Source organism: Argentina anserina, chromosome 7 (assembly GCF_933775445.1).
Source record: "Argentina anserina chromosome 7, drPotAnse1.1, whole genome shotgun sequence".
NCBI classification, from domain to species: domain Eukaryota; kingdom Viridiplantae; phylum Streptophyta; class Magnoliopsida; order Rosales; family Rosaceae; genus Argentina; species Argentina anserina.
The window spans coordinates 19,039,771-19,158,856 of NC_065878.1; the positions used below are offsets into that span (position 1 = coordinate 19,039,771).

At 39.7% G+C, this 119,086-nt stretch overlaps 14 protein-coding genes, 1 long non-coding RNA gene, 1 other non-coding gene and 3 pseudogenes across 23 annotated transcripts; 13 read left to right on the forward strand and 6 right to left on the reverse strand.

Annotated features, from left to right (window-relative positions):
• Positions 1-933: 933 nt before the first annotated feature.
• On the reverse strand, positions 934-3,459 carry LOC126802831 (DNA replication complex GINS protein PSF2). The gene is made up of 8 exons (XM_050530541.1): positions 3,393-3,459; positions 3,219-3,293; positions 3,018-3,132; positions 2,259-2,358; positions 2,149-2,179; positions 1,981-2,076; positions 1,623-1,775; positions 934-1,166 (listed from the first exon to the last, which is right to left on the reverse strand). Exons 1-8 carry the CDS (start codon positions 3,438-3,440, stop codon positions 1,146-1,148), a joined length of 639 nt encoding a protein of 212 aa, XP_050386498.1. The 5' UTR covers positions 3,441-3,459; the 3' UTR covers positions 934-1,145.
• A 3,027-nt stretch (positions 3,460-6,486) lies between these two features.
• LOC126801464 (triosephosphate isomerase, cytosolic) lies at positions 6,487-9,165 on the forward strand. The gene is made up of 9 exons (XM_050528822.1): positions 6,487-6,604; positions 6,799-6,874; positions 7,023-7,146; positions 7,440-7,524; positions 7,655-7,787; positions 7,878-7,972; positions 8,285-8,363; positions 8,729-8,811; positions 8,911-9,165. Exons 1-9 carry the CDS (start codon positions 6,566-6,568, stop codon positions 8,956-8,958), a joined length of 762 nt encoding a protein of 253 aa, XP_050384779.1. The 5' UTR covers positions 6,487-6,565; the 3' UTR covers positions 8,959-9,165.
• Positions 9,166-10,783: 1,618 nt separating this feature from the next.
• On the forward strand, positions 10,784-14,524 carry LOC126803143 (receptor-like cytoplasmic kinase 176). The gene is made up of 6 exons (XM_050530904.1): positions 10,784-11,044; positions 12,155-12,438; positions 12,717-12,852; positions 12,978-13,120; positions 13,218-13,341; positions 13,886-14,524. Exons 1-6 carry the CDS (start codon positions 10,993-10,995, stop codon positions 14,350-14,352), a joined length of 1,206 nt encoding a protein of 401 aa, XP_050386861.1. The 5' UTR covers positions 10,784-10,992; the 3' UTR covers positions 14,353-14,524.
• Positions 14,525-18,914: 4,390 nt separating this feature from the next.
• Positions 18,915-19,241, forward strand: LOC126803733 (putative disease resistance protein RGA3). Its single transcript, XM_050531482.1, has one exon. The coding sequence runs from the start codon at positions 18,915-18,917 to the stop codon at positions 19,239-19,241; it is 327 nt and encodes a 108-aa protein (XP_050387439.1).
• On the forward strand, positions 19,218-22,986 carry LOC126803144 (putative disease resistance RPP13-like protein 1). Its single transcript, XM_050530905.1, has 10 exons — positions 19,218-20,195; positions 20,275-20,356; positions 20,451-20,641; positions 20,719-20,805; positions 21,288-21,590; positions 21,697-21,768; positions 21,889-22,122; positions 22,215-22,304; positions 22,431-22,652; positions 22,738-22,986. Exon 1 carries the CDS (start codon positions 19,264-19,266, stop codon positions 20,185-20,187), a length of 924 nt encoding a protein of 307 aa, XP_050386862.1. The 5' UTR covers positions 19,218-19,263; the 3' UTR covers positions 20,188-20,195; positions 20,275-20,356; positions 20,451-20,641; positions 20,719-20,805; positions 21,288-21,590; positions 21,697-21,768; positions 21,889-22,122; positions 22,215-22,304; positions 22,431-22,652; positions 22,738-22,986.
• Positions 22,987-23,931: 945 nt separating this feature from the next.
• On the forward strand, positions 23,932-35,916 carry LOC126803142 (receptor-like cytoplasmic kinase 176). Of its 7 annotated transcripts, none has more exons than XR_007673063.1 (8): positions 23,932-24,075; positions 25,005-25,223; positions 25,349-25,587; positions 25,885-26,020; positions 26,185-26,327; positions 26,421-26,530; positions 26,866-26,953; positions 35,149-35,244. XR_007673063.1 is itself a non-coding variant. In XM_050530902.1 (8 exons), exons 2-8 carry the CDS (start codon positions 25,016-25,018, stop codon positions 35,315-35,317), a joined length of 1,107 nt encoding a protein of 368 aa, XP_050386859.1. In that variant the 5' UTR covers positions 23,932-24,075; positions 25,005-25,015; the 3' UTR covers positions 35,318-35,916. The 7 variants fall into 7 exon arrangements, 6 of the variants coding, with proteins under 6 accessions (XP_050386859.1, XP_050386855.1, XP_050386857.1 ...); XM_050530902.1 differs by having other exon boundaries at positions 26,421-26,544; positions 35,149-35,916; XM_050530898.1 differs by lacking the exon at positions 35,149-35,244 and having other exon boundaries at positions 26,421-26,544; positions 26,866-27,448.
• Positions 35,917-36,775: 859 nt separating this feature from the next.
• LOC126803734 (probable serine/threonine-protein kinase PBL10) lies at positions 36,776-39,239 on the forward strand (annotated as a pseudogene).
• Positions 39,240-40,552: 1,313 nt separating this feature from the next.
• On the forward strand, positions 40,553-43,935 carry LOC126802651 (uncharacterized). Its single transcript, XM_050530303.1, has 10 exons — positions 40,553-40,789; positions 40,902-40,977; positions 41,054-41,151; positions 41,286-41,387; positions 41,500-41,586; positions 41,714-41,830; positions 42,208-42,311; positions 42,857-42,996; positions 43,094-43,230; positions 43,340-43,935. The coding sequence occupies exons 1-10, from the start codon at positions 40,592-40,594 to the stop codon at positions 43,520-43,522; spliced, it is 1,242 nt and encodes a 413-aa protein (XP_050386260.1). The 5' UTR covers positions 40,553-40,591; the 3' UTR covers positions 43,523-43,935.
• A 664-nt stretch (positions 43,936-44,599) lies between these two features.
• Positions 44,600-47,435, forward strand: LOC126802048 (serine/arginine-rich SC35-like splicing factor SCL30). The gene is made up of 9 exons (XM_050529577.1): positions 44,600-44,669; positions 44,700-44,734; positions 44,949-45,104; positions 45,194-45,271; positions 46,139-46,303; positions 46,402-46,445; positions 46,581-46,647; positions 46,739-46,963; positions 47,092-47,435. Exons 3-9 carry the CDS (start codon positions 44,956-44,958, stop codon positions 47,213-47,215), a joined length of 852 nt encoding a protein of 283 aa, XP_050385534.1. The 5' UTR covers positions 44,600-44,669; positions 44,700-44,734; positions 44,949-44,955; the 3' UTR covers positions 47,216-47,435.
• Positions 47,436-48,776: 1,341 nt separating this feature from the next.
• LOC126802377 (16 kDa phloem protein 1) lies at positions 48,777-50,842 on the forward strand. Of its 2 annotated transcripts, none has more exons than XM_050529995.1 (5): positions 48,777-48,945; positions 49,458-49,523; positions 49,984-50,122; positions 50,323-50,458; positions 50,578-50,842. In XM_050529995.1, exons 1-5 carry the CDS (start codon positions 48,879-48,881, stop codon positions 50,653-50,655), a joined length of 486 nt encoding a protein of 161 aa, XP_050385952.1. In that variant the 5' UTR covers positions 48,777-48,878; the 3' UTR covers positions 50,656-50,842. The 2 variants fall into 2 exon arrangements, with proteins under 2 accessions (XP_050385952.1, XP_050385953.1); XM_050529996.1 differs by having other exon boundaries at positions 48,778-48,945; positions 50,574-50,842.
• A 138-nt stretch (positions 50,843-50,980) lies between these two features.
• On the reverse strand, positions 50,981-52,557 carry LOC126803735 (demethylepipodophyllotoxin synthase-like; annotated as a pseudogene).
• Positions 52,558-66,283: 13,726 nt separating this feature from the next.
• Positions 66,284-68,987, forward strand: LOC126802809 (cytochrome P450 736A117-like; annotated as a pseudogene).
• Positions 68,988-69,902: 915 nt separating this feature from the next.
• On the reverse strand, positions 69,903-71,045 carry LOC126803279 (uncharacterized). Its single transcript, XR_007673094.1, has 3 exons — positions 71,005-71,045; positions 70,593-70,881; positions 69,903-70,214 (listed from the first exon to the last, which is right to left on the reverse strand). It is a non-coding gene; the product is annotated as an uncharacterized LOC126803279 (long non-coding RNA).
• A 9,045-nt stretch (positions 71,046-80,090) lies between these two features.
• LOC126803736 (uncharacterized) lies at positions 80,091-80,720 on the reverse strand. The gene has a single exon (XM_050531483.1). The coding sequence runs from the start codon at positions 80,718-80,720 to the stop codon at positions 80,091-80,093; it is 630 nt and encodes a 209-aa protein (XP_050387440.1).
• Positions 80,721-84,533: 3,813 nt separating this feature from the next.
• TRNAK-UUU (transfer RNA lysine (anticodon UUU)) lies at positions 84,534-84,605 on the forward strand. The gene has a single exon. It is a non-coding gene; the product is annotated as a tRNA-Lys (tRNA).
• Positions 84,606-85,044: 439 nt separating this feature from the next.
• LOC126803141 (uncharacterized) lies at positions 85,045-87,484 on the forward strand. Its single transcript, XM_050530897.1, has 9 exons — positions 85,045-85,113; positions 85,237-85,353; positions 85,480-85,753; positions 85,872-86,313; positions 86,417-86,516; positions 86,608-86,667; positions 86,760-86,843; positions 86,931-87,038; positions 87,176-87,484. The coding sequence occupies exons 1-9, from the start codon at positions 85,045-85,047 to the stop codon at positions 87,482-87,484; spliced, it is 1,563 nt and encodes a 520-aa protein (XP_050386854.1).
• Positions 87,485-87,672: 188 nt separating this feature from the next.
• LOC126801564 (AP3-complex subunit beta-A) lies at positions 87,673-93,259 on the reverse strand. The gene is made up of 11 exons (XM_050528954.1): positions 93,009-93,259; positions 92,837-92,913; positions 92,501-92,750; positions 91,737-92,357; positions 91,463-91,636; positions 91,180-91,306; positions 90,916-91,025; positions 90,384-90,584; positions 89,186-90,165; positions 88,430-88,699; positions 87,673-88,313 (listed from the first exon to the last, which is right to left on the reverse strand). Exons 1-11 carry the CDS (start codon positions 93,222-93,224, stop codon positions 87,944-87,946), a joined length of 3,396 nt encoding a protein of 1,131 aa, XP_050384911.1. The 5' UTR covers positions 93,225-93,259; the 3' UTR covers positions 87,673-87,943.
• A 7,857-nt stretch (positions 93,260-101,116) lies between these two features.
• Positions 101,117-106,179, forward strand: LOC126801718 (protein INVOLVED IN DE NOVO 2). Its single transcript, XM_050529161.1, has 8 exons — positions 101,117-101,246; positions 101,841-102,794; positions 103,042-103,223; positions 103,794-103,883; positions 103,987-104,274; positions 104,903-105,124; positions 105,489-105,727; positions 105,803-106,179. Exons 2-7 carry the CDS (start codon positions 101,870-101,872, stop codon positions 105,723-105,725), a joined length of 1,944 nt encoding a protein of 647 aa, XP_050385118.1. The 5' UTR covers positions 101,117-101,246; positions 101,841-101,869; the 3' UTR covers positions 105,726-105,727; positions 105,803-106,179.
• Positions 106,180-107,979: 1,800 nt separating this feature from the next.
• LOC126804086 (expansin-A4-like) lies at positions 107,980-109,268 on the reverse strand. Its single transcript, XM_050531852.1, has 3 exons — positions 109,118-109,268; positions 108,597-108,912; positions 107,980-108,283 (listed from the first exon to the last, which is right to left on the reverse strand). The coding sequence occupies exons 1-3, from the start codon at positions 109,266-109,268 to the stop codon at positions 107,980-107,982; spliced, it is 771 nt and encodes a 256-aa protein (XP_050387809.1).
• Positions 109,269-119,086: the final 9,818 nt, after the last annotated feature.

Sequence of the window (119,086 nt, forward strand, 5' to 3'; positions counted from 1 at the left end):
GTAAAAGCACTTCTTACAGAAGCACAGGTAGACAGGCCCAGCATTTTCTGGGAGGGAATGAGGTTACTTGAGGGTTAGGCTTATGCAGCATCAGTCCCCTCTGTTTATGGGTTGTGTGTTGGCTAACAATGAACACCAAAACTAGACAAACCAAATGCATGTGGCAGAAAGACTATTTAAAACCTCTTTGATCCAGAGTGGAGACAGAGGGAACATGAGGCATGTTATGGCTCTATCTACTTGAGCCACCGAGGAATATCCAAATGTCCATCTTATATTTGTAAACAAATTCTCTATGATGACTCTGAAACTAAAAATAGGCTGCCAAGGAATAGTAATATAATGTGTATAGGCATTAAATAATTATATACAAACATAAAATAAAAAGAACGCAGATGCTGGGGGCATTTTCTTTTCTTTTCTCGTTCTTTGAATGTTCAGTTCTTGTGTATTATTAGTGAATGCATGATCAAAAACAGAATATTGTTGGTATTGCAGATTGTACCCACCTAAAGCTCTTTCCCAAGCAGAAGGGGATTGGCAAAAGAACTCTCATTCACATGCAACTTCATATTTTAGAAGAGCATCAATGATTTAGTTTCATGAAACAGATTTTAAGTTTGCAGTAGCAGAGCCAATTAAAGAAGATATTCTCATAATTTAATAGGAAAAAAAAAGGATAGAGAATAAGTGCTTCTCATGTGTTGGTAAGTCTGATACATAGATTAACTGAAAAAAGTAAGTCAAGCAATCACACAACTGGTATAGTAGATATGAGTCGAAGGTAGCTACTCAAAGATAGACACAGTACAAGAATGATTTGGACAAAATGATCATGGTAGATGTATAAATGCCTATAATCTGCATGTAGTCTCAAACAAGACAGACAGTATGACAAGCAAAAGGCTTCACATTAATGTTGCACCGTAAGAAGGAAAAGGGGAACTTTGGATAATTTACTATTATGCAAGAACATAAATCTTCTGGACTGTATTGTTAAGACTTTCAAGAACTTTAATAGAAAGCATGATTACGTACAACAAGATTATGCTTAAATTGTTGTCCAAAGTGCATCACTACTTGCCTGGGAGCTAAATTAGTGTTTCTGGCAGAAGTAAAGGGTACCTGTTGACACCACAAAGCTTCTACCGTTTCCGCAGAGGGCGCTGAAAAGGCAGAGAATATAGTCAAAGATTGTATAAACCATCTGTGGATGTTTGTGTCTCTATGTGTGTACGTGTATGCTTCAGCAGGCTGACAATTGTATTGTCAGATATGCATTGTAAAAAATATAGCAGGGTCACAGTTGCTAATGAAATCAAGTGATCACTACTACAGTTTCACATTCTATTAAGCAAGGAAACCAAAGTCTGGATCACAAAAAGGACATAGTTCCTTTCTGCGGGTGTGTTTCTGTCTGTTTATATACAGGACCTAGCACGTCTTTTGATAACCAACTCTGGAGTCTGGAATATGATTGGAAGAATGAATTAATCAAACGAATATGAGCTTTGCGAAAATTTAACACAGATATTACTAGCTAATATGGTAAATGGTCACTTCACCTCCCTCCGTTCTACTAACGAAAGAAAACAAAGAGTAAAGATCACATAAGCACTTACTCTCTGAATGTTATCAGTTGCTTGTGGTCTTCTGGGAGGAATTCTGTCCGGATTTGGAACCAGCTCTGGACTGCCGTGCTTATAAAATGCCTGTAAGGCTCTCCCAACAAATGGACGAACTAAATTCACTTCCATTGCGGATAGATTTTTAACCTGCAAGTGCAAATTAGAGATCAACTCTGGCACACAAATCAAAGATGACACTACACAGCTCATCATATTTGATTCACTCAACGCTCTCCTCTCATAAAGGGAGACAATGTCTTTGAACAACATTATACATGTCATTCAATTGTGTAATGAAGGATACACTTCTGTAGAGAAAATACCAACACATGCATGATAAGGAAAAACATACCTTCACTGCAGAAGAGCGAGCATCCTCAAATGATTCTAAGCTGGTCTCGACCTTATGAAACCTTACATCCCTGATGTCTTCAATAAGAGACCTCACCTATTACAGCCCTGAGGTTAGTGAAAATACCAATGAACAATTAAATAAAGGTTAGATAATTCTTCAACTCACCGTGTATACATCAGGAATGTCGCCACGCGCACTATATCAACAAAATTACACCCGACATTAGAACACTTGGAGAATACAAAATAGATTTTATACAATGTTTTTATACTTACTGATCAAAAAGAAGCCTTGAAATTTCCACGTAATGGAAAGGTAGGACTTGAAAAGATTCCTGAGAGTCACGCTCCACTTCCAAAGTCTGGGTCAAGTTTTCTGGTTCCAATACATAAATAAGATAGTTAACACCTCCCCCTTTTCTTCTCTGCGTATGACATTAATCTTGGTACATCTTATTCTTGATTACTCGAAAATATACAATCCAGAATGATTGTTTGTTAGATAAATGAAATTGCAACAAGTCAACTGAATGGTAGGGAAGACATCTTATTCTTAAGTCTTAACTGAACGCAACATGTAAAATAAATCATTATGTCCTGAAACTGTTACAGGTTGAATGAATTCTAAGTAGTACTGTAAATGCTGACCCTAATCTTCCCTGATTCCCAACAGATGATATGAATGAGCGTGTATGTGACACACATTATCAACAACTGAGGTTAAGTGACTTAGCCAGGACACACAAGATTCTAAGGTAAAGAATTCTAACTTCACCTGAACTTAGTTATCTTTATCCAAGATAATACACCCAAGAGTTCTATCAATGTACCGGGGGTAGCGAGACACCCTTAAACTATAGCAATCAATAGGAGACATATTTCAGAAATTCTCAATAAAACAGGCAGCTTGGCAATGTTAATCAGTTAACAATCACAAGTTCACAGCTGTGAACCAAACCAATCCGCATTTTCCATAGCATAACATTTGCATCAATTAAACTGGAATTCTCCCAACACTAAATAACCAAGACTCACCGACCGACATCCAATCTGGGAGTCGAATTGTACATTTTCCCCTCTTCTTCAACGCGATTGCGAGCCACAGCGGGACTTGGGCAGGCATTTGGGGGAAGAATGGACCAAAATCTCCCTGCAAGCAGTGAAAAGCAGTTACCAAAGTTCTGAAACTAACTGAAAACATGGTCTAGAAACATGTGAAAACTGAAGAACACATACACAGATAAGGGTGAGTTTATCCATTCGCATATTGGGGACAATCTCCAACAACTCATCCTCCGCCATAAACTCAACCTGGGCAGTTTAAATTCGGAATTAAATTCGCGGCAGGAATCGAAATAGACAACAAATTAAGCCAATTGAACAGATAGTAGGGGTGAGAGATTGAACAACCTCTTCGGCGGAAAAGATGGAAAGATTAGGGTCAGATTGGCCGGCCATCGTTTAGATTAGTATGGAGATGAAGATGTAAGACTGATTCGGGAGATTTGAGTTTAAAAGAGAGGCAAAGGAGGGTCAGAGATGCGAGGGATGAGAGGATTGAGAGCTCGAACTAGAGACTGTGGGGTGTATCGAATTGAGCATGATTGTGTGAAAAAGAATTTTTTCTTTTTCAATTTTAATTTTAATTTTAGTTTTGGTATTTATGAGCCCTAACTTCTGATGGCGGGAAATGAGTTTTCGGGCTTGAGGATTTAACGTCACATTGTTTTTTTTTTTTTAAGCATCACATTGTTTACTGTGGTGAAATAGTAAACTAGTGAGTAATCATAGGGTTTCTTAAATTTTTCTTACTTTACGATTTGAACAACAAGAAGAACAAAACGGTGTCCATATTGTCTCTCCACAGTCCAACTCTGTTTATCTTATAGATTACTAAATTATTGAAATATCAAACTATCTTGATATAAAATTAGCTTAAAAGATAATAAGTTGTTAAAAATTATAATTTATTTCTTTACACGATCTTTTATTTTGCATAAGATAAACTTAAACCTAAAAATTAAATTAGATTAGATATTTTGTAGCCGTTATAACTCCTCTATTTACGGTTCATTCATCTTCAACCATTCTCATTCTTCTCCATAATAATAATAATAATATCTTCTACCAGTATCACTAATAGAAAAGGTTTTAGTACCGGTGTATCATATATGCACTATATGTCTAATTAGCAGGTCTAACGTTAAGTTTAACTTATACATGTATGATGTGTCACATGCCTCTTTTTTGTTTTGAGATCTAGTTTGGAGTCTTAAATCATTTTGTTGTTCTATGGTTTAATTAAATGATTAACCGACAATGAATGGGTACTTCAATTTAACATAGTCGGGTTAGCTTCATTCGTCTGGCATAAGACACCAAGACCGTAGTCAATCATGATCTTTTCTTAGTAGTGATTATTAAAATAAATATGGAATAAAAAAGTGGTAAATAGGTGAACAAAGTAAGTTTAAAATTGAAAAAATCTATGTATGGTGAACAAAATATTATTGAAAATTTGTATTTTTGGTATTGAAATGGGGTGAACAAAATAAATCTGAAGAAAAATAAATGGGTAAATTCTTCCTATGTTATTTGATGTTTGGCTACTTGGACAATTTAGTATCTGATGTATGAAAACATACAATTTGGTACCTAAAGTTCACAAATTTAGGTCATTTTGGTACTTATGTCAATTTTAACCATATTTTCAGGGTTATTTTCGTCATCTTATCTCTACTTTACTTCATTTTTTCATAATACCTTCAAATTGCCTCTACATTATCACTAAAAATTTGATAACTCATCCACTTAGTATCTGTGATGATTTACGTATATAATTTTTCATAATGTAGATATCAATCTAAATTAATTAGTTATAAGTAATATAAAAAATTACAATTTCATAAAGGCAATTTATTTCATTTGCAAAAAATAATTAGGATACAATAAATATATTAAGAAAAAAATTATTTTTGATATATGCAAAGTAGATATATCAATTTAATTATCTCTAAATATACCATAATTATAAGAAAAAAATAAAGAAAACTGTGAATTTAATGAGTTTAAGGCTAGAATGACGAAAATAACCCTAAAAATATGATCAAAATTGATAGAGGTACCAAAATGGCTTACAGATGAGAACTGTAGGTATCAAATTGTCTGTTTTCATACATCAGGTACTAAATTGTCAAAGTAACCATACTTTAAATACCATAGGAGGAATAAACCTAAAATAAATTTTAGATGTAAATAGAACGTGAGGTGAACAAAGTAGAATGTAGTGTGACAATAGCCACACTCAAAACAAAATTATGACTTCAACGTCTATGAACAACCCCTTACAAGTTGAAAAGTATAAATATACATATATATATATATATATATATTGAGTAAGTATCAATACTCACTACCAGTACAGTAATTCGATACAGTTTGATAATGAAATCTCATATCGATATTTGATTAAAGGGCAAATTATAAAAAAATACTATCTCCTAACTTATATTAGAAAAAGTCACTATTTATGAATTAATTATAAAAAAATCATCACATTTAAGTGGAAATTATAAAAAGGTCAACAAAATTAGAAAAAAGTCACTTTAAAAATATTTTATGAACTATTTTGCCCATTCTTACTTTTTTTTTTTTTTCATTCGTTTTCTAATTTCGGCCATAACTTTCTCGTCCGGTGATAGATTTTGACGAAATTGGTACCGTTAGAAAAATCTCGCTCCCCTCTTTCATTTGATATACTACCCACTCCAAATCAACCAACCGTATAAGGCGCAACAACAATCGCAAAGGATTGCCGCCATCGATGGCGGTGCTTCAAGCAATTCCGGCAAACCGAAGCTCAAGGTTCCCTAAATCTAGTTATTCTCTACATTCTGAGCATACTTATACCAATCTCATTTGTATTTTAATATTTCCACATTTCCTCACAGCATGTCACACCTACTGTCACAACACCTGTCACAGGCACTGTCACATGCGCTGTCACAAAACCTGTCACACTATCTATTTACACTAACTGTCACACCCACTGTCACACCTACTGTCACAACCACTATCATACTACATATTACACTAACTGTCACACCCACTGTCACAACCATTGTTACACATATTGCCCCTGTCACAAATTACCTGATGCGACTATTACATCCGTAATCTGTTCTATAAATTACATCCTACGTGAGCCGTGAGAAGAAAAGGTTCGGTAAAATTCCGTGGACTCGGCTCCCCTCGGCTCCACCTAATCCGCTAATAGCCATCCACGTTTTGTGACGCAGGAAAGTTCTCCCGTGCGCCAGTAAAGTCCCTTTTTTAGTCATTTAAGACCAATATCTCAACAGACCAAACTACCCCTTATCCCTCCAGGAATATTCTAGATCCTCAGCCCCCCAACCGTCATTTCACACCACCGAATGGGCCCGCCGGCCCAATCCATCACTGCAAATATCGCCGCTTGCGCACCAAGAAAAAGTCGAAATATAAACAGAAGACTCCAACACTCATCCAGTGTTCTATTCCTTCATCCATTTCGTCGGTACCGAGAAATCTCATATTCAACAAAAATGGGCCGGAAGTTCTTCGTCGGCGGCAACTGGAAATGCGTAAGTCTCTGATCCGATCTCTGTTTCTCTCTCCTCTATTTTGAGCTGTGCGAATCTGATTCCGATCGCAAAACTGTAGTATTTAACCGATCAGCTTAGCCGATCTTTAGTTTTTGGTAGCTGATTTGTTATTAGGTTTGAGTTTGAGCAAATTAGGGTTGATGTGCTTATACGTGAGTTGAATCTGAGTGCAGAATGGAACACTCGATGAGGTGAAGAAGATCGTGAACTTGCTCAATGATGGAAAAGTGCCGTCATCAGATGTTGTGGGTGAGTATTGGCCGCTGATTAGTTAATTTGTACAAGTTGGATTAGATTTGTACATTTTTTTTACTGTTTTGATTTATCAGATTTACTGTGATCTGTATGAGTTACCTGATTGTTAATTTTTTTTACTGTGTTGGTGTTGCTGATGCAGAAGTTGTGGTGAGTCCTCCGTATGTGTTTCTTCCACTGGTGAAGAGCACGTTGAGGTCAGATTTCCATGTCGCGGCACAGAACTGCTGGGTGAAGAAGGGTGGTGCCTTCACTGGTGAAGTCAGGTGTGTATTCGTCACTTACTAGTGACTTTTATATTGTCATGATCTTGATGAAGCTATTGGCTAATGCTATAATCAGTTAGATTCCGTGTTCATAGTTTGGAACCTATAATACTGTAGTTAGAGAAGGATTTCTACTATTTAGTGTTATCAATATATGATTATTACTTATTAGTGTAGTGTATTCATAGTTGGATATTGTGATAGACTGATAGGTGTGAGATTGGTCAAATTATGTATATAATGTACTTGCATTCGTGTCAGTAACTTCAAGTTGATTTGTTGTGTGCGTTCAGTGCTGAGATGCTTAAAAACCTTGAGGTTCCATGGGTCATCCTTGGCCACTCTGAAAGAAGAGCTCTTTTGGGTGAAACCAATGAGGTAGTTTCTTCCCTGTGTAGAAACTTGCATTTATATGGTGTTGCCATTGGATTTATATCAACTAGTGCTGATCACTGAACAGTGGTTATCGTTTCCTGTTGCTAACAACATCATTCGAACGCTGTTTCAGTTTGTTGGGGATAAGGTTGCTTATGCACTTTCCCAAGGCTTGAAGGTGATCGCCTGTGTTGGTGAGACTCTTGAGCAGCGAGAAGCGGGATCAACTATGGAAGTTGTTGCTGCACAAACCAAGGCAATTGCTGGTACATATCAAATTCCATCTGAGGTTCATATTGCAGATGCTAAAAGATTTCTTTAGTCGCTTTAATTTTAAATTTTGTTTTGCCCTGCAGAGAAAGTGAAAGACTGGACCAACATTGTTTTGGCTTATGAGCCAGTGTGGGCTATTGGAACCGGGAAGGTTGCATCTCCAGCTCAGGCCCAGGAAGTGAGTTATGCCTTACTAAATTTTCTGGTTATAGTTTGGTTGATTAGATGTAGTCTTGTTTATTGCTTTTCATTGTAGAGCATGGTCAAGAATTTTACTGGTATATTTGTAAACCACAATTAGTGGAAATCTCTTTTGTTCATATGCTTGAGAAAACTAAACATTATTGAACTGAATTCAAGTGAACAGTTTTCGCTAAGCTGTTACCAGTCTCTTTTCTGGTAATTTCCTGGGTAATGTGTGCGTGTTATTAACATTTACTGCAGTACATTCTGCTATGTCATTTTATTCACAGAAATTCTCTTACGACAGGTGCATTGTGAATTGAGGAAATGGCTTCATGCAAACACAAGTCCTGAGGTTGCTGCAACAACCAGGATCATATATGGAGGTGATGTTATGAATTTCTTATGCATAAGCTTGTTGTTTATCTGTTTGTGTAGTCTATCTTTAGCTGAATTCGCTCTCTCACTCTCTCTCATATTTGAACCAACTGGAATAAATATTTGTTTGCTGATGATCTTTATTCAACTCGGGTTTTGCTCTCATATAATTTTCTTTCCTTGCCTTAATTATTATGTATTTTTTCTCGCCATGAATTCATGACCTTGTGGTTGAAACTGCATTGGGCATGCTTTTGATTCTGTATGTGGATGCTATTTTTTATTGATGGATGGTGATGGCGAGACTATACTAAGAGATAAACTCGTTTCCTGTTCCCTTTCTGATGCCTTTTTGAAAATTGTAATTCCTCAGGCTCCGTTAATGGTGCAAACTCTAAAGAGCTGGCAGGTCAGCCCGATCTTGATGGATTTTTGGTTGGTGGTGCCTCTTTGAAGGTAATGATTATGATGTTAATTGGAGCTCATGAATATTCTTGTTTCTTTGATCAAAGACTAGTTTTCTCTTATTTTCTTACATGTGTGTTTTTTCTGCAGCCCGAGTTTATTGACATCATCAACGCTGCTGTGGTGAAGATAGCCTAGAGGGTTGGCACCTGAGGAGTGTAGTGTGACTTGAAATCTCGTGTTCATGTCCGTACAATTTTACAAATAATATGCCTTTTTGTATTCCGATCAGCACCCTGTCCTGGGTTTTTCCTGTATGAACGCTACAGTTTCAGTGCCTTTAATGTTTTTGCGCTAGCTTTTGATGTGGGAAGAAAACAAAATGAAGTCAGTGAAGATTGATGATCTGATGTAGCAATATTCTCGCTTCTTAAGGAAAGTAAATCGCTCAGATAAAAAAGAAGAAGAGGAAAGTAAATCGCAATTGCTTGATAGAGCTGAGTCTCTTTTTGTAGAGTACCTGAGGCTTTTCTAGCTCTATGGTTCAATGGTGTACACCCAGTCATCGACGCTTACTTATCTTTTGATGTTCTATAAAGGTCATCTGCTGTGGCCTGTGAGTGCCTTCCACAGAGACACTATCCAGATCGCTCTGCGTCCGAAAATATCTTGATACAGATTTTCGTGTTGACTAACACCTCTACATCATTTCCGTACACTTGTAGTGGTTCTTTTTGACACTTTCTTGAGGACCCGTCTAGATAGCCAATATTCATAATCATAGATGCATGAAAATTGAAACCACAATAAGTGGAACAAAAGTCATTGATATAAGGGCCACAGGGGTCGGTATGTGGTCGTTGACTTGATCGTAGAACACCTTCTGTCCCTTTGAATCGCCGAAATTGAGATTAAAGATAACAACATTATTGAGAGCAGTTTCAACATTGGCTGAAAACTCAAAAACAAGGGAATATAAGATTGGCTTGATGGTCAAGGATTACCGAACATGAGATGATAACCGGCAATTATAGACTACCATGAATCTTATAATCATAATAACGTCACTGTGCTAATATTTACCATATCTTTTGCCCCCTTTGGATAGTCATAACTAATTGGGCTGGAAAAAGTCCAACATCGACTATCTTTCTTGTGTTGTTTTTCTTGTAAAACTTCGTCTTTTCACACTAATATGCGAGACTGCGGTGGCATTTGACGTCGTCGTACAATTTTGAAGTCATTAATGGTTGTGAGTTCTCAACTTCTCATCATCTATTCAATGCATAGAGCATGCAAGGATATAAAATGTAAAAGATTTGTCGCAAATAAGGAATATAAATCTTGAGTAAGACGATCAAAATCTTGAACTGAAAAGAAATCACTAGATGTTTCATTAGATCGCATGTACCGACCCCTATAACGACATGTATGGGATTTTGGTCGGTTTTCTCTTCGTAGAAATTTTAATAGTTTGTTTAGACAACTACATTTTTGCACAAATTAAAATTAATGGTCAATCTGTCGAGGTTGTTGTGCGATAATTTACTGATGTGATCTAGTGATCTATACTCCAAGATTCTATATATCTATTTTTTGACGGGTACTTATTATGCTCGTGTTTGAGTTTTCACACTGCCTTTACTGAACTCCAGGCTGAGAGCCAAGTAGTTAGCTCCCATTGATTTGATACATGAACAAAGTCTACATAGTGTTCACCTTCTCTTTTTTTCTTCTTCTATATTTGGTTCTATACTTGCTCTGTAAAACGAGCTATATATTTAGCAAATTTTCCAAGACAAGGTGTAAGGTTGCAGCCATGCAAGGCTGTCACATGAACTACGAACAACTCCCAACACTTATTACTACAAGTTGCAAATAAATAAACTTCAAATGGGAGGCCAAGTCAACCCTTCTACTCTTACTGTCCATCGCGAAGGCCCCTAGATTTGTAATCACAGAACATAACCTTTCCACACGGCTCCAAAGTTTCAAATCAACTCTTGTGGGATTTTGCTCACTCAATTGCGGGTTACGCATGTTGGTCACCGTTGGGTGGTTGTAGAGACGCCCCTAGCTTTCACACTGGGAAAGGGGAGAGGAGCGAGTTAGGACATCATCTTTGATTCACGGGTTTTGCTTGAACTTGTTTACACTAGTTTGGTTCTCCTCTCTATTTCTTCTCCTTCTTTTTGTTGCGTCTGACAGAAATAGAGCTTGAGGTCTGCTGTCATGGGTTCCTGCCTTAGTTCTAGGATCAAAGCTGACAGCCCGCTTCATAATGGTAAGTGGTTTTTGAATCATGAACTGGTTTCTATTCTACAGTTTTGATTTTTTTTTTCTTGGATTAAGGGTGTTAAAGTTGGTTGCTTTTGATTGATGAAACATGCACCAGAGTGTATATTAGCTCAAGAAACTTCATTTGGCAACTGCGTTTTTGGTTTCAATATCTTCTCTCTAACATTGAAGTTTGAGTTTTTGGTACTATGCTTGCGGGATGTTAAATTTTGTAGACTTGGATTTGACAAATTGGGCACTAGGAACTTCAAACTTCATTTGGCTATTGGGATTTTGGTTTCACTATCTGATTTTGATCATTGAAGTATTGGGATCATAAAGTCATTATCTTTCTGTATAGAGCTTGGGGGTATTACAGTTGTTAGCTTGGTTATGATAAATTGGGCTCTACATCTATGACAGCTATGAATTGGTCTTTTCATGTTTCGGTATCTGCTACGCAACACTATTGTTCTGTTGGGTCCTGCTCCTTTTGTTTATATGATTGTTAATTGTTACTTATCTGGTTACTCAGAAGTTAGAGAGATGAAGAGCGAAAAACTGGAATCTTTAGTTCTAGTTAGTGGTCATAACCAAGTTCAAAGAATGAACTTCTGAGTTCAAAGATTCGATCATTGTTCTGTTCAACTTTTGTCAAAAGGGAGTAGAGTACATCCCGTGTCTTTTGCTTTAAAGAGGAACATCAAGAGAATAAATCTTTATAGCTAAGGCACACTTTTTTTCTTGATTTCTATTCTAAAATATTCAATGAAGCTTGTATTCTTGATCTATTAAATATGAGATTCATAGATTGGGTGGGCAAGCTTTCTAATTGGTATGAACTACTACAATATAATAGATTTCTGATACATATTTTGACTGAACCTCTAATACCATGTTAGGTTTAGATTATCATCATAATACAGAACTAAAGTTCCAAGTTTGAGCCAATGTCGTATTATTATCAAACTAATCACATACTTCCAAAAGTCATGGAATACCTAAATTGAACTCAATATGGACTTATTACTGATTACACAGTGACATTGATGAAATTTGTTTAGAACCCTTACATCTGTCATGTACTCAAAGTTGATCTCTTATATTTCTTGTTTAGGAAACTCTAATAGCAAGGTGTCATCTATCTCGGTACCTTCAACCCCTCGAACAGAGGGTGAGATCTTGATGTCCTCCAACTTGAAGAACTTCTTCTTTAATGAACTGAAAACAGCCACCAGGAACTTTCGTCCTGACAGTATGGTGGGTGAAGGTGGTTTTGGCTGTGTTTTTAAGGGCTGGGTTGATGAGAATGCATTAACAGCTGCCAAGCCTGGTACTGGAATGGTTATTGCTGTGAAGAGGCTGAACCAAGAAGGTCTTCAGGGTCACAAGGAATGGTTGGTGAGTATAACTTTTTCCTTCATTGTGTGCGTTCACTTCCCTGATATCTCTTCTTCATTTTCTTTTCTGGTATCCCCAGAATTAGAGGTTGCTCATACTAATGGAGCATGCCAATAATAAATTTTGAGACTGTTACACATTGGTCAATTGATTATAGTTGAAGGCAAGGTATTATACAATCTTATTATTTATTGCTCCTAAATAGTTGCAACAAGTAGAATATTGCATGTAATATTTTCAGATGATTTGTTAACTTCGTGGTTCTTGTTGGCATACAGACGGAAATCAACTATCTAGGACAGCTTCGACACCCAAATCTTGTGAAGCTGATTGGTTACTGCTTGGAGGACGACCACCGGCTATTGGTGTATGAATTCATGCCTCGTGGAAGCTTGGACAATCATCTATTTAGAAGTGAGTTATGACCTTCCTTCACTTTTTGGACCTTTAATCTTCTATAGGAAACAATACCATCAACATTGGTGATCCAGCCTTTTGGTATGAAATAAAGATTTGGGGCTAACCTGTTGTTGGAACAGGGGCTTCCTACTTTCAACCGCTTTCATGGTCCCTTCGTATGAATATTGCCCTTGGTGCTGCTAAGGGTCTAGGATTTCTTCACAGTGATGAGGCAAAAGTGATCTATCGGGACTTTAAAACTTCTAATATCCTGTTGGATTCAGTAAGTGAAATGTTTAAATTTTGAACTTTATGGCATCTAGAAGACTTCTGATAGACTTGCTCACAATTTTTTTCCTCCTTTCATTGGAAAATAACAGGCCTACAATGCCAAGCTCTCTGATTTTGGCTTAGCCAAGGATGGACCAGCAGGTGATAGAAGCCACGTCTCAACAAGGGTCATGGGAACATATGGTTATGCGGCTCCTGAGTATATGGCTACAGGTACTTTAATTTAACAGAAAGGGGATATTTATGAATGCATCTATTTTGCACATGTCGTAAACTATGTTTGTCATTCTTCCACTTAGTAGTCCAATTTGACCAGTTATATAGTCCAATGTGATCAGTTATGTCATTCATCCATTTCGTAGTAGAATGTGACCAGTTGATATCATGACCAAAGATATAGTGTCCCTACCAAACCAGGCCTATGTCATCTTAAAAGAAGGGCAACTAGTGACATGGGCAGTGAAGTCCTACATCCTTGTGCAGAAAGAGTACGCAGAGGCGGCTGATTTCTCATATTCTTCACTTCTATAGTATTCTGGAAGAAATTGCTTCTCCAATCGCCAATTTTGACCAGCTTCTGGCATTGATTCCTTCTTCATTCTTTTTCAGATTTCTTTAGAATCAATTCTCCATCTTCGCCCTGAACCATTATGTTTCCAATTGTTTTACTCATTCATATAAACTGTTATTATGTTGTTAACAAGAAAGAAAGACATCCATGCTTCTTTCTGATCCTTATTTCGTTCTTTTTGTGAAGGTCATTTAACTGCCAAAAGTGATGTGTATAGTTTTGGAGTTGTAATGCTCGAAATGTTGTCTGGAAGACGAGCTGTTGACAAGAACCGGCCTACTGGGGAACACAGCTTAGTTGAATGGGCCAAGCCTTACCTTGCCAGCAAACGCAGAGTTCTCCAAATTTTTGATGCTCGTATTGACGGCCAGTACCCCGAAGCTTCAGCTCTCAAAGCTGTTAACCTTGCAATTCGATGCTTATCAACAGAACCCAAGTTTAGGCCAGTCATGAGTGAAGTGGTGAAATCATTGGAGCAGCTTCAGGAACCTGAAGACATGGAGGGTCCAGAATCCTCTCAAAATGAACCTCGCCAAAATCTCCATGCCAGTTCAAGTAATGGTCCCCAAAATCGAAGGAGAAGTATGAACAGAACAAGCAATGCAAAAAATGCTTATCTTCAAAGGCCAGCTGCTTCACGCGGAAATACATAAGAGATCCATGCACGGTTTATTATTCGTTTCATTTATTTAAAGCAAAATGGTGTTTCATACCATAGAGCGAGGGGACAGAGAAAGAGGGGGAGGAGAACTAGGAGGGCACATATATATTGGACACTGTAAACTTGTAATGAATATATTCTACGATGATGAACTATTGTAGAGAGCCTTTGTTTTGTGAATATCTTCATCATTATTGTTCTTTAAAGCATGTTATGAGTACGAGTTTCGAGTAACATGATGAGGTTAGCAGCATTGTATAAGGTTAAGTCCTCAGGAATTGTAGGTCCTCGTCACAGTTTGCAAATTTAAGGTTCAGTTTAGCAGCTGTAAGAGGCTTGTTTGGTTTTTCAGGTTCTGTAGTTTCAAGTTATTTGGCTGTTCCATGGATGCTTTCTGTTCCTCTTGTATTACTGTACTTGGCATCATGTCATTTTACAAGCATGGAACTTCCATATTAAGGGTTCTGTCATTTTACTTCCTATATATAGAGATGCTAAAATATATGAATTTCTGTGACTCGTGATTCATAATTGAACTGAATCGGTAACTCATCAACATGTCATCGACGTGTACAAATCAAATTCTTGTGTATCAACTGTGATAATCAATCTATCTTCAAGTACAAACAAATATATGACCCTGCATCGCTGAAATGGAAGCTAGGCGGGCTAGGTGGTCGAGACAAAAAAAGCTAGGCGGGAACCATGATACGAATTAGGCGAATAGCAAGGTGGAAGATCAAATGAAGTTACATGAAAAAAATGAACAAAGAAAGTTTAAACAGAACACGTTTTAAGTACTGGTGTAAGGTATTTATGTTGAGACTGCATTGGCTGCAGCACCAAGTTTCTCAATTGAGGAACTATCCGGAAAATAAAAGGGTTAAATGAGCTAAGCTAAGTGTGTCTTCATCCATTGTCAAACTGCTGGGGTAGATGATAAACTGACTAACTTTTCAGCATCAATTTTATGTTCGTTGTTTCTTTAGTTAAGTGGCTCACTATGAATCAATGTAATATAAGTTGAAATGTATATTGTATATATGCAGTAACTGTGTTATGTAACAATGTTTGTTAGTTAACATAAACGTATTTTGTTATTTTGTGTTATGATTGTTTTCATTTGTAGAATCATTAAGAAATTACATGATGTCACCTTAACACTAGTCGTCCCAGTCATACGTGGTGCCTAACAGTGAATCACAGTGAACGAATTAGTTTACTAATTGAAGATTTTTGTATGACAAATTGGTAGCCTACTGTGTAATTGTTATGCCATATTAAACTATAACCAAATTAAGAGGAATTCTTCTATAAGATCTTGCCATAATTTTCTGTGTCCGCCATAATTTTCCTTCTCTCTCCCACTTAAATTGTGTAAGTGGAACTGGTTGTATGTACATAACATGTCCATGATTGTATTCAAATAACAAGGTGTCATGTCATTTCGCTTAGTGCCTTCATCTCCTCAGAGGTTGAGATCTGGCAGTCCTTGAGAAGCTTCCACTTCCATGACCGAGTTTAAAGCAGCCACCACAAACTACTTTCCTGATAGTATTATGGTTCAATGTGGTCTTGGTTCTTCTATAGGGATGGATTTATGCGCATTTGTTCAGAGCTGCCAAGCCTGGTACCGGCTTAGCCAACAAAAGAACCTGCAGCATCATAATTAAGGACTTCGATTCGGCTGGTGAGAATCTCTTCTATCTTTTATGGTCAAATGTAATTTGTTTGGCATTCCTTTTGCTCAAGTTATTTGACTGTTGACAAGCAAATATATATTTGATCGATTGTTAATTATACACTGTCGACCTTGGAGGCTAATTGAACAAGTTGGCCATGATGTACATGCTATGTTTTTAAAAACCGAGGTCGATCTTCAGGTTGGAAAATTCTATCCTGGTAGGCTTGTTTTAGTCTAATTATTTCGAGTTAATATATATGCCAAGTAGCTGAGCATGATACTCACTTATACAGATCCAAATTACTAAAAAACACAGGTAGACTTTAAAAATTGAGTATATTTCTTATTAAAAATCAAGTAGAGGGATCTGTATATTTAAGTATCAAGAATGAAGATTTAGTTCACATTAGCTAGCCCCAAGGATTTATTTTTTGGCGAAGAGGCCACTTGTATTTGGAGCTCAGACAGAGCTCACCTGTCAGCAGAAAACTATTATTTAGTTTCGATACCATGAGACTTTTGCTATTAACGCTTTGATTTGTTTCTAAAACACAGGTTCGATCTCCGCTGTTAGCAGACTTCGTTGCCTCGCGATATATAAATTCTTATGCGGAAATCCATATCTAATGCAGCTTTTTCATGAAGTTCTAGAACGCACTAAGATGCTTAATGGACCACGGATGACAAAGATATTAGGGAAATGAGTGAATAAAGTTTAAGATTAAATTTAGACATTAATCCTTTGTGAACTAGGCATGGGAGTTTATTAGATAAGCCTCACTCATAAAGCAGTTATGCGACAAACTAGATGTAAATCTTATCATTTATATATTCGTCCAGAATCTATATCCTAATTTTGGCCATTTGCCTTTTGTCCTAATTCTATAAATTGATGCTAAAATGCTGAAAACGACACTGAGATTAAGACCAATTGGAAAACCATAATCACAAAACTCTCACATGGTTTTGTGATGATTTGTTAACTCTTCTAATGTAGTCACATAATTGAGCACATGAATGTGTTTTTGTCGTCAAATCAATCAAACTTTCATTGGCATTATTTTCCCAACTTTTTGAATCTAGGAAATTAATTAAGATGCTTCAACTTGACTATCTTCTCTTTTTTTTTTTCTCGGGAAAAAGTATAAAAAGAGTAGAGACGCCTTAATTTGTTGACATTGAACCAGAAAAGATGTATATAAGATTAAAGGGTTCCAGAAAATGTTGAAAACAAGGATTTGAAAATAGGGGACTTCTACTTATGCCTCACTTTGTTTTTTTATTGATATCATACATCACCAAAATTGTGTTAATCTCACTGCATTGCCAAGAGATGTAACTAACCAGTTTCAAGACCATATAAGTGTATGGTTCATACGTGTATGGTTCATACCAGAGAGAGATTTTTGATAGTGGGAAATAAACAGCTAGGAGTAAGGATTGCCTCTAACAATTGTAGAAATTGATCAACAACCAAGGAAATTCAATAATTATGAATTAGTTCCGTTGTTAAAATGTATTATTTCAGTAATTCCACATGTGCGACTGACGGATTAATTAATTTCGTAATTTAGCATACATGATTTTCTCCTCATCAATAAATCGTATCCTATATCCAAGAGGTTTGATGTAGTGATAATGAAGGCGAATGCTGATGTGATATTCCTGGTAATATGAGGTCACTAGTTCGATCATCCGCATGTGAAAAACACCAATTAATGATGGTTTGTACTGTATCTGCTCTCCAGATCAGAGTAGTAGACCCACCTCTCCACCATTTTCAGTATCAAATTATAAATTGTATCCTCAACTAGGGTTGGATTGGTTGGTATACCAGTCTTAATTTTCTAATACCATATACCAACCAATATATATTTGGTATGAAAAATCCACAATTTATACCAACCAATAACGTTGGTATACCAATTAAGTGATACGGTTGGTACGGTTGGTAATGGACTTGTACCAACATATTTAAGACTCAAAAATTTGAAGGCCTAATCCAAATAAGTAATAACAAATAAGTGAAATAACAATAGAATTCCAAAGTCTTATATAACTTCAACCAAATTATTAAATACAAAGTCATAAATAGAAAGCCAAAATCCAAATAGTCAGATTGTTAAAGTACTTATGAATTATCAAAACAATTGAAAAAAATAAATGATAGGTTTAAATGCGATATATGGTGACATGTTGTAAGCAGTGATGGTGCTACTAATAGGTCTAAGCATTTTGTACTTGAGAATTCGATTGAATCGATTCATTCATAATTAAATAAAGAAATTGAAGATGAGAAAAAAAGTGTACTTGAGAAAGAAACTCATAGAGATTAGATTAAGGTTAGTAGATTTATACGGTTTGGATTTATTTTTCAATAAATATACGGTTAAAATTTAAAAATATATATATATAAATTAAATAATATAATATAATATAAATAGGTAGGTACGATATACCATAATATAAGAAAAATCTATATCACATACCTATCGTATTTTAATATTAGTACGATATATAGTACCATATATAATGTACCGAGTATTTAATATAATAACGTATTTAATACGGTTAATATTTTTATACACCCTTATCCTCAACTATGCATATTGGCAAGGCCAAAATGCCAAAACGCAACTCTCCCAAAGAAAAACACATTCACGTGCTCAGACCCTTTTGAAGAGATCAAGATCGCTAAAGCTATCCTTGAAGGTCTAGGAAAAGATTCTAAGTCAAATGAGCTGGAAACTTTGATGAATAAAATTAATGAATCAATTGTGGGTATGAAGTTCCTCCTTGTTTTAGATGATGTTTGGAGCCCAAAATTGAGCCAATGGGAAGAATTAATCAAACCATTACGCAATGGTGCTATGGGTAGTAGGGTATTGGTGACCACTCGACAGGAGGAGGTTGTTGGTTTGATGAAAGCAACAGCCCAAATGATCCGTATGAAAGAGTTGGATGGATCGTTTTGCCTGTCATTGTTCTACCACAGTGCAGCCATGGACGAGGGTAGTGTGTCTAAAGAATTTTCTAACATTGGGTTAGAGATTGTGAAAAAGTGCAAGGGGTTGCCTCTTGCTGCAAAGTCTTTAGGAAGCCTGATGCAAAATAAGAAAACAGTTCATGAATGGCGAGCTATCTTAGATAGTAAAATATGGGAGTTGAAAGAAATTGATACACTTGAGGTATCTTGACTTATCTGGGCACAGGAGTTTAATGAAATTACCGAGGGCCATGAGTAGGTTATACAACCTGCAAACCTTGAGACTTGTTGGTTGCTTGGGTCTCCAGAAAATAGATGTGACAATGCTCATTAACTTGAGGCATCTTTATGTAGATGATTCCCTGGGTTTAATTAAAGGGATTGGGAATTTAACAGATCTGCAAACGCTTGATGGTTTTTATGTCCCATTTTGGGGTGATGAAGCAAACAAGTTGGAAGATCTGAAAGACTTGAACCAGCTTCGGAGTCTTTCTATTCTGATTTTGGGAAAATCAATCGTGGTAGAGAAGTCTTCAATCATGGTGAACAAGGCGCGCCTCCTACGATTGGAGCTACAGTTCTATTGTCCAGATCGGCCAAGAGAAGTTATGGATGGGTTAGAGCCGCCTCCAGGTTTGGAATCTTTAATCATCAGGTGGTATGGAGGAGGTGCTTTCTCCGATTGGTTGTGGTCTTTACATTGCTTGAGAGTCCTCACCCTTCGATTGTGCCACTGTGGGTTTTTGCCTCCTTTAGGGAAACTGGCGTCCCTTGAATCATTGAATATTGAGTGCCTGAGTAAAGTTGAGAAGGTTGGAGTTGAGTTTTTGGGAATAGAAGAAGCGCAAACCTCCTCCTCGTCTTCCATTTTCACATCATTCCCCAAGCTCAGAGAATTCACTATCTTTAGGATGGAGTCATTGCAAGAGTGGGAAGAGGAGAATTCTGTGAATATCACAATCATGCCATGCCTCTCTCACTTGACAATTACATGGTGCAAGGAGCTGAAAGCACTGCCGGAATTCCTGTGGAAGACACCTCTACAGAAATTGAACATCTGGGGATCTCCATTTCTCCAAGCCCTTTACAAACAAGGAGAAGGTGAGGAGTGGGCCAAGATTTCTCACATCCCTAGCATCCAGATAGAAGAAGACTAATCTTTAAGGTACAATCAATTCAATGTTTAATTACAGGGACATTTAGTTCATTTAATTGCAATTTCTCTATCATTTATCATATTCCAGGCTTCAGATAGCTCTCTAGAAACTAGCACATTTTCAGGAGGAATGAGGCATTTGTCCGATGGTTTATCATATTGTTAATCTGGTGAGCTTAATTTCTGCTGTGATTTTGTATCACATGGGGACTGTTTTATATGAATGATCATATATGGAATGAAATAATTTCGTTTTCCATGCAGCATTGTGTATTGGAGGGCAGAAGGACGAGTACATCAGGCTTAATTTGTATCCCTTCAGAAGGAGGACCGGCATATGAATGATTACTTGCGCATGTTCCGGAAGAGCTATTGCACTAAACCAACCTCGGTCGCTCAAATTTTTACCCATCTGAGCCATCTTATTTCTTCGGCTTGGATTTTTCAAGATACTGGTAATTTCACTGCTCTGATGATTTCTAACCCAAACCTCTGTAACTATTAGCTAGAGAACTAACCTACTGATATACAGCAAGTCAAGATTTAAGGCCAGTCCACTTGTTCTGCTCGAATCAAACCTTGATGCATTCAGAATGGCATCAGACTATATCAGCATTTGGTAAGCTGCATGCATTCCTTATTGTAGATTATATCACAACTTCAATTTAATGGTTTCAAGTTGGATTGGTTACCTATATCAGCAATATCACATTTAGTCAATTTGGTCAATCACATGCTATAAAGAATGGAGCCGAGTCGAGAGCATCTCTTCCAAGTGTCTGGACTTCATTAATAGTTATTGGGAAGGTATGCAATGTTGTACATGTAAGTTGTAACAATCACCTATCATAGGAGAAGTTTAACTCGAGATTTTTCCTTAATTTGGTCTGACAGTCCAACTAGGTCCTGCTAGTGCGTCCTGCAAATTCAACTTCATTGTTTATTTAGTTACAGAAGGCATGCGATAAAACTGAAAACTACTTGTGTATATTTTGTTATTATGGAAAGTGAATTATTATGCGTGGATTACGTCTAGTAATGAAAATGCATGATGCCTCAGGTGGAGTTTCTTGACAGTGGACACATTATTGTGTGATATAGGCAATCAAGACTGTCAGGAGCTTAGGAGGTCACAAAAGGCATCTGTTGGAGACATGATCTTACAGAATTGAAGAAGGCATGATGGTACTAAAGGAGGCGGGATCATAGACCTTGCTCGTTGGTTATGATATACTCTTTCCTCTTATGCTGAAGCATGAGTCCCTACCAGCCACATCCATCCTTGCGTTTGCACTTAAAGGCCATCTAAATTGCACAAGGCAAGCAATTGCTGTAGGGAAAATTTGGAGACTAGGCTTCAAGGCTCTGCTGGCTAGACTCCCCAAGAAAATCAAGATGAACATGGTATTTAAGTTGTTTGCGAATTTGTGGATACATAAATATTATGTTATGTAGAATTGATCGTTTTCTTTTAGTTATTGAATGTTGTCTAACTATGATTCTGTTGCAGAAGAACATAGCACCAACTCTACAACTCACACCAACACTAGGAAGCATTTAAAATGGCATCCGAGATGTAAAGGTGATGTGATTTTACCTTGTGAGCTCTTTATGGCATAACCTGAAGTTCCGGGGTCATATCGAATCAAGGATATTAGCATAGTTTATTTCTCTTAACCGTTTTTTTTTTGGTTGAACCTAGGCTGGACTGTTGGAGCAAAACATTTGAGGCACCCAATTCCACCTACATTGGAACAAGTTGTGGGGTGCCTATGAGAGATCAAAGAATGGTAATTGGATTGTAGAAACAAAGTCTGCTTCATTCACTTTTGTTTCCAGCCACTTGAACACTGGGAGATTTATTCCTTTTTTTTTCAGAGGACGGGGCAAGTATACTCATCATCCAATTCAATATTTAATTTCAACATCAGCCTAGGTCTCAGACTCTCCGTTCCCCACTTCCTTATAGTTAACTTTCTAAGTAGTGTTTATATAGATACTGATGCATGCTGATCTCTATCTGTGCAGAGAGAAAAACCACTGTATCTTCCTTCTGCGGCTAAATGGAACATTCAGAAGCTATAGGACGTAATGAGTTAGTGAAGAACTTTTGACTAGGTAGCTGTCACTTTTTTGTAAATTACTGTTGCATCACATGCTCTCATTTTTTTGGGCTGTCATTCAAATTGAGAAAGAGTTATCGAACTCATCAAGAGAAGCAATTACTGATGAATACCATTATAGACTTATAGTTCACTGAATGATAGTTATACTTCTACAAGGAGAAACCTTAAAACGCCAAGAGGCTCCTCAACAAGATGCATGCACGGTAGCATTTTGCATTCCAGATTTTTTTAACTTTGCTTTGGTGAAACTCTTGATTCTATATCCAAAATCGGTACAAAGAGATAAGACTATAAGAGGAACCTTGGTACAAAAGCTTCAACACAGTTCCATCTGCAAGAGGTATGTGTCTGCTATTGCTTTAGTTGGTCCTTCACTGTTTTTGCTTTTCTTTAGTTCCTCATTATATTTTGGAACCATTATGCAGATGAAATTGTCCAAAGTGATGAGTACACTTCTGGAACACTAAGCATATGTGATGATAGAAGCTAAATCTCCTGAAAAGAAGACCTGCAGGTCCTGCAACAGTGATGAATACTGCATTAGTGCTAATCATATTTTGTGGATTGGGGATTCTTTATTTTTGTTCTACTTCAGTTGGGTTCTGTGGTACTCTTTTTCCCTTCGCCCCGGTATTTTGTCCCACTGGGTTTTAACCGGGAAAGGTTTTGACGAGGCCACTAAGTTGTAATCCTTTCAAATCCTAATGACATCCATTTTGATCAAAGATGAAAGACTAAAGACTATTTCTGTGTCACTGCTGGAATTATTTCTCTTACAAACTTAAATCCAATTATGTATATTGCTTTTGCTGTTCTCCATTTTGATGAACAAGGAAACACAGCAGTTAGAAATGATGCAAAAAGAAACTTCAAAAGCTTTCTGTTCTGTTAAATTTCAGCCTGACAAGAAAGCTTTTGAACTTTTATGATAACAGTTGACAGTTTATGAAGTATAAACTTGGAACCTATGCACTCCTTGACAGTTGACAGTTACAACTTACAAGTATGATAGAAATTGTCATAATAACAAGTCGTATCATATTATCAAGTGCCAAACAAATCCTCTGATTTCTCATCTCCCTTCCTCTGCTTTACTGGTAGAACAATCGAACTTTACAAATCCACAAGCAGGAGAAAAATCCCATAACAGTCGGACATTCTTCTTCTTCATTTCAATAAAGGCCAACTAACAGCGCTTATTCATGGCAGCTAGAATTCCTCTGGCCACCGATTTTAGTCATGTAGATAATCATCTTTAGTTCCTGTGCTTTTGTTTGCTCAAGTGTGAAAGATCATTGTTGAAAAAATATACCAGTAGGTATCAGTTGCTGTCTTATGGGTCCATGGGGGAACTCGTGTCTCTTCATCTTCTACTCTCTCAATTTTTTACTACAGAATTGTTGTTATCATCAATTGTCACTTATTCTGGAGAACTTTTCAACAAACACAGTCAAAATAGTTTTTTAGTCAAATTCTCTTTACTCTTTTATCATCTCGTTTCCGGACTATCTCTTCCGATCTCCCTCCAAATTATTGGTAAACACTATGATCATCTATATTAATTGAAGTTACCTGGCTTTTCAATATGTTTTAATAGGAGAACTGGGATTTGTTAAATACATTCCAAGTTTCTTTCGTATCGTTATAACATCTCAGATTGGATGAAAAGTTCCATGATTGAAGAATTTGCTGTGTTTTCTTCAATTCCAGCTTGATTAATTGAAGAACAAAATCAGCCCTCTTGATCAAAAGCAGTAACCTTGGTAATTTTCTTTTCCTGTTTTGAACAACTTAACCGGTTAGTATAGATGGAAAGAATGGTCATGAATCTCATGATGTAATGGATTCGTATGTAGTTGCGTGATTCAATTGAGTCCATAGATGAGTCTTGAGTTTCAAACTTGTAGAATTCTTTTTTTTTTTTCATTTAAATTGAGTTTGAATTGTGCTACAAGAATACAACCTCATTGAGTTTAAATTGTTCACCATATAATTTCCTTGATCTAATCACCAACCCTTTTCTTTTCTTTCTAAACGTTTGTTCTTCATAGACATAAGAAAGAAGTATTGTATGCATGCTTGCCTCCTACTATTTCTTACAAGCAAGACGAACATATTCTCTTCAGATTTTAAACTAAACCTGGATTTTATATATAAAATGGATACTGTTGAAATCAACATACATTGAAATATATACTCAAGTCAATAATTATCTGAATTTAATGGTGTAATCTATTATGATAAAATCAAAACAAATCAATATTTTAGCATCATGTTTTAAATTCAAATGGATGATAACAAGGAAATAGTGAATTTCAATTATAGTCAACAACTATATTCATGGAAGATTTTTGTCTAATGTTAGAAGGGCAATATAGTCAATCAAAAGTACATATTGGGTGTAGATTAAATAAAATTAGAGGTATGAGTTTAGTTTAAAAAAGGTGCTCCATTATTAGGCTTATCTCTAATTTTCTCAACAACTTAACCGGTTAGTATAGATGGAAAGAATGGTCATGAATCTCATGATGTAATGGATTCGTACGTAGTTGCGTGATTCAATTGAGTCTATAGATGAGTCTTGAGTTTCAAACTTGTAGAATTTTTTTTTCTTTCATTTAAATTGAGTTTGAATTGTTCTACAAGAATACAACCTCATTGAGTTTAAATTGTTCACCATATAATTTCTCAGGGACATGTACTATGAGTGGTGGGATTCGTACAAGCGTGAAGGGGTTCCTTAATGCAAAACGCCTGGCTTTGTCTGAGGAAATAGATACAGTGAATGAGATTGATGAGAAAATCACTCACAATTTCACTGTACTCCAAGCTGTTGCTAATTCTCTAAATAAGAGGAAAGCACAAGAGAACAGCTTTGGTTCACCTTCATATGGGCTCAGTATCTGTGATGGTATGTTCAGCTCTGTTCCAAATCTTTTCACTTGTTTTTGTTCGTTTGACTCCTTTTGCTCTTACAGTATAATTCGTGTCATGTCTAGGTTTAAGTTCTAACAGCAAAGTTGTCATCTGTCACAGTGCCTTCAACTCCTGGGGCACATAATGATATGTTCCCAAGAAGATTCTTCTATAGTGAACTGAAAACAGCGACCTGGAACTTTCATCCTGAAAATAAGATCGGTGAAGGTAGTTTTGGTCAGGTTTTCAAAGGGTGGGTGGATGACAATACATCAACATCTGCCAATCCCGGAAATGGCATGTTAGTTGCTGTGAAGACCATTAACCGAGAAGGTTTACAAGGTCACCAAGAATGGTTGGTGAGTTTAATTAACTTGTACTTTGTCTGCTTACATGCACTTTCAAAGTTTCAATCCGTCCTGCTAATTCATTTTTGGTATAACAACTATAAATGACTGCGGCACGCATTTGAGAATCTAATACACATACATGTCCAATTTCCGAAAGAGGATTAAAATGGTTAATTACCAGTTGTCCAAGAAGACATTTTTGGTTTCATGAAAGAATCTGTAGTGTTATAGATGAGAAATTTATATCATTATATCATTTATATGTAATGTCTTCACAGAAATTTAATAGTTCCCATTGAACTTTAGTCAGAAATTTACTACCTAGGAAGGCTGCATCATCCAAATGTTGTGAAGTTGTTGGGATATTGCTTCGAGGATGACCACCGGCTTCTGGTTTATGAATTTATGGCTTATGGAAGCTTGGAGGTTCATCTATTTGGATGTAAGTTGCGAACTTTATCTAGTGATGAACGATACCTTGTTTATGACCTTTTAAACAGATGGGTGATCTGTACAGATCGATGCTATATTCATCAGTACAAAAGGTGATCAAATATTTCTTTTTGTAACATAGTTTCGGTACTTAAATTAATGTTCTTGCAACAGGGGCTTCTAACCTTCAACCACTTTCGTGGATCCTGCGTATGAAGATTGCTCTTGATGCTGCTAAGTCTCTTGCATTTATTCATAATAGTGAGAGAAAAGTGATCCATCGGGACTTCAAGAGCTCTAATATCCTACTGGATTCAGTAAGTGAAACATTTGCTAGCTAGTGAATCTCATGGCTTATAGAAGAATGCAGGTAAACTTGCTCACACTTTCATGTTCTACATTATTAACAGAACTACAATGCCAAACTCTCTGATTTTGGTTTTGCCAAGGATGGACCAGCAGGTGATGGTAGCCATGTCTCCACAAGGGTGATGGGGACTTATGGATATGCAGCTCCAGAGTATGTTGCTACAGGTGTATTAATTTTACAGGATTTTTCACTCCATTTTGTCCATGAAAATTATTGAATGCCACTTTTTATCTGTTTATAGCAGAAGAACGTGTATCATAAACTTCGTTCGATCAGTTTACTCCACTTTGAACACTTAATACAATATGCTAAATTCTCTAGACCCTCAAACCATTTGGATACTTGAGCCCCCTTTCAATATATTGAACCAAGAACATATAAACTTTTTAGTTATGCTAAAGTGCTATTTGCTTGTTTTATCAGAAAGTAATAAATTACTATGCCCCCTTCTGATATACTTTCATTTTCATTATTGTATACTGAAGGTCATTTAACCGGAAAAAATGATGTGTATGGTTTTGGAGTAGTTATGCTCGAGTTGTTGTCTGGAAGACAAGTTCTTGACAGTAGCCGGCCAACCAGGGAACAGTATCTAGTTGAATGGGCCAAACCATACCTTGCCAGCAAACGCAGAGTTCTCAAAATCTTTGATGCTCGTATTAAAGGCCAGTATTTCCCGGCAGCAGCTCGTAAAGCGGCTACCCTTGCGAATCAATGCTTATCAGCAGAACCTAAGATGAGGCCAGACATGAATGAGGTGGTGAAAGAATTGGAGCAGCTTCGTGAATTCAATGTTACTGCGGGTTCAGGATCCTCCCATAATGAGCCTTGCCAATCTCATCATTCCAATTCAAGTAGTGCCAAATCAAGCTGGAGGAGTTGGATCAGCTTCAAGTCATCTGCTTCTTGCAGCTACATAAGATAGTCATGGATACTTGCAACATTATATTCTTTGATTCAAAGGAAAATGGGTGGGGGGAGACCAGACGGTTCCCTTCAAGATATTGTACCAGTATATGTTGGAAACAATTTGCAAAAATGTTATATTCACATAGTACACACACTTAAAAAATATCCTGAGAAGTTGAATCGGAAGATCACATCGACATTTCACTTACTTGAATCTCCTGCCTGCTTAAATATGCTGCATATCGTCTTAATCCCTTCATAGGCATTGTAATAACCCGAATTTTTAGAAACTAAATGTCGAGTATTTTCAAAGTGTTAAACTTGTGAAATTAATTCAAGACGAAAATTAGAGGTTTGCGACATTTCGAAACGAAAACGGAAACGTTCTCGGATCGTTTAATTAGAAAACGTAACGTTACCGCAACGTATAGATCGACTTTTATTTCGTCGCTCGGTTGCGAAAACTTCCTTCACGAAAGTCGTAGAGCTCATCGATATTAGTCGATTCTCTGGTGAATTGTTTGTGAGTAATTCTTAATCCAAAGTGGTGTTCTGTGGTGGTGGTGAACTCAATGAGTTAAGATTTCTTTATCGTGTTGCCGATACAAATATGGTACTTGAGTGGGTATCATGCACGACAACTTTTTATGGTTATAATAAGATGATCATGAAAGGGGATTATTTTGTTGATTGGAAGGAATGGTAGGTTCGTTATTCTAACGATGATTGTGGTGAAGTCATGAAGGTATTCTCGTGATAAAGCACGTTTATTTGAAAACCACTATGTGTGATGTAAGTAGTAGGCATGTGTTAATCATTGATTTGACTCATGTTAGATGTTGGGTTCCGCTATCGATGGTTGGGTTCCATTACAAGCATGCTCACTTGGGTGGCTTACATGTGGCTATTAATGTTAGAACATGTGACAGATTGTCTGTTTGGAAGAAGTTTGAGGTATGTGGTGTTTGAAAACTCTAATGGTCCGAGAGACTTGGAAATGTTGGTTTCTAAGACTTGAAAGCGACACAGTGTAAAGAGAGATTATATAGTGTCGATGTGGTAGACCACTCAACTTCGAAATCTCATTCTTAATAGCGTAGTGAGATCTGTCAGAGAAGAGAAGTCACCTGTAAGATTCGTTGAACAAGTTGGTGACATTCAAGACGACGATGTCTAGCATGTCTCCTAATGCCCTACCGTGCAATATGTACATTTGAACTTATCCTGCCCTTAAGAGAAGACTATTAGATGGCGCCGTGTGACCATCTAGTTGAAGGGCGCACCTATAGTGGGGTGGTGAGAGTGGACAAGAAGAAAAGTTGACATCGAGGGTACGTTGGACTCTGCGGGAGCAAGGTCATCTAGCAGGTTCAGGTACATATGGTATGCTATGTGCCGCCTACGCTAAGGTTGTACATATGCACTCAATGTGTGTTATATAAGTAAATGCAATTATGACCTATTGGAATTTGGTTGAATAGTGAAGTTCGTTCTAAATTCGCCTTATACCTTAAAGGTCTTGTATTGCAGAACATCTTGTTTTTGCATTTGATTAGGGATGTTCGAGTCGTGGTTTTTCCTGGATGGGTGTTATCATGCTCATTGTTAGAATTCTTTGCAGACACAATGAAGTTATATAACACCATAATAGAAGAAAAGTGAGCGGTGATCGCCTCGTGGAGACATCATAGAGAGGAAAATTATTGGGGAAGGAATTGTGGAGTCACCATGTTGAGGGCTGGGTACCTTTAGGTGTTGTTGAGTATGGTGTATGAATTTCGGGACGAAATTCCTTTAAGGGGGGTAAAATGTAATAACCCGAATTTTTAGAAACTAAATGTCGAGTATTTTCAAAGTGTTAAACTTGTGAAATTAATTCAAGACGACAATTGGAGGTTTGCGACATTTTGAAACGAAAACGGAAACGTTCTCAGATCGTTTAATTAGAAAACGTAACGTTACCGCAACGTATAGATCGACTTTTATTCCGTCGCTCGGTTGTGAAAACTTCCTTCACGAAAGTCGTAGAGCTCATCGATACGAGTTCGTGGACACGTCACCCGTTCGAATTGGACGTCGGACGCGAAAGTTATTAACATCGGAAGTTTGTTTCCGATTTTGGAAATAGTATAAAAGGAAGGAGATGAGATTAAAAATCAGAAAATCAACTCGGGTACTGTTCACCCGACCCAAAAACCTTCTCCGGCCGATTTCTCCACCATCCGACGTTGCCTCGTGTCGTGCCACCTATCAAACTAACAGGCTCGACTATCTCCATCTTTTGGGCTACACCTTGCACTCCCGCGACAACCACACACGGTGTAGCAACCGCCGGAAGTTACTACTGTGTCGGCGCCGCCTCCTCCGGCCACCATAGCTCGAGATTCTTGGGGGGTTTTGCTTGTCTCAGTCCCAGTAACATTCCTACAAAAAGAATCGAGCCAAATCGAAGTGTAAGTACCTGAATCAAAATTTCAATTTCTAGGGTTTGTGAATAAGGCCGAATTTATGTTCTTCGTTGTTTGGACTGTTTAGGCTCGGATTTAGATGTCAACTAGAAAGTTGTTGGAAATGTTGTTTAGGTTGTGGTGGTGAAATTTGGTGATGATTAGTGGCGGTCGGTGAACAGTAACGCCGCATAAATAGTAACTGTGAATAGTGTTCTGTAACAGTAACTGTGAATAGTGAACTATAACAGTAAATGTGAACAGTGCCATGGTAAAACAGTAACTGTGAACAGTGTTTTGGCAAAACTGTAAACTGTGAACAGTGGTTTAGTAAAAACAGTGATTAGTAAACATGAATAATGTTTTATGAACAACATTTAGTTGTGCTGAACTCGTCACCTGATATTTTAAGTATCATTTTCTAAACATTTATCGTGCTATTAGGTGATTGAGGAAACGAGTGAGGAAATTACTTTCAGGGTCGTGGAAGTTGCACGCAGGAAAGAAGGTGAGTAAAATCTCACATATTTACGAATCTACCCTTGCAGAGATTCAAGATTTTACAAGAGTTTTTAATATTGAATTACGACATGTATACGACATAGTGGATTACATATATATTATATAAATGGTAATAAGTACATATATATATATATATATAGTTTGCTATATTATATACTATTATAAATTCATTGGAATTGGTCATTTCGATGACGAGAATTACATATTGAGCATGTGATTTAATTTGTACAATATGAGGTGTGATTATTGTACGTGGTTTTAACATGATGTTTGTTAAAACGTTTTGTCTTCGGACGAGTTTTGTTTTCGAATGAGTTTTATCTTCGGACGAGTTTTGTCTTCGGACGAGTTTTTGTCTTCGGACGTGTTTATGAAATATGACATGTATATGATATAATGGATTATATATATATTGTATAAATGGTAAATATGTATATATATATATATATATAGTTTGCTATATAATATATTGTTATGATTTTATCGTGATTATGTCATTTTGATGACGAGATTTATATATCGAGCATGTGATTTTGATTTGTACAATATGATGTGAGATTATTGTACGTGATTTTAACATGGAGATTGTTAAAATGTTGATTTGTCTTTGGACTTGATTTTTGGTACAATATGATGTGAGATTATTGTACGTGATTTTAACATTGAGATTGTTAAAATGTTGATTTGTCTTCGGACTTGATTTGGTACAATATGATGTGAGATTATTGTACGTGTTTGGCAAGTCGGAACCTAGCCTTTGGTCGGGCGAAAGTTACGATACAGTTAGAGCTCTAGTCTGTCTGCCAGAGTCCTGCATGTGAGGTAACGGGTGGTTATCTGCTCATGAGTACTCATATTTTTGGATATTGAGTAGCGGGTGGTTGCCCAATATCGGCGGTGTATTACGAGAGGGGTAACAGATGTGTACCAGCGTTCTTGGTACCCGTATTATAAATGCATTTGGGTAACCAGAAGGGTTACTTAATTTCTCATGAGCGTTTCATTTAATATTTCTTTGGAACAACCAGATGGGCCGTCCATTCACTCATGAGTGCATTTATATTTGTTTGATTTCTGGATTTTCGAATATATTGTTATGCGAGTTATATTTTCATTTTACTCATACGAGCTGTAAATGTAATGACCCAAAAATTTCGAGCTTAAAAACTCAAAATTTCAAAGTCGTTAAACACCAAACAATCTCAACGAATCGAAATCATTTAAAATGCCACAGCGGATCATCTCTGAGTTCAAAATACAACTCAGTTAAATCAATTATTACAACCCAAATTATAATTCAATATTATAACAAATGGAATTGCGTAATCCTCACAACAAACTCATAAGATAGTCACACAAAATCTTCACACCAGCTGGAGATAAATAACTTCAAGTCCACTGATCGGTACGTCAATTCCCACTAATCCACACCTGCGGAGTTATCCACTACACCATCGAATTGGTGCACCGGGATTGTAAACACAAACCCGGTAAGCTTTACAGCTCGTATGAGTAAAATGAAAATATAACTCGCATAGTAATATATATACGAAAATCCACAAATCAAACAAATATAAATGCACTCATGAGTCAATGGACGACCAATCTGGTTGTCCCAAAGAAATATGAAAATAAGCGCTCATGAGAAATTAAGTAACCATTCTGATTACCCAAATGCATTTATAATACGGGTACCAAGAACGCTGGTACACATCTGTTACCCCTCTCGTAATACACCGCCGATATTGGGCAACCACCCGCTACCCAATATCCAAAAATATGAGTACTCATGAGCAGATAACCACCCGTTACCTCACATGCAGGACTCTGGCAGACAGACTAGAGCTCTAACTGTATCGTAACTTTCGCCCGGCCAAAGACTATGTTCCGACTTGCCAAACACGTACAATAATCTCACATCATATTGTACCAAATCAAGTCCGAAGACAAATCAACATTTTAACAATCTCAATGTTAAAATCACGTACAATAATCTCACATCATATTGTACCAAAAATCAAGTCCGAAGACAAATCAACATTTTAACAATATGCATGTTAAAATCACGTACAATAATCTCATATCATATTGTACAAATCAAAATCACATGCTCGATATTTAAATCTCGTCATCAAAATGACATAATCACGATAAAATCATAACAGTATATTATATAGCAACTATATATATATATATGTACATATTTACCATTTATACAATATATATATAATCCATTATATCATATACATGTCATATTTCATAAACACGTCCGAAGACAAAAACTCGTCCGAAGACAAAACTCATTTGAAAACAAAACTCGTCCGAAGACAAAACGTTTTAACAAACACCATGTTAAAACCACGTACAATAATCACACCTCATATTGTACAAATTAAATCTCATGCTAAATATTTAATTCTCGTCATCGAAATAACCAATTCCAATGAATTTATAACAGTATATAATATAGCAAACTATATATATATATATATATACTTATTACCATTTATACAATATATATGTAATCCACTATATCGTATACATGTCGTAATTCAATATTGAAAACTCTTGTAAAATCTTGAATATCCGCAAAGGTAGATTCGTAAATATGTAAGATTTTACTCACATTCTTTCATGCGTGCAACTTCCACGACCCTAAAAGTAATTTCCTCACTCGTTTCGTCAGTCACCTAATAGCACAATAAATTCTTAGAAAATGATACTTAAAATATTAGGTGGCGAGTTCAGCACAGCTAAATGTTGTTCATAAAACATTGTTCACGGAACACTGTTCATGTTTACTAATCACTGTTTGTTTACTAAATCACTGTTCACAGTTACTGTGTCTGCCAAAACACTGTTTACATTTGACTGTTTTTACCGTGCATTGTTTACATTTACTGTTACATATCACTATTCACAGTACTATTCATGCGGTGTTACTATTCACGGTTAGTATTTATGCGTCGTTACTGTTCACCGACCACCACCAATCTTCACCAAATTTCACCACCACAACCTAAACAACATTTCTAACAACTTCCTAGTTGACACCAAGGTCTAAATCCGAGCCTAAACAGTTCAAACAATGAAGAACATAAATTCGGCACTATTCACAAACCCTAGAAAATTGAAATTTTGATTCGGGTACTTACACTTCGATTTGGCTCGATTCCTTTTGTGGGAATGTTGCTGGGACTGAGACAAGCAAAACCCGCCAAGAATCTCGAGCCATGGTGGCCGGAGGAGGCGGCGCCGCCACAGCAGTAACTTCCGGCGGTTGCTACACCGTGTGTGGTTGTCGCCGGAGTGCAAGGCGTAGCCTAAAAGATGGAGCTCGTCGAGCCCGTCAGTTTGATAGGTGGCACGACACGAGGCAACGTCGGATGGTGGAGAAATCGGCCGGAGAAGGTTTTTGGGTCGGGTGAACAGTACCGAGCTCGGGTGAACAGTACCCGAGCGGATTTTTGGAAAAAAACTGATTTTCTGATTTTTAATCTCCTCTCCTTCTTTTTATAGTATTTCCAAAATCGGAAACGTACTTTCGACGTTAATAACTTTTGCGTCCGACGTCTGATTCGAACGCGTGACGTGTCCACGAACTCGTATCGATGAGCTCTACGACTTTCGTGAAGGAAGTTTTCGCAACCAAGCGACGGAATAAAAGTCGATCTATACGTTGCGGTAACGTTACGTTTTCTAATTAAACTATCCGAGAACGTTTCCGTTTTCGTTTCGAAATGTCGCAAACCTCCAATTGTCGTCTTGAATTAATTTCACAAGTTTAACACTTTGAAAATACTCGACATTTAGTTTCTAAAAATTAGGGTTATTACAGTAAAGCTTACCGGGTTTGTGTTTACAATCCCGGTGCACCAATTCGATGGTGTAGTGGATAACTTAGCAGGTGTGGATTAGTGGGAATTGACGTACCGCTCAGTGGACTTGAAGTTATTTATCTCCAGCTAGTGTGAGGATTTTGTGTAACTATCTTGTGAGTTTGTTGTGAGGATTACGCAATTCCATTTGTTATAATATTGAATTATAATTTGGGTTGTAATAATCGGTTTGACTGAGTTGTATTTTGAACTCAGAGATGATCCGTTGTGGCATTTTAAATTATTTCGATTTCATTAAAATTGTTTAGTGTTTAACGACTTTGAAATTTTGAGTTTTTTAGCTCAAAATTTTAGGGTCGTTATAGGCATGTTGATAGTACCTAAGACACAAGCCAATCCAGACCTTGGCTCAAGCAAAGGTGTGTTGTATATTCATCATGAGAATTTATCCGTCATTTAATCCCCTGCACGCCTCTTTTCCAATGGGATCAAGGAGTTGGATTTAACGCATTGATTACATGTATTAGGAAGGTGAAACTCCAAAAAGATACAAACCAAGATCTAAAAGTAAATGAACAAAGTCAAAATGAATGTGATACAGTAGAACCTGAAATCATACGTATAGTGCCTGGGAACAGTACACTTCCTAATTGGCATCTGATCACCGTTAGACAATTATATATGTTCCAATAACATACACCATATTCCATAAAATAATCACTCGTACAGTACCAGATCGGAGTGCAATGTTCCAACAGCAGTCACCCTATTCCATAAGAGATGCCTGAAGCAATTTCTCGTACCGTGCAGAGTTAAACGGACTAGTTCATAAGAGATACCCTATTCCAGAGAGTAGCAGGTCAGATTACCAGAAACATACTTAATTACTTAAATGGACTCCCATTAACACTATATGTGACTACTACCATAATTAACAAGCATTTTACTTTAATACTTGAACAAAAAGCGCTGATTAAACTGGGACCAAGGTTTGCCTTAGTATTTGGGTCATCAGCGAGGCTGCTTTTCTTGAAAGTCCTCCTAGTGCAGAGTCAACCTCAGACTGCCAGCTGTACTGCAAACCAACAATGTCTTCTGTTGATTTGCGAAGTATAGAGTTTGTACCAGAAGCAAGTGGCTCCGGCTCCTGGAAACACATGCCTTATGTTGATGGTGCCTCTTCGAATGCATTTTCTTTGTATTATGAGCAAGTGTGCTAACCATTCTAAAATTTTACCCGCTGCCACCTTCTGCTTTGCTGCAACATCTTGAAGTACTGATGAGGTCATGCTCTTGATGGAGGGCAGCCTTTCACTTAGCTCAGCTCTCACATTTTCTGGCAACATACTATACAGGGGTTTTCTGGATTCTGAATAAGTGGTTAGACACGGAAGTCTTGATAAACGTTCAATTTCGATGACAATATTTGCATAGTGCAGTTCTGAGGCAGAAGCACCGAGTGTGCAGGGTGGAGCATCCAACAGCTTGTACTTGCTGAGATTTGATGGACTAGGACTTGTGTGATAATAATCTTTTGCTTCTGCATCTACCATCAGTTGAGGAGGTCCAAAAACAGACTTGAAAAGACTGAAAATTGTGAAGAAAGCAGATCTTGCCAAAAGGATACCTACATAATCGAAAGTCACGTTCCACAAGGACCCCTCTTTCAAATTCTCGACCTCCAGCCTCTTTAGCTCTACCTTGTTCTGAAACTCGAGCAAACTTGGACCATCCAAGGTGGCAGCGGTTTCTTTTAAAGTATGTTCGAGATCCGTAAGAACTTTCATCTTGTCATGCAAACTTTCATTTATTGAAATGAATTTTTTCATCACCTTGGCCTCCCTTTCCATATCCTCGGATGGAAGTTGCCATCCAAAATGGCAAAATGGTCAGCACCATTGGTGATCCAATCATTAAGAGCATGCTCAAAATCCTTTAACCTAGGATCAGAACATGTGATTGTTCCCAAGTCTGGCCACGTATTTTGTTAAAGAAATCATATCCTCAAACAATTATCCGCCTATTAAACCTCGAATGAAATCATCATCCTGTGACACAAGGCGAACCTGAGATATATTTCATGAGCCTATCAACTCGTTTAGGACTGGGGGATTCCCACAGACGGACCAGCTTAAGACATCACCCTTACAACTTCAAAGGCAAAAATTCCAACCACTGCATCCTGCTTACTCGTTTTAGTCCTGAACACTTCCACCATCTCTGACACACCCACCCAGAAAGTAACATTAAATTCTCCCTAAAAATCAAAGCAGTGAATCACCCGAAGAAAATATCCCTCATTAGTTTTTCTCCTAGGCTTCTAACTGGTGCACGGTAGAACAGATCACCAATACAGTTTTATGTTTCCAGCTTCTCAATATATGAAGAAAAATGCATGAGAGGCAACGTGTTCTTATAGAATACTGGGGTTGTTCAAATGACCAATATTGTTGACGAACAAGCGAACATTAACTCCGGCCAAACCCTAGCCTAGTGTAATACATAATGAGATATATGCAACAGAGATCAGAACCTGGAAATCTGATATTGGCCAATAAGACTTGCGTTTCTGGCCTCGATTCTGCTACTGGTTTAAGACGTGTGTATCAGCAATGCAATGATTTGCAAAGGCAGCTCGTTGAGAATTTGAGAGTGAGAGTGAGAGATAAGAGATTATGATGGAGGCCAGAGATATGGGGTTTGAGAACGCGTTGATGTTTTGGGTCGTCCACTCTTTGCACTGCTTTTATGATTCCGGTTTGGAAATTCGGTTCGGGTCAGGACAACAACAAATTTTCCATTGTGATTAGACAATTCGGCCATCCACATTTGGGCTCGAGAGATGTTGGGCCTCAGCCCACAAAAAGATTGAACTAAGTCCACTGCACATCATCTTGTTCCATTCTTTATTGGGAGAGAAGCGCCAAAACCAATGATCATGATGACGCCGCCGGCTAGCTTTTCGCAGCCGACAACTTTTCAGGTAAAGAATTTGAAAGATGGATGCCAATCAGATTTCACTACAGCCCTTATGCCTTTATCACAACCTAATTAACTCAGCTGTGAGAACACGAGCTTCTTCTTCTAAGCAATATATGTCATTATTTGAGGTGGGAGACTCGTGGGAGGTAGAGGGTTCGATCTCAGCAAGGATCCGTCTCATCTCCCGCAGCATTCAAATTAGACAGCTCCGGCGAGTGGCACGTCGTTGCTTACTTGTTCGATCTCTCAATTCCGGCGCTGGAAAATTAAGTTCAATATCATACGCCTGTTACAACTTTTTACTAGAACTATGTCTATGCGCTTCGTTTTAGACATGCTGATATGTACAAGTTAGAATTTGCGTTAAATGTCTAGGAGTGAATTTGAAAACAAACATACCGTTTGTTTCAGTGCCTTCATCTCCTCAGGCAGAGGGTGAGATCTTGCGGTCGTTCAACTTAAAGAGCATTCACTTTAATGAACTGGAAGCAGCCACCAGGTTCTTTCGTGCTTCTGGATGAACGTGGTTTTGGTACTGTCTTTAAGGGGTGGATCGATGAGCATTCATTCACAGCTACGAAGCCTGGTGCCGGCATGGCCATTGCAATAAGATGCCTTCACCAACAAAGGTCGACCCTGCACCAACAAAGGACCCTGCAGTGTCACGAGGAATGGATGGTGAGTATCATTTCCGTTGTTTGCTCAGATTAACTTCATTTAGTTCTAGCATTTGTTCAGCTTAGTTGAGTACTGCACAATCAAGCAGTTGAGAAGTTGAGGCATATTTATGTTTCAAAGAGCTCCTCGAGGAATTGATAATGAAAGTTGAAAGGGCCTAAATCTTGTTAGTAAATACCTTGAGTGGATCTTCTTCAATTGTTTCAGATGGTATTTTTTTTTTCAGAAATATAGAGTTCATTGGTGTTTACTGTAATGATTTTCAGAAAGAAGCTAACTGCCTTGGACAGCTGAGTCACCCGAATCTTGTAAAGCTAATTGGTTACTGCCTAGATGGTGATACACGGTTTCTGGTGTATGAATATATGCCTAAAGGTAGCCTGGAAGTCTTCTTTTTGGAAGTGAGCTGTGAAACCCCCCTTGCTCTGTTACCAGACTACCTTTTAATTGAATCAATTTCATTTAGTGCTCCTTAGTCCTTACAGACTTTTTCCTTTCTTCGGCAACATGCGCATCTCAGTTTCAAGTACTGTCATGGAACCTCCGTATAAAGATTGCACTTGGTGCTGCCAAGGCTCTAGCATTTCTGCATAATGAGGCAAAATGCATATATGTGGATTTCGAGGCATCTAAGATTCTTCTTGATTCAATATGTGAAACATTTCAATTGAAATTTGCTTACTTCCAGCAGAGGGGTTATGTTACAGTTGCTCACATCGTATCTTCATTTTAAAATAACAGAACTATGATGTCAAAATATACGGTTATGGTTTAGCCCGGGAAGGGCCTGGAGGTTATAGAATGCGTCTCATGGATGTTGAACTTCCAGACTATGAGGATAAGTGGGTTACTTACACTGGAGGGCCGTATACAGCTCCTGAGTATGCACTTCCGGGGAAAGGTAGTCTTCTATCACAACCTTGAACTTGAGCAACTATTTGACAAAGTATACATAAGAGCCTCTTAGCACTAATCTCAAGAATGAAGCCTCCATTCAATTTAGTGGAACTTTTTATCTAAATTTATCTGCCATACAACGTTGTCTATCCAAAACAATTTGAAGTATCATGATCCTCAACTGTCAAATACACTAGGTAACTGCACCATACATGTCTATCCGGGGCGTGTATAGCCTCTATGTAGCCACCATTATCTTCACCAATATCATTACATTATGCCAGTATCCATGTTGTGCTGTTTTCATGCACGCTCTAATCACACTGTTTAACCTCAGTCATCTTTTCTTACGAAGATCGCTTGACCCCGAGAAGCGATGTGTACAGTTTTGGGGTTGTTCTGCTTGAAATCTTAACAGGCAAACGGGCAATTGACAGAAACCGGCCAGTAGGAGAACAAGATTTAGTTAAGATGGGAACATTCAAGGATAAAAAGAAACAAGAGGTTCACCAAATGATAGACATTCGCATGGAAGGCCAGTACTCCAAGTCTGGAGCTGTCAAGGCACTTAAACTTGCAATTTAATGCGTGTCAATGGGCCTAAGGCATAGGCCAGACATGCATCAGGTGATAGAAATATTGGAGAGCATTCAGTACTCTGGTATAGGAGAGCCAAAATCCAAGATCCTTAGCAGCATGCTTGTTTTATAGCACTCAAACACTAAAATTATGTGTATGGTTTTGGATTTTGATACTTGATTTATTTGGTACCCTATATTAGAATGCTGAGTAACTCACAAGTAGGTTTATAGAAGCTAACTTTAGGTTTCATTTTTATTTATTGCATCTGTGATGAATGTCCTAGTTCCTAGATCATCTGACTTATCTATACTCTAATAATCAAAATAAGGTTTGCTAATCAATTCTAAAAAAATAGACCATTTTAACCTTGAAAGATTAAAAAAATAGTAGTACTCATAAAATATGGAGGGATATAATAATAACTTACAAATAAATTGATAATTTAAAATAAGAAATAATTAAACAGTTTCCACTTATATCTCCAAATAACTACTCATATCTCTAAGAGCAACTCTATTCGACTAGCTATTGTTGACAAATCAGCCACAACGGTAATATTTGACTTAAAGTATTAGTTCCAACCGAATATGCATTCCCAATTAGAATTTGGCTAAACTCATATGTAGTCAAATTTAACTCAAGGGCATGAATTAGTCAAAAATATTTTATTCATATTTCATTTATACTCTCTCTCCTCTCACAACCTTGCTCCCTCATCTTCCTCTTCACCCATACCCATCAGAAAAAAACCCATAATTCGCATAACCTCTTCAACAAAATGACTCAATTTTCTTTTCTTATCAAATACATGAATCTTCAATTCTTACTTAACATGGACATAAAGGAGTTGTGTAAGAATATGAAAACATTTTACCAAGAGGAAATTGAGAGAACATATAATTATATATTAAAAATTCATTCAAATTAGACATTTTCATTGAAGTAAGGATTAGTCAAAGTATGAATATGTTATGGTTGCCATCTCATAAGTCAAATTTTGAATTTGAGAATGCAAAATAACTAATGGATTGGAGATGCTCTAAATAACCACCATATGCAGTTATGCAACTACACCCAACGGGTGTGTTTGTGTCTAGTATATGATATGTTGATTCGTGTTACTATGTTGACATGAATATCAATCGCTAAAATTTGATTATTATTAGTAACGGTATTCTAAACATTTAAGACATTACCGTACCCGCATTGGGCTCTTATCCTAGTTGGGCCTAGAGACCACCAACAACCCGATATCCCAAAACCACAAACTGAGGTTTTAGCACCATCTTCCTGCTCCATCATCATCATCTTTGTAACTCTTCACTTGGCACAGAGCCATAAAACCCCTCCCCACAATGATGACAGCCACATCCACCGCGCTATTCCAGCGCGTGTGCTCCCTCCCCCTCGCGCGTGCCGCCCGCACTCGCTCCTTAGCCACCGCCGCGAGCCTCTCCACCACTCTCACTCCACGCGCCTCCCCTTCCGACTCCCGCGTCCTGCTCGGCTTATCCGAAGCCGAGCTTCAGCAGCTCGCTCTCGACTTCAGCCAGGTAAACAACACTTAACTTCCTCAATTCACTATCTCAAATTCAAAACCACTTCTTCAAACTCCACGCGCTTGTTATTATAATCTCTCGCTGTATTTTCGCAATGTGCGTGTAGCAAGGCTACAGAGGCAAGCAGCTTCATCAGCTTATTTACAAAAGAAGGATTAAAGACATTCGGGATTTCAATCAAGGTATACTTGATTTTGATTTTTTAATTTTTTTATATACTTTGGATAGTGGAATATGTTAGAGTTGTTTATGTTGCAGTGCCTCTGGCATTCAGGAATGAGCTTGAGGAAGCTGGATGGAAGGTTGGCAGGTCACCTATCTACAATACTGTTACTGCTGCTGATGGCACTGTTAAGGTTAATTTCATTTTTTTGTCTTGTGTATGAGTCTATTTGATTCTTAACGTTTCGGGGAATTTACGCGCCGTAATGATATTAAGATGAAAAATGGGGCAGTTTTGTTCAAGTAAATTTGTTGCTTGATCGTGCAGTTATTGATAAAGCTGGAGGACAACCGATTGATTGAGACTGTTGGCATACCAGTTCAAGATGAGAAAGGATTGTCGCGCCTTACAGCGTGTGTGTCATCACAGGTGATTTTCTGAGTAGAGATTCAGACATTGAGAGAAGTTTTATTGCAATTTTTGCTTTAGTGTTGGTATTTTCAAGCTTGGCGTATTTTGAATTGGTGAGACCTTGAAATAGGTTGGATGCGCACTGCGTTGCTCCTTTTGTGCCACAGGAAAAGGAGGGTTTTCAAGGAACCTTAAGAGGCATGAAATTGTTGAGCAGGTGTGGATTGTCCTTTGCGTGCTCAGTCTTCAAAAGCATTTTGAGTTCCCTTGCTTGCCTAATTTTTGAAGGTGCTCGGCTTGAGTTTGTTAGTATAAACTTCATGGCAGTACCTTTTTATTCACAGGTTTTGGCAATTGAGGAGATATTCAAGCATAGGGTGACTAATGTTGTGTTCATGGGAATGGGTGAACCAATGATGAACCTTAAGTCTGTACTTGAAGCACACCAGTGCTTAAATAAGGTGCATTCCAACTATTTGGGCAGTAAACACTAGTTTCTCTATATACGTGTCATAGAAACAAACACTCCACTTCATTGCGTCATGCTCTAATCAATCTCCATAAGTTTGTGAAGCAACAGATTAGGGTTGGTTGAATTTGGAGAACTAGTGCTGAATAGAAGCTTTCGGGGAATAAATTATGTATTGTGCATTATTTCGATTCCAGAAGTTCTCAAATAACCTTCCAATATGTCCATTGATTGTAACCTTAAAGTATGAAACTACTTTATGCCAAAGGACTCTTTAATATGATTGACCGATAATGTTTATGGTTTTCTAACGATGTTGGTATGGGAGTCTAAATGAAAACTCATCTCTGATTTCTTTGGATTGTTAAGGATGTGCAAATTGGGCAAAGGATGATGACAATTTCTACAGTGGGGGTTCCAAATACAATTAGAAAGCTGGCAGCTCACAAGCTTCAGTCTACATTGGCCGTCAGGTATAATATAATCTATAAGAAAGATTGGAAAGTAGTTGGTTTGAGATGTTGTATATGATGTAATGGTGTTTTATATTTATATTGGGCCACTTTGATTGAACTGCTCATATGTTAGTTATTGAATCAGCTCAACGTAAATATTTATATTGCCAGAATTACTATAGGTGTTGTGTATGCATTGTCTTTCTTTTGTATATGTCATGACTCTTGATAAAGCACTAAAATCAATGTAAAAGCTATCATGTCAGCTAGAAACATTTGAGCATTGCCTATGGACATTATTGCAATCCTGAATTTTAAAATTTTAGACTGGTGCCAGTACCACAACCTTGCCTCATATGGTGGAATTTTGGTAACCTCACAATCATCAATTATTATATTTGAGAGATTTTTCTTGTGCATCAGTGATGTTGTCCTTGGCCATCAAATATGTTCTCTCCTTGGTCTCTGCTATCTCTGTGGATTTACTTTTGGCTTATCCTTTGATCTTTTAAAATGTAAAGTGTATAATTTTTCCTGATACAATCTCATGTTCTTGTGGTCAGCCTGCATGCTCCAAACCAGAAACTCAGGGAAACAATTGTACCGAGTGCGAAAGCATATCCGCTAAGTGCACTTATGAAAGATTGCAGCGACTATTTCAATGAAACAAACAGACGAGTTTCCTTTGAGTATGCACTTTTAGGTAACTGAAGTTAAATATTTCTGTTTGTTTGCTTTCACATCCATTGTGTGCTTTAACACATAGACTGATGCTACGCCATCTCTGGTTCTTCGAGCAGCTGGAGTCAATGATGCAGTAGAGCATGCACGTGAACTTGCAGAGCTACTTCATCAGTGGGGAAAGGGTTATCATGTGAACCTGATACCTTTTAATCCAATAGAAGATTCTGAGTATAAGCGTCCATCCAAGAGAGCTGTATGTCTTTATTCGTCTCATTCCACCTTCTCTTTGGTTTCAGACCTACTGTGCCCCTATTTCTTTATTTATGCTTTTGTTTACATCTGCTTGCTGTTGTTCATTACAGGTGCAGGCGTTTGCTGCTGCTCTGGAGTCCGGTAAAATAACTGTAAGCACACGTCAAACAAGGGGCCTTGATGCAGATGCCGCTTGTGGTCAGCTAAGAAACAAGTTCCAGAAGAGTCCTTTGGTCTCCGAGTCTGACAACTTACAACTTGAACCCGAAGCAGATGTTGCAGTTGCATGTTAGTGACACAGTTCTTCTGGAGTCTCTGCTCCCCCTATACAGGCAGTTGTACACCACAAGTTTCCAAGTTCTTGTACCTTCCACCTGTGAGAAGGTCAGCGAGAGTGGTGTTCGAAGTTGAAGATGACCTGCACATTATGTGCACTGTTATATATGATATTGTGTTGGCTGCAGAAAGTAAGTTTCTCCAGTACGTGATTGAGCTCTGGAAAGAGCATGCTGATAATCGAGGGCTTGGAAGAGGCAGGGGACACTTCCTATCATGAGCCTCTTCACCACTTAGTTGTGAAGTACACTGTAATCTAGTTGTCTTCTAAACTTGTTAGTCTATATTAACATAGGTGCGAGATGAACAATTCTTAATCTAGTGATTTGACTGACTGAAAATTTTGCTATTTTTGCGATGTTTTTTTGGTTTGTTTTCTGAACATGTAATCTTATTATCTTTTCCCTTATCAAAGTATGAAATGTGCAGCATAAGAGTACGGCTTGTTTATGCTGGTTTGCTAATTGCTGGAAATCGTCTAGTAGCTTCGAACTAGATTTCATAGATCAAAAAACAAAAACAAAAAGATTTCACCCGTTCTGACTTCTGATGTGCATATACAAAGAGATGACTCCGCCGGGGAACACTTGGTAATAACCTATATGTTGCTTAAGAGGCCAAGAATATGAAATTCTATGACTCATGATTCATCAATTAACATTCTGTGTAAAAAATACAAACTAAACTGTATCATCTATGATAATCAGTCTATCTTCAAATACTAACGAATGCCATATAGTAAACTAAAACTCTCGAAGCATCGAAAAAGCGATTGTGTGGTCAACACTAAGAAACAATCTGAATCTAGCCAACCCTGAAATGGAAGTCAGGGCGGACCTAGGCGGACGGTAGGCGGGTCTGCCGTGAAACAGAAGCTACGAGGGTTAGGCGGGAACTAGGCGGGGTATTAGGCGGGTTCAAATTTCACATAGGAAATTAAATTAAGAAAAAAACGTAAATTCCAGTTAAATATTGGGGCGAAGAAGACCTTGACTTGGAAACCCGAAAGAACTGGTATAAAAGCTTCTTTAAAATCGAGGCTTGGCATTCGTGTGTCGTTTACCATCGTCTCTCTTCACAAATTCAGATCTGAGAAGCACAGACCTCTCTCTCTCTCTCTCTCTCTCTCTCTCTCTCTCTCTCTCTCTCTTAGGGTTTCGCAAAACCAGGTACTCCAATTTTCACCTCCGCCGCATCTCCGCTTCTCTTCACTCTTCAACACTACTACTCCGATTTTCAAAATCTCCAAACCCTAATTTCAAAGACGCCTTGCTAATAATCGCACCTCTGATTTTCTTGTGATCTCTCTTTCTTCTTACGATTTGATCTTTTGATGAAAAATAATCTCATGTTCTTGTTCTTTTCCTTTTCGTGTTGCAACAGTGTGGAGATGAGGAGGTACAGCCCAGAGTACTACAGTCCTCCGAGGAGATCCTACGGCGGCGGCGGCGGCGGTGACCGGGGGAGGAGCCCGCCGAGGAAGCGCAGGGAGCAGAATAGCGGGAGCCTTTTGGTCCGGAACATTCCTCTGGATTGCAGGTACTCTAAAGAATTGAATCGAGATTCGATTTTCAGCTTTTTTCGTGTTTGTTAGGTTTAAACTGAGCTGAATTTGTGTGGTTTCGCAGGCCGGAGGAGCTGAGGAATCCCTTTGAGAGATTTGGACTGGTTCGGGATGTCTACATTCCCAAGGATTACTACACTGGGTGAGCTTTACTTTTGCTAGTGCTGATTTTGCTTCTAGATTGGTCGAAACTTGATGTAATCGATAAAATTGTGATTAAATGTGTGCATGCTTCTTTTGTTTATTGTGCTAATGGTTGGTGTGATTTAATATTGATCAAATAAGGATTTCATGTTAATATATCTAGTTGTTTCAGATCGCATGGTACACACTTTGCTTGCATACTTCGTTAGAGTATGTGAGCAGGGATTAAAGTACAATTATTTCAAAGCGTAAACTATTGTTAAGGTTATTTTTTTTCCTTTTCATAGTGAATTTTTTAACTGGTTTGTTCAGGGGGTGTGTTGGTTTGAACTTTGAAGTTAAAACAAGACCAAGCCCCACTTTTGATGAAGGCCTACTGTTTATCATTGCGTAACATAGTGGTTTTGCGAGCGTGTTAAAGAGTAATGTTTGAAGACAAGACAAAATTATATAATTACATCAATGAATAGAAGTTGGGTGAAGACACCGTTGATTTCAAGTGCTTCTTATAATGTCACAAGAATGTGAAGAATTTGGGGCAACATTGAAGTGCTCATAAAGAATGTGAAGAATTTCCAAGTTACTTGCATGTTTTGAAGTTGCCTTTCATACTTGACTATAAAGAGAAGGTTAGCCACTAAGCTTTTATTGTACCTGCTTTACGTGAATTTAGCATCCACTCAAGTGGAAGTGCTCCAGAGGTGATGTGTTAAGATTTGTCAAGAGAGTTAGAATGGGTAAACCTGTGGTGGTAACATACCAAAGATTTTTACAAGTCATTGTCCTTTTTAGGCTTCTCCAATCAGTTTCGTTCGCCCTTGATGTTTTCAGACATTGTCCTAAGCTTTTCTGATATTTGGTGTAGGGAACCTCGGGGATTTGCATTTGTGCAATTTGTGGATTCTTATGAAGCTGCAGAGGCTCAGTATCATATGAATGGTAAAATTTTTGCTGGGAGGGAGATATCTGTGGTACTTGCTGCAGAGACTAGGAAAAGACCAGAGGAGATGCGTCAAAGAACTAGGGTTAGGTAGTTCCTGCAACTTACCCTCTCTATCTCATATGCAAAACTTATCTAGCTGGTTTCATATGTTTGAAGTACTAATGTTTTGTTTAAATTTACTGCAGAGGGCCATCATCAGGCTATGGGGACAGAAGATCATCTCATTATGGTATTCCCTTTTGTTTTATAATTAGGAGCTGTTTTACTATATAACTTGCTCTTTATGATATGTCATTTCTGATATTAGGGTTTTCTTTCTTTGTAAAAAGTATCTGATATCTGGATATAACTGTTGTTGCCACAGGACGCTCTCCTTCTCGATCACACTCTCCACACTATCCGTCAGGTTCTAGAAGTCGGTACCGCTCAAGGTATGTTTTGAAGGTCTTATAGCTTGCCACTATATTTATCGAGGGGCTTGTAAAGCAGCTGAACCGGTTGATAAATTATATTATATTTCAGGTCCTATTCCCCTGCTCCAAGAAGACAAGGTGGCTCTGTTTCGCCAGTTAGGAGGCGTGGTGACCATCCAAGGTCATCTCGTGACCGCCCGAGATCACCTCTTGATCACCCAAGGTCATCACGTGATTCTCCACTTGAGAGAGGTGTTGATCACGAACAAAGGCCATATTCTCCTGGTTATGATAATGGTGTTGGACAAACTGAAAATGGAGATGGTTTTGACAAGTAAGTTGAAGTCTTTACCAATTCTTTTTCTCAATCAGATGAAGCATTTTAGCTGAATTGTAATTAGATCCATTTTGATCTGGCGTGTCATGCTTATCTCACGAGTTCTGTTGTCCAATATGTTGTAGGAAACCTAGGTATGATGATGATATAGAACCACGAGGCAATTGGAGGTCTCCTGATAAAGCATCAAGATCACCATCTGGTTCTAGGTCCAGATCTGCTGAGTTATCTCCTAGGCGCAGCAGATAAAGACAGCAATTTGAAGGCCTAAACAGACATTTGGTCATGTTGGGAAGATTTTAATCTCCAGGTTGTAATATTAGTAATTTAAGCCCAGAGTTGTAGGCTTTTGTGTCAAACATTTTGAACACCCCGAATCTTGTTTTTTTGTGTGTGTTTGGAACAATGAAACAATTAGACCTTGTTTGCTTGCGTTTGGACCAATGTAACTATTAGACCCTTGTTTGCTTGTTTTGGACCCGTAAGAGTTGTAGTGTGGTTTCTTTTCATCAGCGTTGAAGAAATGATTCAACTCCTGCATTTTTCTCAAAGCACATTCACACAAGAATAGACTTTTTTTTCAAATTCAAGCATGACTTCCTTTGTTTTACTGTTTTACAAAATGCCCAGTTTTTAAGCACTTGAAGTCTTGAACCTAGGGGACAGGGTCTGAATAGGCTTCAAAATGTTGGTGTACGATTTGCAGTTGCCAATCTCCTATAGTCCTATTTGCTCGTCTTAATTGAGATTGGAAAAGAAAAGGAAGCTAGATGCATTACCTTAACTTCGTCTTTGCGCGTTGCTGTTTTGAATATACTTTCAAGTCACAGTGAACCCTTATCGTGACTAGAGGTGGCAAACGGGCCGGGCCGGTCCATTTTAAACGGGTCAAAAACGTGCTCGGGCCGGCCCATTTATTTATCGTACCGGGCTCGGGCCGGACCATTTCCTTAAATATTAAGCTCGGCCCGGGCCCCAGCCGGGTCAAAAAACGGGCCGGCCCGGCCCATTAGCATTATATAACACAATTAAAATAAAAAAATATTATGTACTTTGAATATTTATTTTATAACTATTTAGAGTAGTAAAATAGATAAAATACTACAATACATTTTATAATCTTAATTTTAAAATATTATGTATTTCAAAATAATGACGTTTTATTCAGTATTTTGATAATATTTGTGAAATATTATAGTTAAAATAATGAAATAATCAATAGATTTTAATTAAAAAATTATAATATTCAAGTTTAATAATGATAATTGTTTAAATATTGATATAAATAATATAAAATTATGTGTTTAATGGGCCGACCCATGAATTAACCGTGCTCGAATCATGCCGGGCTAAAAACGGGCTCGGGCCGTGCCGGGCCCACGGACCAAAATATCTCAGTCCGGCACGACCCATTATAATAACGGGCTCAGATCGGGCCGGGCTTATAATATGCTCGGACCGGACCGGGCCGATTTTTAACGGGCCGGATTCAGGTCGAGCTCGGGCTTTTGGACTCATTTGCGACCTCTAATCGTGACCTATCTAAACGAATATTTAGTGTTAGAAGTTTCCGTCAAAGTCAAATTCTCCAAAGTCCAAACAACTGGGCTTAAACAATGACCCGTCCTCTCTTACATATAGATATTTTGTTACCTTCCCCATAAAAAAATAAAACGTGCTCCCACTTGGCTAATGGTTAACTTAAAAGACCAGGACTTGGTACAGGCTGAGGTGGCTGACTCTTGGTTAATGTTCACTTGTGTATTTGACCGCCTGTCGTTTGATCAAGTACCCTTCTTCGTTATAAACCAAGCTTCCCCTTGCGGCCATTACACCTTAATAGTCATTAGAATCTTTTTTTGAAGTTGAAATTCTCAGAGAGAGATAACAGAGACACAGAGAGAAAGAAAAGATGGCAGTTGGGTTGATGGAAGTGCTGCTTGTGAATGCAAGAGGACTTGGAGACACAGATATCATTGGTGTGTATAATTTATCATTCGTTTCTTTGGTTTCTTGGGTTCTTATGTTTTGTGTCTTTCTGGGGCTGTGAGTATAGTTCATTGATAATGATTTGATAATGTTTGAGCTGTAAGGGATCCGTGATCCTCCAGAGCCCAAGCTGGTTCATGGGTTTCTTGAAATTTTGATGCTTTCTTTGTTTTCTGCTTCCACTATAGTCAACCATGTTTATCTCCATGTACTCATCTAAGCTTCATCCTTGCCTGTACTTTGCTTTCAATTTTTCTCTGGTTTGCTTTGAAGAAAGCCAGCACTTTGACAGGGTTAGACTTGATCTATAGGTTCTTGTTTTCTATTAGCCAAAGGGGTGGCTCTGGGGAATAAATTTGCCGCCCATCTTTATTTGCCCACCCTCTAAACCTTCCGTGGTTCTGGTGTTCCATATAGATATTTACACCTGTTTTTGAGTCTGGTTTGGAAATAAATTTGTTGCAATTCTATTTTTGACCCATATCATGTATGATTTCATTAGGTCGCATGGATCCTTATGTTGTAGTGAAATACAAAAGCCAAGAGCACAGGACCAGTGTCGCCAGAGGTGAGTTTTAAGTTTTAACTTCCACTTGTACCGGTTATTTGAAGACAATGCCTGAAATTATGTGTCCATTTTAGCTATGACAAAGCACACATGAAACAAGAACCGTCTATTGGCATATTTATAATCAGAACTATTTGCAAACATGAAACATCAGAATGATAGCTTCTGCAATGTGTGAAACTATATGTCATGCATTTTTCTATTGACGGCAGCTTAATCCAGTGGGCATCAAAATAGTTAATTGCATTTTAAATTTGTCATGAAGGCGATTGACTTGGATACGTCAATTTGTTAAAATTTTAAAGTACTTGAAGTCATGGCCAAGAAAAGGCATATGCAGTAGCAAGTAATCAAATGAGAGCATACTAGAGTCCTAGTTATTCTTCCCGATTCTTTATTGACGTTTTAGTTTTTCTGGTAAACTATAGGACTACATGTACTAATATATATGGTTGTGCAGGACAAGGAGGCAATCCGGTATGGAACGAAAGATTAATTTTCAGGGTAGAGTATCCTGGGTCTGGCGAGCAGTATAAGCTCACCTTTAAAATCATGGATAAGGACACCTTCACTCGTGATGACACTGTAGGCGAAGCAACGTATGTAATACTATACACTGAAATTTTGAAAATGAACGAAGTTCTGCCTGTCAGATAATCTGTGTGCCACACTTTTTTACTGTTCTGTGCCATGGCAACATAACGTTTCTGAACACAGACAGAAATAATGATATAATTTCTCCAATGGGTCTAGTCTCGACAATAAATTGTTAATCAACTGATTATTTATTAATGTGCAGGATCTATGTTAAGGAGTTACTGGAATTGGGTGTGGAGAAAGGATTTGCTGAGATAAATCCTAAAAAATATAGTGTGGTTGCTGCGGATAAAAGTTTCCGTGGAGAAATCCAAGTTGGTGTAGTTTTCACCAAGAAGGTAAAATTTTCTTTTCTTTTCTTTTCTATTCGTTACAAGTAAATATGGAAAAGCCAGGATCTAGTAGAAAACTTGCAGTCTTGTTTGATTGATGTGTGGTTGCTCCTTTTTATAGGCAGAACCGGAATTTGGGGGACAAGCATTTGGAGGATGGAAGCATAGTGAATCATATTCATAGGGAAAGAAACACTACTTGAACTGAGGTGTCCAGAGAAATGGGCTGATGTTGCCAGGCCGATCCTTTGTTGCAGACTTGTAGTTACTGTTGTGGAGCTTTTGCTCATTGAACCTCCGTGTAGTTGATCCTTTCTATTTTGATACACTTGAAATTCGTCAGTCAGTTGTAGTCTACTGATTTTTCAGAATTATCGATTTCGTGTTGTAGATTTTGTGTTGTAGTTGCATGTCAAATTAATCAAATTTACTAACATCATGATATGGGTAAGCTGTTATCGAGAATCACCTATAGTGTCAAATAAACATACTATAAGATTTTATTGCAGCATATAACTCTCTAAGAGGAACTGGCAGGAATAAGATTACACTTGAATGTTGTGCTTCCCATCCTCATAGAGATGTAGTGGTAGAATTTCATCATTCAAGGACCTACATGTCATCCAGTCGACATTTTTATAAAGATCAGGATGTAGGCGTGGGGTGAGAGGAACCTCCAGTGGAGTGGCCTTCATGTTTGCTATTACTGAACTCTCACTCATATCAACTGATGAGGCAGTTGGAGTTGTAATTTCAAATCCATGCAGCAAATGGCCAATGTAAGTTGAGAAACTTGAAGTGCAAGAGAGATTCCCGGACATATTCGTCTACCGCTTCCAAACGGTGTCAATTCCAAACTCTGGCTGCTGAGCTTACATGATAGTCACCTATTGTGCAGTCTTCTCTGGATTCACATGGCACTGAAATAGGTCCCGGCAGGGTAGAGCCACAAGGTTTCCTTGATTATTGCTTGGAGATAGACCAAGTTCTTCGCATCTGATTCATTCACTTGCCTTCCCCTACCAACATGGTTGTCTAACTCAAGCTGAGCCTTCTTCAGGGTTTCAGGATTGTTGAGTAATAATGAAAGTGCCCAAGTTAACGTCACTGTTGTGGTATCTGTCCCTCCTAGGAGAATCTCCTATACAGAGGGATATGAAAACGTACATGATTATCAAACATGCAAAGAATACTAATGTTGATAAGTAGATTCAACTATTTTGTGAAATTGCACTTAGAAAAGTCTTTCACATATTTATGGTCTAGTGTTTGATATCGCAGAAGGCTCTTTGGTACAAGAGTGGGCTTCTACACTACTGTTTGTGACTTTGTCCTATAAGAGATTGCTATACAGTAATGCACATGGGTGTTTTCCTTAGTTCTCTACAATACTCTAGATTAGTCTAGAACTAAGGATGTCCAGCTAGCAATGTTCAGAATGATCTAGCACCAAGTCTCTAGAATAATCATCTAAGATAGAATGTGTTAATTGTCTAGTATGGTCTAGAGTAGTCCACAAGGTCGGTAGACCAACTATGTCGGTGCTTCTAGTATGAAGTTGGTCATGTACTCTATAAATATGTAACAAGCTCATGTAATCAGGTGAATGAAAAGAAAGCTAATTAAGCTATCAAGCTATACATATTATCAGACCAAAAAAAAAAAAGCTATACGTATTAGCCTCCTCTGTTTCTATCTCCTTTAAACCTCCTCTCCCATCATAGCTCCTAAATACATCTATCTAAGCCTACCACATATATCACACACTTCCGCACCAAATCCAAACACCATCCTAACATCCTTCTATAAAAAACCAACAGTGATAATCTACATATAGTTGAATTCATCATTATATCATATGATTGAATCGGAAAAGAAAGATTAGCGATCAGAGTAAATACCAGGCATGTTGCTTTGAAAATTGTATCAGCAGTAACTGAACCAGCAAACTCTTCCATACAATATTCATCAAGGACAGAAAGCATCATATCCATGAAGTCATGCTCACCATAGACATGTGGCACAGAATTAGTACATCTCTTGTGCTTATGCTCTTCCAACCATTTCTCAAGCGCAAGATCGAGTTCTTTAGCTGTCTTCTTCATAGCTCTCATAACCTCCCAATTCCAACCACCGTAGATGCCATGCCGAATTGCCGATCTTTCATTCAATTCTGTTTTTTTTTTTTTTCGGAAGTACATGTCTTGTATCTTAGTCAGGCATATCTTATCGAGATGGGATCACTAGCTAGCTAGCTACTAACCACGTATTCATGATGTTAACACCTCCCCTGAACGGGGTAATTCACAGCCAAATCTCCTTTGATTCTGGTCACTGGACCGATGACCGGTAATTTGGTAACACCGGGAATCGTAACAGCTAGCAAGGTAGCAATATATCCGATCTGAACCTCGCTATTAACGTAACACAAGCTGGCACGCCTGAACAATAAATGAATCTTACGCGGGTTCGCATTCCCACATTAAAGGAAAACCCCAGTGCTTCTCCCAATACGCCTATAAAAGGTCCACGTAGACCACCAGAAAAAGGTAACGTATTCTTAAGTCCTTAACTTTCGAACTTAAATTCCGTTTCGGATTCTAACTTAAGCTTCATAGGGTCAAAGATCGGTGCATCGCTGACCCTTTGACTTTGACACATGTTGTGCGCAAGTCCCATTGAGCTGACGCACTGGAATACAAGGCTACAAGAAGTTAAGTGCCACAGATTTAGCACTCGTAACATTTGCCGCTAGAAGGAGAGTCATAGTCAACATGATTCTTCCAAATTAAAATGACAAATGATCATCATTAATGACAGTCGGTCCCCTCGTCGATCCCCTCCCCAGGAGGTGGACACTTCGCTCTCACTAAGGCTGTTCCTCGATTTGAAACCAACGACCGGAGGGCCGTCCCGGGTCCCATTTACTGACCTTCAGGCGGCGCTGGAGATGGCTCTCCGCGACGTTGCAAGGCTTCAGGCTGAGAAAAAGGAGGAGCGCCTAACCATCATGGCACGAACGACCGAACTTGAGAAGGAACAATAACTCTTTCGGGCTGCCCTCGAAAGCCGAATCGGGACAGAAAAAGCCTTAGAAACATCGCAACAACGGTTTCTCACACTGACGCTGCAGATTCCGCCCGCCACGAAAACTTCGGATGCGCTGCTACAGTTGGGCCGTAGCGCAGAACGGAACATGTCACCCAACCGCTGCTTTCCGCATTTTTTGGATGGGTTGCCGCTGTATGTGATGGACTTGGAGCCGGAGGATCCCATGGTGAATGAAAATGGCCAGGTGGTCCCGGCGGAACTAGAGCTGGTGTAGGACCTCCAAACACAACTCTTGCTCCAGATCAACCAAACCTTAGAATGTTTGACCACCAGGGTAGATGGGATTGAGACTAGAAAATTCCCTCGCCTGTTACATGGGGGGTACAGAGGTCGTGCCGGCATGTTTACCCCGCATGTACAGGCAGCGACGCTCATCGGGAGACAAGCTGCTCAAGGCCACCAAGTATAACAGACGATCCGACATGTACACGCTCCTGGAAAACTTCCAGTCAGCTTTGGCAAGCACGCGATACACAGATGCCCAATCGTGCCATGCTTTCCAAGAAAGACAAACAGATGAGGCCCTGAGTTGGTTTCTCAGCCTGCCCCCGGGTTCAATGGACAGTTTCACTCAGCTTACGGAGAAGTTTTTCATTCGCTTCATCCTACAAGCCAATGTGCACCACGACACCAACTCCAAGTTCAAAATACAGCAACTGAAACATGAAAGACTCCGGGACTTCTTGTCTTGATGGCAGACCGCCACAGTGCGGTGCCACGACCCAGATTATGTTATCGACGAGGCAGCATTTCCTCAAGCAATCAAGCCGGGGACATTTCTCTATTGGATCAACGAACACCCTCCGGGGACATATGAGGAGTTGGTTGAAGGTTCCACGCGGTTGGCGTAAGCCGAGTACCGCATTTATGGAGCGGGTATGTCAGCGCAGGCTACACATTCCTCCACTTGGGATAGGTTGGACCCACCCCAGGGGACTAGCGGACAGAGCGCCAGAGATGGGAACAGGCACGATAGCCGTCGAGATCACAGGGATAACCGAGGTCGTACCGACCAAGAGTCACAAATCCCCGGCAGGGTACATGCAGGCATAGCCCCCCCCCCCCCCCCCCCGCAACAAGGTTTTCACAAATCTCACCATGTCCTACGCCGAGATATATGAGCACCATAAGGACCTCTTGCCGTAACCCCCGAGGTAGATGATGTGTCTTAAAATGTTACTTGCAAGCGCACGAATCTAGTGTAGCATAGAGATGCAAGAGCGAGGTGGAACCCACAGAGAATGTATGATATTAGGAAAAACTAATCAAATCTAAATTAATTTAACACTAACCTAGTAGAATGAAATTTGGTTATGAAGTAGCTAAAATAAAGAAAAAATAAAGAGATAAGGATTACCTTGATGACGAAGTAAATAAGGTATCAGATTCCACCACATTAATCAATAAGTCTTGATATATCATATACTAATTCCCAATTAGGAGTAGTAATCTAGAAATCAATCTACTGCTTTCTTAAGATTTATCAATGAAGCACACATGAAAAAATTCATAATATGGTTTCCTCCTTAACCTTAATTAAGGAAATTTAGAAATACATAATACAAACTAAAAACATGCTCAAAACTATAAAATGCAGCATATGAAAATAACTAAGGAAATAGAAGAACAAAGAGCAACAATGTGTCTCTCAAATTCTCCACACTCTCCTCCTCCTTATTCTTATGAAACAACATCTATTTATAGGGAAACAAATATCCTCACTATAGCTCCATCTCCATGTGAATATGACTTTCCCTCTTTTAAAATTCTCAAGCTTGATGGCAATAAGTCTTCACTCTAGCTCCATCTCCATGTGAATATAATTTTTCCTCTTTCAAAATTCTCAAGCTTGATGGCAAGAAGTCTTCACTCTAGCTCCATCTCCATGTGAATTTGATTTTCCCTCTTTCAAAATTCTCAAGCTTGATGACAATAAGTCTGCACTCATAAATGCTTTCATACATCCCTCCTCTCTTCATCAAATTCCATTTGTCCTATCTCTCTCAATTTCCATGTGGAAAAGATGAATGCTAAGAACACAATCTTTGAAAGAGTGAAAAGTAAATTCCTTCTTTCAAACAAGCTTACTTCTAGTCACCTTATTTCCTGGGAAATTGTCTTATGCATCCTTCATGCTCTAGCGAGCTTCTATTTTTTATGTATGTATCTATGATTCAACCAAGCAAAAGTAAATTCAACAATTGATGTCTAAGGTAATATATCCAATACAACACATTTAATGCAATGAGAATGAATTCCATCAATTGTAGGCTACACATGTTATGGGAACAAGGAGAATGTGGTGAACTTATTTGCTTATTAAAACGGAAAAACATTCATATTAAATCAATGACTCAATTTACCATATGAAAATAGATAAATTGCTTCAATATCTTTAACATTTTATTAATGTAAAACAAATACTTATAAGGACACAATACCAAATTAAATGACTCAAACTAATAAAAATAAGTCACTAACAAATATAAATAAGGGAGAATAATATGATATATAATGTGCTCATCAGTAGAGCTATGACAAGAGGCTTGTTTGGACCAACACTGGGAAGTATTGTGCTTATCACACTTATTCGGGGCACAACACAGATGTTTGTTATACCCTGAGGTCCGACATAAAAGAGTTGGAAGCGAGACCAAGCCGGGCCACTAGTGGGTTTGAGCCAGAAAGTTAAACCAGTACCGCACTCCAGGGATAGATGCAAACGCCATACAAGTTTACGGTGAAAAATCGCAACTTTGCGTGGGGAAGCGATGTGCCCACCACCTCACAAGCCAGCAAAGCGCCAGCAGACCTTTGAGCTATTTGAACTCCACCAAGACATCAAGGCCGTACCAACCGCATGGGACACAATTTAGTATCCAGCCAAGAGACGGTCATCCGGGCTACACAAAACGACCCTTTGTTGATAACCATGCAGCTGGATCATTATTTGTGCCAGCGGGCCCTGATTGATACAGAGGTGACGGTTAGCGTCGTGTTCACCGACTGCTACCGTAAACTTAAGAGGGACCGGGTGAAACTCTATAGCAATCACGACCCTTTGGTCAGTTTCTCCGGGGAAGTGGTGCATGCGCTCAGGTCGGACCCACGAGATGATGTTTGTGGCTCCAAAGGAAACCATAGACGATCGCCGAGACGAAGCGTTCGAGAGGTGATGTTTGTGGCTCCAGAAGCGTCGAGCTTTTAATCAGGAAAAATATCAGGCTATACAGGCTGAGGTCCAGCGACTCCGGGACACCAAGTTTGTTCGAGAGGTTAATTACTCGACGTGGGTCTCCAATGTGGTGATGGTTAAGTAACCAAACGGTCTATGGTGGATGTGTGTGGATTTCACAAACCTAAACCAGGTCTGTCCAATTGACAACTTTCCTCTTACTCGGATTGATCAGTTGGTAGATGTCACGGCCGGTTTTGGGTTGTTAAGCTTCCTCGACACCTACTATAGGTATAATCAGATTAAAATGCACTCAGATCACCAAGAACACATGGCTTTTGTGACTGAAAAAAGGTTGTATTGCTACCAGGTTAGGCCTTTTTGCCTGAAGAACGCCGGAGCGACATATTAGAGGTAAGTCACCTGGATGTTTAAGCAGGAAATTGGCCAGTTTGTGGAAATCTATATGGACGACATGGTCATCAAGAGCAAAACTGTTGTTGGGCATGTGACAAATTTGGAAGATCTTTTCCATCTTTCTCCACCATGGTATGAGGTTGAATCCCGCCAAGTGTGTGCTGGTTGTGGTCGGAGGGAATTTTTTGGGCTTTATGGTCAATGAGCGTGGTATAGAGGCCAACCCTGAGAATGTCCAAGCTATAGAGGCCAACGACCCGGAATGAGGTCCAATGTCTAGCCACCAAGTGGTGGCACTCGCCCGGTTTAACTCCCGCTTAACGGATAAGTGCGCACTATTCTTTAAGATCTCTGAACCCAGCACCGGGAAAAGTTCATTTGGGACACGGAACAAGAGCAGCTTTTCTCCAACTCAAGACCTATCTCACCTCCATCCCGGCGCTTTCCACCCAAGTATTGGGAGAATTATTGTACTTGTACTTAGCTGTCTCCCAGACTACGGTAAGCTCCATTCTGATCCGATAGGAAGAAAACAAGGAACTCCATGTGTACTACAATTGTAAAAGCCTCAATGGCCCCGAGACTAGGTACTCCGTAATTGAAAAGCTAGCATTGGCTTTAATCACCACCGCCCGACAACACTGCCAATATTTCCTAGCTCATACTATTCATGTCTTCACCAACCACCCGCTCTGCTAGGTCTTCCAGAAGCCAGAGACCTCAGGGCCCTTTGTGAAGTGGTCTATTGAGTTTCGGAAATTCGACATCCACTTTAAGTCTCGGACAGTGATAAAGGGTCAAGAGCACCATAGATGACAATACCGTTGTGGCCGCTGAACCGACGCCAACGTGAATCTCTATGTGGATAGTTCTATCAACAAGCACTCCATTAGGGTGGAAATAATTATCACTGATCTAGAAGGGAATGAGTACCCTTATGCCCTCTGGTTTACCTTTGAGACCTCTAACAATACAGCTGAGTATGAACCCTTGATCGCTGGGATACAACTGTGTCGAGAGTTAGAGGCCACCATGATTCAAATTTTCAGCGACTCTAAGCTGGTGGTCAATCAAGTTGATGGCAATTACGAGTTTCATCACCCTCGGCTCATCTCGTATCAGAATCTGGCTAGGTCGTTACTCCAAAAATTTGACTCATTCGAGATCAAACAGATACCCCGAGCCAAGAATGCTAGGGCGGATGCCCTGGCCTGCCTAGCTACCACCGAGCCTAGAACGATAATTTCAGGTGTTGATGTGGAAACCTTGGACCAACCCAATATCTCCAAGCCCTATTCAGAAATTTTCGGCATTGAACAACTCCCACCACCTTCTTGGATGCATCCCTTTATCAAGTATCTCATGGTGGGAGAACTCCCAAGAGACCAAGCTGAAGCAAAACGCTTGCGCCACAAGGCTACCTTGTATATAGTTCGAGGTGGACAGCTCTTTCGGAGGGGCCAATCTTTTTCCCAACTCACGTGTTTGACCTCAGAGCAGGGGCGTCAGGTGTTGACAGAGTTGCATAACAGTGTGGTAGTAACCACGCAGGGGTGAGAAATTTTACATTTATGGCCCTCCGGACCGGATACTACTAGCCCACTATGGAGGCAGAATCCAAGGCTATAGTCGGGGCATGCGTGCAGTGTCACCAATACGCCAACTACTCCAACCACCCCTTGGTCCCGCTTTATGTCATTATGTCTCCAGTCCCGTTTGCACAATGGGGACTTGATCTCATTGGAGAATTGTCAACCGCTCCGGGACAGTTCAAGTACGCCATTGTGGTGGTCGATTACTACACCAAGTTGATAGAAGTTGAGCCACTGGCCAAGATTACCACGGACCGGGTGACAAGTTTCTTATGGCGATTTATTTATTGTCGTTTTGGGATCCCCGAGGCGTTTGTTACAGTAAATGGCACCCAGTTTAATAATGATAAAATCTGCGAGTTTTCCCACAAGAACGACACTACCGTTTTGTACGCCTCGCCAGCACACCCCCAAACCAATGGTCAGGTTGAGGCTATCAACAAACTCATCAAGCGAAACTTGAAGAGGCTATAAGCCTTTGGGCCCATAACCTTTTGGAGGTACTATAGCTACCACGGGTCAATCCCCCTTCCTGCTAGCCTTTGGCACATAGGCGGTGGTCCCAGTAGAGGTTAAGGTCCCCATAGAGGGGATCGAATGTTATGACCCGGAGACCAACACATTTGGGCTCCAACTGAACATGGATTTTCTTGAAGAGCGCCATGAGAAGGCTCACCTCCTGAACGTTAACATCAAACAATGCATTTCCAGACACTACAACAAAAGGGTAAACCCCGAGACTATATTGGTCGGTCACTGGGTAATGAAGGAGTTCATAGCCCGACCATTAGGTCTGAAACTCAAATGGGAGGGCACCATGGAAATTATAGAAGCCGCTAGCCCAGCCACGGGACACATCCGGCTGATAATTGTCACACCCATGGAACACCTAGCATCTCCACTATTTCCCTAAGTAATTTGTGACAGGCCAACAGGTCGCCCGGAATTAACGTCGGCCTAGTCTATTGTCGCCCGTTTTCTCCAAGTTTATTTTTCTCCAACGGTTCACCATTTGTTTAGTTTGTTCTATGGACTTGGTCAATTAAAGACATTATTCACCAATTCACCGTGTGCCTCAAGTTTCTCCAATTTATTCTCCATTTTAATTGATCTCCGGATCATTATTAAGATATTTGTCTTATTGACTGTCTTACATATCATTATTACTATCTACTTCGCCCATATTGCCTCAGTTCAACAACAATTCCTATGGAAAAAAACATGTTTTCATTAATGATTTGGCCAAGCCGGCAATGATTACACTTATAAAAAACAGAGAGAAACATGTGAAGTACAAAAAGGCAGAAAACAAAAAAAACTCCATCCCGGAAAATCAACCCCTCCCACGGCCTCGGTCTAGCCCCATCATCGGCTAGCCGCACTTCGGTGGAAGATTCGCCCGGCTTGGGACCCTGGAGACGAACAAGACCACCCTTTGTACAACTCCATGTCCCAAACCCCCGGAGGGAATACGAACCAGGGCATTGGGCCGGGGACTTGGGACTGGGGGCTTGGCGCTACCCTCGGATTTGGCTCTAGAGCTGGACACTTTCTCATTCCCTTTGCCCCTTCCCACCTCCACGGGACGGGTGCTCGGCACCGGATGATCGCTGCCCCTCAGTCTCTCTCTATCCGGACCTCTCTACAGCTCTTCCATCTTGGCCGCCCGGTCATTTATCTCCTCCAGATAGATATGTGGTCTGTCAAAATTGATAAAGCCCAGCTTCAACCCGATGTTGGCAAATTCCTCCATCCCGTCAACTACCCCCTCCTCGTAGGTCTCCCTCGCCCGCCCCGCAGCCAAGGCCTTTTCCTCCTTGATCCGCTCCAAAATTTCATTCTCCCGGGCATCCCACAGCTTCCCCACCCGCACTTGCTCCTCTTTCAGGCCTATATTCAGCTGGGCCGTCGTGGCGGCTTGCACTGGCCGTTTTAGTCGGTCGATCTCGTCGTTTAGCACCGCCGCATGTCTTCCCTCCAAGGTCTTCTTCTCCTCCTCCCACTACTCCCTCTTTTGCTCCCACGCCTTTAACTGCCCTCCATCATGGCGATCGAATTCGGTCTTTTGTCGCTCTCCGCCTTGGTGGTCGCCAACTCTTCCTCCATCTTTGATAGCTCCCCAACCAGCTCCGCCACCCACGTATCGCAGGCAATGATGGACTTCTTGCTTTTTTGGAGATCCGCCATTAGCTCCTCCACCAACACGTTCGCCTCGGCCATCTGTATTAAGTTCACCGCTTGTTGGTCCTCCAGCTCATTCACCTTTATCAGGAGCCGTTGGTTCGCCATCATATACTCCTCAACGGTCATCTCCTTCTCATATGCCTCACTACGGGCGTGTGCCTCTAGGAAGTCTCTGGTGTCAAGGACCCGCGCTGCCGCCTAAGCCAACAACTGGTCAGCGAAAACCAACTTTCAAATATATAAACAAAGGCAATGGGGGACTGTGACATACCAGGACCAGGTTCTTCTCAGCCTCCCGGAAGTTCTCCACTGAGTCCTCGTTGTGCCGAAGGGTGGGTCCTTGGCGCCTTTACCCCATGTGCACCACCATGCGGCGGAGATGGGGTGCCAGCTCCCCTGCCAGCCCCGCCAGGACATTAGATCAGATCTCTCCATTAGAGGACTTTGATTTTTTAGTCCTCCTTCCCCCTTGGTCCGACCCCTAGTCACGGTCCCTCTTCTGGCGCGCCTCCGGGTCGCCGATGACTGTCTCCTCGTCCTCCACTTCCGCCACCCGCTCACTCCTCTTCAACTGCGCCAGCGGCAGTACTTCCTCCGACATAACCTCCTCCACAGGTGACTCCCCCATAATCTCCCTCTCCCTCTCCGACCCCAACTCCAACTCCACGACCTCTCTCATGGAAACCCGACAAGTCCCTGCACGACCTCCGACCCTTCAGCAAGCTCCACCACGCCTTCCGGCGCACCTAAGGGTTCCCCGGATTGAGTTATTTCCCATGTCGCCATCTCCTCAGGCAACTCTAGGTACTCCTCCACCAACAACAGCATACAGTAGAACCCCTTGTCGTCCAGGAGTTGTGGCGCTGCAGAGAACATTTGCAAGGTTTTGACGTCCATGTCTAGCTTGCATGACTCCTTACAGTGCTCCTTTAGCCTCACCCGGACCTCAAGATCCGTTAGCAGGTCATACGGACTGGGGTTCTTCATTCGAAGCTTCGTGGCCTCCACTGGCACCTCTACAAAAAAACGTAGCTTGTCAAGGCCAATTACAAATTTGAACAGTCATGTCGGAGCCAGGACGTGATGACTTATCGAGCAATTTGCTGATGCAGTCGAAGTTGTATACCCCCGGCCTGCACAACCGAAAGGTCGACCGATTCGCCGAAGGGAAATGCCAGCATACACCTAGTTAGCCGCTTCTCCATTCGCAACGTGAGACTTGTGCAAACACAACCAAATGTTAGACTACGTGTTACCTTATAGAACAACACCATGGATAGGGAGATGCACTTACTTATTGGCTGAAATGACCCGGGCACAATAAAATATGTGTCCAAGTTTTGTCGTGCCATGTCCACAACGAACACCCATTCTTGCCAATGGTTCAAGGTACCACTTGACGGATCATTCACTAGCCGAGGGAACCTCCGGCCCCAAGTGGCCAATCTCACGCAACCCCTGCTGCCCATCTTCTCCGAATATTTGGGCACCCAGCTCGTCAGGAACTCATTCGAACACGGCTTCTCCTGCCTCAGGGTTCGAAAGATGACTATGGTCCCCAACAATTGCTTCCATATGTTGGGGGTCACCTACCCGGGGGCTATATTCAAGCATGACAATGTGTACTGCACACACCAAGGCAACGGGAAAGATAACCTGCATACAAAGGCGTGCTCTGACACACAACACATGCCCGGGGGCGGATCGTGTGCCAATTCCCCTTTCACCAAAGGCCTCAAACTGACCTCATTCAGGATCTTCTATAGCATCTGCATCATTGTTATCTCCCCCTCCATGGCACTCCTCCCAGGGGGTCTATTTGTTGGTCCCCTAACCAAAATCATTTCTCCGTATGCCCCGCTAGGACCCGCCTTGGTGTCTCTCCTTTCTGCCATTTTTTCAATTACCTGTAACAAAAGACCGAGCGGATCACTTGATGACCCCGCATCACTCACAAATAGTAAACTTCCGGTGTAGCCATCTTCCCAACTCATAGTCCGCTCCAACGTGTTTGAAGCAAGGACACTCGATGAAACATCGTCCCCACTCCAAATCACTTCGGCTGCTTCCCCATTTGTTATAATCCCTAGATCAATACATTAGCCCAGATCTCCAAATACTCACCCTAAACACGAAACAACCAAGATCTAGTTCGAGAGTGTACTTCTGGTGGTTGAATTCAGAGTTATCGTTGACGACGGTGGTTGCAAAGGCCGGGTTCTTTGCACTATTACGAGTAAAACTGCCGAAAATCTCTCTTTATTCTCTTTCTCCTTTGATTTCAACTATTGTTCTCTACTTTCACTCTTAAACAACGACAAAAAGAAACTCAGTCTTCTCTCATTCTATTTATACACGTTCAAATTCATCGGGGCCGTCGAACCCAAACGCCAACACTTGTAGGATGACCGCCACGTACCCCACTACCCACAGAGCTCCTCGGTTCTCAAACCAACGTGCCCCACACACGCGTATAACCACATCCCATAACTGACCTCCACTTGCTACACTTCCCTAGGCGTCATCATGGCTACCTACGTCAGCGTCGCCTCATTTCCTCAAAGGCTCCACGCTTGTCCTTCACATTAAATGCAAACCCCTCGGGGCGGGCTGGCTTTGAGTACATTTTTTTCAGGACATCCCTTGGCTGGGGACTCACCACGATATCCGGATTGAGTTAGATCACTGACCCGGGCCAATCTCTAGATCCATGGATTCTCCATAGGCTAGTTAACAAACGTATCTAGGCCCAAGAGCCTAGGTCACTCCAGGTCCATGGGTGCTCCGAAGGCTAGTTCACCCGCGTGTTTAACTTCGATTGTTAGTTAACCCATGTGTCTAACACTGAGACCATAGGCCACTCTCTAGGTCCTAGGCCACACTCCAGGTGCGAGGATGCTCAAGCATTTAGATAACCCTTGCGATTGAGATCCTCGACTACTCGATCCATGGATGTTCTGGGAGATAGTTAACTCTCATGCCTAGCCCCGACATCCTAGGTCACACTCCGAATCCATAGACGCTCCGGATGTTAGATAACCCCCGAGCCTAGCCCATAGGTCTTAGGTTACTCTCTGACATGGACAAACATCAAGCTCCGACGCCATACAACTGGTCGACAAGTTGGGCATTAAAATTAATAAGTTAACATGCAATTCTCAATCATACCACTTTTGATTCAATCTCTTATCTAATTACTTAGGGCATCTTAGATAACAAATTGACTATGTATGTCACTTAGTACGTAATTAATAACATATTAAGCATGTCACTTACCTAACATGTTAACAATAGTACTAAAGGTGAATTCTATATACAAATTGTACTTAGGGCATTGAACAACATATAGCATGAGCACAAGATTGAAAATCATTAAGTCATAACAAGATAAACCCACGGCAAACATGTATATCATTGAATAAGAAACAAAGTCTAACTTTATAAATCTGAAAATAATTCATTACATAAGAAGTAATAGAAAACTTAGAACTAAACCTAACAACAAAACTCAATCACACACACAAACATCATACAGTTCGAAACAAGAGATAAACTATAGAGTTACACTTTACAATATTCCTTCGAGGCTTCAAGCAAAGAGAACACAGTAGGTTCCTCCTTTTATGAATGAACGTCCTTGGTTTCGAGGTTTGGAGTAGAGAAGATGGTAGAATGATGGAATTTCGACCTATGTGTTTAGTGGTGGAAGAATGGTGTCTAGAGTAGAGTTTTGGCTTCTTTTTGGTGCAAGATTGACAACCCTTATTTTCTGAATTCGTGCTCTAATATACAAGAAAATATATGACTCCAACTTTTTTCTCACAACTCTTGGATTAAATGAAGATCAATGGTTAAGATAATTCAACAAAACCCAAAGTACTTCAGTGGCAATGTTTTCGTCATAACTCTTGCTAGAAAATAGTTATTGAAGTGATTCCAACGACAAATGAAACTAGACTCACAGAGCATTATATCTATATATGGTACGTTTCCTGATTCATCATGAGCAATCCTCAAGAGTTCGTCAAAGTTGGATAACGTGCATAGGCAGATTTATGATTCTGATAAGACTTAGACTTTAATTGCAAATCTTTTTTCTCCTTTAATTATGATTTGTTTTGCACGAATTTATCATCAATTATACTTTGGAAATCCATCTCCAACATGGATTTACATTGTTTGATCTCATCAACTTATCTCTCCATGTCCATATTGGAGTTGTCTTCCCTGAAAAGAATAGGAAAGTTAAACTTGCGTTTCTTTCATAGAGATAGCACATAATCAAGTTAAGACTCTCGCTTAACACATAAATTGACTCAATGACTCAAAAACATAAGAATAAAGGATAAATAAGAGTTGGAATGAAGTAAATAAGCGTTATAAACGTAACATTTTGTGATCCTATAATGATTGTAAAATGAGAGGTGCAAATTTTATTTACCCAGATGAAAATAAAATAGAGTAAAGTTTTTCAAAACCAGATTTTACGAGAGTAAATATACGTGATCCTAAACGGAAATCACTTAAAAAAAAAAAGAGAGCTATATATACTTCCCTGTAACTAAACTCGGATGGAGACCCATACGACCGATTTACCAACATGTTATGCTGTAAACTTGTATACCGAACTAGGTGATCGCCAGTGAGAGCTAATTTTACATGTACCAACTGTAGTTATCACGATATATGATTTTGTGAAAAAAAAAACTCGGATATTGTACCAAATTGTTATAACGTTTTTCTTGGTAATTTTTTCCTCTTATCATGAAAAGATGATGGTGTGGAATATGCGGCTAATTACTCGTGTCAAAAAATTATTATATATACCCGTTACAAATCCCACGTAGTGTACCCCCTTAATGTTATTGGTTCATTTTTTACCGTGATTGTTTCTGATTGGTTCTTAAATGTAAATAAACTTTTTTCATTTTCACTGCGTGCATGTTAGTTATACCATGGTGTAATATGATTGGCTTAGTACACCATATGGTAGTGTGGTGTGGTTGGTACACAGAATAATTACCCGTGTCCAGTACAAGGCGGCCGCGGCTAGTACCCAATTACTAGTGGTGTCCAAACTAAAATCTGCATAATAGAGGGCGGCTGTTCAAAGTCAGGCAAATCGGTTCTCCTTGAGGACATCCCTATCTATTGGTGTTATCCAAACCCTACTCTGATGGATACCAAAATTTGTACAATAGAGGGCGGCTGTTCAGAGTCAGGAAAATTGGTTCTCCTTGAGGATGTCCCTATCTGATCTTGTGTATATGTATGTTACTGGTCTCCTGCATAAATCATCCAATAACACATACATAGTAGAAAGAAGATCTAAGATCGATGTTGAGTGACCAAATGCTGCAAATGCTTGAGTTCCATACGTTGCTGAAACCTTTCAGTTCCTTAACCCTAATGTATGTGCTACTTCTACTCATTTTCCTCATTCTCTACAAATGGTTCATCAGTAGCCCTGCTGCGAGAAACTCACCACCTTCTCCACCAAAGCTCCCTATATTTGGAAACCTTCACCAGCTAGGCTCCTACAGTCCTACCCTTATCGCTCACTTGAAGTCCTAGCTAAGCGCTTCGGCCCTGATCTCATGCTCCTCCATTTCGGAAGCGTGCCCGTCGTTGTGGTCTCGTCCCCTGAGACCGCCGGCGAGATCCTAAAGACCAATGGCCTCGTCTTCTCCAGCCGGCCCAAGTTGATTGTGTTCAAGAAGCTCCTCTACGACCACAGAGACGTCTCGGCCGCACCCTATGGGGATTACTGGAGGTAGATGAAGAGTGTGTTCGTTTTGCATCTTTTGAGCAACAAAAGAGTTCAGTCTATTCGTGGCGTTAGAGAAGAAGAGACCAGACTGATGCTCAGGAAGATAGAACAACAGTCCATGTCTTCGTCACCGGATCATTCAGTTGCCGTAAATGTAAATCTTAGCGAAATGTTTTCGACTCTGACTAATGATGTGAGTTGCAGAGTGGCTCTTGGGAGGAAGTACTGCGTTGGAGAAGATGGTCAGATGTTTCGGGAGCTTCTGAAGGAGTTCATGGAGTTGATGGGACGTGTGAATATCAGGGACTACATCCCATGGCTTGCTTGGTGGAACAGCGTCAATGGTTTGAACTCTAAACTAGACAATGTGGCTAAATGGTTTGATGATTTCTTGGATAAAGTTATTCAACAGCACAAAGATATTGAATCAAGTGATTCAAAGAAAAATAATGGTATTGATGAAGACAAGGATAAAAAGGATTTTGTGGACGTCTTACTTTCGCTGCAGAAAGAAAAGACGGCTGGTTTTGCTCTTGATAATCTTAGCATAAAGGCTCTCATCCTGGTAATCAATTCGTCCTCTTCATCTCCAAAAAAAAAATTTGTTTTGCTTCACCATATCTAGTTAGTATATAGTAAATTAGTAAAATTACACGTACGGAAATTAATACATGTATATTTACAAAAATATTTTTGTTTTGTACTAAATCAAACGTGAACACATACTTTTAGTGGATGTTAACTTTCTGATGCGAGACTTATGAAAAGCTGCAATACGAAGCAAGAATTAATAGAACTACTTTATATCTAATTCTAATCTTGCATGCTTTTGCACTAATATGCAGAATGTGTTTACTGCTGGTAACGATCAGTGGCGGACCTACGTGTAGTGATGGGTGGACTCAAGTCCACCCGAAGTTGTTCTGATAAATTTTTTACCATACCCCAATATAGATGTTTGAGTTGTTAGTAGGCTTGGTTAACTGACATGACTTGCATTTGAGCCACCCAAGTTCGATTCCAATTTGCAGCAAAACTTTTTTCCTCTTTTTCCTATTTCTTTTTGGGTGAATTTTTTATTATAAATATCATTTTTCTTACATTCTCTCAATACAAACCCAATTTAGTTCGATTCCAATTTGCAACAACTTCGTTTTTTTCTTTTTCCTACTTCTTTTTGGGTGGATTTCTTGTTATAAATATCATTTTTTTTACCCTAAATTGTTCTGATAAAATTTTTACTATACCCCAATATAGATGTTTGAGTTGTTAGTAGGCTTGGTTAATTGACATGACTTGCATTTGAGCCACCCAAGTTCGATTCCAATTTGCAGCAACTTTTTTTTTCTCTTTTTCCTACTTCTTTTTTGGGTGAATTTCTTATTATAAATATCATTTTTATTACATTCTGTCAATACAAACCCAATTTAGTTTGATTCCAATTTGCAACAATTTCGTTTTCTCTTTTTCCTACTTTTTGGGTGGATTCTTGTTATAAATATCATTTTTCTTACATTCTCTCAATACAAACCCATTAGGAGTCAAGGACTTGAGGAGTGTATGATTTTGGATATTTTTAGTCTATTTGACATTATACTTGTCTAATTTTTTTGATCACTTCAATTGGAAGAAAATTTTCAAGTCCACCCTAACCCTAAATCCTGGGTCCGCCACTGGTAACGATACATATGCAATTCTAGAATGGGCAATGTCTGAACTTTTAAGGCATCCGAGAGTCATGAGTAAACTGCAAAACGAAGTAAGGGGAATAGTAGGAAGCAAAGAAATGGTAACGGAGGATGATTTAGCTGGCATGAACTATTTGAAAGCGGTGCTTAAAGAGACTTTTCGTTTATATCCCACCATTCCAGTACTACTTCCCAAAGTATCGACCGAAGATGTGAAAATAAATGGATATGACATTAAAGTCAACGCACAAGCTATAGTAAATATCTGGAAAATCAGTAGAGATCCAAAGTCATTCAACAATCCAGAAGAGTTTGAGCCAGAAAGGTTTTTGAATAGCTCCATCGACTTCAAAGGAAATGACTTCGAACTGATTCCATTTGGATCTGGTAGGAGGATTTGTCCGGCAATTCAATACGTCGCGGCTATTCATGAAATGGCTTTAGCAAATCTTGTGCACAAGTTCAATTGGGCATTGCCTGAGGGAGCAAGAGGTGAGGATTTAGACATGACAGAAACAACTGGTTTAAACATGCGTAGAGAAAATCCTCTTCAAGCTATTGCAATTCCATATAAATTCATCAGCTAATTAAGTAGATGAAAGATATGGTGGCGTGCCTACTATTCCATATACGTACATGTATGGCCTTCATAGTATCATTGTAGTTCCTTCACTTATGTATTCTGCTTTTTTATTTCATTTCCTTTTGGTCTTCAGTGTGACCAGCATGCGTGAATTGTGGTCTTCAGTGTGCTTTATATATATCGCCAAAGTGCATGCAACATCTGATCGAAGAGTCTAATTCAGCAAACAACAATATAAATTTGGCTTATAGATAAAGGAGATTATTATGAAGTGATGCAATGCATTGGATGCCATCTATAATAGTGTTACGGGAGTTAAATCCGGGAGATCGAGCTTCTCGTAGCCTCACTAGGCCAATTATGTCTTCAAGCGACATATATGTTGTGTCGTTTGAGAAAATTCAAATGTCACCTAGTAGCTTGTCGCCGTTATAGATATTAGGCGACATAATATCTGTCGCTAGAAAGTGTATCAGGCGACATATGAGAAAAATAGTCTTATGTCGCCTGATATGCTTTTCAACGACATATATTATATGTCGCCTGATAGCCCTAACGGCGACAAACTACTAGGTGACATATAGAGATTTCAACATGATGCAACATATATTTTCTTGCCTGATACTCTCTTTTAGTTGGTTAATTAGATCTTCTAGTGACATAAATGTTGTTTTGATTGGTTTCAGACGACATATAAATGTAGTGTGAGTGTAACTATGAAACAAATATAACATCTCATTTGTCACCATATTTGTAGTTGTTTTCTTCTTCAGACATTATTTCTTGTTGTTGCTATAGCATTTAGAGTAGACAAATAAAAAAACATACATTCTGGAAAATCAAATTTTCCCATTCATAAAACAGTAAAACCAACATTTGTAATCAGTCACTCTAAACAATAAATACATCCCCAATTCCATATATGAGCATACATATAATGCCAGAGAATCATGATCAAGAGACTACTTCACCTAAAATTCTAGGATGTAGTGGAATGAGTTGCATCATTTTCTTAATTGCTTTTCAACAAAAATACTTGCTCCAATAGTAGGATCTGCTCCGATTAGCTGTATTTGTCCATATACCAGTGCTTACATTGAAGAGCCCCATCTGAACCAAATGTCTTGCTGCAAGTGTTACCATCAGTAGACTCTGGACTGTGTGTCTTGGACTTATCAGTGGCAGGAGTATTTCCCTTCTTTGCAGGGTGTGCTGTATTTGTGTGGCCGATCTTCTTTCCATCTTTAAGAAAGAAAGAAATCAAAAATATCAACATAAAACGAGCAGAAGGGGAATGTTCACAAAGTACAGAAACCAAACTCCTTATACATCAGATTATGCAACAACGATGAAGCTTATTCATATATAGAATAGAAATCTGGAAATAACAATTAAAAAGGTCACCATCCATCTGTGCCTTGCACAAAACCATGCATGCACCAAATAAAAAGCTCATAATTTAGCAGCTAAACTGTAAAATTTGTACTTGCAATTTTACATACAAAGGAAACCAAAAGAACATTTACGAGAGATTACTATTATGAGAAGTAGTACATATATTAGCAAAATGAAAGGTTCAGAAAAATATATTAGTTCCTCAGCTCCTAATTGAAAACTTACCTCATCTCCTATGCCAATCATGTAAAGGTTCAGCCACAACAAGCTCTTTGTCCTTTTGATACATCCACCAAAATGAAAGTCCCCTTTTGCACTAATAGAGTTGTTATTGATATCTAAAAAGGTTAGTTTACCTAGGAATATTCTCATATCAGATAAATTGTAGAGAAAGTTTGTTGACCAAAAGTTGCAATAGATAGAGCAAAGTGCAGACCTTTATGTACAACTAAACCTGATATCAAAGAACTCACTCCTTCATCTTCAATAGAAATACCCAATGTAAATGGAGTTCCTACATGTATACCATAATTTAAAGTTGATCATGAAAGTAAGATGCAATAAGTTGCACTGATATAACAATACAACTTAATTAATTAAATTCTAGCTAGAAAAGTAAATGGGTATGACCACTTACTTGCATTACTTTTGAAAGTTCTATTTTTGACTTTTTGTCACTTCATGGTGGGATGCAACGATAAATTTTCTGTGTATATCCTGACAATGCACCAATTTAATTTAGTGAGATTAAGGCTACTCTTAACTCAAAGAACCAAAAATATATGGAAGAAGTGTGGTTATAGATGTTAGAGCAGATACAACAGTTATTGCCATCAAAGCAACATTACTTGCTGTCTTGACATCCTCGTCTACAGTTACCAAGTCCCTTTTCAGTAACAAGTTATCAAGACATGCATGTAAAAAGAAGTATCATTATGTACTACTCAATGGTGTTGCTGAGAACTGGTTCTGAAATTGTTTTAAATTAGAATAGGGAGTTCAAATCTTCTTTGAAAAGAAAATGAAATACAACTCACGATTAAGTAAATTTATGTGCTCTGAAGTTTCACAATGAGATTTTCACCTACAAATCTGATTCAACATTACATCATCTATGCTAATCTAATCAATCAGAAATGCTACATGGAACACTAACTCCCCAAGCATTACCTCATCTTGGCGTCTCTATCCTTCAGAGTTGAATGGTTTCATTATAATAGTAACCACAAATCCATTTGCAGATCTTATAGCTTTGAGTATATCAATTGTCGTCATGAGATCCAAGACATATCATGCACTTTCCACCTATAAAGAAAAGTAACAAATAAGACTCGTACATCCTAGCATTAAAACATAGAGGCATCAGTAAGTTGCCAAAGTACAATGTCACAATGATGAACTCATAAACTGATACAGTCCCTTAACGATTGATAAAGCAAACTTAACAGTAAATATATCACTCTCATAAACAAAACAGACAATAAGTAACACATTTCAGCAATACAAAGCAGATCTCAATTTTGTGATAACTACCACAAAGACAAGCAATGTACCTTTCCCATGCCTTCATTGAGTCCTTAATGAAAATATTCCTTGACCAAAATCCAATATGTATTGTTATAATCTAATCAAACCATAAACTTTACCATAATCGCAGAGACGAAAACTGGAATGTCGATGACTTCAACGAACTTAGAGTTCCCCCAAAACTTCATTGATGTCGCTTGCCGCGGTCATCGTTATTCGAAGCAAGGAAGGCTTGCAGCGGAGATGAGTACTACCCAAAGAGGAGGAAAAGTGACGAAGCTTGATGAGGGAAGCGCAAGACTGAAGGTCGTCAACTTTGAGGGAGAAACCTTTAGAGGAGTAGATCTGGTCCAAGTCGGAGAGAGCAGGACTGCAAGAAGAAGCGTCGTCGAGAGAAGGAGATGAAAGGAGGGAAGAGGAGGAGGAGTGAAGGATTTTACCAGAAAAGGGAAGAACGTCGTCACTGTCGCTATGGGTCGGAGACAGAGGAGGAAGTCTGTCGTCGGGGGTCGGAGGCTCAGAGGTCGCAGAAGGAGAGAGAGTTCGAGAGTTTAGTTGGGTTTTAGGGGTTGAGTGAGAGAGAGTCGAGAGTGAATTGGGAACAATAGATGTTTTTATGTCTCAATGTTAAATGTAGGAGGGAATTGAATTGGACTGAATATTTGTCTGAGAAAATAAAAGAGAAAATTCACTAACAGTCTCTGAACTTATGTAGTAAAGATAATTTGATCTCTGACCTTTAAAAAGAATCAAAGAGATTCATGAATTCTTATTCTGATATCAATAAGATACTTCTGTCAAAACTTTTGGAATATTCCGTTAAAATATTTTTTTTCTGTTAATTTTGTCATTTTTTTAAAATTTTGACGGAGCATGGTGGACCTAATTCTTAAAATTTGTTTTTCTAAGCAGTTTGCTAATCCTTAAATCTACCATCTATACTAAAAAATAAACAGTTATTTTATCATCATAGCAATTATCATAGCTTCTAGACTTAGGCTTTTAGCGTTTGCTAAACTGTCTTTAAAAGAACTGCAACAAAAAAAAGAAAAATATAAAAAACTAATAAGAAATAGAAAGAACATTCTAAGAAATACCAAAAATTATTGGGATATTATCTACCGAATACAGCGTAGAATCTACGCATCCCAAGAAAATATCGAAGTTCTTCAAGAATTTTTTGAAAAAGATCATAAACCTCTTCACATTTTGAGCATCGGTTAGATTCGGCCTAGCTGGTATCAGAGATTGTTTCGCTCAGAAACAAGTGAAGATCATGCTTATGCCACAAAATTGGCTCTTTTTATCCAATAAAAAAGAAGTCAGACCTAAAAATTACCAGTCTTTTTGTACTGACAAAGCTACTGATAAGTGGCAAGTGTGCTTTCATTCAACATATTCAAGAAAGCCAGTACTCCATAGAATACGTTTGTAGAATATTAAATATCCTATACGACGAACATATTCATCTCCAAAAGGAGATTGGAGTAGCAGATATTGATCCGTCAAGACTTAGCCTGATTGAATTTCTAGATTATCTATATAGAGAAAAAGGCAATAACAAAGTTGCAGAACAACTCGAAAGGTTTAATCTTCGATTAGATCAACTCAAATAAATAAATTCCCAACTAACAAACAACAAAATGACAAAATTAACAGAAAAAAGAATATTTTAACGGAATATTCCAAAAGTTTTAACAGAAGTACCTTATTGATATCAGAATAAGAGTTCAGGGATCTCTTTGATCCTTTTTAAAGATCAGTGATCAAATTATCCTTACCACATAAGTTCAGGGACTGTTTGTGAATTTTCCTCAAAATAAAATTAGGTCCCACCTTTGATTTCCATCTCCCGCCTACCACTCTTCTCTAACATAGTCCACTCTTCGGATTTTAAAATTTGAGCTTAAATATCTGACAACATATATATGTAGTCCAATGTCACCACTTATATGGTGTTTCAGATCTCATTTATATGTCGTCTGATTAACACCATCAGACATCACATATATGTTGTCTGATTGTCATCATCATTTCAATCAACTATGGGTTATTTCAGATGACATTTATATGTCACCTGATTAACACCACTAATTTAGTCAACCATGGGTGTTTGAGTGGGAGTTGAAGAAGTCAAATTTTGATATCCCTCCAAATTATGCTCTCGAATCAAACGACATAAATATGTCGTCTTATTATTGTTTCATTTTTTTTTGTCAACTTTAGAATTCCTCTAGAATTAAAGTAAAACCTCATACGACATATATAAGTTACCTAAATATTACTCTCTTTTCAACCTAAAGAACTTTGAATTTATGACTATATTCAGACAACATATACAAATATACATGTCACTCTAAACCTCCGAACAATACTTAACCCGACATATGTCGTTTGATATGTGTCATATATAGACAATATTGTCATAGTGTATTGTATTTCGGTGTGTCAGCTCAGTGGGACTTGCACACAATAAGTCAAAGTCAAATGACCAGTGGTGCGCCGACCTTCGACCCTCCAAAGCTTAAGTTAAAACCCAGTGTGGAATAAGTTCGAGAGTTAAAGACTTAGGAATAAATTATCTCTTTTAGATGGTTTCGGCAACCTATTTATAGGTGCACTGGAGAACGTGTTTGGCCCTTCCCTTGATGTGGGAATGTGTGCCAATACATTGTATTTATCTCTAAGGGGTTGTCGTACTTACACGTTTGCCTGCTAGGTTTTCCAGGTCTCCGGCCTCTGGTCCGGTGAATCAGAGCAAGAGGAGATTAAGCCGGAGATCACCCCATTCAGGGGGTAGCGTTAATAAGTCTCCAAGTCCCCAGTCGGGGAGATTCCTTGGGTGGGGAATTTCATATTTTCATCTTCGGCGCAAATATCCGAGTTCAAATTTCTCGGGACCCGGGCCGGCCTATATGTAGCCATGGAGAGTCATCTAGGACCCCGGGGCTAAACACATGGGTTAACTAGCGTGCTCAAGGCATCCGTAGATCTGTCTTGACCTAGGTATGCATGGGTCAGGTTATGACTGCCAGGTTAGGTACTGGCCACCCGATCAAGTGCCGATTGTATGGGGCACCCATGGATCTGGTCAAGGACCTCCGTATTGGACACATGTGTTAACAGGTGAGCGAGCCTCATCGACCTGGAGTGTGGCCTAGGGCTTGGAGAGTGGTTGAGACCTCAATGTTAGACAAGGGCTAACTAACAAACTCAGTTAGGCATGTGGGTTAACTAACATCGAAGAGTCCCTAGACCTGGAATGACCTAGGATCTCGAGGTTAGGCTCGCGGGTTAACTGACACGCTCGAAGCATCCATGGATCTGGAGATATGCCCATGTCGAAGATTTGCTTTATTTTGGAGTTATATGGCGAGTCCTCAAAGTCCTCATTCAAGGAATGTCCCCCGCTGCAATGGCCGAAGTCTCCCGGCGCGAGTGGCAAACTCGCCCCAGGGGTTCGGACAATTAATGCAGGGACAAATGTCCTTGAGGACGTGAAGCGACGGTGATGTCAGTGACAATGATGACGTATGGGGGAAAGTGAAGGATCGAGAGGTTATGGACAAATGTGTGCACGTGGGTCGCGTGGGGAGCGCAACCGAGGCGATTTTATGGTAGTGGGGCACGCGGAAATGATCAGACGACTGGGGGCATTTTTTGTCGACGGTAGGGATCATCTCTAACGGCTATATATAGGGGTGAAATCGTTGGGTCTCATTTGTGAAAATTGTTGGAAGCAGAAGATGAGAGAAAGAGAAGAATTCATAGCACTTGTGATCAGAAAAGAGTAGGTATCTCCGCGTTTGCAACCACGGGAATCGCTACGTCAATTCGTCCAGAACTACCAATAGGCTAATATGTGTTGTTGTGGGAGTTGTAGCAAATGTGAAAGTCGGCCGGAGTTTTTGGGAGTTGCGGATCTGAGGATTTGCGCTCAGATTCGCCAGCTACCAACATGTCGGAGCGGGCTATGAGGTGGGCAAAGTCTGATTCGGGGGGTGTGCCCTATATGAACGATGCGGGGTCATCTAGTAATCCGCTTGTTCTTTTGTTGCAGGGCATTGAAATGGTGGAGAGGAGCTGAAGAAGCGGGGACCAGCGGCGACGACCGCAGATAGTGGCTGGGGGGATAAAAAGGTGGACCGGCCCAGTCGCGGTATGACGGTGTTGGAGTTGGAAGGCATCCAGGAAGTATACAACATCCTGACGGAGATCACCATGAGGCCGTTGGACGAAGGGGAGCTCTTCCACATGTAGCCGGATGGGATATGTTGCATAACGGAGTAGGTAACGCCCAATATGTGGCTGCAGCTGTTAGGGAGCATGGTGCTGTTTCGGGCACTCCGGCAGGTGGGAAGCCATGCTGACGGGAGTTCCTTGCGTGTTGGTCGCTGCAATACTCCTCGAAACGAGGGAGCGGGGGAGGAAATAGGCCCCATTGATCTTCGAGCCCCTGAGTGCGACCCCAACGAACTAAAGGGAGCAGCATTCGTCGTGAAAGGGCAGTGGCAGAAGGAGGTCTGGATCTTTCAAGTGTCCGGTGCTATTCAGCCGCTAAGTAAGATTTGTCTGCCCCTTGTTTATTTGTTTGTATTCTTGCCTGGTAGTGTAAGCAGAGGCCAATCCTTATTGTTGTAGTGCCGATACGCACCGAGCTATCGCCGATGATGAAGCAGTAGCTAATGAGGTGAATGCTCGTCTTCAAGGAGCACGCCGACATGTCAGTGTACCGGTGGTGCCGGATGGGCGTAAACCTGGCCTATAACGTTGTCAAGTCAGCTGGTAAGAGTGGTGAATAAGCTAGCTTGAGTTGTAACTTTATTGTGTTAGATCTGACAATTATCAATTATAGTGACGGTGGAGATCAAGGTGCCCGAGAGAAAGGAGCTCGGGTCGTTCGACAAGCTGACAGATGACGAGGTGGTCCAATGGATCGAAGATGTCTTCATGGAGTGGGGGCCGAAGGACGTGGATGTGGAGGCGAGGGAAAAGTTCCCCGCGATGCCGGGGAAGTTGGAGGATGGCATATACCCTATGTCTCTAGCGCTGAAGCAATACAGGTTGTTATTGGCCGAGGTTGCAGCGTTTTGGGGGGTGTAGCGGGATGGCAATCTCTTAGATGGATCGGAGGGAGGAGAAGGGACAGACCTTCCGGAGGAGGTGGTGGTGGGGTGGTGGAGAGAACCCGGAAGAGGTGGAGCAGCCCAACAACGGACCGGTGCTAGAGGAGATAGTCTCGGAGGTAACCGGTGAGCCGTGGTGGGTGACTCGAGCGCAGGGCGACTCGGAGGTGCAAGTTGAGACGCCGGCCGTGCCAGTCTCAGTGGCGGATGGAGGTGATAGGCCGGAGGCGGTGGAGCAGGCGGCTAAGGGCAGCCAGCGGAAAAAGAGGAGTCGGAGTGGCGGGGACCAGGATCAGAGGGCGAAGAGGATGAGGTCCGCCAGTGCGAAGACGAGGGTCGGGGTCCTGGCAGAGCTGGCCGAGGTCGGGGAGTTGGTGCCCACTTGAAGAGGATGGCGGGGCACATGAGGCACAGGTGCCAAGGGCCAATGATCCGGTACAGTGATGATGCCCGACTCAACTTCCAGGATATGGAGAAGCGGCTCACGCGAGTAAGCGTTGTTTTAGTTATGATTCTGATGTGATGGAGGCAAGGATTTAATTAATTTTGTATGCATGTGGAAGCCAAGGTGCACGTCGCCCGAGACTACTTGGAGGCCCAGTTACAAGCGAAGGCGACAGAGGACGAGCATGTCATTCAGGAGTACGACGCCGCCAATGAGTCGCTCCTGGTGAAGGTGAAGGAGTTGGAAGACTGATAGGTGGTCGACAACGCTTGGGTTAATGAAGCTAATAGGGCGGTTGGTGAGCTGCGGGGTGAGCTCCAAAAGAGCAAAGATTCTCTTGTTGAGAGCGATGCTAGGGTTGTCGAACTGGAGGGGCAACTGGCGGAGAGGGAGAAGGAGCTCGCGGCCTTGAAGGAGAATGAGCTCGCGGCCTTGAAGGAGAATGAGCTCACGGCCTTGAAGGAGAAGGAGAATGCATGGAATCAGGTGGCCGCGACCTTGGAGGACCAGAAAAAGGAGTGAAAGGAGATGCTTGACGCGGAGTGGGCCGAGAAGCTGACCCGAAAGCTGGCGGCAAAAAAAGCAGACTACACCCTACGCTGGCAGGCGGCGGATAAAGAGCATGTGGAAGAGCTCAAGAAGGAGAGGGCGGTGGCGCTGCAACGGTCGAAAGAGGCTTATCTAGATGGTTGCAGCGACGGCCGGCGAGAAAGGTTCATGGACGGGCGGCAAGACCTGTTCGAGTTTGGCCTTGATTGCGGCTTCGTCATCCTTGAAGACTCGCGGAAGCATCTCCAGTTTTCGGCGCTCGTGCCCGGCTAGCACGTGCAAGGCAGGATGCCACCCGCTGAGCCCACGCCCAATCTCTAAGTGGCCATGTCCTGAAATGCCCCGGTGCCTTCCCCACAGACACAGAGTCCAGGAGCCGGGCGAGGACATGGGTGGACGCCCTCAAAATCGCCGACGCCTCCATAGTGCGCCCAACCGAAGACCTTGATGCCAGAGCCCCAGCACGAGGGAACCCTCCGGCGACCTCCTCGACGCCCAAGATGCCATATAGTCGAGGTCGTGGTCGGAGGAGGTAAAGATCCTGGGAGGGGACGAGGCAGTCTTGTAGGGTAGCCTTATGAGTCTTTTGTCTTATAAATTTTCTGTTGAAATGTACTCTGTTGAAATTTACTAATGAAAATAGATTCAAACACTTGTACTGCAAATGGAGTTGATGATGTTTTGTCTTCCTTTTTTTTTACTAGCTCATTGAGCTTAACATTAGGCCATGTTTCTCCGAAGTTGAGTCCCAAATAAAACCTTGGTTATTGTTCCTAGTCAGATGGTTTGAACGTTCAACCGCCTAACAAATGGTAATTACAATCAAACTTTGGGAAAACTGTTAGTCACAAATCCAGTCCACGTGGCCAGCCGATTCATTTTGACAACCATAATTAGGGGTAACTGCTTTCCTTAATCTCCTTGTTTGCGCGAGAGATCTTGGCCGTTGGATCATGGCTTCTTCTCCTATAAAAAGAAGAGCACCTCAAGGATCAAAAACACAACAAACAACCATGGTTTCGGTTGTGCAGTCTCCTCTCTGGGTTTCAAAGCCTCTCTAAAATCTCAAATTCTTTCCTCCAGATTCAGTCATGTTTCCACAAACTGGTTTTAGGCGTAAAAACTCATACTCAAACATTAGGTTGGCGTAAAAACCTATCCTCATGTTAGACTTTCTTGGAATCCTTCGGATGGCCGGTGGTCGTCAACATCGCGGCCCAGCCGTCTCGAGGGTAGGCTGTGTAGGAGGGATGATAGCTTCTCCCAACCCTCCAGAAGCAAAGTGCAGCATGCTGCATACCAAGTTGGATCTCCTATGCACCACTTGACTGCTGAGATATATCGTGGTGGGAGTGGGGTAGGAAAGCCAATCTGCCTAGCGACCTTGCGTTCTCGTAGGCAACAGCAACGTGGAGCGAAGGAAAAGGGATTCTGAACAACCACCAAGGGTGACGATTGCAGGGCCCAGTAACTTAGTTTCTCGTTAATTGTATTTGTAGGAATGTCCCCGACCGGTACGGCCTGGGTTAGTGTAGGTCAATCGTGGCGTTCATGTATTGTTGTAAACATTGTTGTATGAATAAAAATTTCCGGGGTGATTTTGCCTTTGGCAATCAGTCGTTTGTTTTAGTTCATTTTGGCGAATAATCGTACAATAAATTGACATTTGAACCGAAATGAAGAACGTTATGGAGATAATCAAATCATATATCATGAAGGTCTTTGTTCATTAACTAAGTGAGTAGGAAAAATAGTACAAAGAAAATCCGGAGATAAACACAGTGGAGATGTAAAATTGGAGACCAACTATTGTAACGGAGATAACCACCGGGGGACTGAAACCAGGGGCCACTTGGGGAAGTAGCGGAAATGTTGAGCATTCTAGAGGTGAGCTAACTTGCATCCGAATATACCCTGAAGGTCGAACGTGGTCGGACCGGCCGCTTCGATTATTTCCATGGGACCTTCCCACTTAGGGTGTAAACCAACAGGTCGGGGCCACACCTCTATTATCACCCAATCCCCGACCCCTGGGGGTCGGGGATTGACCTTCTTATCGTAGTGTCAGGCGATGCGTTACTTTCCATTGATATTCCATAGGTGGGTGTTATCTCGACGTTCTTCTAGCAAGTCCATGTTGAGCTGGAGGTCAGTGACGTTCATATCTGGGTCGTTGCCCTCGACTCGCTTGGAGGGAACCTGAATCTTGACCGGGATTATGGCCTCAATGTCGAAAGCTAGAAGGAAAGGAGACTGCCCCGTTGCGTTCGTTGGGGTCGTCCGGAGTGCCCACAACACCTCTGGGAGTTTCTGAGCCCAAAGTCTGGTGATTTCGTTGAGGCGCTTCTTCAGGTTCTGCTTGATGAGTTTGTTGATGGCTTTGACCTGACCATTAGTCTGGGAGTGTACCGGGGAAGCATACAAGACGGTCGTGTCATTTTTATGGGCAAACGCTCGGAACTTGTCATTGTCAAACTGGGTGCTATTGTTCGTGACAAATGTCTCTGGGACACCGAATCGGCAGTAGACACAACGCCATAAAAAGGTAATCACACGGTCCGTGGCGAATTTTGTCATTGGTTCTGCCCCTATCCACTTGGTGTGGTAGTCCACTGCCATAATGAAATACTTGAATTGCTCTGGGGCGACTAGTAGTTCCCCAATCAAGTCAAATCTCCACTGTGCGAATGAGACTGGGGAGATCATAACTAAGAGCAGGGGAGATGGGCGACTGATGTAGTTGGCATACTAGTGGCATTGTATACATGCCCCAACTATAGCGTAGGCGTCGGCCATCCATTGTTGGCCAGTAATACCCGATCTGGAGGGCTTTAAAGACTAGGTTCCGCGCTCTAGCATGGTTGCCACATATCCCACCATGCAACTCGTTTAACACTTGTCGACCCTGCTCCGGGGTCAAACATTTGAGCTGCGAGAAAGATTGACCGAGCTGGTAAAGTTTACCATCGCGGACCATGTAGAGGGTGGCCTTATGTCGTTGGTATTTTGCTTCGGTCTCGTCGAGCGGCAAGTGGCCGGTTGTCAAATAGGCAATAAAGGGGTCCATCCACGATGATGAGGGAGCTTGCTCGATGGCAAAAATCTCTTAATAGGGTCGGGGATGCTTAATTGTTCCAGGGTTTTCACATGTACACCGGGCGTCGCCACCTCTCCGGGTCGGAGGTAGATAGTCATGCGAGAGCATCCACTTTAGCATTTTTAGCTCGGGCGATCTGTTTGATTTCGAAGTGGTTGAACTTCTGGAGCAGTGACCCAGCCAAATTCTAGTATGAGGTGAGCTGGAGGAGGTTGGATTGGTAGTTTCTTTCAACCTAATTGACCACCAATTGGGAGTCGCTGTAAATCCGGACGTTGGTGGCCTCCAATTCTTGGCACAACTGGATTCCGGCGATCAGTGCCTCATACTCTGTTGTATTGTTAAAGGCGTCAAACTAGAACCAGAGAGCATATGGGTATTCATTCCCTTCCGGGTCAATGATGATCATACATGAGCCGCTGCAGTTCTTGTTGGCCGAGCCATCGACATAGAGTTCCCACATTGGCGCCGGTGCAGTTGCCGCTACGTTGGGATGTGTGATGTTTTCATGGCGTTTTCTGCGGGGATAAACTCCTCAATGAAATAGGCAGCCGCCTGTCCTTTCACCGTTGTCCGAGGCCAGAATTAAATATCAAATTCTCCAAGCTCAACTGCCCACTTCACCAATCGCCCCGACGTTTCTGCCTTTTGGAGTACCTGGCGTAACAGTTGGTTGGTCAATACATAGATAGTATGGGCTTGGACGTATTGTCGGAAGTGTTAGGCGGTAGTGATTAGTGCTAAGGTGAGTTTTTCGATTTCCGGATATCTGGTCTCAGGGCCATTCAGACCTTTGTCGTTGTAGTACACCGGGAGTTCTTTGGTTTCTTCCCGCCAGACTAGGATGGAGCTCACTGCCGTTTGAGAAACCGCCAAGTACATGAATAAAATTTCTCCAGTACTAGGGTTGACAACGCCGGGACTGACCCTAGGTATTCCCTGGACCGGAGAAAAGTCGTCTCCTCTCTTGGCCCCAGGTGATATCTTTCTTGTGCTGAGTCCGGAGCAATTAGAAAAATGGTGCGCACTTATCCGTCAGGCGAGAGGTGAAGCGGGCAAAGGCTACCACCCGGCCAGCGAGGCATTGGACTTCATTCATGGTTGATGGCGACTTCATGTCCATTATTTCTTGGACCTTTTCGGAGTTAGCCTCAATGCCTCTTTCACTCACCATGAAGCCCAAGAACTTGCCTCCCGTTACGCCCATCACACATTTAGCCGAGTTCAGCCTTATGCCATAGTGGAAGAGGATGGAGAATACTTTGTCGAGGTTGGCAATATGTCCCTTTGGCGTTTTGCTCTTGATGACCATGTCATCTACATATACTTCCATGGTCTCGCCTATTTATTTCTTGAACATGTGAGTGATTGCCCTCTGGTAAGTTGCCCCGGTGTTTTTTAAGCTGAACGACATGACCTGATAGTAGTACAGTCCCTTATCAGTCACGAAGGCAGTGTCCTCTTGGTGATCTGGGTGCATCTTGATTTGATTGTAGCCCGAATAGGTGTCTAAGAAACTCAGTAGCCCGAAACCGGCAGTCATGTCGACTAGCTGGTCTATTCGGGGGAGTAGGAAGCTGTCAATCGGGCAGATCTGGTTCAGGTTGGTGTAGTCCACGCACATTCTCCACGAGCCATTTGGCTTCTTAACCATCACCACGTTAGAGACCCACTTGGGGTAGCTGATCTCCCGGATGAACTTGATGTCCCATAGTCGCCCGACCTCTGCCTGAATCGCCTAATATTTCTCTTTGTCAAAGGCCCGATGCTTCTAACGTACTGGCCTAGACCCCGGTAAGATATTTAACTTGTGGGAGATGAAGTCGGTGGAGATACCGGGCATGTCCGCATATGACTAGGCGAAGACGTGATGATGTTCCCTGAGATATGTCACCAGCTGGGTCCTGAGACTTGGCCCTAAGCTCGTTCCGATACGAATCTTCCGGTCTGGATGGGGGTCTGACAGGCTTATCCATTCGGTCTCCTCTACGACTGCCAGATGTGCCCGCAAGGGATGTTTGGCGGCTTTCTTCCTTTGCACTTTGGAGAGCTTGTTCCCCGTTGGGGCCTCTTTCGGAGAATCATCAATGACCTCCGCCGGAGCCACCGTTAGCATCTCATACGGTCTTCGTCCCGCCAAGATGAGGTCGAGATGGTTCTGAAGCATGTCGATCTCATTTCCTCTGATTTTCAGGATTTCGCCTAGGGTCAGCACCTTTAGCATAAGCATGTGGCCGGTAATTATACATTGCAAACCTCATAGCTCATCCCGGCCTAGGATGGCTTTGTAGGAGGACGGACAGTCCATAATGAGGAACCTGGTGGTGATTCTTGTTTGCTTTGTCCCCAAACCGAGCTCCAGGGTCATACGGACACAGCCAAGGGGCAGCACAATCTCCCTGGAAAAGCTGACCAACGCGTCATGATTTTTTAGATTTTCGTCCGGTCTCGTTTGAGTTTGCGATAATAGTTGACTAACATAACACTGACCGTCGCCCCGGTGTCCACCAGTACCCTCCGGCACGAGTAATGGTCGACTTGTGCAGTTATCAGCAACATGTCGGTCTAGGAGGTCCGAACGGGTCCTTCCCCTCAGGAGAACTGGATCGTGTCCCAAGTAGCCGATGCGGCTTTGACTCCCTGGCTGAGCTTGTAGAGCTCCAAATTCTATTGCCTCTTTGTTGATTTGTGGGGCGGAGCCTAGATCGCCCCGCAGCGCAAGGTTGCAAAAGGCAATAGACTTTGGAGCTCTACAAGCTCAGCCAGGGAGTCAAAGCTGCATCGGCTACTTGGGACATGCAGGCTGGATCGGTACAAGTCCTTGATTCCCTCAATCCCTCCGTCCTTGATTCCGGCAGCATGGGTGGGTGGTCATATCCATGGTATAGGGTTTGAGAAGAAGATAGAGATTTGAGAGAAAAGAGCTATCACTGTATTGATTTGAGAAAAGATAGGGAAAGAGTAGAGGCAAGAAACGGCTTCAGAGATCTTCAAAGCCAATCCGTCTATGTTTTTAGATGGTTTCTGATCAATTTCAAGTGTGGGTTTCTTCCATGTTGTTCTTTCGTCGTCGTTCTTCAATTCCGACAATAACCTTCTCAGCAACGTCCTCCGCCATAACCACTGTTGAGGATCGTTATCCCGATGTCATAGCAGCCACTAAGAGACCACATTGAGATCTGGGATGGCTGGGAGCCCAGTTGAGCAACTGCTGTAATTTGGGTGAGAAGCAAAGTTGTTGGATTTCTGGTTCCTGGAAAGAAATTGGATGTTGATTCAGAAATTGATGGTTTCTGGGTACTGCTAGGAATGTGTAGAGATGTTGTGTATCTTACAAAAACCAACAACAACCATAGTCTCATGCTTACCCACGTGCTGTGTAATGGACCCGTGTACTGAATTTTGGGACTGCATTAACATTTGTCGTCTTAGCTCAGCCGGTAGAGCACACGGCTTTTACCTGTGTGTCATGGGTTCGATTCCCACATACGGCAAGTCAGTCTTTGTTTTTGTGCTTTGTTGTTTTTTTGTCTTTCATCTGCAACTTTACTATTTTCACTGTACAATATATTCATGGGGTTCACGTCCTCATCACACTTACTGTTGAAAATTAAATTCCATGCCATAAGCAAGCAACTTGGACAAAAAAGAGAGAGCTAGCTTCATGGGATGGCCATGTATTACACACCTAAATAATAATAACACACCAACTTCCCAAACCAACACACAGATACCCCCACCGCACCATTCTAGCTCATTCATGCATGTCAGTTTCCCTAATCTGTTTCATTGCCTCCCTCTTGTTTTCTACCTACTTTTACCTTAATGGTACCCACGACATGGCACCTCAATCTCTCATTGCTTCCATTACTTCTTCTCCTCCCGGGAATTCGTGTTCTCAGAGTCCTCAGCTGGGTTTTGTCTGCGTAAAATATGAAACTCGAAGAGCTTCTAATGCAACGAAGCGAGGAGAAGCAGAAGAGACTTGTTCTTGAGGAAGAGGTGAAAATAGCCACTCGTAGAATTTTGTTGCTTATATCTATTAGATAGAAGTTCGTCACTTAAGAAGCTGAAAGTAGTTGACACTTCACACTTGCTTACATGTGTGTATTTCTTCTTCTACAGGTTCTGAAATTGCAAGAAGAGTTGGATGGGGAGCAAACACTTAATAGTGTTCTCCACTGTGCACTTTATGGACCTGCTCTGTCACACCCATGTCTACTCTCATTGCTTCCACCTCAGGTATAATTTATCTTCATACGGAGACAACATTTTGTTAGTTTTTGAGGAAGATGGCTTAAATGTTGTTAGAGTGGAAAGAGATTTGAGAAAGAGGGTTTACATGTTGTTTAATTCATACTATGAAAGGTTCAGAAGCTATTTTCGGAGCTGGATATGATGGAAGATGAGATCAGTGGGCTCGAAAGGAAATTAGAAGAGCTGAAACTGATGTTGTACAAGGAGAGAGTTCAAACAAAAGAGTGGGAGATGCATAGGAGACAGTGGGAACAGAATCAAGCATTGTCCAGAGCTGGAAATCAGTCACTGATTGATGGATCGAGATCACAGAACTATGAAGCATTGGGAAAAGAAAAAGGGAGAGTAAGGGATAGAAGATCCTCTGTTGGCTGTGCTTCTGATATGCAAAGGTGGAATTTCACAAAGACTGATGGTAAACTACTTTGTTAATAGAAAAACGAGCAATGAGGTTACAGTGTTACACGTACTTTTGGCTTCGATCGAACTCATAGTTTTTTTTGTTTCTTGTGCCTTTTCAGCTGGAGAGATTGCTGAAATGTCAAGGAGAATAAGCAGAAGAAGCAAAATTCAAAGAGTTCTGGATAATGGAAGTGGCATTCTTAAACCAAATGAGCTCTCGGAACAGTTGCTCAAGTGCCTTATAGGCATTTTTCTTGAACTAAAGCAGACCTCATTGGATAAAGAGGGGTCATCATCTGTTGTGACAAAGCTTACTCTCTCTTGTATGAACTCAAAAGGGTTCATGCCGAAAACCTCATTCAACTGCAAATCATCTGCGATCTTCCACTACAACACATCACATGTTGACCCGTACTGCATTTTTTCAGATATAGATGGCGATGGCCGTGATGTTGGCCCATATAAGGACTTCATCCAGATTACAAGAAGCTCATTAGACATCAGACGCTTAACGGATTGTTCTAATGAATTTGAACAATTGAGGTGGCTTGCAGATCCTGTCAGCAATGTTGATTTTCAATTTGTCACATATTCCAAACTATTGTTTGTTTAATTTCAACATAATACTTTCTTGTATTTTGTTCAGGAAATTAATGCATCAATTGTGTGTTGTGGACTTGACTTACTTGACCTACAAGCAGAAGCTAGCATTCTGGATTAACATCTACAATGCCTGCATCATGCATGTACTGTAAGACATCTTAAGTAACAATTAGCAGGAAGACAGAAAGATTGAGTGTGATATCTGATGTGAGCTTCTGTATATCAAAATTTCAGGCATTTCTGGAACATGGGTTTCCTTCTACACAAGAAAAGCTACTTGCACTTATGAACAAGGTACATAAGTGCCTGATTGATTCACAATTTCAATAGTATTTATGGCGTAAAACACTAAAAAAATCAACTGATAATAGTACCATGTTCATTAGGCTGCACTGAATGTCGGTGGCATAGTGCTTAATGCTTTAGCTATTGAGCATTTCATACTCCGACATCCATTAGAAACGAAACATGTAAGTGAAACCATATCCACCCATATACGATACATTGAACCTTCATCTCTAATCTACTATCTGATCAGTTTACATCTGAATTAGTAGGGACCTGCTTTTGAGAAAGAAATGCTACTGAGACATGCCTATGGTTTAGGATACCCTGAACCAAATGTGACCTTTGCTCTCTGCAGAGGAAGTTGGTCCTCACCAGCAGTAAGTCTATCATTGCTCTCCCAATTCAATTCAGAAACGCATATATTTTCTCCATCTATTCCAAACTGTATTTCTCCATCTACTATGCTCTTTCCAAACTGTATTTCTACGAAACTAACACCTGATCTGATGTGCAGTTAAGGGTCTATACCTCAGAGGAGATAGTGAATGAGCTAGAGAGGGCGGAAGTAGAGTACTTGGAAGCTTCGGTAGGAGTTACTAGCAAGAAGAGAATTGTGGTGCCAAAGCTTCTACAATGGCACATGCGCGATTTTGCAGATGACATGGACTCGCTGCTGGAATGGATTTACAACCAATTGCCGCGATCAGGATCTCTGAAAAGATTGATAATGGAGTGCTTGAATGGTGAAACAAAGTCACCCGTAAACAGAATGGTCGAAATCCAGCCTTATGAATCGGAGTTCCGCTATTTACTGCCATTATGACCAAATGATATAGAATCAAAATGTAAGTCCCATGTAAAAGATTTTGACTTGTGGTCATTATTCATTGCACACTTCCAAACATCGTGGAAATGTACCTCAGCTTCGACATTATATCTGCAACTTAACTACGTTACCTTTTGTGTTCCATCGAGTCAAAGAACTGACACCACATATTTTCAAAGAAAACGAGAAAGAGCTTTATATATCAGAAGTAGAAGCACTGTACAACAAACCAAGAGCAGCAAATACAATCAGGAATAAAGAAAAAAACCTCACTCTCTAGCGAAAAGAATGAACATACTCTCAGATAATTCCTAAAGAAAGTATGATCACATGCTTTTGCCTACTGTACAAAAAACTGCATGAACAGATACAACACGTTTAGAAAACTGTAGCACAGCATCTGTATTTCCTAATTTCTCTTAATATCTGAATATTCATTCGCGACATCCCTACCAATTACACGTGGGAGTGAGAGGGCTCAACCAAGAAATTCACAATTCTGTTCAAAAAATTTAACCCAAACACAGTTTCTTCACAATTCACTTTGACTGTCAGTTCCAGCGGTTCAGAACATCTACCTTCTACGGTAATGGTAATTAAGCAGGGGACTGAGGTTCTCAAGAGCTTGCTGCCAAAGCGTAAGCACAAACCTGTTGCATCATCAAGCTTTGCTGTCACCGGCATGTCAACAGATACAAGATACAGATTCGCATTGCTAAGCATCTTCAATGCAAGACTTCGGCAGATTACAAGAAATTTGTCTTCTACCAGAGAATGGTCACCCTTGTTCTTGTCTAAATCATCGATGTGATCAACAAAATTGCACCTGTTTTGCAAAAAAATGACATTCAATCTACATTACCCAACAAAGACGTACAATAGAATGAAGATTTTGAAATCCATAACTCATAATTTTATAATCCAGAAAATAAATCACTTTACCTTCTTGTGCATTCAAACATTCCTCGCAGTTGAGACTCCTTAACTATGTAGCCATCAACATCCAAAGGAAGAGCTCTTACAAAGTATCCAATGTCGGGCCTTAACTTAACAGGATGCCTCTTGCCATTGCAATACAAGGTGAGTTTTAGAGGCAAGAGGTGGTGATGGAAGCGAACTTGGATGATTCTTGTCATTGTCTGACCAGACTCCAGAGAAGTGATCTCTTCTACAGAAGACAGATTTGGAGCATTATTTTGAGATACCACGGAGCTGCATTGTCAAGATAAATCATGGCAGAAGATTAGTCGTGACCAAAGCAAAAGATGTCATGAGGAGGAAGTAACATAATCCCTGATAAAATTAACCATGCTGAACAGTAGTTCTCCAAACTATAAAGCATCAAGCACAGACCAGAGTCTGTCGGAAACCAACTACACATTACGTAATTACCTTAACTATTGAGAGGAAAAACCCCCAGTAAAAATTATACTAATTGTAGAATTGACTTCCACCAAAACGGAAAATACAAAAAAAAGAAAAAGAGAACAAGATTAAGGATGGTGAGAAAAGCTAATAGTAGACCCTAAATTACAAGAGATTTGTGGCTATGCGATTTTATGTGAGCCATTGAGTGTAATCAAAACAACAGGAAAAGAAAAACGTCTTTATTTTTTGAACAAAATGCAAAATTCAAGTAGTCCAATTAAAACAAACATGTTCTTAATTAAATGATATCAGAAAATATATGTAAAATACCTTTCATGCATATCCGAAGACTGGTCTCCAGAGTCGCTTTTGTCAGATTCTTCGTCAACCAAATTTATATCAGACATGATCTCGTTTGAACAATTTTTGAAGGAAACTTCTATACATATAAATAGAGGAGAGATGTCTGAAATCTCAGATGAAAATGAGTAGTCAACCTTTAAGCCGTTTCCATTCACAGGGTCCAAGAGTGCATAGCTTTTAGGTTTAACTTGTCCTCCAACATCCCCTATGGAAATTCTTGCAGAAGATCTACGGACTTGATTTTGTTCTGGATTATTTGAGCTCGAAAAACCAGGCTGTTCGTCCAACCATGATTCCAAAGCTCTCTTTGACAACAATACCCCAAAATCAGAAGCAGATTGAGAAGTTCCATTTTTCACTTCATGGACATTGCAAACATCTGCTAACTGAATCAACGGATTTGAATTGTCATCATCTTCACTTGCTGAACCATCCTCCTCACTGCCACCGCTGCCACTACGATTAGAATCTTGAGAACTATAAGTAGAATAATTCTCCTCATCCAAAGTGTCAGAGACCGAATTCTGATCATCTGTCGCGTATGCGTCACTGTTAGCGACTCCCTCCCCAAATTCATTTATTTTTAGGCCATCAGAGAGCATGGTACAGGGCTTCGGAAGAGGTTCATACCCAGGAGCAGCATGAAGTACTATTTGTGATAAAGAGCCAGGAAGATAGAATCGGTGATCAATGGGCTCAGATGAATTCGATTTTGTTTGACCTCTAAACAAGTATTTCGCAAGGGCACATGAAATATCCGTATTTTGTGACAAATTATTGTTTTCCTCCTTCAGAGCTTGAGAATCCAGATAAGATGACAAAAGATTCTTCAGGAAATAAGCACGGTCGCGAACATCGTAGCTTAAGTCACACTTGGCTAGTTCCAGCACATAACTCAAAATTTTTTGGATGGTTGACCGATCATTCCCTTGAGTATGCAATAAAACCTAGAAAACAGATAACCCCGAGATTCAGACACAGAAGTCCAACACATATTTAGTTGGAGAAGAAACTCATAACAAGTACAAACAAAACAATTTCTTTGTATACTTTTTTGTCAAAACATTTAAGTGCTCTAGGATTTTAAAACAACCTTCCATCAAAGTTATGCAAATATTAGAAGACGTTATATGAAGTTATGAACCACAATTGTTTCTTGAAGTACCTTAACAGTAGTATTACAAATTTGAAGCTTTGACTCCAGCTCTTCTGAAGTAAAGCACCTTGCAAGATACTTGAGCACAGTTGTTAACATCCTTGGAATTATACCACCTAAAGAGTTATACTCCCCGACCATCCAAACTATCATTGCCCGAGCAGCAGGCACCTTCACCGAATTTAAACTGCAAACCAGCTGAATAATAACCTTGAAAAACACATCAAAGTTAGTCATAAGGGCCTGAAAAGAAGCTCAACATAGAGAATACATGTAAGGTCAACAAAATCCCACTATATTAGAAAATCAACTGCAAACCCCAACCAGAGTACCAGACCCAATAATGAGGCAAATGAACCCAAATGTTTTTAGTTAAATGAAGTATGTAATGAGCAGTAAATTTTACTACAAGAGACTTGGTGCACAATCAAGTTTTCCTAGATTCAGTATTCACATCTTATTGGATACTTGTGCAAAATCAATAGCAGAGTAGGAAAAGAAAATGTACGTGCCAACAACTAAGCAGAAAAATGGAGACTACCTTCTCATGACTGAGTGGATCTCGCTGAACGATTGATTTAATTGACATTATTGCTTGAATCAATATATTTGCTTCTCCTTCCACAGACCCAAATTCCCCAGTCATAATTTCTACAAGATTAGACACTACTTCAGACGACAAAAGGTTTTAAAAAAAAAGCCCCAGTCATAATTTCTGCAAGATTAGACACTACTTCAGACGACAAAAAGTAAAAAAAAAAGTTTTTTTTTTTGTGATTTACAACAATCCGAGTAGATCACTAACGCTGTCTGGTCAAAGCCAATAGAAATTCCAAGCATGTGTTTGCCATTTTTGGATGTCGTTGCCCACAGATACCAATTCCAGCAACAGTATCAGCAGCAAATCTCCTGTCTGGATCTCTAATATAATCCTAGGAACACATGAAAGTAATAAGCTAACAATACATACCTTTTATTACATGTGTGTGTGTGTGTATTATCATATGCTTGTATAAAAGTATCCAATATAAAACTTATCGGCCTTGAGAGGAATGATCAAACCAAATATAAAAAGCCAGACAAAATACCTGAAACTCTTTGAGAACAAGTGGAATTGATGAATCTGTTACTACGTGAGCCAGTATGTCAAGTTTCAAGGCTTTAATTTGATATGAATCTGATGAGCATATGAAGAAGTCTTCAAAGTACGGAGAGAAGAGTGAAGGAATTGCTTTAGCAAACACTTGAATGTTGCACCAAACCTGCACTGGTCAATAAGAAAACTATCCTCACCATTTTACCAACTGTAACCTAGTTATAATAATAGAACACAAGGTTCAAACACAAGGAAATGTTAAATACCACATATTTAGAGGCAGCAGATGATCTTTGGATGAACAGGAGTGGTTTAACGATTCTTCTTACTTCCTCCATTGGTGACATAATCCAGTGTACACCAGCAGCGGCTAGTACAACTGCACTATTATTACTCCATAACAATGGTGAGGTACAACGCAGCAGGAACTTCACATCCTCATTATTGTTTCCAAGTGTAAAACGTGGATTAAATTCAGATGAATCTTTACTCATGAAACCCGCTCGTGATAAATATTCATCTGGCCCTTCAATATAACATCGAAAGACAACATTTGCCAATTCAGACTCATGCAGACCACTCATGTCACCATCCTCTTCTAATACAGAATTTGTGTCGCCTGATTCCTTTTGAAATTTAAAATTCTCTGTGTGATGCAAAGAAGCCATAATGGATTCCTGCACAAACCCATGCCTTGCAATTACGTAGCGCAAAAGGATCCCAATTAAAACTATTTGACCCCATTCTTCAACATCAGGAAGAACCTCGCATAACCTCCGATAGTTTCTTCCAATCAAAGACAAATTATTTGGACAAATTGAAGAGAAGGCAGCGGCAGCAGCTCCAACAACACAAGGGGAATGGTCATTCAACAGTATACCAATAATCTGCACAATGTAGGATATCACACTAATGTTAATACAGCTGTAGTAAATACAAACTCTTTGCTCCATTTCTCCACCAAATAATATGGAGATATCAACAATCCATAACAACAACTAAAACAATGGAGCATATAGATGAATCAGACCTCTTCAATACCGGCATTATACTCCTCGAGCCGCAAATCATGCAGCTTCGGAAGTGCATTCGCAGCGCATTTCCGAACATACACGGACGGATCCCTAGCACATTTCCCCACCGCAACCATAACCAACGGTACAATAACATGCAGCCGGATCCCAGCCATGGCTCGCAGCGCCCACGCCCTCACCAACGGATTCGGATCCCCCAGATCCCTCTGGAAGCAATTAATCGAAAGCAATGCCTCATTCGGACGCCTGCAACATCAAATACTCAAATTTCCAACTCACAGAACGAATTTCAAAAGGTTAAACAATTAGTGATCGATCAAGATTAAACATACTTGTGAGCATAATGCAGCAGGTACAAGTACACCAGCTTCTTAACCTCCGCTGACTGCGTCGCTACGTTCTTAACAACCTGCGGTTCCGATTCACCGGAGTTGAAGCTAAATTATGCGATTTGTGATTTGAGCATATTGAAATTTGAAAAGGAGAAAAGAGAGAGGGAATCACCTGAGGGAAGAAATTGGAGACGTCGAAGCCCTGGGCGATGAGAGCGAGGAGGCGTTTGAGAGCTTCGCACTTCTCGGAGTCGAACTTGCTGTCGAGGAGAGGAGCGATGCTGACGTCTTCGGGGTCATCGTAGAGGTGGGCGTCGGTGCCGATCCGGAAGACTACTGTCGACACTTTGCTTAGAGTATCGGCGGTGGCGGAGAATTGACTGAACATTTTTTTTCCGGTGGTTTTTGGTTTTTTTTTTTTAACTCCCGGAGCTAATTATGTGTGTGTTTTGATAGAGCGGGAGTGACTAGCTCCAGTGACTTGCTTGTGTCAGAGAAACTAATCTTTTAGTTGATGCTCTTGTTCTGAAATATTCATGAAAGATTCATTGATGCACTCGTATCGTAACTCCAAATTCCAAATGTCAATAAACTCCTTTGATGCTCGCCTACCTTCCATAAGAGCTTCCTCTCTCATACAAAGTTAGCTCAACATGACAGGTCTAGCCTCAATTCTGAAAAACGTTAGTAACTCCCCTAGTAGTAACAGCATGCTCGAATCCTCTCTGGCATGAGTTTTATCTCACACATCACACATTTCAAATAGAAAATTTTAAATAAACAGTGTTCAACAACATAAACATAATTATAAAACACACATAGATCTTTAAAAAAACGTAACTTCTTTAAACCATTGACTACATACGTAAGTCGTAACAGCTTAAACATAAACATTCAAATAAACAATGTTCAAACATAGAAACGCAATTCATCATCTCCCTGTTGGAAAAATGGTTCATAAACCATTTAAAACCAAATTTTAATTATAAATTAAATTAAGTTAAACTTATAATTAATCAAAGATGAACATAGATTTGAGTTCTCCATAATGAGGGCTACAAGATCATATGTTTGTTTGTGTAATTTGGTTTGTGGGTGAATAAGAAATTGTCACTCAAAGATTGCTACTTAGAATGAGGGAAAGGTGTTTGTCGGTTTGTCCCACATTGCAAAAGAGAAGTGTTGAAAAGACTTTATATAAAATCCATTGTGTATGGATTGTAAAAGTGTATAAGCCCTTTTATACTCTCTCGTGCACGCGCAGGGGGTGCAAATCCCAGGTCACAAGGAAAACTCGTGTATGCATGTGCGACCTGCGGACACGAATGCAACACCGAATTGAGGGTCGGAACGCAGAATCTTTTTGCATTTCCGAAAATTCGGTTTTGACTTTTCAAATTCTCTTGACTGTTCAAATTCTTCTTTTGTAACAACTGTGTTATTGTGTGTTATGGAGAATTATAACAGAATTAAAATCAGTGTTTGTAACATATGTAACTCATATATGTTATGATCTTTTGATTTCTATAACAGCCATCCTATTCATTGCTAATTGCAAATCCTCACTGTATAAATAGCCATCATCCTTTCTTGTTTTTTCATCCATTCGAAATACAATCATATCCCACTCTCAAAGTTCTTAGCTTTTCTCTGGTGATAGAAAGAGGGACCTTTCAAGTTCGTTAAAGATTCTAGTTAGCAGTGCAACTTCCTAGAATCGTTTAGTCGTTATATCCTGGGAGACAAGCGCCAAGCAGCCTTGCACCGGTAGAGGAGGCGTAAACGTCTTAAGGACAGTGTGGTATCACACACGTCTCGACTAGTTCTTCCATCACCAATCGTTCGGTATTTTGGTTGAATTATTTTTTGTGTTCTTCGTTATTAGAGTTACATGTTTAGTTTTTGTTTTATAATTATTTATAATTCAGTTTATTAAATTATATATGCAATATATCACTGTTTTTCTAACAATCTTAAGACGTTTAGTTTGATATTGCTTATATAATTTGTATTCAATATTTTTCTAAATATTTCCAAGAAAACTTATACCGTGTGTGTGTTTCAGTTTCTGAAAATGACTCACGGAGAAAATTCTGGAAATGGCAAGGGACCTTTGGTGCCAACTGTGCCTACTGCCCCCATTGTACCTGTCTCAGTATCCCATGGGGAAAAACCTGAGAAGTTCAACGGTTTGCATTTCAAGAGGTGGCAACAAAATATGATGTTTTATCAGACCACTCTGAATCTGGCAAGATTTTTGACGGAGAATGCTCCTGAGTTCAAGGAAGATGACCATAGCGATCAAGCAAAAATTGCTGCTGTGAATGCATGGAATAATTCTAACTACTTATGTAGGAATTATATCATGAATGGTCTAACCGACTCATTGTACAATGTGTACATTAGCATGGAACAACAAAAGAGCTATGGGTTGGAGAAAAAATATAAAATCGAGGATGCCGGTGCCAAGAAGTTTATCGTGGGCCGCTTCCTTGATTATAAAATGGTGGATTCCAAAGCTGTGATGAGTCAATTCTTTGAGATTCAGCTAATCCTGCATGAGATTCACGCTGAAGGAATGCAACTAGGTGAAAGTTTTCAAGTGTCATGTGCTATTGAAAAGTTACCACCTGCCTGGAAAGACTTCAAGAATTATTTGAAGCACAAGCGAAAGGAAATGACCATGGAGGATCTAGAGGTTAGGCTTCGCATTGAGGAAGACAACCGAGGATCCGAAAAAAAAACATGGATCAATGGCGTCTCTGCCAAGGCAAACATGATGGAACATGGTCAAGGTTCCAAAAACAAGAAAGGCAAGTATCACGGGTCCAAGCTGGGGCCGAAAGGAGGCATCTCCAAGAAGCCAAGGTTTGAAGGCAAGTGCTACAACTGTGACAAGACTGGTCACAAGTCTGTCGACTGCAACAAACCGAAGAGGAACAAAAGGAAGGAGGCAAACCTGATTGAAGCTGTCACTCAGGATGTTGCAGACATGAACCTCTGTTGCATGATATCTGAGATGAACATGATGGATTCAAACCCCAAGGAATGGTGGATGGACACTGGAGCCACCAAACATGTCTGTGCTGACAAGAAGATGTTCTCCACCTTCGAACCATCTGAGGATGGGGAGATTCTGTACATGGGGAACTCTGCAACCTCCACAATCAAGGGGAAAGGAAAGGTGATTCTGAAGATGACCTCTGGAAAGGAGTTGACTATGAACAATGTCCTATATGTTCCGGAGATCCGCAAGAACCTGATTTCTGGTGCAATGTTGAACTCTCATGGGTTCCGCATAGTGATAGAGTCTGATAAGCTTGTTTTATCCAAGAATGGAATGTTTGTGGGTAAGGGCTATGTATCAGGTGGGATGATCAAAATGAATGTAATGACTTTGATCAAGAAAATGAATGAAGCTTCTACTTCCACCTACATGATTGAGTCTTCCAATTTATGGCATGGTAGACTAGGACATGTTAATTATGATACTTTGCGAAAGTTATTTAACATGGAACACTTACCAAAATTCCAATTTGATTCAAAACATAAGTGTGAAACTTGTGTAGAGACAAAACTGACTAGATCATCTTTCCAAAGTGTTGAAAGAAACAGTAAACCCCTTGATCTGATTCATACAGATGTGTGTGATTTAAAATCAACGTTATCTAGAGGGAATAATAAATACTTTATTACTTTCATAGATGATAGCACGAAATATTGCTATGTGTATTTGCTAAAATGCAAAAGTGAGGCTATAGAGAAGTTCATTCTCTATAAAAATGAGGTTGAGAACCAACTCAACAAGAAAATTAAGGCACTAAAAAGTGACCGAGGGGGTGAGTATGAATCGCCATTTGCTGATATTTGTGCTCATAATGAGATTATACATCAGAGGACTGCTCTATACTCACCACAATCCAATGGTGTAGCAGAACGCAAAAATCGTACTCTAAAGGATATGATGAATGATATGCTACTCAGTTCTGGGATGCCACCCAACATGTGGGGAGACGCGATTCTCACGGCAAATTACCTTTTAAATAAGGTGCCCAAAAAGAAAGAAGAAAAAACTCCATATGAGTTATGGTTAGGGAGAAAACAATCCTACAAATACTTAAAAGTATGGGGATGTTTGGCAAAAGTGAAAATTCATAAACCTAAAAAGGTGAATAATAGGCCTAAAACGGTTGATTGCATCTTTATTAGATATGCACATAACAGTTCGGCTTATCGATTCCTAGTCCACGATTCGAGTATTCATGAAATCCATAAGGATACGATAATGGAATTGAGAAATGCATCCTTCTTTGAAAATGTATTTCCACGGAAGTCTAGAGAGGAATTTAGTTCTTCTAAACGGACACGTGAAGACAACCGAGCCGAAACTGATGATGCTCAGGATCAAGAATCTGAGTCGGAGTCCGAATCTAAGTCTGAGGTTGAACCTAGACGAAGTAAAAGGGCAAGGACCGTAAAATCCTATGGACCTGACTTCCTGTCATATATGTTGAAGGTGATCCTCGTACCTTCAAAGAGGCAGTCAACTCTACTGATGGTCTTTTGTGGAAAGAAGCAATCAAAAGTGAGGTTGACTCTATCATGTAAAATCACACTTGGGAATTAGTGGATTTGCCACCTGGGTGTAAGCCTTTGACTTCCAAGTGGATTTTCAAAAAGAAATTAAAAGCTGATGGGTCAATAGACAAATACAAGGCTAGACTTGTTATTAAAGGCTACAGGCAAAAGGAGGGTTTGGATTATTTTGACACGTATTCTCCTGTGACGAGAATAACCTCCATACGGATGGTACTTGCAATTGCAGTGTTGCACAAACTTGAAGTACACCAAATGGATGTAAAGACGGCTTTCCTAAATGTAGATGTAGAAGAAGAAATCTACATGGAACAACCAGAAGGTTTTTCTGCTCTTTCTCAGAGTAAGAAGGTGTGCAGATTGGTTAAGTCATTATATGGCTTAAAACAAGCAACAAAACAATGGCATGATAAATTTGATAATGCCATGATCACCAGTGGATTTAGAATAAATGAAGGTGATAAGTGTGTATATGTCAAAGACACTGAAAATGGATATATCATTCTATGTTTGTATGTGGATGATATGCAACGATAAGATGATCAAGTCCACTAAAGACATGTTGAATTCTAAGTTTGACATGAAAGACTTGGGACTTGCTGATGTCATTTTAAAAATTAAAATTACGAGAACATCACAATGGCTTGTGTTGAGTCAAACACACTATGTGGACAATATTCTTGGGAAATTTGACAAGGAATGTTCTGGAATTGTCAAAACTCCTGTAGATATGAATCTACATTTGTCCAAGAATAAAAGTGAAAGTGTTTCTCAATTAGAGTATTCAAGAATAATTGGGAGTCTAATGTACTTAACAAATTGTACAAGACCAGATCTAGCTTATGCGGTTCATAAGCTAAGTAGGTACACGAGTAATCCTGGAGCTATGTATTGGCAAGCGATTGGTAGAGTACTCAAATACTTAAGGTATACTCGTACCTATGGATTGCACTACACATCATACCCAGCTGTTATATAAGGGTTCACTGATGTGAACTGGATATCTGACATGAAAGACTCAAAGTCTACTAGAGGATATGTATTTACGCTAGGGGGTGCAGTCGTGTCCTGAAAGTCCTCAAAACAAACAGTTATAATTAGATTCACAATGGAGTCTGAGTTTGTAGCACTAGACAAATGTGGGGAGGAAGCAGAATGGTTACGCCAGTTCATAGAGGACATTCCTAGATTGACAAAACCTGTGTCTGCGATTAGTATACATTGTGATAGTTAATCTGCAATTATCAGGACACAAAGCAAGATGTATAATGGTAAGTCTAGACACATTTGTCGAAGACATAATACCATTAGACAATTACTCTCAACTGGAGTTATCTCTATAGACTATGTAAAGTCTAAGGATAATATTGATGATCCTTTAACCAAAGGGTTAAACAGAGAGTTAGTTGAAAAATCATCGAATGGAATGGGACTAAAACCCATTGGAAATTAAAAATCACTACAGTGGATACACAACCTAGCTAACTGGAGATCCCAAGATCCAGGTTCAAAAGGGAAAACCAAATTGTGGAGATTAGTTCGGATCACTGTGGGGAGTTCCCCAAGTCCATTCCTATGATGAAAAACAGTGATACCCGTAAGGATGAGGTTAAGCTAAAAAAATTTAATGATTCTTATGCGTCGAGAAATCGAGCAAAGTAATGCGCGGGTTACTCTTAATTAAGAGATCACCTATGCAAGAGAGAAGTATGACCGCTTCTAGGGGAGTTAATGAGGGCATAACTATTATCAAACTAGTTGCAGAACCAGGCGTGTGTTCCATGGCCAAAATGGGCATAAAAATGAAAACCGAAGTGTACCAGGGAGACTCATGTGTGAAGTATGTCATCATTTACACAAATGACGAATAGTTCAAAGACATCGCGTCTACTATTTAGTTAGTAAAGTAAGCATACTTTCATAAGGGAATGTTCAAATGGTCAAACCTACCTATCTTATGCAGGTTTCAACCGTAGAAATCTATCACCAAATTATATCGAGTCTTTGGTGGCCAATTTCATTCATGTGGGGAATTGTTGGAAAAATGGTTCATAAACAATTTAAAACCAAATTTTAATTGATTAATTAAATTAAGTTAAATTTATAATTAATCAAAGATGAATATAGATTTGAGTTCTCCATAATGAGGGCTACAAGATCATATGTTTGTTTGTGTAATTTGGTTTGTGGGTGAATAAGAAATTGTCACTCAAAGATGGCTACTTAGAATGAGGGAAAGGTGTTTGTCCCACATTGCAAAAGAGAAGTGTTGAAAAGACTTTATATAGAATCCATTGTGTATGGATTGTAAAGTGTGTAAGCCTCTTTATACCCTCTCGCGCACACGCAGGGGGGTGCAAATCCCAGGTCACAAGGGAAACTCGTGTATGCCCGTGCGACCTGCGGACACGAATGCAACACCGAATTGAGGGTCGGAACGCAAAATCTTTTTGCATTTCCGAAAATTCGGTTTTTTGACTGTTCAAATTCTTCTTTTGCAACAACTATGTTATTGTGTGTTATGGAGAATTATAACAGAATTGAAATCAGTGCTTGTAACATATGCAACTCATATATGTTATGATCTTTTGATTTCTATAATAGCCATCATATTCATTGTTGATTGCAAATCCTCACTGTATAAATAGTCACCATCCTTTCTTATTTTTTCATCCATTCGAAACACAATCCTCTCCCACTCTCAAAGTTCTTAGCTTTTCTCTGGTGATAGAAAGAGGTACATTTCGAGTTCGTTGAAGGTTCTAGTTAGTAGTGCAACTTCCTAGAATCGTTTAGTCGTTATATCCTGGGAGACAAGCGCCAAGCATCCTTGCACCTGTAGAGGAGGCGCAAAGGTCTTAAGGAGAGTGTGGTATCACACACGTCTCGACTAGTTCTTCCATCACCAATCGTTCGGTATTTTGGTTGAATTACTTTTCGTCTTCTTCGTTATTAGAGTTACATGTTTAGTTTCTGTTTTATAATTATTTATAATTTAGTTTATTAAATTATATATGCAATATATCACTGTTTTTCTAACACTCCCAAAACCTAACAACATAATTTTCATAATTTTCCGTCCTCTACTATTTATCATACTTTCCAAGAAGTAAATGGTGTTGCCGATAGATTAACTCATTTTACTTGTGGTGGTCTTATTAATAGTGTATGGTTTGAGGAGCCTCCTGACATTATACATGATGTGCTCTATACGGATATTTGTGGTATTTCTCATGTAGCACAGGATTCAGGCCTTTTGTTCATCTTGTTACATAACGTTATTTCTATTAACAAAAATCGCGACAACCAGTTCTTTTTAAGTGATTTGTCTTAAAAAAAACATGATTTTCGAGACCAATAAACTTTCTCCCATCAACGTAACACACACATTCTAAAAACAACTTACCACGTACATCTCAAAAATGTAACTTCTTACCTCAGTCCAAGAACACATCATACATGCATTTCCAACACCCTAGATAGAATGCATGACCAAGTAGGTATGCACGAAATATTGGAAACAAAAGATTTCTTAATACTGGAATCTCCACATCACCAGATTTTGGTGGCAAAATAAAGCTCACCCCGTTGAGTGGGGAATTATTTAATTCCTAAACTGTCCTCAAAACCGTTGAAACCTCTCGAAATTTGTTACGAAGTTTTACCCGATTTCCCTTTAGATAAATAGCCCTTTGTGATTTTCACTGACCACCAAAACAAACCAACCCAATAAACCCAGTGGTTCTTCTCTCCAAGTCAGACTGTGACTGTGACCCAGTCTTCCTTCTCTTCCGGAGCTCCGATTCTCTCTCAGGTGACCTCACTGGGCTCTTCAATTTCCGATTCTTTACTTGATTTCGGTTCCGATTAGCTGCTTGCATGTACATTTTTTACAGCGTGCATTGCTGTTTTAGGGTTTTGAATTTGTGTGAGGTTTCAAGTTTGGAGCTTCAGGGATTAGAGCTGTGTAATTCTTTTGATTTTTGGTTTTTTTTTATCTGAGTAGTTTTGTGTTGGGATTATGTATTGGAGCAAGAATTAAGTAGTGATTTAATTTCACATAAGAGAGAAATGAAGGATTTCATGAACTGAAGTATTGAAATTTAAAGCCTTGTTTTGTTTATCTTAAAATTTCTGGGTTGATTTTGTGATTTTTGTCTTCCAATTTTAGAGTGGATATGAAATAGACAAAATAAATAAAGAAAGAGACCAATGTTTGTGAAATTGTGAAGAAATTCGATTCACAGCGTTGGGCTACTGAAACTGTTATTACTCACTCAATCAAGTCTACTTTCTGTTTCATTTAAACTGTGTTTGTGTATGTTCGATTTTGTAAAATGAATATATTTGACAAAGTTGAATTCAACAGTAATTTTGACAAGTGATTGTGAAAAACATAGTGTTACAGGTTGCTGCTGCATTTTAATTACAGCGGAAATGGGGAGTTTGGAGTTAGATCATAGCTCTGACGAGGATACAGATATGAGTGACTCGGAATTGGATGAGGAGGTAGAACAGTATCTTGAAGAGCTGAAGAATGGGAAGCACATGGTGAAAGGTGGGGAGGGGATATTTATGTGCCCCTTCTGCCAGAGGAAGAGGAAGCGGGATTTTAATTTAAAGGACCTGCTCCAACATGCTTCTGGGGTGGGAAAGAGTAATTCAGACAAGAGAAGCTCGGAGGAGAAGGCCAAGCACTTGGCTTTGACAAAATATTTGGAAAACCACCTAGTAGCTGAAGCTGGTCCATCCAAATCTGTGGCTGAGGATGAACCCCCAGTCGATTGTGACCAGGATGAAAAGTTTGTGTGGCCTTGGGTGGGGGTTGTGGCCAATATCCCGACCAGACGAGCAAATGATGGGAGATTCGTAGGAGAAAGTGGATCCAAGCTGAGAGATGAGTATATAAGGAGAGGGTTCAATCCCACCAGAGTTCATCCTCTATGGAATTTTAGGGGTCACTCAGGAAGTGCTATTGTGGAATTTAAGAAAGATTGGCATGGTTACTACAATGCTATGGCTTTTGAGGGGGCTTATGAGGCAGAACGTCACGGAAAAAAGGACTGGTTTGCTACTGGTGACCAAAAATCTGGTCTCTATGCTTGGGTTGCCCGTAGTGACGACTACAAAGCCAACAATATAGTTGGAGAGCACCTCCGTAAGATTGGAGATCTTAAATCTATACCTGAAATTATGGAGGAAGAAGCCAGGAAGCAGAGTAGTCTAGTATCTAATCTGACAAGTATTATAGAGGACAAGAACAAGGATTTGGAAGAGATGGAGCTGAAATGCAATGAAACTACAAGTGCAATTAAGAGTGTAATCAATGAGAAAGATAAGCTTGTACAGGCTTACAATGAAGGTATGTTGATGAAAGCAACAATGAATTCCTCCTTTGGCCAGTTTCTCGATGTTTTAACTGGAACTGCATCTTCAATACCTTTTACTTTTTTAATAAGCTTCATGCATAGTCCATTTCTGCAGCTGTATGTCTTAGTCTGGTGAAGACATTTATTTTTACCATTGGGGTTTGGTATATTTCATTATCATTTATACTATTACGATGCTGAAGAGACATTCATTCATGACTTAATTGTTCATTGTAACAGATATTAAAAAAATCCAAGTAAGTGCACAGGAGCACTTTAAGAGGATTTTTAATGACCACCAGAAACTCAAATTGCAGTTGGAATCCCAAAAGAAAGAGCTTGAATCGCATATAGAACAAATGGAGCAGCGTGCTGCAGATAACGAAAGTGAAAGTAGAAAGCTTGCTGAGGAGATTGAAAAGGTGTGCTACTTTGTGCTTGATTGTTGCACAGTTGTCTCTATTAAATTATTAATATCCTCTGACAATATATGAACTCTGATTGGGTGAAGACCATCTTGTCAAAAAGTTACAGTACACAAGCATGCTGTTTGAGTCTTTGGGCCTAAAACAAAATGAAGTCATGTCATATGTATCTTTACTTACAAAAACTCACTGAAATAAAAATAAATAAATAAAAAGATTCTTCTCACTTTCATCCTGATTGCAAACTTGTCATGAAACATACTTGTAAATATGATAAAACTTATAGCTGTAGACTACTGTTCGCAACACGCAGATTACCTTTTTGTTCCTCGGCATTTGTTGTTCTTCATAAACAACTGCACGGACTTATTTATTTATGAGTTATGACATCTGATATGTGACCAAGTAGTTTCTTCATCCTGATTATTCACATAAATGGAAATAATGTGTCAGATTTATTGGTATCCATTCTGTATTTTGTACTTGCTGCATGAGGCAAAAGCATCTCTATCCTACACACATATATGTGTTTATAAAGATTTCTTAACACTCATTTTGTTCTTACAGAATTCCGTGAAAAATTGTTCTCTTCAATTGGCTGCTGCAGAGCAAGTGAAAGCTAATGATAATTTATTGAAACTGGCTGAAGATCAGAAGGTTCGTTGGTTCATTTTAAGTACTTTATAAATGAACTGGACATTATTTTATAGATAGATATCAGATAGGATCTTTGATGCATGTTGTCACCAATTTTATTCAGAGGGAGAAGGAGGAGCTCCATAAGAAAATAATTAAACTGGAGAAGGACCTGGATACAAAGCAAGCACTTGAATTACAAATTGAGCAACTAAGAGGGAATGTAAATGTTGTAAGGAGCATGGGAGATGATGGTGATGCTGAAGTGTTGAAAAAGGTAGACACAATGTTGAAAGATATGAGCGAAAAGGAAGGTGAACTTGAAGATTTAGAAGCTTTAAATCAAACTCTAATTGTAAAGGAGCGTAAGAGCAATGATGAGCTGCAGGATGCTCGAAAGGAACTGATAAATGTAAGTAATTTCTCCCAATATTTACTTTATTTCTTGCCTCATTTTAGCTTATTATTGAAGGCATTTCAGATGGTCCTGCAAGAGTTTGGAAGTAAGCCTTGTGATTTTTGTCTTTTTTGGGGCTGTGATTCTTAGATTATGTTCCATTCTTTTTTGCCATACGATTACTATAAGAATTGCTACAATAGAGAACTTTTCTTCTTTTTTCTTGTTATTAATCTTGCAAGTTTGCCTGATCATGATGTAGAACTGTATATGAAGATTTACAATCTTTAGCAATGTAATAATAATTGGGTGGATGAGCATGGGAGTTTTCAAGTCGATTTTCTTACTTAGAAATTTAAACAGAGAGAGAGAGAGAGAGAGAGAGAGATTCCTTTTTAAGGTGATTAAGCGACTCAAAAGTTAACGTACCAGTGTTTCTTAAATCACCCTTTTTAATTAAGACCTTACTGGTTAATTGCAAGTTAGACATGATCTGTTTGTTTCGGTTTAATATTTTTGTTGAAGCTGGTTCTTCATTTTGTGCTCTAGAATAGTGAAATGTGCCTTTGTGCTTCATATTATATTGTTTCAAACTTCTGTACTTAACTACAAGCTCCAAAATAGTAATATATGTATGCTGCAGGGTCTGAAAGAATTAGACACGTCCAATGGTGCTCAAATTGGTATTAAAAGATTGGGAGAGCTCAACAAGAAACCATTCCTAGAAGCAATGAGGAGAAAGTACAAGTATAATGTGGAGGAAGCTGAAGACAAGGCCGAAGAGCTTCGTATTTTGTGGCAAGAATATCTCAGAGAGCCAGAATGGCATCCCTTTAAAGTTATTTCAGCGAAAGGAGGACACAAGGTGTACTTTCTTTCTGTTAATCTCAATGTGTCATTAATGTTCTTATATCTGTCTCCCCCTAAAAAGAAAAAATATCAAATATGTCGAAGAAAGCTCTAATAATTTTCTGCTGCATGATTATATAATTTTTCGTTTGAATTAGTTTGAATAGCCTTGATAATTATGAACTTATGAGTTACATGCGATTACTTTGGTCCAGAAATGTGCTTCAACAGCAAAGACACGAAAAAAAAATAGCTTTAAATCTTTAACCATACTAATTTTCTCTGTGCTTTATGCTTTACATTGTACGACTCTCGGCCCTTAATTTCTGACTTCCTTTTTAATTCATGTGGTGTGCATATTATTGATGTCACTGGCTCAGGAAATTATAAATGGAGATGATGTGAGATTGAAACGCTTGAAGGATGAATTGGGTAATGATGCCTATAATGCTGTAACTTCAGCTTTAATGGAGATAAACCAATACAATCCCAGTGGGAGGTATATAACTGAAGAATTGTGGCACCATGGTTACGGACGACAGGCTACACTGAAAGAGGGAGCTGCATATATTCTGAAGGAATGGAAACAGAAGAAACAGCGATTGGATATGGACTAAAGGTTAGTGTTTAAATCGTAGCATATTTACCTTTACATAGGACATGCCTTAGATTTAAGTAATCATTTCCATTTCAGCTGGCTGAATGCTGAATATGGTAAGCAAGATGGCTTCTCCAGACGCAGATGACTGAATAAACTCTTCCAGCCCTATGTTCAGTCCTAAGGTCTCACTGGTAGTTCTCACCAGCAGCAGCAAAGCTGTATTTCATTTCAATAAGATGTAATCATTTGTTGAGTCGATGAACTTATCTCTACTTTCAAGTATTAATAAAACCGTATATGGGAACTATTATACTGACCCAATATGGACGGTACAGTTGTTCCCAACCTCTTATTTGAACTCTTAGTCTCCAAGAAAACCATTAGCTTTCACATGTTTGTTTATACCTCGGTCATCATTTCGGTTGTATCAGTATCAGTAGGTGTGCTAATAAATCATCACTTTGCAAACTCTTTGAGTTCCTCTATCTGAGAATCTGGAATGTCCAAGGTTTTTCTAGTCAGCTCTGTTATCATCAATTATTCTGTTTAGACTTCTAAAATTACAAAAAGATATTTTTGATATTAAAATCCATGTTTGGCAAGAAGTCTCGAGTACCTACATACCCTAGTATACCAATTGTTTAGACCATCTATTTTCCAGTCACCCGTTGTTACAACTTGGAAGTATCAATATGAAATGAGAGGATATTCTTTCTCTTGTGAACAAAAGTTTGGAGAGGAGGAAGGCTATCCTAAACCTCCTCCCAACGCAAACCTACAATCTCGATCTTGAAGGACTGATGTGAGACGCATACCCGTCTCCATTTCCAACAGAAAATTTGCAATTTGCTTATAGCCATGGGGATCGAATTCGGTAGGCTAAACTAGAAGAACGCTCACTATTTCCAACAGAAAATTTACTTATTGCACATTTGCACATAGCCATGGGAATCAAATATCGAGTCGAGTTGATCTTGGGCATTCTTGGGGTGTTGTCAAACTTGCTTCATTTATTTGTTTAATTTCCGAATTCAGTAAAACGACGCCGTTCCATGTTTCAGAGTAACCCTAGGCTATATATAATAGCCTCTTTGCTTCATACTCTCATGTCTCTCTTCTAGTTTTCTTCCTCCGTCTGTATAATTTAGGGCTGTGATTATAAAGAGAGAGGCTTGAGTGGGTCTTCTCCAAAATCTTGGAAAAACCCTAATTCGATCGGAAGCAAAAAGAGACGGCAAAGAAGCCCCAGAACTCTCGCCGCCCCTTTCTGTCAAGAAAGGCTGGCTCTTTGGCGCCTGGGAGAGAATCTTTGCCCTTCTTTTTCTTTCAATTCCAATTAGGGTTCTTTGTACCCACAATGAGAGGTCTTTAATTTCTATACACTTGATATGAGCCCTTTTTTTTGTTAGATTTTGAATTTGGTTTTGTTTTTTTTTTTTTATGCACTTGTTGGGTTTGTAGAGGACGCGATTCTTCGATTTGCTTACTCGTTTGGACTAATAGTGCTTACATTGAAAGCCTGATTCACGCCGTTGATTCGGTTTGGATTGGGCAGCGGCCAGACAACCGTAGAGATGGGCATCCACAGATGGCGGGTTCTTTTGTCCCGTTTTGTCTACTGGTTCCATCTCACATTTCTATTTGAGAAATCTTGTTCTTCATTATGTTTTTCATTCTTTTTTGTTTAAATTTCATAGGGTTCATGCATAATTTTCCGTTGTAAAGTGGATTAGTTTGTTCATATGGGAGCAGAGCACAATGAACTATGACTAAATGAGTTTCTACTTTCAAGATTCGAATGTGAGAATGTTGGCTACAAAGTTCAAACCCTGAATGGAGAGTGTTACTTAAACCCTGAAGCCTAAAAATCTATGTTTCGAAACTGAAAAATGAGTATACTTGACCTATGAATGGAGCTTAAGAAGTTAAACTTGATCTATGAATGAGCTTCAGCTTGATGTTGCCCATAAACCCTGAAATGATAGTATTGGCCTTAAACCCTGCAGCAGTGTATCCGAGTTGTAGACTGAAAAATGAGCTTCAACATGATAATGTTGACTTTAAACCCTGAAATGGGAGTAATGGCCTTACTCCCTGAAACGGTATATCTGAGTTTTAGACTGAAAAATGAGTAAACTTGATCTACGAATGGAGATTGAGAGTGAAAATATATACTACAATATAGCAGAACTCGGTTTTCCATTCACATATATAATCTTAATCTGTTGAGGCTAGTTACCTCAAAATACTATACTTTTTTTTCTTCGTAATCAGAAGTTTTTTCCGGTGAAGGATTGCCCGAACTGCCAATTGGAAGGGACAACGTTCCAAGAGGTAGAGGTGCGACCGTCACTGGTTTTGACACTGAAGGAGAGTGACTGTCCGACCAAAACGGTGTCTGACTGCCAATTCTGCCCCCAGTTACGGCTCATGGGCATCCATCCAGTTTTGGACCCTTTGACGCTCACCTTCACAATGTCCCCTGCACCGGCCACGTTGGTGATCAGAACCAAGTTGAAATGGGGGTTTCCGTTGATCTTGAACCTGATCCCTCCTCTTTTCCGGCATGGCACACTACCATAAACAAGGAAGACAGTCACGTCATTTTCCAATACAATTATACAAACAAGAAAAAACTTCCAAAATGATATTAGTACTACATTGCAGTAAAGAGTTATTATAGCGCCGATTGTACCACTTTGACAGGAGAGAGAGTTACTTTAGGGAGGTAACATTTTGATCGAGATAGCAATCATAGCATGTGTTTACGTGCATATAAATTTTCCAAATTTCACTTCAGCAACACTTTTGTTTTGGGAATGTAACTGTTAATTTTTGTGAATTAACTGAAAATAAGAACAGAAAACAGAGTGAGGCAGTAGCTAACCGGCGATATGCAACAGGGACAATGCCGGCGCGGTACTCGGCGATTTTGAGGAAGATGGGCTGAGAGAGATCGAAGTGAGTGCGAGGAGGGTTGCACCAGCCGCCATTGTCGCTGGCCTGAGCCCAATTTGGGGGGCAGAAATTGGTGGCAGTGACAAAGATTGAGGGACGACCAGGGTGACACCATTTGGTGTTTACGCACTTGATTTCAAAACAGGCTCCACAGCTCAAACCGCTGTTGAAGAGAGCAGTGCTCAGCGCCGCCGTGTTGATGCCGTAGCCGTCGCTGTAGAGATTCCCGTACCCGCATGCCCCTCCTGTCAAAACAGAGCCAATATACAAATCTGTGAAAGTATAAAGATTGTTCTTCTCCTAATACTCACAAGTTGAAACTTGGGGTTTAAGAAATCGGCAAATAGAGATGTACGTGGGATTTGTAGCTGGTGGGAAAATGAGAACTGGGTAGCCCACAGTCCACACCACATAGACAAACCTAATCTTCGTATCAATGCCAAGACTTACCCATAGTTCCTGTGGCGTCATCGCCACCATAAAAAGTAGCATGGGCTTTCTTCCATGGTCCCTCAGAGTAAGTACTGGGAAAAGTTGCGTCGACGAAAGCTGTGGAGAATGCAATGAGGGAAACAATGCAGAGCAAAGACATGGAAGCCATGGAAGAGACTAAAAGGAACAGAGGATTTGAGTGTGAGAAGAAGGCAAAGGGTGGATTGGTATTTAAGGAGGAAAGCTGAGGGGGTAGAGAAACGGAAGAAGTAATTTTCAATAATCAGCCATAATTAATGGCCTCTTTTTTGGCGGTAATGTCATTCTGGATAGCTTCTCATGAGTTTCTTCTATCCTTGAGTTGATGTGATCATGTGAAACAAAATTGTTTTGCTTCATCTGGAGAAATGGATTGGATTTCGTTATTTTTTTTTTGACTTTCTAGAGTCATTGGTGGACTAAAATGGAAGGAGGACTTGCTTCAGAGTACAAAATGTTTATTCATTGTCGGGGACTTTTGTTGGTTTGTTTTTTTTTTACCTGAAATGAGCTAACGAAAGTGCACACCGGTGGACATTTTGATACAGAAAATTAAGGTTGGTGGAGATAATCAAGGCAATGATGAATATATATATATATATATTATACGCTGAAATATAATTAGAGCACGAAATTGGAGCAATTACGATGAATTATTGAACATATAATGAAGTAATCTAATATTATGTACATACGTTGATAGATGAAAATGAGGCAATCAAAACCTCTGATTGAGATTTGATAAAGAAAACTGATCAGTAAGGGGATATATAACGAAGATTGAAACTCCAATACCACTTGACCCGTTTCAAACAAAAAATTCAAAAAATCACCTAAATGCCAAAGAAATGTGACACTTCAGCGGTAGACGATTGGGGTTAATCCTGAATGAATTGGACCTCCGCATTCTTTGGTCCTCGTATTACGCCGTCGCCGTGCATGTAAGAGTCGTACGGCCGGACGGATATGAATGGATATTGGGTAGGGTGGCCACCTACGTCACTCTCTGGCTTAGTCTTTTTGTTTGGTCAATGTTGTCGCTAACTGTGTCACCCAAATATGAGAAGATCCCTTTCCATTTCTTAGCTGATATATTTGATCATTGATTGTTCATTCCACTTCCCATTTACAGATATGAAACGTCTCTATATGAATTCGAATCTAAACTCCAAAGTACGTTGAAGTTAGAAACAGCATACCAAAGATGCAAAATAGATAAGTGTATGGACTCGGATCTTCTCTTCATATTGCTTCATGAGTGCATAAGTGTATGACATTGCATTTTACACATATATCAGTTTGATTTTGCAGTACTTTGTAGATGTGAAGAGAAAGTAATTTACAAATCGGTTACAAGACATATTTTTGTCATATTACCTCACTACTAAAAATCATAGCAAAGGAGACGAATATTTCGTGAGAGATGCTCTTTTTTCGTGGGCAGCAGCCATGTACGGTGGTCGTCTCACATATGCGTGGTTTAACAATAAAATATCTATTTAATTATCCCACGTATATATAAAGTTGGTGAGATCCCGTTCTTTTTGTAAAATTTAGGATTTAAATAAGCAATTAACCCATGTACTTACCTAAACGTGGGATCCCAGACTTAAATACAGCCGACTTGGCCTCCTTCGCCTCCAGCTGATTCCCGAAGCTCACCCACGCGCCGTACAAGAGCTGGCTCACCTTCAGCCCCGACCGACGCAGGCTGTTGTACTGCATGCTTAATGACATCATCGAACCAGAGAGACAGACCGAAGTCACTGAACTGAAGTAAACAGAACTGGTTGGGTGGATTTTTAAGGTTTCTAAGGAAGAAGAGAGACGTGTAGATCTAATGTTTTACTGAGCAGAGATGAGAGATGAGGAAGAAATGGTATAGTGTTATAAACCGAGATGTCATGTATTTAGGTGTTTTATCGATTTTTATTTCGTTGGTATTGAAATATGATTACCTGTATGAAGTCGTTGCTGCAGTGTTGCCGCAACCACGTCGTCAACGTCTTCGACAACCCCGAGATCTACGCGAGCTGCCGCGCCCGGGAGATTATGGGCCAGGCGATCCGAGAGCTGGGATGGAAGCGCTCTCCGACATCGTCGTTTCGACCAAGATCTACTAGTCCAAACTCTGTCTTTAACGTTCTCTCACCCATGTCATCCTCATAATTTATCCATCTTCATTTTGTCTCAGATCTGAATTGCAAATTTGAATATAGGTAACATACTTCATCTCTTGTTTAATTGATCAACCAATCCCATCTTCCGAACTTTAGATTTGATGCTTTTATCTCTTGTTTAGATCCATGCCTCAATCATCTCATTGCTCACTTGATTTTTCAATTACTGTACTTTACCTTTGCCTTTTCTGGTTATTTTGTTAATTGCTTTGGTACCGATTTCAGATCTTTATCTATGATGGATTAATCGGAGTCTTGGTTATGTGATATTAACAGTTTGGTTTTGATTTTTTATTTTTATTTTTCTGTTTGTATTAGTTTTGTTCAAATTGGGGTTTATATTCCGATGGGATTCTGTTTATGCTGGAGTTGAAGATGTCATGATCGGTTGCAATGGTTGGGACTCGGGAGTGATAGAACCAAAAGCTGATAGCAAAACCAAGTTCCTTTTCACAACTGTGTATGCCTGTATAAATTTGTACTTAAAATGGGATATTGTCAAAGCCTGAAACTTTGGCATGTTTGAAACTCATTTCTTTTCTTACATTGGTTCATTTTCTCCATTTATTTAAAGTATGTATTGAGGAAAAAAAACATGCACCCCTAAATCATATCCAAATACATTCAGTAGGTCAGCATATGTGACTAGAAGTAAGTGCCCCAAACCAGATTCTTGGAAGATCATGAGACAAGTATGAAAATGACTATTTCATTGTATTTGTTGTATCAATTTGGATTGTACACTATACATTTTAAGTCTTGATATTAATTGGATACTTCAACAATTGTGTTCTCATTTCTGCTAAATTTATTCAGTTGTCCTATGAATCTGATTACTCATCTTTAATGGCATATACATTACGGTTTATCTAGGTTGATGTATCTGTCAACATACTAGGAGATCGGTTTTTACCAGTCCTGTTCGCAATGCTGAATCTACCTATTCATATCTTCTTGCTGGAGACAATGGAATTGTGGGTAAGTATATTTATCCTTTAATAGTTTGATTGGCAAAGCCCTGGATCTTAGATACATAACTTTGACTTTGAGTCTGTTTATATAGTTCTCCTCTGTTTGATGTTGGTTTAATTAGATACATAACTATGTAGTTAAGCTGCTTCTATGTACTTGGTCTGTATAAATGTGTAAATTCATATATTAATGGATGCTTGGGCTGTTTCTGTTTGCTTCTTATGTTCTTCTATCTTTTCTGTCACCAAATATAGGTTCCTACAAGAAAGTGGTGCAGTAAAGAGATGGACCAAGGGATTTGTATGTTTGTACTCCATTGATTCATTTATTAGTTGAAGGGTGAACTCTGAAAAACGTAGTAAGAGAAAAGATTATAATCATAATAGAGTGGAAAGTAAGCATTATTATATCTGTCATAATCAGTTCTTCTGAATGAGTTTCTTTTTAATGTAATATGATTACTTTTAGGCATACATCTATTTCTTTTGTGGATTGTATGGAACTTTGTAACTTTCGGTCTCAGTTTCGTAGGGCTGCTCTTCATTTTATTTTATTTTTCCTTTTTAATGCATGATGAGTTCGGTAGTTCTTGGTTCATATTGTTCAAACTAAGGAGTTTAATTCAATATTGTTTGGAATTGTACAGGTAGCAGGGAGAAGAAGCAAGGATTCATGGGTCTTAAGTTGTGTTCTTTTGATAATTCTGATTGTCTTAAAGTCAAATTCAACCTTTGGCACTGAGGTTTATAGCTAAAGAGGGTAGAAGCAACCAATTTTTCATTTTTGACAAATTACATACGGTGGCTGCACTTTTACAGAAAAAAAATTGATGCATATATATAGGTTTAACAGTTTTTGTATTGTATTTCAGATGGAAAATAAGCAGTGTTTCTTTTATGGGAATAAGCAATGGTTATTCTCATATCCATTAATGTTTTTTTTTTAATTTATTGTATTGATGTCACGGACCAAAAGCAATCGTGGGTAACAAGTGGGGAGTAAAATATATATTATGTAGCACGGTTGTCGAGATTGTCTGATATGATTCTTTGCCAAGTGGGACCCAATGATAGGATGACACGAAAGTGCTGTGGCAATTTTTTTAAATGTCGCTGCATCGTGGGTAACAGCTATCCCCACAGAAAAACGTGGCTAAAGGGACTAAAGGCCACGAATCAGAATTGTGGGGATTGAAAAAAATTTTTGTAGTGCCTGTTCGTACTAGGAAAACGAGGATGAAGATATTAACATATAGAAAGATGAGTGTACAATTCGCACTAACGTACAGTTGTGAAAATGGAAGAATCGAACTCTAAATCAAGTACATCTTCTTATCCATTTGAACTAGCTAGAAACCTCATGAGCAAGAGAGATCCAGCAAGGAAATCGAAAGAAAAAAAAAGAGTCAAGGACGGTTAGGGAGGTATAGCTTTATGCTTTTCTATCAAGGTTGACGAGGGTTTCATTAATTCACTCATCAACAAAATCTATAAGATTCACCACGTCATCGATGATCCCCCCATATTATTGGAGCTATGTTGTTGAACAACACCACACCGTCCACACCAAACCTCATCGCCCCTTTGAATTCACATTCACTTCCAGATTTGCGCGCACGAAGCTAGATTAGATCAGCATCTCAATACCAACATGTGAAATTGCCACCCCAAAATTAAACGCAACCCCAATTATTCAACTTCGGTAGCTAAAACCTAGCTCTTCCGCTTGTGCTATATCTTCTCTATCAGTCAAGTAAAGGGAAAGACCTTTTGACCTTTGACTTTTGAACAATGCTGATGTGAGAGTGACATGTATTATGTATATACGTGACACACAATAATTCTTTATTTCATATACTGAACGACAAATGTTCTTACTTATCAAGCTTGAACTTTCAGCAAAAGGCTAAGCTACTAGAGCACCAGGAACATGATGTGGACGTGGTTATATATTTACAGTGCGCCTATTATTACTTGCTTCATCATGCATCGGTATTTGAGGACTTGCCTCATCGATCGTTATGCTCCATATATTATTGAGTTTTACGCAAGGCCTAACGTAACTACCAAAATACAAAAGAAATTTCAAGATTACAGTATCTTCAAACCATTAAAAATAAGTTGGGATTAATTAATACTCCACATACGTACATTATAATTGCACTAATGCATCTAATTAGTATCATGCAGCTTCAGCAGGAATGTATAGCCATTCATGCCTTCAAAAAAAAAAAAATTTTGGTTAACATGCCTTCAAAATTAATATTGCTCATCAGTACTATATGCATATAGAACAGCCGCGCAAAGGCCCAGCGAGAATCAATATATCCATCGCTTCAAGGAAGGATCAGTAATCACTAATCAGTGTCCTCGTATATATACTTATTGCTAATATGCTTAATTAAGAGAAATGATCGAGTATTAGAGTGTGTGTGTGTGTGTGTGTGTGTACACATGGTTTAATCTCTCAATTTTCTGAGAAAACAGTATACATAGAGATCTGGCTTGAGTGCATCCTTTTTTCTATATGCACTCTGCTATTAATGTAGATCGACTGTAGAGTGTAGAACTATATTGATTGAGATGCAGTGATCGATGAAGCAGGCTAGAAAATGAAGGAATTTGTACAGCAGTAACAGCACCCCATATTCTAGACCACCTTCACACAATTTGCAATTTGCGCCCATAAATTCATATATGATTGATTTTGCGAGCGAGAACATGGATTAATTTGAAGTTTTGACAATGATCGATCTAGACCCCACAACAAGCAGCTGAAAATTAAACTATATCAAGTTCTCAATGCAGCCTACCCAACCTTCACCGAAGGAGCATATCTGGTGGTGGAGCTTGTTGTCTAAACGTATTCTACTTCAACTCTTAATCGAGCCATCGTCTAGGGTTGTCAGATTCCAACCACTGTTGCCACAGCAAACGCTAAACAACGTCAACATCGGCTCAAAAGAGAACATCACCGTATGTAGCATTCTTAGTTTTCTTATTTGCAGAGAGCAGCTACTTAAAGCAGCCTTAATTGTGCTGCAGCATTTTATTGACTCGCTCCGAGCACCAGGCCTCTGTACGTCATCTTTGGCATCCCGAAAATCTGATTATTAGTCGGCAAGGTCATGGTCTCTGATCATGAGTTCGCCGGAGATTACAAGTTGGAGGAGACTCGCACAGCAGAACCCAAAGTTGAGACCAGGGTACGTATTCCATTCTTGTGCCGCCAAGTTCTTCTGTGACGGTGGCAACGGGTTCTGGTGTTTTCTTATATAACAGCGGGACGTACGTTCTCTACATGCACTCCAGAAGCTGTGATCGATCTTCCTAGATAGAGTTTATACTTTATGCATAGAGGTACGCTCACTCTAACAGGTTAACAATCTGGTCTTGAATTTCCAAATGCTAACGTCAATTTTAATTAGGCTGAAGTACTAATTGAACTAGTACGTATAAAACATGAATTGGATAATGCATTGGATCACAGGCAAATGCAAACCGTGGATGGTCAAGTGGGCTTTGAATTTAGCCGAAATTTGATCAGTACGTGCTCTTGGGCTCTCTGCATCCCGACGAATGAATCCTTTTTGTTCTGAACTCGATCGTTGGGGCTACTAGATTATAAAGCTAGTTTACGTGTGCGAAAGATTCGAACATTCCAGATTATTTCCCTTCCATCAATCTGACGCTGTCATTGCTGTACAAGGGCTTAAGTACAGAAGAGAGTAGAATCTCATGGATGCAGTCTCAAAGAAGTAGCCACGCCATGCCACTGATGCCAGGAGTTTCTCGATCTGCACCAAATGTTTAAGTTCTAGATGACTTGCGATCGATACATACGTACATGAGATGGTTCAGTACGTTATGTACAAATGACGTGTATTTTCCCCATTTCAACCTAGCTACCTTCTGAAATTATATCATGAATCGTAGTTAGTCTTTTGATCCCTATGTATATACCGGCCCATTAGTCTTTGCTACACATTTTGTTTCCGTCCACTACAACAATGATACCCTTTTCCGACCACAGATTTGCAACTAAAACCTTTTTTGGTCGGCAATAATGGTGTTTCCGACCATATACATTTCTCCGTCGGAAATACAATTTTTAATCGAATTTTATTTCCGATGAGTTGACCATTTGTCAGAAATGTAGTTGGAAATAAATAAATACGACCAGGTTTCTGTTTGGTCGGAAAGTTGTTGGAAAAAAGACATTCATTTTCAATGATATTTTGTTTTGTCGGAAAGTCGTCAGAAAAAAAATTCATTTCTAATTAGCCTTTATTCGGTCGGGATAATCGTCGAAAAACTGCATAATTATTTTTTATGTGAATTATTTTTCAATTTATCGAAAGATGGTCACATGACATCTCCACTACTATAATTAGAAGTGTTCTTTTGGTGTCAACAGCTTCGCCAATTTTTCGTTCTTTAGATTTTTGCCCATTGAAGATAAATTTCTCACTTTAGAACAAAAGAGATCAGGTATGGTTAATACAAGAATGAACGCTATCAAAGCATTTCTGGCCCTGGTATCTTTTAATTCCCATTTGTTTCCTTCCTAGAAGAATTGAGGACTTAGATAATACACAACTATCATGGGGCATTGCACGGGACAGCTAGGTAGCTAGGTTGGTTGGCGGTGGTAACAATAGACAATACACACTGCTCTTATGTTCAATCACAAGCAATCACATGCCTCTATATTAATTCTTAATTAATTGCCATGCACATTCAATTTTTAGTTATATGGTTTTTTGTTTCAGAAAAATATTCCTCCCTTTTAATTTATTCACGTGTTTTTTTTTTAACAGAATTTCTTCACGTGTTACCTAATTGTATAGTGTAAAGTAGAAACAAACCCCAATTGGATTCGGCAGACGTTTATTCACGTAACAGTTATCTTGACCCTCACATTTTATTATTGGCTTAATTTTCAAATTATAAATGTTTGTTTGTTTTTATTACGATTATCGTAAAATAAATTCTCAATGTAAATAATATACGAAATGAAAAACTTTTAATCAAAATGTGCTAAACTTGAAGTACCTCGTCTTCAACAAGTCATCGAGAACTTATTTATGATTGATGAACACCACCACTACACCTGCTTGCTAATTTCATAATTACAAACAACTTGCTTACGTCACATGTTGAACAAGTAGGTGAGAGCCCTAAGCAGTGGAGTAGGTGGGCGGTGCAGCCCAAACAGTTGTAGTTTAACAAGACCCAATCCAGTCGCAGCCAGTCGGCCAGTCACCAAACCTCAAGCTGACAACTGACACGTGGCCGTAAGGGAAGCGGGTTAACCGGGTGCCTGAAAAGTGTTGGGTGAAGGCGTGTAGGAGTGTAGGACACACAGAGTAGATCAAGGAGCGACGGCAACGCAGAGAGGGATTAGTTATCGACGGCGATAACTACTTAAACGGATTCGGCCACCCGTTTCGGTATCTCCGAGGCCCTCATTGCCACCACACACATAGCAATTTATCCAAAAGTGAAAATGTAGATTGCATCTTCCACTGTTGTAGTGAAAACTTGTAATAAGTACGGAATTAAAATGATTTGTGAGGTGAATGAACATTAATTTGCTCGATGAAGCGTGATTATTTTGTTTGTTCACGCTAATGAAAGCCTAACAATTAAATTAAAATAGATTTTCATACGTACAAAATGAGGTACTAGTCTTATTTAAAAACTTACAAGTTTTGGTATAATGAGATTAACCACTTGCATTCCTAATATGTGAATAATATCTTAATATATATTTTAAAGTAGTGAATTTAGACTTCTTTGTAGTCATCATCACACGACGTTTGATTGCTCCAAACATGCAACATTATATTTGGCTGATTTCCTTAAGTACGTAGTCATCTTATTTCGAGTTATATGAACACTAAGACCGACTTTATCGTTTTTGTAGTTCTAATAAAATGTCACGATTATAAAATTCGAATGCTTTAGTGCATCGTAGATAAAGTCATAAACCATTGAGATATATATATATATATATATATATATATATATATAAAAGCTAAGAAGATGTAGCATAAACAAGAATATTGTATCACTATATATGGTGACTCCATGATAGGTTGGATCTGTTTCTATATGCTTTGATTAACGACTAATTATATGAATCATGGATCTTCATTGATTTTAACAACACTTCAACGTGCATTTATAAGTTGGATTAAAGAACCACACCATTATTGGAGTCATCTCAGGTGATATTTTAAGCTCAGACTCATTTCTCTATGATCAAATGCTCTTTTTCTTTGAATATCCTAATGCTGTGGCATTTGATTTCATTATTTCTGCCTACATCAATCACAAATAGTGTTTTAAGTAGATTCTTTTCGTCTCTTTCCCATAACCATGACGTAGTATACAGCTTAGTATATGAGAATGTCACGGATTAAACCAAGCATATTGTGTATGTCAAATGATGTTATATTTTTGCAGGAGTTGATGAAATTTGAAAATATGATTCCGGAATCGAAAATTAATTTTTTTTAAAGAAAACTAGATTTATTAAAAAGCAGATCAAAGCGAGAATATTTATTACATATGTCTCTGTTACCATCTCGAGATAAACAAAAGGCTTAAGAGCATATTCACAATGATACATAGCATATGATTACTTTTTTAATTAAATCATGCGTGACTTATTAATCCCACATCTACGACTAAATAATGTAATTGAAGGACATTATTCTAAAAGATACTTTAGATTTTGTCTTTGTCCTTAATATTAAGGTGTACTGAAGCACCTGAAAAAATCAAATTAG

Bases quoted from the DNA above. Each gene is read 5' to 3' on its own strand.
- LOC126802831 (XM_050530541.1), bottom strand. From the start codon at position 3,440: ATGGCCGGCCAATCTGACCCTAATCTTTCCATCTTTTCCGCCGAAGAG. The intron at 3,294-3,392 runs GTTGTTCAATCT...TAAACTGCCCAG, and splicing joins CCATCTTTTCCGCCGAAGAG to GTTGAGTTTATGGCGGAGGA. The intron at 3,133-3,218 runs GTATGTGTTCTT...CACTGCTTGCAG, and splicing joins ATAAACTCACCCTTATCTGT to GGAGATTTTGGTCCATTCTT.
- LOC126801464 (XM_050528822.1), top strand. From the start codon at position 6,566: ATGGGCCGGAAGTTCTTCGTCGGCGGCAACTGGAAATGC. The intron at 8,364-8,728 runs GTGATGTTATGA...GTAATTCCTCAG, and splicing joins AACCAGGATCATATATGGAG to GCTCCGTTAATGGTGCAAAC. The intron at 8,812-8,910 runs GTAATGATTATG...TTTTTTCTGCAG, and splicing joins TTGGTGGTGCCTCTTTGAAG to CCCGAGTTTATTGACATCAT.
- LOC126803143 (XM_050530904.1), top strand. From the start codon at position 10,993: ATGGGTTCCTGCCTTAGTTCTAGGATCAAAGCTGACAGCCCGCTTCAT. The intron at 11,045-12,154 runs GTAAGTGGTTTT...TTTCTTGTTTAG, and splicing joins TGACAGCCCGCTTCATAATG to GAAACTCTAATAGCAAGGTG. The intron at 13,121-13,217 runs GTAAGTGAAATG...GGAAAATAACAG, and splicing joins CTAATATCCTGTTGGATTCA to GCCTACAATGCCAAGCTCTC.
- LOC126803733 (XM_050531482.1), top strand. From the start codon at position 18,915: ATGGGTAGTAGGGTATTGGTGACCACTCGACAGGAGGAGGTTGTTGGT.
- LOC126803144 (XM_050530905.1), top strand. From the start codon at position 19,264: ATGAAATTACCGAGGGCCATGAGTAGGTTATACAACCTGCAAACCTTG.
- LOC126803142 (XM_050530898.1), top strand. From the start codon at position 25,016: ATGAGTGGTGGGATTCGTACAAGCGTGAAGGGGTTCCTTAATGCAAAA. The intron at 25,588-25,884 runs GTGAGTTTAATT...ATTGAACTTTAG, and splicing joins AAGGTCACCAAGAATGGTTG to TCAGAAATTTACTACCTAGG. The intron at 26,545-26,865 runs GTGTATTAATTT...TGTATACTGAAG, and splicing joins TCCAGAGTATGTTGCTACAG to GTCATTTAACCGGAAAAAAT.
- LOC126802651 (XM_050530303.1), top strand. From the start codon at position 40,592: ATGATGACAGCCACATCCACCGCGCTATTCCAGCGCGTGTGCTCCCTC. The intron at 40,790-40,901 runs GTAAACAACACT...ATGTGCGTGTAG, and splicing joins TCGCTCTCGACTTCAGCCAG to CAAGGCTACAGAGGCAAGCA. The intron at 41,152-41,285 runs GTTAATTTCATT...TTGATCGTGCAG, and splicing joins CTGCTGATGGCACTGTTAAG to TTATTGATAAAGCTGGAGGA.
- LOC126802048 (XM_050529577.1), top strand. From the start codon at position 44,956: ATGAGGAGGTACAGCCCAGAGTACTACAGTCCTCCGAGGAGATCCTAC. The intron at 45,105-45,193 runs GTACTCTAAAGA...GTGGTTTCGCAG, and splicing joins AACATTCCTCTGGATTGCAG to GCCGGAGGAGCTGAGGAATC. The intron at 46,964-47,091 runs GTAAGTTGAAGT...AATATGTTGTAG, and splicing joins AATGGAGATGGTTTTGACAA to GAAACCTAGGTATGATGATG.
- LOC126802377 (XM_050529995.1), top strand. From the start codon at position 48,879: ATGGCAGTTGGGTTGATGGAAGTGCTGCTTGTGAATGCAAGAGGACTT. The intron at 50,123-50,322 runs GTATGTAATACT...ATTAATGTGCAG, and splicing joins GACACTGTAGGCGAAGCAAC to GATCTATGTTAAGGAGTTAC. The intron at 50,459-50,577 runs GTAAAATTTTCT...TTTTATAGGCAG, and splicing joins GTGTAGTTTTCACCAAGAAG to AACCGGAATTTGGGGGACAA.
- LOC126803736 (XM_050531483.1), bottom strand. From the start codon at position 80,720: ATGATCTCCCCAGTCTCATTCGCACAGTGGAGATTTGACTTGATTGGG.
- LOC126803141 (XM_050530897.1), top strand. From the start codon at position 85,045: ATGAAACTCGAAGAGCTTCTAATGCAACGAAGCGAGGAGAAGCAGAAG. The intron at 85,354-85,479 runs GTATAATTTATC...ATACTATGAAAG, and splicing joins TCTCATTGCTTCCACCTCAG to GTTCAGAAGCTATTTTCGGA. The intron at 86,314-86,416 runs GTGGCTTGCAGA...TATTTTGTTCAG, and splicing joins AATGAATTTGAACAATTGAG to GAAATTAATGCATCAATTGT.
- LOC126801564 (XM_050528954.1), bottom strand. From the start codon at position 93,224: ATGTTCAGTCAATTCTCCGCCACCGCCGATACTCTAAGCAAAGTGTCG. The intron at 90,585-90,915 runs GTAGTCTCCATT...GTGTTTTTCAAG, and splicing joins ATCCACTCAGTCATGAGAAG to GTTATTATTCAGCTGGTTTG. The intron at 88,700-89,185 runs GTATTTTACATA...TTGACAATGCAG, and splicing joins TCTTCGGATATGCATGAAAG to CTCCGTGGTATCTCAAAATA.
- LOC126801718 (XM_050529161.1), top strand. From the start codon at position 101,870: ATGGGGAGTTTGGAGTTAGATCATAGCTCTGACGAGGATACAGATATG. The intron at 102,795-103,041 runs GTATGTTGATGA...TCATTGTAACAG, and splicing joins TGTACAGGCTTACAATGAAG to ATATTAAAAAAATCCAAGTA. The intron at 105,125-105,488 runs GTGTACTTTCTT...TCACTGGCTCAG, and splicing joins CAGCGAAAGGAGGACACAAG to GAAATTATAAATGGAGATGA.
- LOC126804086 (XM_050531852.1), bottom strand. From the start codon at position 109,268: ATGGCTTCCATGTCTTTGCTCTGCATTGTTTCCCTCATTGCATTCTCC. The intron at 108,913-109,117 runs GTAAGTCTTGGC...CTGTTTTGACAG, and splicing joins TGACGCCACAGGAACTATGG to GAGGGGCATGCGGGTACGGG. The intron at 108,284-108,596 runs GTTAGCTACTGC...TGTTTATGGTAG, and splicing joins GTCCCTGTTGCATATCGCCG to TGTGCCATGCCGGAAAAGAG.